This window comes from Adiantum capillus-veneris, chromosome 19, assembly GCF_014529385.1.
Source record: "Adiantum capillus-veneris isolate H3 chromosome 19, ASM1452938v2, whole genome shotgun sequence".
Lineage (NCBI taxonomy): Eukaryota > Viridiplantae > Streptophyta > Polypodiopsida > Polypodiales > Pteridaceae > Adiantum > Adiantum capillus-veneris.
This window is the reverse complement of record NC_140949.1, coordinates 12042922-12187100: the sequence shown is the minus strand read 5'-3', so window position 1 is coordinate 12187100 and position 144179 is coordinate 12042922. Positions and strand designations below refer to the sequence as shown.

Here is a 144179-nt window from a genome sequence, read left to right as displayed (position 1 = left end):
ACACAACTTAAAAATTATTAGACCAACTACTGTCCTGTATAATAAAGTACCAAAGATTTTTTTAGCATCATATTCCTGCTAGAGTTATTCCATTTGTTTTTGACTTCTGCCATAAGTCAAAGCAATCAAGGTATCCGTTATACATTTGTTTTAGGTTGAGGTTATCAAAACAGTCAGCAAAGGCCAGCCAAAGCCAACAGATATCCAACATCCTTAGAGAGAACTCATGTATCCAGTATTATCAGTCGAATCAGTTAAATTAGGTTGTGTTATAGCAATATTGGTAATCATTCCTCCTAACCAGCAAAAGTTAGTAAATAAACCAGTCAACAATAGAGCAGTTGATCAAAGTTGGATCAAGTATGCAAAAAAACAACCATAAAGTAAGTCCAAAATTTAGAATAGCATTCAAAAGGTTTAATCAACTGTAGCAAGCAAGGAGCAGGCCAGATCTCTATTTTTTAAGATTTTGTTACTAGAATATGGCAGCATTTCAGTAACCAGAAAGACTATGTATAGCCAGCACCACCATCAGGCAAGCAGCCCTTATTCTCACCATCTGGTTGTTTTTAAATAGTATTTGATGTCATACTCTAGCATATAGCAGAGGATCAGTCAGTACCAGGTAAAGAAGCCAAACAACATCCTATACTGATGTGGACACAACTGTATCAGAAAATGGTAGCCAAAAACAGTGTACCATTTAGCAATACCCTTAACTAACTGATGTCATTTTTAAGTCAAGCAACAAAAGACCTAGAGTGAGTATATGTAATCAGTGCTATGCAAAAAAACAAAGCCCCATTTGTAAAGATCAAGTATCTCAGCCCAGTGATATGAGCTAGTGAGCAGAAGTATACTCACAATAGTCTCCCAAAAGCCAAGATCGGAAAAAATCCAATGACAGCTACAATTTTAACTATCAGAATATGGCAGTATTCCAGTAACCAAAAAATCTATGCATAACCAGCACTACCACCCGGCTTTTAGCCTTTATACTCACCATTTGATGAAATCCAAATAGTATATATATGATAAGTTTGACGTTATATTCCTAGCACAGTAGCAACCAAAAAACTAGAGTAAATGTATGCAATCAGTACCAAAAAAAGAATGCCCCATTTGTAAAGATCACTTAAATCAGCCCAACTCTGTTAGATCCGGCTACTATTCAATCATACCAAAGATTTAAGCATGAAGATGTAGAGACTGTGTATAACCAGCTTAGACCAGCTCCCCCCCCCCCTCCCCCCCCCCCCCCCTTTCCTTCTTTTACAATTGTGAATGTAACATCACTAACTGCAACCATCAGAAAAAGGCTCCTTCCATTACTCGGAAAAAAGCATGCATAACCAGCACTCCACCAGGCATTCAGCCTTTATATTTACCATCAGTGTCAAAACACCAAAGTAATAACCATATGAAAGATTTGATGTCATCTACTAGTACTACAACTTAAAAATCCATTAGATTCAAAACAGTCCCAACCTATGAGGCACCGGGTGTCCAACACCTTGTTTTCAAGAGATGAATCAACAGATCAAGCACCATTCCTTCCTCTCACTCTTTCTCGAGAAAAAACAACAAAGTCTAAGTGAGGGAGCACCTCTTTATATATGGTCTTGAAGCACCAAGGAGGATCATAAAATGCACACCTTAATGTGATAGCTGCCTGGTTTAGAGACAGAGTGAATGTAAGATTCCGCAACAGAGGCAATCCCCAAAGAGATCCGGGGTTGCGATGCAGTGTGATAGCCGCGTTAGTTTGATGAAACCAAGCAGAGTCAATGAACTCGAAAGCCGCCCAATTACTTAAGAGGTCAAAGAATACGTTTGTAGCTTAGAGATAGATTAGGGGTAGTATCCATAGGGTAACCCCAAAAGTTGGTAAATACCTCTAAATTCACCAGCAGTTGTACAGCACAAGGTAATTTCTTATAAGGCAGCAACTCAGTTTTTCCACACGAGCTAATAAAATTGGATGATACAATGATAGTCAACAACTCACTCCAGCTGAGGTGCCAGAGCAACCACAGCCCTAAGGCAGTAATTTAATATGTAAAGCATAAGGTAAAAATCCCCCAGAGCCACAACTCAAAAAACGGGTTTGAGTGCAACAGGTGGGAGGTCATATATTGTGGCCAGAAATAGTGATTTAGAACATTAACCGAGCCCCATATATGCTATCCAGGTCAGAAGGTGTGACCAAGTGTGTGTGTGTGTGTGTGTGTGTGTGTGTGTGTGTGTGTGTGTGTGTGTGTGTGTGTGTGTGTGTGTGTGTGTGTGTGTGTGTGTGTGTGTGTGTGTGTGTGTGTGTGTGTGTGTGTGTGTGTGTGTGTGTAGCTATGGTCAGCTGCTGTGACAGAGTTTTTGTGTGTGTGTGTGTGTGTGTAGCTGTTAAATCTTAGATAATAAGACATAATTGAACTTTTATATTCAAAAGATAGTGGGCAATGGAACAAAGAATAGATAAGTACAAAAACAACTCAGTATTCGAATCATTTAAGTACAATGTTTGTAGGAAAGAGATCCCCTTTCAGTATGCATATAGTAAAGGAACTTCCCAAATCATAAGTGAGTGTTCCATCTAGTGTAGGACAGCTTGCCAAAGTCAAAAAGACCTTCCAAGATAAGATAGAGTCCTTATCTGCATCCATCCACACAAGAAACAATTCAAAGAGCCTTGGATGTGTTTTACAGGTATCAGTGGACAGACTTGCCAAAGTCAAAAAGACCTTCCAAGATAAGATAGAGTTTTATCTGCATCCATCCACACAAGAAACAATTCAGTTAGCCTTGGATGTGTTTTACAGGTATCAGTGGACTATACCATTTGTTATCAATGTCCATCTTACAAAACGTTTTTACCTTTTACAAGCTAAGTCCAAAGTAATATCATTTATATATATTTTCATAGCGTTTCTAGTCAAAGAGAACCTTCTTGTATTAATTATCTCTTCTAATCCAAGTATTAGATTCCCCCCCCCCTTTTTTACCCCAAGTGGTATATTCCTTCAAAACACAAACTACTTGAGTTATACTTTGTCGAATTAATGAGGTTTTATTAGTAAACAAGCCTAAATTCTTTATATCGAGTATGTTCTAAGTTTAGAACTGATAAAGTTTTTGTTTTTTCTCAAATGGAGTCCAATTCTTCCTTTTTTATAAAAAAAAAATCACTATCTCATAGCTAGCCAAAAGGTAGAGGCATAGCCCATCTAATTGTTTTTAGAATCCAAAAGCAATGACCAAAAAGTGAATGCAAATATTGTATTACATTGCCTCGAATAATCCAAAAAAATACCGATCAGGTCTATACATAGAATGCCACGGAACCATATTCCCTCCAAGGTTCATCAGAAAAAATAAGCAACTTTACCTTGTACAAGGGCCAAAAAGTATATGGTTTTTTAAAAAGTTCAATACGCCGCCTTACACAGAGGGTTTTAACAGATTGCAAAAGCGACAAACAGCATGATACCCAATTATACCAACGACAGTACCAGTTGTAGGATAAATACTCATCCGGGGTGTACCCCCAAAACGATAGTTCCAACTCAGATGCCCAGTATCCCATAGTCCCCAGTGCTTCCGGTGCTAAAACTGCCAAGATCAACCCCATTTTTTTAAGAAAACCAGTCTGACGGGTATGAACCGACACTATCTGCAAACGAAAAAAACCTACAGAGGCTAAAAAATTCCAAAGTACCTTGGTAATCTCAAGACCACATTCCATTCATAGGAGTAACTTTGAATCATGCTGCACACAAAAGAGTGACAGGAGAAAAAACCAGTTAACGACATCCGTATTTTAGAGTCAAAAAGCCAGTCCTTATACCTCATATGAAGGTTCTCTTTGACTAGAAACACTGTGAAAATATATATAAATGATTTTACTTTGGACTTAGCTTGTAAAACCATACCAGATGTATGCTCAATGTAAAACCATAGTAAAAATTCAAACACAACCAGTAGAGAAGTAAGCATGAGTAGAGATGTAAGCATGGGTAGAAAAAAAACCTGAGAAATGAGAGTGGTGAGCTCCATAACTCCTTTTTTGAAGCAAGCAGTAGGTTTTTCAAAAAAAACAAGACAGAACAACCCTGGCTAAGTGAGGGGCAGAGATGCACCCTCACCTGTTTATATAGTGGAAGGAGGAGGGACTGCCAGTCCTATGAGCAGAAGCCATAAGTGAGCCGGGCCGCCTTTCTCGAGACTGTGTGTGTGTGTGTGTGTGTGTGTGTGTGTGTGTGTGTGTGTGTGTGTGTGTGTGTGTGTGTGTGTGTGTGTGTGTGTGTGTGTGTGTGTGTGTGTGTGTGTGTGTGTGTGTGTGGTAGCTCTGTTCGGCGCGCAGATACCCATGAGTGGAGAAATCCACAGCAAGGATGGAGAGGCCGCCTTCGTGATGTGATGAAGAGGGACTTCCCGAAATGCAATCACGCTCGGCCACGCCAGAGATAGTAATCTTTAATTAGATCCTAAGTTTAATACAAGGGCTATGCCCCATGGTGTTACTAGGTAGTAGTGGCATTTTAAGTAGTAACCCTAGTGTTTTTATGCTACCCAGATGGTCCCGGGCTAGATCAATGTGTGTGTGTGTGTGTGTGTGTGTGTGTGTGTGTGTGTGTGTGTGTGTGTGTGTGTGTGTGTGTGTGTGTGTGTGTGTGTGTGTGTGTGTGTGTGTGTACCCACCTTAACCCAGGCGCCATACACAATTGGTTTGGTAGTAGGCCCATTGTGTATGGCCCTACTACCTAATTAGAGAAATGAGATTCTCTTGTTTAAAGTGTAGCCCAGGCCAACTATGTTGGGTGAGAGCTTGTGTAATAGTGTTACAGATTTGGTTTCTATTAAACCCGTTAAGGCAATACTTTCTGATTAGTAGATAAACCTCCTCCCAGGCAAGAAAAGAGTTAGAGGAAGAATAGCAAATTAAGTGTAGCAGGCTGATATATGAGCTAATAGCAACCTTGTAAGGCCTATTGCTATTCTTTTTTATGAATTCTACAAGTGGTAGTTTCAGGAGATCCCTTTTCCACACAAACCTTAGGTCATACCCACCAACAGATGGGATATGAAGGGAGATAGAAAGATTAAGGAATTGGACTGATGTGCAAAAAGCCCCATTGGGTGTGATGATCTCATGGAGAGAAGTGGGTTCAATTTTAAGGCAGTGAGGGTAAATCAGACAAATTTCTTTGAGGAAGTCTCTATTGTTGACACTAAGTAAGTCATCCATATATCTATAGGTATGTATGAACTGTGAAGGCTTATTTTTGTATGATTCCATGGTTTTGAGACACCACTTGTATTCAAAAAAAGCAAGGTAAATATTACACATAAGTGGAGAGCATGAAAATCCCATGGGGATGCCTAGGCATTGGTTAAAGCAAAGACCGCCTTAAACTATAGTACAGTTACATAGAAGACAAGAGATGTAAGAGCAAATCTTAGCTTCATTAAAGTGTAAGGAGTGTAAGGAGTGAGATACGTTTATCCACCTGGGTTTTTTGGAAAGAGAGATGTAAAAAAGTTTCTTCTTTCTAGCATTGGAGAAATCCATTTTAATCACCTTGGCAAGAATAGTCTTAAGGCCAAGATCCCCTTCAAGGGGAATGTTTTCGTAACATTGTGTAATGTCAGCAGTAAAAATGTGGAAGATTTGATGAGGAAGATTAAGCAAGACTTATGTAGATTCTTTTGTAAGCCAAAAGGGATTGTATTGAATATGTATGAAGTCATGGTAGATTTTCTATTTAGTGGCACAAATAAGCTCAAATTTGGATAATATAAGGTCAAGGCAAAAAGTAATATCCTTGGTGATATCAGTAAAAATACAATTGAAGGCATCAGATATCCATCTGAACTTATGCTTATGAATTTTATAAGTGGGAAATAATACAGGTAACTTAGTCTTCAAAATAGAGTAGCTTAGATTCCCTAAGTGTTTAGCAATTTTATTGGTAACTGTTTATAGTGGAGATTTAATATTACAGAATTCCTTACCAGATACTTGTTGGGTTAAAGGCCCGTGTGCCCGGTTGCCCGTTGTTCAGCCGCCCATGTACAGCCATTCATTTACTCATTCATAATAACTATACTTACAACTACACATTGTAGTGTGAGTACCGCCCCGCCACACATTGTGTCTATCTCCTTCTTCATGCTGGCTCTCTGTGTGTGTGCTCTCCGATCCCAACAAGTGGTATCAGAGCTTGGTAGTGAGAGCATTGAGAGCTTCATCATCATTGTTAAGTGTGCTGGAAATTGCTGCTATTTCATTGCCGTTTTTCGATTTCGTGCACGCGCGCATTTCTAAAGAGCAGAAAGTTTTTCCGAGTTTGGCATTGGAAGGTTCAGCACTCCGCGAGTATTCTTAGCAGGCGTCCTAGGGTTTAACCCCCCTTTCGGAGCCATTCGTGCCATTAGAAATCCCATCCGAGCTACAGACTAGGAGCTGCATTTTTAAGCTCTCTTTGGTAGTTTTCTGCTGCCAGAGCTTCCATAGCCATTACAGGTGCCATTGTTGTAGTGTCTTCCACTTACGTGAGCCCACAACTCATTTGAGAGTGTGTGGCCTCTTCTTGGAGTGGCCTCATACACACAGATAGAGTGGGAGTTTGGCGGCATTCTCTTCTTCGACTACAGGTACAGGTACAGGTGCAGGTACAGGTACAGGTACGGGTACAGGTTACAGGTTACAGGGAGCTTTGGATACAGGTTTCTTCTGTGGTTACAAAACATGTATTTTGACTGTGGGACAACCATGTATATGGTTGTGGTTTGAGTGGGAGCTTCTACTCTTCTGGGCAGTCTGTTTATGCGTGTTCTTGAGCTACAGGTTTACATCATCTATGTATGTTGATGGATGTGGATATGGCAGTTTGACAGACACTCTTTATGCATGATATTGTGGAGATTTGGTTCACTTATACATAGAGCGGGTTTGCACTTGCTTGCAGTGTTGCGGTTTGAGTACAGACAGGTACTTGGTTGACAGTAGAGATTGGACTTCGTTGAGCTTGTGCATTGGTTATATGCTCACTTGGATCCATTTATGCTCATGGATTTGTGTAAGCTTGGTCAGCTTATGTCTCTATTGTGGTTATTCAGACATGGAGTATGTTTATGCCTCTATGACAGCTCATTGTTGATGCATTTTGTGGCACGGTTTGCCTAGGCCGGTTGAGTTATAGGTGTCACGGGTTTATGCATTTGTTTGTGGATTTCTACGTACGTTTTTTGACCATATTAAGGGCTGATTTATACTCTATGCGTTTGCTCTTTGATTGAGCAGCAGGTGTTGTCAGATTTGCAACACTACTTTGTTGTGGCAGTTTGTTGGTTGGTTACAGGTTTCTCATTGTTGCATTCTTGTTGTAATGGGCACTAAAGAGGACACAGTTTTCAATATTGAGAATTTGGATGGTGTTAACTTCTCATATTGGAAAGATCAGATTTGGGATGTCTTGGTGCAGAAGAAACAGATTCGACCTCTAAAGTTGCAGGGAGTTAAGCCAGAGAACATGGACAGGGATGATTGGGAGGAGTTGGATGAGATGTGCAGGTCTACCATTAGGCTTTCCCTTTCAAAGTCTGTTTATTACAATGTGAAAGATGCACAGGGTGGAGCTTATGAGCTATGGCAGCGGATTTGCGATATGTATGATAAGCATTCGGCTGCTTCTATGGTTTATTGGATTAAAAAACTTATTGATTTGCGAATGGAGGAAGGCGCTTCCATGAATGCGCATTTGAATGAGTTCAATACAATTTTCAGCCAACTTGCTACGTAGAAAATTACGTTTGAGGACAATGTAAAAGCTATGTTTTTACTTGTCACGTTGCCTGAGTCAAGGGACACATTTAGGACAGCCATAAGTAACTCTGTTCCTGCGGATGAGTTGACAAGTACTAATGTGGAGTCTAGTATTCTCACGGAAGAGATTAATCGAAAGAATAATGCAGGTAGTAAGTCTTCTAGTGCAATGGTTGTCAGAGGCAAGACTATGGACAAGTGTAAGTCCAACAGGGGTAAATCTAGAAGCAAGTCCCGTGCAGGCACAAGTAAAAAGGATGTGGAATGTTTTCATTGTGGTAGAAAAGGCCATTTCAAAAAGGATTGCTACAAGTGGAAAAGGGAAAATGGAGATGGTAAGAAGAAAGACCATGATGCTAAGGACAAGCCTAAGTCCAATGTCAAGATTGAGTAGTTAAATGCAACACAAGGAGAGTGTAGCTCTCAAGATGACCATGTATGTGCTCCGACTAGTGCTACTAGTGAAGAGCTTGGTGATGTGTTTCTTGCATGCTATTTTGATGATGCTTTTCTTCTCACTCATGAGAGTAGTATGCCTATGGATTGGGTCATTGACAGTGGTGCTTCTTTTCACGTTACGCCTCATAGGTCGTGGTTTCATGACTATGTTGTACCATTTCCAAAAAATGTTATCCATCCTGAGTAAGTGCATAGGCACTTACCTGTCATGCTAATGTCGAAATGTGGCTATTGGTTGTAGCCAGATTTGTTTCCCTTGTAACATAGTGAATGTAGAGCATATCAAAAATTACGAATTTGCGAACCAAGCCATAGCCTGCCTGGAAGGGTTGATAAAGTGGAAAATCTTCCGGATCAAATCTATCCAAAGATCTGCAAAGGCCAGCATGTCCATACCATCATTTGCGCCATTGCTATTTGTGTTCATGCAAGGATTGTCCATGATGCTGCAAGTAGGGCACCAGGGTATGGCGAGTAGGAAAAAGTACCTGCACTCCATCGGATGTGTGTGTGTGTGTGTGTGTGTGTGTGTGTGTGTGTGTGTGTGTGTGTGAGAGAGAGAGAGAGAGAGAGAGAGAGAGAGAGAGAGAGAGAGCGAGAGAGAACCTATGGTGAGTCACTGGTATAAGCAAAGGTGCAGCCATATCTATGTGTGTGTGTGTGCGCGCGCATGTAGCCCGCACTGTGATAGCCACGCACCTACGAGGAAAGGAGTAGAGGGAAATGAAGCAGGTCCAGGTAGCGTATACGAGATGAGAGAGGGAGACCTGAGATTTATTCCACGAATGAGATAAAGTCGCTCAACATGAACCAGAAGGGGAAAGTGGGTATGCAGAGAATGACCTTCACTCTTATAATAAGAGAATGCCCATTCCAGAATTAGAGGCGCCACTCAAGTACCCATCCCTAATATTGCTGACTTCTTTATGACCACCCATGTTTGGTGAATTATCCCATAAATCATTAATTTCAGTGAGGAGTTCCTGAGTTAAGGAAAGGTCCAATGCGTTAAAGGAGTTCACATGCACCTACCTAGCAGCAGAGCCACTTCACGTGAGGATTTACCGAATCAATGGTGTGGGTTCGCCAGTGGGGACTCAGCTAACCCTATTAATGAAAGAGAATCTCCTTCGAGTACTTGCTAGTGATCCAACTAAGACCTTGCAATAGGAAAATGCCCAAAGAGTTTCCATAGGAAATGTGAGGCTCTCTGTCCAAAACCAGACCCATTCTCAAAACCTTGAAAGTTACGTGTGTAACAGAGGCCATTCTAACAGATGTAGACATGACCCCCTGTCCAAGACTGACATCGGTCTAAAGCACCAAAAAGGGAATCTGTAAGCCGAGGGTTAGCCAATGAATTGTCAGCTAGATAAGTGTGTGTGTGTGTGTGTGTGTGTGTGTGTGTGTGTGTGTGTGTGTGTGTGTGTGTGTGTGTGTGTGTGTGTGTGTGTGTGTGTGCGCGCGCGCGCACGTGCAGGTGTGCCCACCCATACCAAAGCACATACCTAATTAGTTCATAGAACCATTAGGTATGGGCCTACTTCCTTATTAGATTGCAAAGTAAAAGAGGATCAATTCTGGCATCCGGCCAACTATTTAAGCAAATTGCTTTTGTTATACTAATAACCAGTTCATTTTGCAAAAAACCATTATTACAAAATTTACATATCAGCTTGTTGATTTCTTCATAGGCGGAAAACTTATCCATAGATGAGTATAAAATAAGTGACAGAATACCTAAGCAAGTGTTACGTGCATTCTTAATAGGTCTATTACTTTTCCTCTTAAAAAATTCAATAGGATTAAGTGACAGATTATCCCGCTTCCAAAAGAAGCATGTAGTGTGTTGTCCAATATAGGGAGAGTGAAGTTGAATTTCCATGTTCAAAAAGCAGGTTTTTTAAACTATAGTTTTATCATCTTTCACCAACTTTTTTAGAGAGGTAGGCTCTATCATGAGGCAAGGTGGGTAAATCTCAACCAGGTAGTCTTTGAAGATCTCATTGTTAATACTCAATAAATCATCCATGAATCTAAACATGTTATTGAAGACAAAAAGTTGTTTGGCCTCCTCATAATGTTTTATTTTTTAGCACAACCATTTGTATTCAAAAAATAATAAGTATAGATTGCACATTATTGGTGAGTAGGAGAACCCCATAGGTATTCCCATCCTTTGTCTATAGCAGTTTGGCCCTAATTGAACAAAGCAATTTTGCAATATCCATTTAATTACCATATTTAGAGTAACTTTGTCAAAGCACATTGGTGGCTTTTTGACTGACTTTTTAACCCAACAAGGTGTTCTTACCAGTGAGATCTTTTCAAACCCTTGTGTTTTTTTGTTGGAAAAATCCAGGTTGATAATCTCTTTGAGCACTCCAAGAAGGCCGTCATTTCTTGAGAGAGGAATGTTTTCATAACATTGTGTAATATCAGCAGTGAAGATACAATAGATCTCCATAGGTAAGTTGATAAACACCTCTGATTAATTCCTAGCAAGCCAGCAAGTACAGCACTCTATACCAATGAATCTTTTAAGATATTTTCTTCGTTTAGCACAAAGATTGCAGACCTCTGCCATGACTAGGTTCAAACAGGAAGTAACATCTTTTGTAACACAAGAAAAAATACAGCTTGAAGCATCAGAAATCCATATGAACTTTTGTTTGTATTTTTAAAAAGTCGAGAACAACACGGGAAGCTTACTTGAATTTTTATTGTATCCCATATTGTCCAAATCTCTCAGCAAAGCTAAAGCCACATCCTTTAGTGTTTCATTCACCTTTTCAAATTCATTTCCACCCAAGCTTACCAGGGCAACTTCATAAGCAAGCTTCTTACAGATAATTGATACAGTGTTGGCAGCTTTATCAAGGCGGACTATAAACCAATCACGAGTCAGCTTGAAAAAAGACCGCCGTCTTAAGTTTTTCAACAAGATCCTGTAGGATCTGTTGCTCCAGTTGGAGCTTTAAGCCCATGTAAATCTCAAAGAGAAAAAACCTTAATTATAGTCAGGTTTGTCATACAGACATGTACACCAAGTAAATCAAAATCCTTGCAGCAGTAAACGGTAAAATTTTTGCATTTACACCTTAAAATAGGTTCATGTCCTAGAAATTCATTTGAGTATACAAAACACTTAATTAGGGTCATAATATTTCCAACCAAATGCCACATTTTCAATCACAGACTGATTACCATATATCAAATCAAAGCATTCAACAAAAATTGATTTTGGTGAAAAGAAATACAAAATTCTATGACAATGAATGAAATTTGCACTACAATCCCCAGTTTTTCTTGGAAGAAAGTACCTCCCGATCTCATTGACCGTGTAAAGCTTCTAGACTTTCCTCTTCCAAAACTGGATTCGGCATACGAAGAGGGGGCAAGAAAGGAAGTAAATGGAGTTTGGAGTTAGGAGTGTGTTGGGTCTTTTTTGAGAAGGGGACTCATCATCTTCAAAGTTAGGCTTCAGAAGACCCATTATAGTTTTAATCCCTTTGTAAGAACTCTAAGTAGTAAGGAGCATCCCTGGTTCATTTGCCACGAGCTCAATGTACGAAATTGTATGAAGGCAATTTGTGCCAAAACCAACTCCTTGGCTTGCCCACCTAACCAAGAACATATGAGAGTAAGATGAAAGGATGTAGGCTTTTTTGGGAATATAGATTCCAGATTTTTGATTGCATACGAAATGCATGGTCAAACCATATAATGCTAGACTCAGATGATGCTTTAGGGTCAAGAAATCTGCAAGCGTACTTGAGATACGATCTGTAAATATTCTAGATTGATTTCGCATAATAATCAACATTGTTTTTACTGAATTCCATGAGACCTTTGGTTCTCACATAAAGACCTGCATTAGAGCTACACTTCTTGAAATACAAAAAAAATATGTTGAACGGAGCCGTATTCAGCTCTCCTTTGTCCAAACATTGCACTCCTTTGAGTATCTTTAGCCAAGAATCCTCCATTGTAGCAACTGGCAGATTTGCTTAAAAAATCAAGGTCTCTATTGAGATAGGAGCCAGAAAACCTTTATTTGGAAGTAACCAAAGTTTGTGCTCCACACCTAAAGATTCACTTAGGTAGAAATGCGAAAATAATGAATACCTTAGGTACCAATTCCAAAAGCAAAGTCTCACTAAGCGAACATAAATATTTTTGAAATTCTTCAACGGCTTCCGTAGCAACAGCATCCCTACATAAAAGACTGTTGGTAAGTGGGAGAATCGGAATAGTCAGGGATGTGACAAAACTCGGGGTGAGCCCACAATGCTTTCTGAGAAGGGTAGCAAGTTCAACACCATCAGAAGAGAACTTAGCCAAGTCCTCTTTATGAGCTTTAGAGATAGTTGGGATATAAGCAATAATGTCGGTAATAACTGAGGCACGCTCCTTACTGTTTTTAACCAAAACAACCAAAGTTTTGACCCATTTGTCAAAGGAGACCATGTGAATCAGGGAGGTAATAGAATTACTAGACAAGGCCACAATGAGAGCAGATGCTTCCGCATCTTGAATGCATCTAAGAACCAAAAGTGAAGCCCGTGAAAGCGGCTCCATTGGCAAATCCAGTCCTTGATACAAGGAAATTGCCTAAAGGAGGCATAGTTAGAAATGTCCCATAAATTTGAAAGAAAATATTATAAAAGACAGAATCTTTAAAAAAACTATAGAGCTAACGGTGTAGTGTAATATTCTCGTAGCAACCTCAACCTTCAACCGGCTAGAAAACATTCATAATAATGACCACGTGAGGTTAGCCCCTCCTAGCTCAAACCGACTGTATCATCAAAACAACCTAACCTAGCACAATATTGGGAGCCTAGTCCTGACCCATTGGTAAAACTGGATCTAAGTGCAATTTGGGTGTGTTTTAGTTATTTACTTATATTACCCACATACGAACATATACATGTTCAAAGACCAAGGTACCCAGATAAATACAAGGTTTACTGTACAAAAAAAACTTAGATAGCAAGATTTTGTACAAATAAATAACATCAGGTTGGTACAAATCACCATCCCAAAAGATAGAAACTCCTTCACAAACTTCGAACCAGCAGCCAATCTTCCAAATAGTAAAGCAACCAAAAAGCTGAACCAAAGAGAGTAGCCCTCACCTGCACCCATAGAAAAAACATAACATTATGTTAGCATTGGCTCTCTATGTAGGTGATTCACGGGCATCCTAGTTGTTATCCATGTCACAAAGGTACAACTTTTTTGTGCAAGTGAACTTATCACTGAAACTTTAGGAGACTTTGGTAGCCAATTACATCATCATAAAAACTTCTACAGCCTACAAACTGCCAATGATTGTCATTAGACAGAATCTATGTTAAGGGTCTTTGTAGTTTATCTCCTTATTCTTGCAAGTTCTATTAAGAAAGGCTCTCTTCCTTGAACACGCCATGTTCTTAGCCGCAAAAGAGGCCACATATTCTGCCCTAGCCGCTATAAGCTTTTCCAAGATCTACGCCCTCTTGATAGGATCGACTATAGTACTCATCTGAGTAGTCATCTTATACCTTGGTATAACCTGATAACAATAGGCAAATCTTCCTTGGCTTTATTAGCAACGAAATCGTCATATATGTTAGGAAATAAGACGTAGCTAAATAGATAATTGAGTAGATTACTTAATGGAGAGAGACAGATTTATATACACGAGATTATAGAGTAGAGAGAGAGAGAGAGAGTACACACGATAATATGTGGTTCACCCAATGTGGGCTACGTCCACAGGAAAGCAGCCACTCAATGGCTTTAGTACTTCAAAACAAGAAGTAGTTTACAAAGGGATTATACCCTTAATGGAGCTCCCGCCTTGCTTCACTCTCACCACCTCAAACTCACCTTGTTGCATCAACTTCACACTATGAAATGTGTGTAGAAATGGCCTCCTTTTATAGGCCAAAAGGGCTGCCCTCTCTTATGAGAGACAGCCATGTGTAGCCGCCCTTGTGCGAATAAGTCCAAATCGGACCCTCCAATCCGCCCATGTGTGGCTGCCCTTGAGAAGACAAGTCCGCCATTGAATTCGGCCACCGGCCATTGACTTCCGACCACCGGCCATCGGCCATTGACTACCGGCCACCGGCCAACCGACCGGTTGTTTTCTGACCACTTTCCGGCCGCCGTCCGGCCGTAATATTCCGGCGAAAAAGAATATTCCGGCGGAAAAAAAAGTCTCGGGGGCCTCCGCCCCCGAGGCCTTTAAAGTTGCCCCTGATTCTTGTCCGTGAAAATTTTGGTTTCCGGTGAGTGATTTTCCTTCACGCACGATGGCTTCTCCTCATAATGGGGGCCTTACAAATGTGCGCTTTTACCACAGAAAATTACAAGGGTAAATCAGGCTCCATACTTAACAATCTCCCACTTGGAGACTGATCTCCAAACCAAACCTGTGACTGCTTTCCATTTTGGCTTCTTATCCTTGAATGCCGATTGAAGATGAGCAAAAGCTCAACTTCTCCTTATTGACCACCTTTGTAAACATGTCTGCAGGATTTTCACTTATATGCACCTTTCCTAGCTGTAGCTGTCCCTCTTCCAAAAGAGTGCGTATGAAGTGATATCTCACCTCAATGTGCTTTGTCCTTGAATGAAAGGCTGAGTTCTTCGCAAGATGGATAGCGCTTTGGCTATCACTGTACAAGACACAATTGTCTTGTTTGAATCCAAGCTCTTCTAAGAATCTGTGAAGCCACAGAATTTCTTTGCTTGCCTCCGTCATTGCTACATACTCTGCTTCCGTGGTAGAAAGTGAAACCACTTTCTGTAGCTTTGAAGCCCAGCTTACTGCTGTGCCTCCAACCGTGAACACATAGCCAGTAGTGCTCCTTCGAGTATCTTTGTCACCTGCCATATCTGCATCAGCATACCCTTCTAGAAAAATATCAGTTCCTCCAAAATACAAAGCATTTGTTGTTGTCCCTTTTAGATACCTAAGTATCCACTTCACAGCTTGTCAATGCTCTTTACCTGGGTTGTCCATGAACCTACTCACAACTCCCACTGCATGTACAATGCCTGGCCTTGTCCAGACCATAGCATACATTAGAGAACCTACCGCTGCGGCATATGGAACTTTAGACATATAGGCTATCTCCTCTTGTGTCTTTGGACACATATCCTTCGTTAGTTTAAAATGACCAGCCAAAGGTGAAGAAACTGGTTTTGCATTTTGCATTGCAAACCTTTCTAGTACCTTCTTGATGTAATCTTCTTGAGATAGCTTTATTGTCTTCTTCGTCCTGTCCCTTGATATTTTCATACCAAGTATCCTCTTTGCAGTACCTAAATCTTTCATTGAAAAAGATTTGGACATCTCCTCTTTTAGGTCTTTGATGTCCTGCATGTTAGCACTTGCAATCAACATGTCATCAACATACAACATTAGGATGATGAATTTCCCATCTCCCAAATTCTCCGTGCAGACGCAGTGATCTGAGTTGCATCTTGTGAATCCATGATCCAACATCCATCGATCAAACTTCAAGTACCATTGTCTTGATGCTTGCTTTAAACCATACAAGCTCTTCTTTAATCTGCAAACCATTTTCTCCTTACCTTTTACTTCATACCCCTTTGGTTGAAGCATGTAGATTTTCTCCTCTAAGTCACCGTGAGGGAATGCCGTATTTACATCCATTTGCTCGAGATTTAGATCATGAGCAGCCACAAGGCTTAAGACAAGCCTAATTGAGTTCATTTTTACAACAAGAGAAAATATTTCATTGAAGTCAATACCTTTCTTCTGAGAAAAACCTTTTACCACAAGCCTAGACTTGTACCTTTTCTTCCCACCTTCTTCTTCCTTTAGCTTGTACACCCATTTGTTTTGAAGTGCCCGCTTACCTTTAGGCAACTCAACCAACTCCCATGTTTGGTTGCGATGTAGTGAGTCCATCTCCACTTGCATGCTCTTCGTCCATTCTTCTTTGGATTTATGTTGCATAGCTTCTTCATATGATTCCGGCTCTCCAGAATCTGAGATCAAGAGATGGTTGAAGGAAGGAACAAACCTTTCTGGAGGTCTACTTTCTCTTGTAGATCTTCGGGGAATAGGTTGAGGCTCCTCATTTGGTTGACGTTGTTGCACATTGTCACCGTTTGTAGTCCTTGAGTCTTCACCGTCCTCAAGCTCCATGTACTCATCACCTGTTTCTTTTGTTTGTTTTCTTTCCAAGTAATCTTTGTACATATTTTGTTCGTTAAAAATTACATCCCTACTCCTTAAGATTTTACCATCTTCAGGATTCCATAGGCGATACCCAAAGTCTCCTTCTCCATAGCCAATGAAGAAACACTTTTTGGACTTCGCATCTAACTTTGATCTTAGGCTTCTATCTATGTGCATGAAAGCCTCACACCCAAACACTTTGAGAAATGCATAATTCACCAGTTTACCTGTCCATGCCTCTTCTGGAACTCCCCAATCCAATGCCGTTGAGGGTGACCGATTGATTAAGTACACAAACGTACTTACAGCTTCCGCCCAAAGCTCAAGCGGTAGGCCTGCATGTAGCCGCATGCTTCGTGCTCGTTCCATGATTGTCCTGTTCATCCTTTCCGAAATCCCATTTTGTTGAGGTGTCCTTGGGGTTGTCCTTTGCCTTCGAATGCCATTGCTAGCACAAAAGCTTGGCTGCAATATTCGCCTCCATTGTCGGATCTAAGGCATTTAACCTTGGTACCTGTTTCATTCTCCACAAAGGCTTTCCACTTTTGAAATATGGAAAATACATCGGATTTATTCTTCATGACATAAACCCATGTTTTTCTAGTCGCATCGTCTATGAATGTTACATAGTACAATGAGCCACCAAGTGATGGTGTACTTGCAAGACCCCAAACATCAGAATGAACCAACTTAAGTTTTTAATTTTTTCTTTCATTTCTTGATTTTTGAAATTTTACCCTCTTTTGTTTACCATAAACACAATCTTCACAGAACTCTAAGTCCACTTCTTTCAAACCTGGTAGAAGCTTCTTTGTTTGAAGGATTTTCATTCCTTTGGCACTCATATGCCCAAGTTGGTAGTGCCATACCGCACTGTCAACTTCTGTAGTTGCTGCACAAGCTAAAGGTTGCGTGCTAACAGTACACAAGTAAAGTGTACCGACTTTTTCACCCTTGGCAACCACCAAAGATCCCTTTGAGATCTTCCACCGTTTGTTTCCGAATGCAATGGTGTGACCTTCATCGTCCAATTGTCCTGTAGAGATCAAATTTTTGCGAAGAGAAGGAACATGCCTAACATCTTTAAGCTTCCATTCATTTCCGTTAGCAGTTTTGACAGAAATTGTACCTTTGCCAACAATCTCACAAGCTTCATCGTCTCCCAAGTATACATACCCAAAATTACCTTTGGTGTAGTCTTGGAAATGTTGCTTGTGTGGTGTCGCATGGAATGAAGCCCCGGAATCTACTATCCAGGAATTAGACACATTGTCTAATGAGAGAATTAGAGCATCTTGCTCTACTTTACCTGCCACATTGGCCTCCGATGTTGGCTTGTTGTCTTGAGACTCTGTCTCCTTCTTCTTCTTGGACCAACAATCCTTCTTGACGTGGCCCTTCTTGCCGCAGTTCCAACATTCAAGAACTGACTTTGTGCGTGACTTGCTCCGCCTTGAGCGATCACGACCCTTTTGGTTTTTGAACCTCTCCTTAAGCCTTCCTCTTGTTTCCACTCATAGTGCAGCACTTGATGATTCTCCTATGCTTCTCCTTCGCATTTCCTCGCTTAGGAGAACACCCACAACATCATCAAACTTAAGAGTATTTGTGCCAGAGATAGAATTACTTACAGCCATCACAAGGTTGTCCCAACTATCCGGTACAGATGATAGTATAAGGAGAGTTTGCACTTCGTCATCGAAATTGATTTTCACTGATCGAAGCTGACTTATGTTTGTGTTAAAGTCATTTAGGTGTTCTGCAACTGAACCATTCTCTGCCATCTTTAGATTGAACAAGCGCTTCATAAGAAATACCTTATTGGATGCCGATGGTTTCTCGTAGAAGTCGTCAAGTGACTTCATCAAGTCCTCCGTGGTCTTCATCTCCGAAACATTGAAGACCACCGTTGACGCCAAGCTTAACCGGATTGTTCCCAGTGCCTTTCGATCAAGGACAATCCATGCTTCATCTGCCATTGTTGCCGGCTTCTTCGCAAGACCGCCTAGTGGCAAATAGAGGTCCTTCTGGTAGAGATAGTCTTCAATCTGCATCTTCCAAAGTTGGTAGTTTTTGCCGTTGAACTTCTCAATCTTGAGCTTCCCTTCCTCCGCCATAACTCCCACTCAATTCAAGGAATCCTTTCCTTGAAATAATTTAGCTACGAGCAAACCTTGCTCTGATACCAGTTGTTAGGAAATAAGACGTAGCTAAATAGATAATTGAGTAGATTACTTAATGGAGAGAGACAGATTTATATACACGAGATTGTAGAGTAGAGAGAGAGAGAGAGTACACACGATATACGTGGTTCACCCAATGTGGGCTACGTCCACGGGAAAGCAGCTACTCAATGGCTTTAGTACTTCAAAACAAGAAGTAGTTTACAAAGGGATTATACCCTTAATGGAGCTCCCGCCTTGCTTCACTCTCACCACCTCACACTCACCTTGTTGCATCAACTTCACACTATGAAATGTGTGTAGAAATGGCCTCCTTTTATAGGCCAAAAGGGCTGCCCTCTCTTATGAGAGACAGCCATGTGTAGCCGCCCTTGTGCGAATAAGTCCAAATCGGACCCTCCAATCTGCCCATGTGTGGCCGCCCTTGAGAAGACAAGTCCGCTTTTGCATTCGGCCACCGGCCATTGAATTCGGCCACCGGCCATTGACTTCCGACCACCGGCCATCGGCCATTGACTACCGGCCACCGGCCAACCGACCGGTTGTTTTCTGACCACTTTCCGGCCGCCGTCCGGCCATAATATTCCGGCGAAAAAGAATATTCCGGTGGAAAAAAAAGTCTCGGGGGCCTCCGTCCCCGAGGCCTTTAAAGTTGCCCCTGATTCTTGTCCGTGAAAATTTTGGTTTCCAGTGAGTGATTTTCCTTCACACACGATGGCTTCTCCTCATAATGGGGGCCTTACAAATGTGCGCTTTTACCACAGAAAATTACAAGGGTAAATCAGGCTCCATACTTAACAATATACACATTCTTGTATACAAGAGAACCCTGACATGTTCTACCATAATCGTGAGCAACACCAGCCAATAAATGGTTGGATTCCAACAAACTTTCCATGAAGCTGAGAGTCTCACTACTCATACGCTATATGAAGTAATTTAACATGCTACAGTAACATGCCAAGACATAAACTACTTTAAATATATATAAACCCTTAGTCTGGTCCTACCAAAGTTATTCCCTCCTACTCCTTATAGAAAAAGAAACCAGGGGATAAAGTACACCTACAAACAGAGATCATGTCTATGTTCCTAGACATATTTTTGATGTCCAGAATAACCAAAAAACTGTAAAAACCGGGAGTTTTACACTTGAAAACAGGAAATAGGTAACTCTATTAGAGTCCTGCTAAGAGCCGGTAACCATATCCATCCAGCAATGTCATCCACTATTTCAAGGAGTCATAAGTTAGCAGAATTCCATTAGATAATCGTAAATAACAACTATTATTGCTAATGTATACAACATCAGCCAAGAAAGCTCTATGCTAAAGCCCTATGCTGAGCTATATCTGCTAAACAAGAAGGATATTTACCTGGTTATCAATACAAACCAAAAACAGACCCATATCAACAACATAAATGGTTGCAGTGCCTTGTACCATGTTAAGTTAGCATTAGGTCGAGTCTTAATGGAGCTAAGGAGTTTAGTGTAAACCCATGCCTGTCTAGTAGGAAGCAAAAAGAGTGGTTTCATTACGTACCAACAAAAGGTACTCACCCGAAAGAAATCTACTCAGCCTATCAACCCAAGGCATCCCTCAAAAAAACGACTTAGCCCAAATAGAACAGACAAGCACTTATACATGAAGGCAAGTTCTCTCGACTGACTCTTTCATGCTTGTTATTAAACAGACCAATGAGAACACCAAGCAACCCACCAATCTAATTCACAATAAACCCTCTTAGGTCAAAACCCAATTGATTCTCGGGTCAAAACCCAAAAAGGCGCTAAGGAATTTAGATACCAGCAAAGGTACACATCCTAGCCGAGTCTTCTTAGCATACCTTACCAATGTATTCATCCGAAAAACAATCTAGCCCTAAACTGAGAAGACCAACACAAGTACCATGTGTTTACCAAAATATATTCCTTAATGCATGTTTATCAAACAAACCGTTGAGATGTTTTACATACCAAGCAACCACCAATCCAATTCTCAAAGAACCATTCCAAACATACATACTTTACAATCCCTTGATATGGTAACCCGCACCATATTCAACAAAACCTATCAAGACCAGAGTCTCCCATCCGAACCGCAAGCAAACCCATGCCATAAGCACATCACAACACATTTAGAAATGTCTATAAGTTCTCAAGTACCAAGCAAAGAGGTATTACTTTCAAAACTTAACCCATCAAGCCAAAGAACTCCACCTAAGAAGAAGAAGAAGAAGAAGCTAGAGAATGGAGCTTTAAACCTTGTTGCTTTTCTTTCCCTTTAGCCATAGCATCACACACTCAGAGTACAATCACTCAAACAATGCTTCCTCACCTTTTTATAGGATTGACGTATCAGGCTGAGAGTAAACCACTGCTCGTAGAGCCGAATGCAGCTTCACTCATCCACGGCCAATCATTAGTCAAAAGGCATTTTGCCATAAAAGGTGCCATGTGTAATGCCAGCAGATGGCCTCCAAAATAGGGCAGAATCAACAACTTGCAGATATAGCTCATCACACATACACATGCAGGCAAGTGGAATTACCGTTTCGACCCTAACTCTACTTCTACACAAAGCCATAAGATAATGCTACTAATAGTGAGGTCAACATTGTTGGAATTAGGGTTGCAGAGAAACACACACAGCTTGGAGAAGACGAAGGAAGCTCAAGGCACACAATAGAGAGTGTGTTACTTAGTGTGCAATGGAGAGATAGATAGACCTAGAGTGATGGGCGTATATACAATGCACGGGGGAAAAAACCTCCTAAAGAGGTAAAAAATGCCCCGGTGGTCCTAGTGTGTTCACACACATCACTACCACATGTATATGGTAACAAATCCCCCCTGGAGTGATGCGGTGAACGAGAGCTGGCACATGAGTAAAGGGAAGTGCCATGCCCTGAGGACAGGATCAGTCCACAAAGGGGAGTAAGCCCAAAGCTTTGCAGAAAGCTTCAAGCTTCTCACGAGACAATGCCTTTGTGAAAAGATCTGCAAGGTTTTCCTGTGTTGGCACATAAGCCAAGCTGATCTCTCCTGCTGAGAGCCTCTCCCTGACATAGTGGTAATGCACCTCAATGTGCTTTGTGCGAGCATGAAAAACTGGGTTCCTCGCAACTGCCAATGCGCTCTGACTGTCAGTGTAGATAGTGTTGGCAGTGTCCTGTCCAACACCCAAGTCAGCCATAAGGCGTCTGAGCCATACACACTCAACCGTAGCTGTGAAGACTGCCCTGTACTCAGCCTCACAACTCGAAGTGGCCACAGTAGGTTGCTTCTTGCTCAACCATGATATACATGAACTGCCAAGCATGAAACAAAAACCACTTGTGGACACTCGCGTGTCAAAACAACCAGCCCAATCTGAGTCCGAAAAAGCATGTAAGTCTGGCGGCAATGATCCCCCCTTGGGATAAAACAAGCCAAGATGTAAAGTGCCACTAAGGTAGCGGAAAATCCTCTTGACAGCCTGCCAATGCTTAGACCCTGGGCTCTGCATAAATCTGCTGACCTGCGAGACTGCAAACTGAATATCTGGCCTCGTGTTGCATACATAAATGAGGCAGCCAATAGCAGTTTGGTAAAGAGTGACATCAGCAGGATCGCCAGCATCATGTAGACTCAACTTCAAACCTGTTTCCATGGGAGTGGCAATAGGTTTGCAATCCTCAAGTCCAAACTTACATAGCAATGTCTCTATGTAACTTTTCTGACACAAGGCAATACCACCATCACACTGCTTAAACTGTATACCCAAGTAATGATGCAACAGCCCCAAATCTTTCATCTTGAAAGTAGCATTCAAATCAGCCTTAAATTCAGCAATATGTCTCTCATTTGGTCCAGTGATCAGCAAATCATCAACATAAAGAACCACAATGAGAAATACATCATCCTCACGCTTTACATACAATGTGCTTTCTGTTGGACTGTTACGAAAGCCTCGTTTAACCAAATGAGTGTCAGCTTTCTCATACCAAGCACGAGGAGATTGCTTCAACCCATACAAAGCCTTCTTACATTTGCACACTTTGTCCTCTTGTCCTTTTATGACAAAACCGCGAGGCTGCGTTACATAAACTTCCTCAAATATGTCACCATTCAAGAAAGAAGTAACAATGTCTTATTGATGTACATCCCAACCAAAATGAGCTGCCAATGCACATAGAAAATGTACAGTAGTCATACGACAAGTGGGAGCAAAAGTCTCTTCATAATCTATGCCTTTTTGCTATGCATAACCTTTTGCAATAAGTCGAGCCTTATGGCGATCGATCTCACCATCCGGCTTGCGTTTCAACTAACCCACTTCGTACCAATGGCCTTTTTGCTAGGAGGCAAATCACATAAAGTCCATGTGTCATTTTCTATAAGTGCATCATATTCTGATTGCATGGCAACCATCCAATTTTTTGAATTATGTGCTTCATCAAAAGACAGAGGCTCCTCAACATCATGTAAGCTAGACACAGCCAAAGCATAACAATCTGATGCATAAGATGCATGGCGAGAGCCTGAACGAGTACGACTAGACAAAGGTGCATCCAATTTACTGTCACGCAAAGTGTGCACCAGCCATTTTGGCATACCTCTAGCCTGCTCATTTTCAACCCTTTCCTCATCAAGTACATCATGTACATCTGCATGAGTGATAGGCTGATCTAAAACATTTTCAGAAACCCCCATAGGCTGTACATTTGCCTCATTGGAACTTACATTCGTATTTCCACCACTGAAAAGAGGCAACAAAGTGTCATAACTGTCCTGTGAGCTTACATTACTTACTATCTCTAGTACATGACAGCAAGGGCTGAACAGAATCTTCCACAAACACTACATCCCAAGAAACCAGAATACATTTTGTTTGCGGATGATACAACCTGTAACCTTTTCTTTCAGCACTATAACCAACAAAAATACATTTGACAGCCTTATCATCCAATTTTCTGCGTGGCACTTGTGGCACCAAAGCATATGCCAAACATCCAAAAACACGCATGTGCTCAATAGAAGGCTTTCTATCATGCCATGCTTCATATGGAGTAATAGACTGCAAAGCTTTTGTAGGACACCTGTTAAGTACATAAGTGGCACACATGATGGCCTCAAGCCAAAAAGAATGCGGCAAAGCTTGACTTTTGACCATACATCGTGCCATTTCTGTCAGTGACCTATTTTTCCTCTCAACAACACCATTTTGCTGAGGTGTATAAGGCACTGTACATTGGTGTTTTATCCCACGACTAGACAGAAATTCATTAAATTCATGAGACATATACTCCCCCCCTTGATCGGAATGGAGGGTTCCCATAGCACATTTCGAGACATTTTCACCCATAGCCAGAAATTGTTTGAAGCACGTAAAAACTTCAGACTTCGCTTTAAGCGGAAATACCCATGCATGCCTGGAGTAATCATCAATGAAAGTCATGAAGTACAGGTAATTGCCCAAGGACGGAGTTTGCATGGGCCCACAAACATCACTATGCCCAAGCTGCAACCTGCATGTGGCCCTAACTGAACCATCCTTTGGAAACTTAGAACGCTGCATTTTACCTAGAATACATCCTTCACAAACATGTTTGACAGGTGCTTCAAGAGGCGGCAAAGAAGCAACCATATCAGATTTCTACAAACGCAGCAATTTGGCAAAATTCAGATGACCAAAACGTGCATGCCAAAGTTCTGCATCTCAAATAGCCCTTGAATATGCAACAACATTTGCAAAATTTTGTCCACACTTGTCATACAAAGTGAGCTTATACATCCCACGGCACAAAAGCCCAAATGCAACAATTTCATCACCAAAACTGAGATCATAAACTGTACATCTGTCATCCACAAATTTGACTACAAGTCCAAGTCTAGCAAGTGCGGATACAGACAAGAGATTCTTCTTGATCCCAGGTACATAAAGTGCATCAACAAGTGTGAAGGAGCTGCCATTAGCAGCAGTGAGCACAATCTTTCCAACTCCCTAAACTGGATAAGAGGGGTTGTTGGCACAAGTGATTGAATTCCCATGAGGGACAGACTCGAGACACGTAAAAAATTCACGATGTGAGGTAATGTGCTTTGTAGCACCACTGTCGAAATACCACACATGTGAATCTGTAGCAAACTGAGAAGCATGCATCATGGACAACAGGATTGTAAGTGCACTCTGCGCTAAAAGCCCATTCTGCATCAACATCAGCATTACAGTCTCCTTTCACAGAAGACTCAACAATGACTGCATTTGTAGTGGAACCAGCATTTGCAGTGGAACCACCCTCCTTCTTCTTAGCCTCTTTGGCCTTCAACTTGGCATTACAGTCTCCTTTCACAGAACCCTCAACAATGGCTGCATTTGTAGTGGAACCAGCATTTGCACTAGAACCACCCTCTTTCTTCTTAGCCTCTTTGGCCTTCAACTTAGGACACGACTTGATCAAGTGATCATTACCTTTACAATAATGGCAACGCATCTTCTTTTTGCCCTTGTCACCAGAATTTCCAAACGAATTGCTGCCAGTAGAGGCATTAAGAACAGAATTTTTGCTACTTGCAGCAGAACCATAAGAAGTGGTTGCATTACTGTTACCACCCTTTCTTTGAGAAGCAATAAAAGCCTATTCAACTGCACGCTGCCTAGTCCCGTTTTTTCTGGAAAGTGACTCTTGCAACAGCAATGTGCATAATGCATCAAACTTGACAACTTTTGGCTTTCCTTGGGTCACAAGTCTCCAAGTACTAGCAAAAGTCTGGTAAGAATCTGGTAAGGCATCAAGAACAGTCTGCACAAGGGAACTGTCTGAAATGACTTCTCCTATAGAAATAAGCTGCTCATTGATATCCTTGACCCTAGCAAGGAAAGTGTCCATATCATCTTCCTCATGCATAATCTTCGACTCCAGCTCTTTACGCAGCAAAGCAATTTTAGCCTCATTGCGGCTTGCATAAAGACCTGCTAGAATATCCCAAGCCTGTTTTGCTGATTTAGCTGAACGGATGTGAGGAACAATGGTGCGCTTCACAGACAACGCAATCAATGCATGATCCTAAGCATCCTTAACATCCCAACGAGCTTGTTCTACCGTAGGCAAAACAACTCTAACAGCTGCAATCCTTGCAGCAAGACCTGCAACATCCTCAACATCGCCTACATCCTCAGAACCAGGACGTACATCAATGCCCTGCACAATGTTCCAGACACCCTTTGACACAAGAACATGTTGCATCATATAAGCCCACATAGGGTAGTTGTCCCCATCCAACCTGTCCTCAGTAGCAAACATCTTGAACACATCTGTGTTGTTGTTGTCAGCCATGGTAAATGCTACACCTGATGTGAAAACTGCCCGAAAATAGGAGAAACGGAGCGGGAACAACCTGTGCTATATAGCACAAACCGTAGAAGACTATAAGGCACCTATTATGCTGGAAAACGGCACTGACAGAAATTTTGCGCAAAATGACAAAATAGCCTGTACAGTACTGTCTATAGTGGAAACGGAGGCCGAAATGAGCCCAAATCAAAATTCTGAGCAAACTGAGCCCAAAATAATTGTCGACCTACGAACGCTTGCCAAAGCTCACTGTAATCGGAGAAAGTGAGGAGGTGTGTGCTGGAGCAGCTAGCGACTAAGCCCGAGAGGACGTGACCTGCTCTGATACCAATTGTTGGAATTAGGGTTGCAGAGAAACACACACAACTTGGAGAAGATGAAGGAACCTCAAGGCACACAATAGAGAGTGGGTTACTTGGTGTGCAATGGAAAGATAGATAGCCCTAAAGTGATGGGTGTGTATACAATGCACGGGGGGAAAAACCTCCTAAAGAGAGAAAAAATGCCCCGGCAGTCCTAGTGTGTTCACACACATCACTACCACATGTATATGGTAACAAACATAATGTAAACCCAAAAAGGACATACATATGAGGTCATGAAAAAAGACCAAGGCCGGCCCAAAAAATACCATGTAATCACAAGCTACATAAGATGTGAGCTATGCAAGCCTATGAATGAGAAAAAAAAATATCATCCAGACTTGTGTGTGTGTGTGTGTGTGTGTGTGTGTGTGTGTGTGTGTGTGTGTGTGTGTGTGTGTGTGTGTGTGTGTGTGTTATTTATATAAATTTTCACAAATGCACATACACATGCTTAAAGACCAGGGTACCTAGACCCAAAAAGAAGGTTTCTACACAAAATGAACTTAGATAGAAAATCTTTCACAAAAAAGTAGTTTGAGATTGGTACACATCACCATCCTTGATAAGTACAAATACGTTTTTTTTCAAAAAAAAAACTCATAACCTAGATTAGCATAGTCATGACCTGGTTGAAGCTAAAAACTCCTCAAAGGGAAGTATACCTCCATTCAAGAATCTGAGTGTGTAGTGGCAGTAAAGCAAAGAAGTACTTTAGTAACCGTCTCATCCTTCAGCTAGTTGGATTTCCATAAGACCATGTGAAGCTAGCCCTTCCAATTAAGTTCTAACTCAATTGTGCCATGTGTCCATAGCTGTGAATTAAGCCTGAACTAGGTAAATTCTAGGAACGTGGTCCTGAGGGAATTGTATGACTGGCTATATGTGTTGAGGTTTGTGTTTTTGTGATTTAGATAAATATTCACATCAAACAAACATATGCATGTTCAAAGACCAGGGCACCAGACCAAAAGAGAGAGTTTCTGCACAAAATAAACTTAGATAGAAACTTTTGAACAAAAAATAGTGTCAAGTTGGTACAAGTCACTATCCATGATAAGTACAAATACGCTTTTTTTTTAAATCTCATAACTGCATCCTTTTCTTTAGTGTTGATAGCAACCAAGTTGAAGCAAAGAGAGTAGCCCTCACCTGCACCCATTGAAACAACACAACATTCAGTTAGCATTGATTTTGTATGCAGGTGATGCATAAGCATCCTAGTTGTTATCCATGTCTCTAAGGCCAATTTTTACAGTATATGTGATGTAGAACAAAAGAGAGAGTACAGAACTCCATTGGGCAACTTTAGGTAGTTGTAGAAACAAAGGCTAAACTTAATTCTATAGCATTTTCCATAAAGGCCAACACTTTATTGCAAAATTAGTTACGACATCATGACAAAAAAGGTAGAGATTTATAGATGAGACAAGCCTCTTCTAAATGTCCTAGTAGTTAATAGCCTTATCCTTGCAAGCCCTTTTTAAATAAGGTTGTTATCTATTCTTTTCCATGTTCTTTGATGCAAACAAGGCCACATAGCTAGCCTTGGTGTCTCTAAGCTTTGCCGAGATTTGAGCCCTCCTTACTGTATCGTACGCAGTAATCATACAACCAATCAACCTATACTTTGTTGTTTCCTAGCAACGATAAAAACACAATTACTCCATTTAATTAGGTAAGATTAGTACTTTTCAAAGAATAGTAGTGTATACTTTATGGTGGCAAAAACTATTACATTAGTGTACACTTGCTGTAGGCAAAGAACCACCTTCACTTACTATGACAGATGAAGTTCAATTTCCAACCAAGTTTAGAGCATGTGAAAACCAAATTAAAGTTAGACCATCGTGATACTAGCCCTTTATCTGTCAAATGTAGTTCAATTCCCACCCCAAGTAAAAACCAAAGTAGAGTTAAACCAAATATGGCTTGGAAACCCTCCCACCATTAATCATATGGTGTTGTTTTCAAGCTTCTAGAGAAATCACTCAAAGAAGCAGCTCTTGACCATGATGAGTACTACTGGGTACAATCAATGCTACACCACCCTAATCAAGCCACATCTCAACTTAAGGTATTGTGAATCCTAGAATACGACAACCCAATCTTATTTAAGATGAGCAGATTACCAATCCTAGTGGCAGAATTCAAGCCATACTTCCATCAATAATGATTAATCCATTGCATTATTAGGCCACTAGAATCAGCAATTGAGACCCTCGTGTGTTTCCATCAAAGTCAGCTCTAGGCAAATAGGCATAGCTTGCCCAAAAAAAAAAACCCAAATACACCTGGTGATAAAAAATTTGATGACTAAAATGTAATCCTTTCTACATTTAATTATACAATAAGTATCAGTCAACTTCCCAGCTACCATACATTTAACCATGTCAAAAGGGATATTATTGATCACTACCTGAAAGTAGATTCGCAGTAGCCATCAGTATACCACAACAACCAAACCTTATCACCACCTCCCGATATTGCCGATTTGCCTTCAATACTCACCAATCGAATGTCAAACTTGTTGTACTCTTTTTTTTACCCAACCCAAAACAATCCCTATTGAAAGGCCAATCGAGCTCTTACTTATGAAATGTAACCAAATTCTCCACCAAAACTATTGGTAAAAGAGTACAAAAGAGCCCAACAATCCTTCGAGTTAAACTAGAGCACAAATACATGAGGCAAGCCAATGAAGACAATCCTTCCATACAATGTATAACAAAACTGTCTATAAATGCAAGCAAAATTGTGTTGACCTCCATGCTGGAGAAAGCAAGAACAAACCCAAGAAAAATTTACTTGATGCGAGAGAATGTCCTTATAAATTCTGAATTTTAACCGTTGCCATTAGTCAAAGCAATTTTTTGACTACGTATAGTTAGTAGGCAACGTACGTTGGATAATCCTGACAGCAAAACCAATTGTTCCTCTTATTACAGTAGGCCACCGAAGCCACCCACCTAAGATGTTGCCACATTTTGCAATTCCAACAAAGCTTGTTTTTCCTTCCCCTTGGCCATAGAGTATCCTCACAATATATTGAGACCCAAATCAACTTATGCAAAAAGATGTCCACAAGTAAACAAAAAAGCAATAGAATCATGCTGAGGATGACCACCTTTAAATAGCAAAGTACTCCAATCCTTCTAGACCGGATGCCATTTTCACCAATCCGAAGCCATCAAAATGTATGCACATCACTTTACCAATTTTCTTTACTTAGCCGTGGGTACATGATGGAGTCTAGCATTTAGTTCGCCCCATGTTGCTCGTAAGATGACGCCAGTGCTGATCCTATGTTTCCCTTCGTAGCGTGTCAAAGCAACTTGCTGAAAACATAAGTAATAATACCAGATACAGTTACACTTAGGTAGTGAGTACGGAATTTTGTATAACAGTTATCAAATTACCAAAGTTGCAAACGGAAATTACTCGACTTAATGTGTATGTGTAATTGTGTGCGTGTGATCCAAACCGAACCCCTTTTTTTAACAACGTCAATGTAGGGAGAGCCTCATGGTACAACATATATGCAACTAATCAATGCAAAAGATTTTTGTATGTTTGGAACTCTTGTATTGCACCCGAGTGATTAATTTGAATGATCCTACCAAAGCTACCTTTAAATTTCATCGGTTTCTCTACCCATGGTAATTGACAGGTTAGTTGATCAATACCATTCATGAACTAGCACTTGGATGTTTCAATGTTCTAATGGAGCTAACAGATATATTGATGGCCTACCAACAACCTATCCACAATAAGTTTGTTGCTTGCACTCTTATTGGTGCCCTGAATCATAAGTACTCTCGAAGGCACCTTCATCCTTACACTTAAGGTAAACTTTCCAACCACACTACTTTGTAGCCTTGATATTTATAATCAAGCTCTACCATTTTTATTGGCTCACATATAGCAATTTAGAGCTATATGACTGGGAAAGTGGGTGGGCGACATTGGCATCTTTATTTACTTCAAATCAATTAACCGCTCCCTAATGTCGCATCATCTGCATAGGGAGCCTCATGTTAAGCTCCTCATGCAAGTTGCTTTGGACCTTGTCCTTCACTCCATGGAACAAAGTTTAGAAGAACGTAAGCATAGATGTGTGAAGACAAACAAAATGTTTATCTACTAATAGATCTTCCATCATTACAAAATTCAATGAAGCCATCTTACCATGGAAAAGTGTTTATTTGCAAACAAGTATAACAAAGCTCAAAACAAAGGTTCCAACCCTTGAAAACACATACATTTACAAGTCCACCTTAATCTAGAACCACATTAATCTATGTTACCAAAACTAGTGCAACTAGGTTTCTATTTGTTCTTACATATAACAATAGTCATTTAAATTTCACCTTCTGCAGTGTCGTAGGCATGAGTATAAAAGAATTGGGCTCTTATCCATTTGGCATGCTAGACACCCAATCAACCATTTGTACGCAAACAATGATTCAACTCACGTCAAATGCTTAATATTCAATATACTCCCGTGGAAAATGCCTCCTATTTGGCTTACACGTTCCTTTAGCAGTCGCCTGCAAAATTTGAATGCAAGTAAACATTACACGCAAGGAATGGTGTTAATACAAATTAACATATGCTATATGTTTGGATAGCATACATAGACCAATAGTATCTCAAATTATGTGATTTCTCAAAATCTACTTTAGATACAGTTGACTTACATTTTTAATCAACCACCGTCTCATCAAATGTCCCATTTTCCAACAATTGCAATGTAAGCATCCTCTATTGAAAGATTTTCCTTGGCTTATGCTCCCTCATCCCTCCAGAACAACTGGTTCTCTCCTTGTTTACAATGTGATTATCCTCGAGGGAAAGATTTGCCCTTGCTTATGCTCCTTCATCCCTTCACAACAATTGGTCTTGGAGAATTATCTCTTACAACTAAAAATCTCTGGACTCATTGGCAATCTACATATCCAACTTAACAAATAATTTCCAAGACACCTCTCCACGTATCTCCTGTTTCTTAGTTTAATTCTTATCAAAAAGACATTACTTTCACAAAGCAAATGCATGCCTATCCAATGCAACGTATTTTACATTAGAATCATGTTCGGTCATAATATTTTCATTGCATAATCACGGTATCGTACAAGAATAACCACCCAATGAGAAGGAAATAATCATGTTGTCAATAGAGCCTCACCAAGAGTGATCCCACGATATTACATAAGCTAAGAGTTCATGCATGTAAGCTAAGTCTCAAAATATTTACACCGAGTGTGGCCCCTAAGTATGAAATAAGGCACAAATTCTGCACGTCCAGATTGAATAGTAATTGAATTATCATGCACACTCTTTTATACCAGTTTGATATACTACTAGACATTCACATTTAACATTTTTTCCATACAAAACACTTGATATTTGACATCTAATAATCTTCCAAAAGATTTTCCTCACTTTTTGAACGCATCTAGATTCTGTATGTTCGAGGTGGATCTGGTCACTAGAGGTTTTGCATCACGCAACTCTTCTAGATAATAAGTATTCAATGTTTCTCCATTAATAACACGATGACAAGCAACCTAACCACGCTTTTAATCCAAAGGGGCTGAACCTAGCAAAGATGCAAGGGAAACACTAGCATCACATAGATGTGCTGAGAAGCTACTTCCAAAGTTCAACCAATTGTATCGTTTGACACAAAGCATTTGAACATTTTAACAAACTTTCTATTTCCATTTTTCATGCACAGAATTTAACCAAGAGATTGCATCATTGTCCGATGCATATCCAAGATCCACATGCTATTCCGTGGGAGGAAGCAAATGGTTCTATCGCTACCATACAAACATTTATAAGCCTCTTGCCTGACTCATATGCACAAGTTAAAGACATCCTACATCTTGTTACATTGATCACCCACATGAGCTTTTCTGCCCAGTAAATGACAAATAAACCCGAGATAAAGAGTTTTTGCCCTCTAAACAACTACAAAAGTCAAAAAGACAACTAGCAGTGCACTAAGCCATTTCAACCTCTCTCAATTTTCCAGTGAGGCAACATAAGTCACTTTTCTGTAGAACCCAACAAAAGGACAAGCCTTCTTGTGAACACTCAAAATAGTTACACCAAGTGTGACCCCGCAATATTAGCAAACATGCGACAAACCTTTGAATGTGCAAATTGAAAGTAAGAGTGTTTACGCGCGGAAAAAGTCGAATGAAAGAATTACAAGTTAGAAACAAGGAGCTTTTAGTGGGTGATTACGTGCTTGTACACACCCTAAGAAGCGAGGTGAAGGACCCCTTGTGATTCATGATATATCATCAAGTCATGCCATCAAACTTCTTACACTTGTGGGGGGAAAATTACCTTAAGTGGATTAGTGGGTGCAACCTTAAATATTTCCTCAGGCAAAAGAGGCTGGAACAAGCTCGCGAGGCACAACAGCAATCAGAATTCGGGAAGCACAAGATGAAGCAAGACTTCTAATCCTCAAGTGAAAGGCTCGATCGCACCCACCTTTTACCATCACCCCCTCCGTCACAACAAAAAACAATATAGCTAGTCTACTCGTTCAAAAAACGTGATGAAACTAGTGTTGCAATGCTGAATTTTAAAAACGTCATTAATGCAATAAGTACGGATCAAGAGGTTTACATGAAATTTTGTAAGATTTGCAAAACAAAATAACACAACGTGACTTTGAGACAATTCAATCTCTATTTACAAAAACAAAATAAGCAGGAGGGCCGCGGGGGGGAGGGGGGAGAGAGATTCCAAATTTCTAGTATGGTTGTTAGACCTCCAATTTGAAGCCTCATTTTGCATGCAACTACTTATCTTGGTTCACCGCCGCTGCTTCTTCACAGGGACCCTTCCTGGCTTCCCCCCCCTCTGCAATGCAAATCAGGAGAGAACATGTCTTCCAACCCTCATCAATGTCCCACACGTGCTGTAAAAAAGCTCCTTCAAACGCCACGACCCTGCCTACACTTTGGCAGAGAGAGAGAGAGAGAGAGAGAGAGAGAGAGATTAGCTACCTTCTCCCAGTCTAGCTCTTACAACCCAGTAACTGCTTACACACAAACTTGCCTTAATAACTCTATACTCATCAGATACACTCCCAAGCCAAATATACAAAAACCTTCCCTTCAGTAACAGGCCGAAAAATGGAGCGCTCTCGCTCTCGGAGAGCTATCAGATATAATAACAAGCACGTCTAAGAGAAATTTACAAAAACCTTCCCTTCCATGACAGCAGGCCGAAGAATGGAGAGCTCTCGGTAACTAGGACCATCCTGCAATTCCACCAGATCCAACAGGTCACCTCATTTACAAATCAAATACCAGGCTTTTAAGCTGCAACTTGGTGTTAAGATCATTCATGGCAAGGGCATAAAACACTAACCATGGCCTTTTCAATGGCTGGTGGCAAGTGCTGTGACAAAAATGCCAAGAACCAGAAAGGGCTGTGCGCTTGCCTGTTCCAAATGTCATAAATGATGTTGAGCCCTCCAATCACTCACAAATGCTTTCATATAAACCATGACAAGAAAAGACCTGGTACTTCACATCGTTCTTGAGCGGGTCCTTGAGGAAGTATTGAAACTGTGAAAATTGAAATTTAGCAAATTTTACAATAGCGTGCAGGGGTTATGAGCTACTGAATTGAGATTTAAGGTTCGCTTACTTGGAAAAATATTTGGGGGCAAATGAGCCCTAGCAGACCAATCGCGTAGTAGAGCTTTCCAGTGGCAAAAAGGTAAGCTGGCCAGATCCAAAAACTTCATTAGCTCTCTCCCAATTGAAAAAGAAGATCGACACATTCTTGCCACAAATAAAACTGAAAATCTCAAGACAACCGGTCTGTAACGACGAGATTACAATGTCTTTTTCTTTTTTTCTCCTTCTTTTTTTTTTTTTTTTGGGGTGGGGGGGGGGGGGAATTATGAATGGATGGCCAATGGTAGGCCGAGTGATACGCACAAGTCAGACTCTAGAGAGATGAGATGTGAGAGAGAGAGAGAGAGACAGAGACACCAAAAGATTGCTAAATAAAGCAAAGAAACGAGAAACGGAACTAACCTGCAACAGATAGTTGAGTCATGTCAATACACCCGGCACATATCCACTTAGCTGTATCGACGCCGAAGGCAACTGGTAATGACTAAAGCAACACGAGTCATCAGGAAATTAAAGAAAAAGTAGTGTTAGGTCAGTAACAGTGGGTGAGTGAGTCAAAGAGAGTGTGAACATGAGTGTAGAGCGTGAACATCAGTGTAGACTGTGAGGGTGAGAGCGATAGAGACTGTGTGTGGAGCTCCAAAGAGCTTTCCGTGCGCATTGGTGCAACGCAAGGTGAGTCCCCCTTCCCACTCCACCCCCTTTGGTCAATTCAAGCCCGCACTTGTGGCCCCTCTTTTTGTGTTGTTTTCTTTGTTTGTGTAAAGGGTTTTCCTCTGCATTTTTTCTTTTGCTGCATGTGAGTCATTTTCTTGTCTACTCCATATGTGTCTAGCTCTTGCTGTGTTTGATTGCATGTTTGCATCCATGTTAGTGTGGATGTGTGCATGGTTGTTTGTGCTTGTTTCTTTCCTTTCATGTTTTCTCCTGTTAGATGAGCAAACGTGTGTGTGTGTGTGTGTGTGTCCTCCGGAATGCGATGGTTGGATAAACGCCCCCCTCTCAGTTCTTTGACCTACTTACTGCAGATTTGTTCCATACTGCATTACCATTTCGCTATGGCTGTTCAAGGGTTTCTGAGTTAGGGTTTCTGATCCAAGATCAAAGACGCAACTGATCATTGCATTTGTCTGATCAATCAGAGATGTCTATCTCTAGAAAGATGGTCCATGCCTAACTTTTTTTCAGGGCTGGAGTTTTCCATGCCGTGCATTTGACACTCTACGTTCTCTGCTCCCTCTCTCTAGAGAGTGCTGACTTTCTCTCTCTAAATCTGATTTTCTGCCTCTAGACTATCCTTTCTCTTCTGGCAGACTCGCTCTCTAGAACCAGCTGATTTTGAAGTGTTGCAGATTCCAGTGAAAATAACATATGGAAATGTATAGAGCTTTGCAGCCCTCAACATATACTATGACATCTCAATCTTTTCGAACTACCTGAAAAATACGATACATGTAAGTCCTCTCCGCAAAGTACTCCAACAACCCCAAATCCCTTGAAGAGAAATGAAATGTTATATTAATGTCACAAAGTGATGACGTGGCATGACCACCCAGGCCGTGTGGCTGGCATGGCAGCAGTACGGAACCTTGGATTCTGCGCTGACATGCTGACGTGGCAGACTGTATGGAAGGCCCCGTAAATCCCGCTGGCAGCTGTACGGAATTTCCGTGATTTCCACTGACTGCTTTTGGCAGTTTTCGGGATCGGTTGATTTTGGAACAAATTGCTTTGAGGTTCATTGCTTTAGGAACCATTAGCTTTTGAGTTTAACTCCTTTTGGGGCTCTCCTTTTGGCATAAAAGGACTCTTAGGGGCCTCACTTCTCAAAGCAATTGGACGCAGAGTCTGAGAGCAGAGGACCCCAACAGGAGTTGTACTTTGCTCAAGATTTAATATAATAAAGAAATACCGAAAGGGGCGCCAAGTTTTGGAGCCACTACCTCTCGGCACAGAACTACGCCGGCCCATGTCGTCTCGAATTGAGCTGTGATTTAAAGTTGTGAAGTCTTGAGCAAAGTACAACCCCTACGGGAGTTGTACTTTGCTCAAGATTTAATATAATAAAGAAATACCGAAAGGGGCGCCAGGTTTTGGGGCCACTACCTCTCGGCACAGAACTACGCTGGCCCATGTCGTCTCGAATTGAGCTGTGATTTAAAGTTGTGAAGTATTTTCAGTGAATCTCTCTCTTGTGTCGCGACAGATTTTAGTCTTGGGGTGCCCAAGTCTATTACAGTGGTATCAGAGCACGGTCGATTTATCTTCTACCAGGAAATTCGATCCTTCTTCTCGCGGCAAAAATGTATTCTAAAAAGAATCAGACGACTCCATCTGCCACCTCCACAGCGGGAGGCAATATAGAAAATTCAAGCGGATTATGAAAGAACGAGTATGGGCCACCTCAGCCTTCGTAGTATCAACTCATGGAGATGAAACGTCAACAGCAAGTTGACGAGTGCACAAAGCAAATGCTTCAGTTTGCCAAGGATCCACAGTATGCCAAATTTTTGACCCGGCACACGATGGCTTAAGTACTCATTGGTAGAAAGCCATGGAGTCACTAATAAAAAAGGCAATCAACAAACCTCCTGTCCCAAGGATGTTTACTAAAGATGAACTCGAGGACATTGTCGAAAAACGAGTCAACCAACTAATTGGGTCAAAAGGAGAAGCAATTGAAGAAAAGTAACAAGGGAATTGACTTCCCTGGTTACTTGGGCCAACAATCCTCTTTTGAGAAAGCAAGAAAACAGAAGAAGCGTGTACACTTCAAAGCATTGTCCAGTTCGTCCTCGTCTTCTTCTGAGAGCTCAGATAGCTCATTCTTTTCTCACTCAAGTGATGAGGACAAAAAGGGCAAGAAACGACGGGTGGATTATATTTTTTATTCAAAAAGGAAGCACTTTTACAGAGCCAATCAGTATGATTTTCTCGACGACAAGGGCAAGAAGGCAAAGGAATTCAAAGAGGGTGGACAAGCAGTAAAGTTAGAAACCTTTTCAGGGTCTCGAGGTCCTCCCAAGGCTTTGGCCTTTATCCAACAGTTTGACATAGCATTTTCTGAAGGCCGCTATACAAAGCACTTCAAGATTAGACGGACAGCCTCCTTTTTGAAAAGCAACGCACGGACATGGTGGTCCACTCCCTTGTTACGGAAAGAAGCACCAACCGAATTGCTGAAATTCAAGAAACTCTTTATTTCTTCATGGCTCACTCAAGAGTATGAACGAGATGTGAGAACCGATTGGAACCACCTTCAAATGATGAGAGGTGACAGTTGACACTTTGGATGATTACTATGAAAGATTTTAGGATACTTTCCTTCCGACCTCTTCTTTCAAGAGGATTAGTTTTGAGGAGAAAATTGAGAGGTTTTGTTGTAGACTTCCCAAAGAAATTCGACACTACTATCTTGAAAAGAAGTCAGAGTCCATTCAACAATTGATAGGACATGCTAAGCGGGGATTAGCTATGCATTCGGGTAACTTGACTTACCCACGAGATGAACCTTCGACGAGCCAGAACAAAAACAGATGACAGACAGACACACGAACTCAACTGATAGAAGAACAGAAAGATACGCGATCTCGATTGACTCAAGACCAGAAAGATAGATATTTCAAAGCAAGAAAATGTCTTGAATGTGGAGAACAAGGACATATCATTGCACGGTGCCCCAACAAGACACACGAATAAGGATGTCTGGCAGAATGGAAATACAACGGGACGAGGAAAACGGATTTTAGATAGAACATTATGGATGAATTAGCATTATTGTGTTGTATGAATTTATCAAATAAGACTTTTTCGAAACAAGATTTTTGGATGAAACCAATTTTGTATAGAAGAACCTATTATTTGTGAACATATAACACAATGAGATGATGATGATGGCTTTGGGAGCGGTGATAGCTCCCGCATGAGCCTGAATTGAAAAAGAGCGAGAAGATACTCGTTTAGGAAAAGATACTGACTCTCCAAGACTGGAAAGAGAAAGTTAAAGTGAACGATGGTTCTTAGTTGAGAACGATCCGGGATTAAATGCAAATTGAATGGAGCAGGCGATACTCCACAAATTTGGAACTTTACCTCGACACTTTTGGTGTCTAGCTATGGCTATTCCAAGAGTTCCCACAGATTAGCGTGTTGAATCTGGTGCAAGCAGGACTCTACAAGAGGGGAGTTACTCCACTCCTTTGTCACAGATTACCTTGATGGAATAAAGTCATTGATTTCCCTTTGGGTTTCAAGGATACTGATGGGCTGACACTATTCTGGTGATGACTTTATGATAGAAGTACTTCGACAAGGAATCTCCGAAAATGATTAGTCGCACACGACCAAATGATTGCAACATTTCGGTCTCAGAATCTATGGACGTGATCGCGATATGGGATTAGTTAAATCGACATCAGTGAGATCCGGTGCCGATCTAGATGCGATTGCTAAATATGTCGCAGGGAATCACGGTCCTAGATTCTATGTGATGTGAATGTAAATGTGAATGTCATCCGAATGTGATCTACACGTGATCTGATGTGATGTGACTGTCGTCGTTGTACAAGTGTTGGATGGGTGTCGTCTAGTGCGTCAGTACTTAGAATCAATGTCTACTGAACTGGTTTTTATGGCCTCTATTTGTTTTGCAGGAGTAATCAAGTGTTACAAACTTGGACACCCCAAGTCAAGATTCTACCGCAAGTCCGCGACACAACAGAGATTTACTTCAAAAGAATGCACAAGAGACGACACGGCCCAGCGTAGTTCCGTGCCAAGAGGTATTGGCCCCAAAGAGTGGTGTCCCTTTCGGTATTTATTTTTATATTAATCTGTGTGCAGAGTACAACTGAGCCTGAGCCCACGGGTGCTCACTCTCAATCTCTAAGTCCAGAGTCTAAAGGAGATCATTTATCTTTTCTTTTATTTGAAAAGGGCCGTAATACCTCATGCTAAGCTTTGGAAAAAGCCGCTCCTTTCCCTTTTTCTTTCTTAGGCGTGCCTTCTCAAAACGTAAGACCACCCAATCGTCTTCCTTTAATTCCAAATCTCGTCCAAGTCCCTCATATACTTGTCGGCTTCAAAACATTTATCCTTAGTGCTTAGGAAGGGTGGAACCTTCGGAGCACCTCCAATGATCTCAAATGGTGCCTTCCCTGTCGAAGAGAGGATCGTGTTATTGTAGGCAAATTCCACCAGGGGCCAAAAATAATTCCCATTGAGTCCTCTGATCAGGAATGTAAGACTTCAATAAATCCAGTATAACTGAATTTGCAATCTCAGAGTGCCATTCTGTCTGCGAGTGGAATGATGATGAGAACTGCAACCATGAGCCAATGTTCTCCCAAATAGCCGTCCAAAACAAACTCGTGAATTTGCGATCTCTGTCAGAGACTATTGTCTCAGGCATGCCATGTAGTCTAAAAATCTGTGCAATGAACAAACTCGCTAAATGATCAGGCTTGACTATTTCCTTCACTAGCATGAAGTGAGCTTGCTTGCTATATCTGTCGATGACAGTCCAAATACCATCATGCCCACTCCGTGTCTTCGAGAGACCAAAAATGAAATCCATTGCCATACTTTCCCAAGGGCGGGTGGAAATGGGTAAAGGCTATAACAATCCCTGTGCCTTATGCGTGTCAAACTTGACCTTCAGGCATATTAAACAACTGCGTACAAAGTCGTCCACATCTTTTTGAGTCTCGATCAAAAGAAGTAACGCTCCACACCTCTCAAGGTAGTGCCGATGCCGCAGTGACTCGTAAAAGGTGGACAATGGCACTCACTCAAAACCTTTTCCCTCAACGGTTATGTGACGCACAACATCGTTTTTTGCATCAAGTAGCCATCCCGTATCAAATATCCCGCTACTATCTCCCCATCCTGTATTCGAGTGAATACATTGGATCTGTGGCATACTAATCAACCATGTCCTCGAAGCTTCTATGATGAATCGCGGAAATAGCCAAGACGAGGGGCTTCCAAGATAAAGCCTTTGCCACCAAGTTTTTGTCCCTGAACATAGACAATCTGGGAGTGAAACATTGACAAGATGTTAGATCACCTCATCTTCTTTTCTGAAAGCTGCTTCTGTGACAAGTAGCAAACTCTGATGATCAGTGAAGACCGTGAAATCGGATACGAGTAGGTGATGTCGCCACTAAGTAAGAGCATGAATCACTACTAAAAGCTCTTTCTCATAAATCTGTACTGTCAATTCTGGCCTTGGAAACAATCGGCTTTCATAGGCAATGACATGGCCTTCCTCCATTAAGACCGCTCCCAGACTACGACCACAAGCATCACAATATACTTCAAATGAGTTTTGCAAGTCCTGCAAAGTCAACACTGGTCCAATAGTCAATTTTTCTTTTAGTGTCAAAAAGGCAGTCACCTCTGTCGGTCCCAACGAGAAAGGGACACCTTTCTGTGTCAATATGTGCAAAGGTTCAGTTACCTCTGCAAACTTCCGAATGAACCGCCGGTAGCCCAAGAAGCTTCTAACCTCATGAAAAGTCTTCAAATCTGGCCAATCACGTATAGTCTCAATCTTGGCCGTGTCCATCTGTACTCCTCCAGTTGAGACAATGTGTCCCAAAAACTTGTTTGTCAACCAAGGCAGACCGCTTACCCACCTCCCCCTCTCTCCCCATCACCCATTCTCCCTAGCCCGCTACAACCTCTCTCTCCCTCTGTCGTCCATACCTTCCTTCCTCTCTCTCCCTCGTTCATCCCCACACTCCTTCCCTCGTTCCCCTTGACTCGGCCTCTCTCTCTCTTCCCCTCGTTCAAGCCCACGACCGGATATTTTCTCTCTCTCTCTCTCTCTCTCTCTCTCTCTCTCTCTCTCTCTCTCTCTCTCTCTCTCTCTCTCTCTCTCTCTCTCTCTCTCTCTCTCTCTCTCTCTCTCTCTCTCTCTCTCTCTCTCTCTCTCTCTCTCTCTCTCTCTCTCTCTCTCTCTCGCGTTACACACGCATTTATGTATGCAGCACGAGGCCGGATATTCAGTTTGTAGTCTCACAGGCCAGCAGATTTATACTCTCTCTCTCTAGACCTTGCGTCTCTCTTTAAAATCTTGTGAGACGGTTGGCAGGTCCATACAAAAAATAGGTCTCAGGAGTCTCTCTCTCTCTCTCTCTCTCTCTCTCTCTCTCTCTCTCTCTCTCTCTCTCTCTCTCTCTCTCTCTCTCTCTCTCTCTCTCTCTCTCTCTCTCTCTCTCTCTCTCTCTCTCTACACAAGATATTGCAATCTGGAAGTTGACTACGCTTGCCTGAAAGACCTGTAGCAGATGGTGTCGATGTTCTGCTTCATCCTTAGAGAAGACCATAATGTCATCAAAGAAAGTGCCAACAAATAATCTTTACTCTCGGAAAATCCTATCCATCATTGGGTTGAAAGTCGTTGAGCATTAGTAAGGCCAAAAGGCATCACCAAAAATTCATATAAACCAAAACTTGTTCGAAAGGCTGTCTTGTAGACATCTCCCGGAGCGATTCTGATCTGATGATATCCGCTTTTCAAATCAATCCTATTGAAACAAGAGGATCCTTAAAGTCGGTCAAGAATATCATTGATCCTTGTAATCGGAAATCTGTTTTTGATAGTGATTTTATTGAGAGCTCTATAATCAATGCACATTCTCCAAGATCCGTTAGAGCAGTAGGGTGAAGTACTCAGCTAGATAAGACACTTTTCAAGAAGGTCTTTCACTTGGTTCATCATCTCTTCATTCTGGGCTCGGCTAACACGGTAAGGTGGCCGGTTCGATGGTGTTCTTCCAAGAATCAGATGAATGGTGTGATCCTCAGGACGAGATAAGGGTAACTCGCCTGGCAGGTCCTTAGAGAAACAATGAGCATGTGCATGGAGAAAATCTTGCGTTCTTTGTCAAGCTCAGACATGTTCGTTCTGTGTTTATCATTTAACTCTTTTAAGTAGATCGAGTAAACAAAGAGACTGGATTTCATTACTTTGGAAATGGCCAAGCCAATACTATAGGGACGGGCTGACTCCTAGGAGGACGTCACAGCCTTCCAAAGCACGATGTAGAAGTCCCCATGCCTTGAGTACCCCTGACAATGCAACCAAAGTTTGCCAATGACAGGTGTAATGGCTATGTCCCGTTCGGGTGCCGCTAGAGCTGCCTCTGTTGGTGGTCCCATCTTGTAGGGTGTAATCTCTGCCAATTCAAGTGAAATGAAGTTGGCCTTGGCTCCTCCATCGAAGAAAATCAGGGCTTCTTGATCTTTCGCTTTGCCCCGAGCTCGGCAAAGTTCTGTACTTTTATCAATCAGGCTTGGGTTAGTACCCATGCAATTTGGTACCATCTTGCCTTTTCTGCCACGTTCCTCTAGTGCTCTAGAACTCTCTCGCCTCTCTTCAGTCGGTCCTTGCAGTGCCTTTTTGGGGCACTTTGAGGAGATGTGCCCTTGTTCCCCGCAACCAAAACACTTCCCCTCTCTGATATAGTTAGCTCTTTCTCGAAGAGTAGGCGTGGTCGTCTATCCTTATCCTTCTTTTCTTGGGAACTTTTATTCTTTCTACTTTCATTGTTGGAGGCCTGTCAAGTTCTCTGAGTCAGAATCTCATCGGTGGGGTAAGTCAAATTTGCCGAATGTATCGAGAAACCCCGTTTCGCATAACCCATTGATTCTTGGATAGAATTTGACTTTTGTTCCAGGCAATAGTCTCATACCTCTGTAGGGAGTCCACAGCAAAACCGCTCAATCTGTTCCTTAGAAGAGACCTTCCTAAATGAAGAGATTGGTAGAAAAGAGTCCCAAAACCTCTTGCAATAAGCATCCAAAGAATCTCCCTTGGTCATCAGAAGATGGTTCCAAGCGGTTCGTATATCCCGTTCGTACTCCCGGGTCGGCCAAGAAGAAATAAAGAGCCTTTTGAATTTCAACCACTTGACTTGACTCGAGCTTCTTTCCTCAGAAGAAGGCTGGACCACCATGTTCGAGCATTTCCTTTAAGAAAAGATGCAGCCCTCCTAATCTTAACGTGCTCCGAGTAATGCCCTCCAAAGAACGCTATGTCAAACTATTGGATGAAGACCAAAGCCCTCGGAGCATCTCGGAATCCAAAAAAGGATTCAAATTTCATCGATTGTCAACCTTCTAAAAATTCTTTTGCTTTCTTGCTCTTGTCTTGGAGGAAGTCATATTGGTTGTCTCTGTAAATGTGCTTCTTCTTTGCATAAAACATATGGTCATCGGAGTTCGAACTGTCAGAGGATGACTCCTCTATGGAGCTGTCAAAAACTCGGTGGAATCTGGGTTTCTTTGTCTTTTTCTTGCCCTTTCCAAAGCTTTACTTTTTGCTTCGCTTTTTGCCCTTTGTGTCCTCCTCGCTCGAGTTCGAAGAGCTAGAAGAACTATCAGAAGAAGAGGAAGAAGAAGAACTGGGTAGTCCTTCAAATTGTACATGCTAGCAACTGTACGGAATTCTCGTGATTTGCACTGACTGCTTTTGACAGTTTTTGGGATCAGTTGCTTCTAGAACAAATTGCTTTTGGAGTTCATTGCTTTAGGAACCAATAGCTTTTGAGTTTAACTGCTTTTGGGCCTCAGCTTTTGGCATCCCTTGCAACAATAAAAGGACCCGTAGGGGCCTCACTTCTAAGAGAATCTGGACGCAGAGTCTGAGAGCAGAAGACCCCTACGGGAGTTGTACTTTGCTCAAGATTTAATATAATAAAGAAATACCGAAGGGGTGCCAGGTTTTGGGGCCAATACCTCTAGGCACGGAACTATGCCGGGCCATGTCGTCAATCCTGTGATTTAAACTTGAAGTATATTCAGTGAATGTCTCTCATGTCGCGACAAATTAACGCCTTCAAAAGGCCAAAATGACAAAAAGGTTACCAACCATATGTGACTCTAGTACAGTGTTGAGCGAACATAAAGATAAAGATAAATGAGGGTATTTAGATTGGGTAGGTATGTAAGCCTAACCTAGATCCTCATCATCATCAATGTCGTCATCACATAATACATCAGCTCAAAAAACATATGGGGAGAGGGTACATTCACATGAGGGCTAATGAGGTGCACAATGGGGAAAGTAGACAATGGTGATCATCCCATGAGCTCTCTCATGGGTCTTTGCAATATAGCCTCAATATCCTCCATGGTCAGCTCTCCGGGAGGGGGGAGGGGGTCGATGTCGCTCAATGATGTTGCGTAGCCTTTGATGTAGACCTCATATGTGGTGTGAAGATCTTGGCATCCTTGCTGGATGGCTCGACACTAAGAAAAAATGCCTTGATGAGGGTGTGACTGAATAACCTGCGGTGCGCCATCCGGAGTAGTCCCTCGATAAAAAAAAATAGTGATTTGGCTCGGTATGGATCCTCTATGTGTAGGCCTTTTGCTCCTAAGGGTAGTCTCTCTAAGTCTACGGATCTCCATCAAGAAAAGACCTAGGCACCTGTGATCATAGTAATCCATGATGCAGGATAAGGGGTCAAAGCCCTCTCTGAAGAAGCAATGAGAACACCCGCGGATCTCGCAATATGCTGTGTATTGGCAGATATAGTGCTCCTCTGTCTCTGACTCTCTCTGGAAAACCTAGTATAATAATCTCTTCTCTGGGGGTATACCTCTGTATTGGCCACTATCTATCTCCATCTAGTGGGATGAGGTGCGTAGCTGACCAATAACAGATGGTCTCGATAAAAAGCCATCTTCGTCCCCAACTCATGTGACGGAGACAACCAAGTCCTAGTAGTATCCGGCTGAATGGGATCATGTTGAATCATCTTGCTAATCTTTGAACGTGTGAGGGTGAGGGAAGGTGCATCCAAGGAATACTGAAAAGGGGGCAACATGTCCATACTAAATCCACGTAGCTCAAACCAAGATGATACCTGTGCAAACCAAGATAAGTATCACCATCACTGGCTGATTGTCGCGATGACTCAAGCGCTTGTCGTGCATATGTGTTGCGTGGTAGCTCCCATGTGCTATGAATGAAAGACACTAATCTAGCAAGAGCCTCCACTACAATTGGTGGTACACTCATCTCAACTCTAATAATCTCATGTGGCACGGAGGCTTTCACCCGGATCAGCCTGAAGATCATAGATACAAGTGGTCTCTCTATGGATCTCCATCCATCATATGTGCGCCTTGATCTACTATAATGATCTAGGCCCCAATATATGCACTCCATAAAGCATGGTGGAAGTGACCAATGTGTCAAATAGCCACAGCTTAGTGCGTGGCTCGTGAAACTACACCTATGAACATATCCTCTCTAGTCCTCCTAATGCTGCATACCCCCTCCTCAATTTCGCCTCTATAGCACCTCTCATAAAAAAAAGTAGGTCCACTAAATATCACCAAGATATGTACTATCTCCTGTCCATATGTACAAACAGGTGTTGATCTCCTAACCCACTGCGCTGTAATACTAAAAACCATCACCTTGGTTTTGCCAAGGTTGATGGAGAGCCCATTGTCATGTTCATCAGCATATAACGCATCTAGATATATCTGCATACCCTCTAGAGAGTCTGAAATAAGCACAATGTCATCGGCATCAAGGAATAGAGGTATCCATGTACTTGACAACTGTGCTCCTCTATCTCCTGCAGTCTCAAATATAGTCAGCAATCTCATCAATATACAATCCAAACAAAGTTAGAGAAAGTGGGCATCCCTGCTTCGCCCCAATAATAGAGTGAACAGGGGAGAGAAAGAAAGAAAGAAGAAAGAAAGCTTTTTAATGTCTATGTGAGAAGTCGGCCTAAATGAGACAAATCAAGTATACATATGTGTATGTCCTCTGTCTATCGGAAAAGACAAAATAGTTCGGACTCGTACAAAATAAAAGAGAAGGACGTCTGGTGGGTGATAAGATCTATGGGGATGGGTCTCTAGTATTACGGATATGTGCATGTTTATATGCTGAGGGTAGTACAACCATGCAAATGCATTAATCCAACTAGCTCCATCCTGTGCTAATGGGGGGGTGTAAAATGTAGTACATGGGAGGGTCGGGGGTAAGGGCTCCCCTGATAAACGCCTCTGGGTGAGCCATCATCTAGGCTCGTCTCTCCTCAACAGCTCGATGTGCTCGAGTCCGGATCTCCTTGATCTATCTATGGTGGAGTCGTGGGGCATGCATGGCCTCTGGTAGCCCGTCTGGCCCGGCTCGCCTCGGCCTGCTGAAGGGTCACTCCCCTCGATGGGTTTGGGAGTGCAAAGGGTAGGGGTGTAGCTCTTTGAAAAAATTTGTAAGCTCTCTCTCTCTCATCTCTTGCGTAGAAAAGCAACCCACACTGCGTAGCCAGAAAAGCAACCTAGGGCTTCCGCAATTTACGCCGCAAAACAAGGGCATCCGTACAGCATGCCACGTGTCATCATTTCGGGCCGGATTATGCGGGCATGTTCGTACTGCAGTGCCGCGTCAGCATTCTCAGCCTGCCAGGTTGTCCTTGCCAGAGACTGTGTGTGTGTACTGTGCAACCACGTCACCTAGTTGTGACATACCCCCCTCTTGAAAGCATTGTAATCGCCCTCGATTACGCCTACAAAACAGACAAAAGCCATAAATTGCCTTGGTCGACACTGACTGTTAGTACGGACGCACTAGGAACACACATCTAGCACATGTACCACATCGACAGTCACATCACAGGACATCACATTCAACATTCATTCGGATCTCAGACCATGATTTATCAACAATGCAATTAGCAATCACATCTAGATCCACTCAAGACCTCATAGGTGCCTGATTGACTAATCCCTATTGCAACCATGTCTATCAAGATCATTCAAACCAAACTGCTGTAGTCATTTGGTCTATCAGTTCCTGCACTTAAACCAGTCAAGAACAAATCATTTTCATATTATCCGGAATTCCATTTCATAAAGTCATACAGCAGAATAATGTCAGCTCTCAGTATCCGTGAAGCTCAAAGAGACATCAATGACTCTAGTATTCAAAATCGAGGCATCTGTTGACAAAGGAGCGGAGTAACTCCCCACTTGTGCAAACTCGCTGCACCAGATCTCCGGCCAAGCTGAATTCGGGGTTCCATTTGGAGTACACTATGCTAAACCAAAAGCTTCGAGGTAAAGTTTCACAATCTGAGGAGTATCTCCTAGGTCCTCCTCCTCCATCCACTTCACATCCAATGCAGGATAGTTCTTGAAAATAACCAAGAACCGACTTCTCACTTTACCCTTTTTCTTTTTGTCCTTATGTGCCAAAATCTGTTCAGGAACAAGGATCTCCTCGTTTTCTTCCACTTCCGGTTGCTCATCAGGCTCCCCATCTTCGGGCACATCACCTTTAAAAGGTTTCAAGAGACTAAAGTATCTGAAAGGCTTCAGACTGAAACGTCCACGTGAAGACAACGCTCGCTGCTGCTGTCGCGCCCCCCCTCTCACCATTGCTGCCCCCCCTACCCTCGCACGCCTTCTTGCCCTCACCTGCTGCGCGCAGTCCCCCAACGCGCTCCCCGCCCCATCCGCTGCCTAGCCCGCTTGCTGCCTATCCGCTACCCAACCCCGCCCGTCACCCTGTCCGCCCGTCCTTCGCCGCTGCCCTCCCCGCCATTCGCCTCAACCCGCCAACCCCGCCTCCCAATCCCTCCAATCCCGCTAGCCCTGCCTCGGATCCCCGGTTTTCTGCTTGATTGAGATCGCCATCTTCCTCGACGTACTCGGGCAGAGAAGGCCTCCTCTCGTCAACGACTCTGCGCCTTTTCTTCACAGCAGCAGACACGGATGGAGGCTCAACCTCCGTCACAGAGGGACTCCTCCAAAGTCCCCTCGCCCGACCCCGCTCAACCCACTATTCTACTTGCTCTTTCACCCACAAAGCAAGCGAGCCTAGCTGCAGAGGTAGAGCGCTTGCAGGCGACTTCTGTCATCTGCAAGATTCTCGGCACCATACCTAGCAGAGGAGAGCTGCGTGCAAGGTTATCCACGTCCGTCGAACGGAAGTCCCGTCCGTCTCATCCGGGTTCCGTCCGATCAAAAAAATGTGACCATTGCCAAAAAATTTTGACCGTTTTTTGGTTGGCGGATTTTGTAGCGCCTAACGCTGGCAGTTTTTGAACGTTGGGGGCCTTGGAGCCTTGGGGCATCATAAGCCCTTATGCATGATGCCAAATTCCAATGTGCCATCAAGCCTCTCTCTCTCTCTCTCTCTCTCTCTCTCTCTCTCTCTCTCTCTCTCTCTCTCTCTCTCTCTCTCTCCCCCCCAACATCCACACACACACACACACACACAAAGCCACATGGGCCATGGCCATGGCACATGAAATTTGAATTTTGAATCATGCTCTCTCTTTAACCCTCTTCTCCCTCTCTCCTCAAAACCTATATAAGGTTGCCCACCCTCTCTTCTTCTCCATATCTCCCTCAAGCTCTCTCATTCGTCTCCTTCCCTACTCAAGCTCCCTCAAGCTCTCTCCATTCATCAAGGGCCAAGGCTTCAAGCTTTGGCACTCCATCAAGGCTTCAAGCTCCCTTCATCTCCTTCAAGCTCTCCATTATTCCTTCAAGCTCCCTTCATCTCCTTCAAACTCTCCATTGTTCCTTCAAGCTCCCTTCATCTCCTTCAAACTCTCCATTGTTCCTTCAAGCTCCCTTCATCTCCTTCAAGCTCTCCATTATTCCTTAAGCTCCCTTCATCTCCATCCATCTCCTTCAAGCTCTCCATTACTCTAAAGTTCTCTCATCACTCCCCATCCCTCAAGCTCTCCATAATGCCGCCCGCTCTTCATGAAGCCTTCAACAAGCATTGCCGCTACTTTGAAAGGGTGAAGAATAAGCAAAATGTTTGCAAATGATATTGCAAATATTGCCCCAAGACCATGACATCAAGCTCCACCCACCTTATCATCCACTTGACCAAGATGGGAGGATGCTTCGAAGCAGGCCCTTGTCCGAATATCCCCGACGACATTCTCGAAGAGTGCAAAGCAAAGTATCTCCCTTGAAGACGCGCAAGGGGGTTGCAAAGGCATCGGAGGAGGGAACCAAAAGGCATCGGAGGAGGTGGTTCCGCCCGACCATGATCTCTCCGATTCGGGAGAGGATGCTTCTCCATCAATGTCCGTTGCATCCAGCGCCGCTACCATGGCCTCCACCGAGGGTGGTACCGTCTCAAAGAAGAGCAAAAGAAGTCATGGTGGGCAGCCTCCAAAGCAAGCTACTCTTGCACAAACGGTGGGTGGAACTTCCGGTCCATTGTCTTTCCTCAAAGAGAGGCAAAGACAAGCGGAGAAAGAGATTGCACGCACCATCATTGAGTGCAATCTCTCTTTTCATATTCTTCGCACGGATCGTTGGAAACGCATGGTGAAGGCTATTGCCGCGGTTGGTCCATGTGAGGGGTCGACGGGAGTGTCATACCATGACATGCGCACCAAGAAGCTTGATGAAGAGAGGGCACGAATCGACAAGTCTCTTGACCCCGTGCGTGCCGGATGGGTAAAGTATGGTTGCTCTATTCTCACCGATGGATGGAGTGACCGCAAGAAGAGGGGAATCATTAATATCCTTGTCTCATGCCCTCTTGGCACCTACTTCTTGCGAGCAGTTGATGCGGGAGCAAGGAGGAAAAAGGTCACGGGTGCCTTCATTTACCGCCACATTCGTCAAGCCATAAAAGAGGTAAACTTTTTGATTCCACTCTCAAGTATCTACTATTTTCAATTTTGTCTTTTGCCTTGGCTCTTCTCACTTTCCCTTCTTTCTCCATATGTAGATCGGTCCAAGCAACGTCATTCAAGTAATCACCGACAATGCCTCCAATTGTGCTTCCATGGCCAAAAAGCTAGAGACAGAGTATCCACACATAGTATGGATTCCATGTGCATCTCATTGCATTGACCTCCTCTTGGAGGACATTGGCGACCTACCTTGAGTGAAGGACATTCTATCCCAAGCCCTCTGCATCGTCAACTTCATCAACAAAAAGGTGAGAGTACTTGCGATATATCGCACTTTCTCCGGCTTGGAGTTGAAGAAGCCTTCCGCAACACGCTTTGCCGCTATGTGGCTCCTCCTTGAGCGCCTCTATGATGTGCAAACCAACTTGCAAAAGACAATGGTCTCGGATAAGTTCAAAGCATGGATTGAAGAAGAGACCCAATCATCCCAACAAGATGCAAAGGCCATCCAACGGCTTTGCTTGAAGGAGTAGTTTTGGCAAGAGGTCAAGGGTCTTGTCATAGTGGTATTGCCATTGTATAAGGTGCTTCGGATGACCGACATGAAAGGGTCTACCATAGGTCTCCTTTACCACTTCATGGAGGAGGCTTACAAGGAGATTGAGAGATCCACATTTCTTGATGGAGCACCCGATGGTTCACGGTAAACATTTCACCTTATGATTTATGTACATTGTAAGTAGTCTTTTTCCATCTACGGTTCTACCCTTCCATGCTTGACTATCTTTCTCTCTCTCTTTGTAGTGATGTGTTGGAGGACTCTCCAAAGAGAGATGACATTCTCTTCCTTGTTAAAAAGCGGTGGGATTGGATGAGGCGACCAATCCATGGCTTTGCCGCCCTCTTGCATCTGGCTTTCAAAAAGCCATCCATCTTTGCGGATCAAGCACTTCAAGAGGAGCGCGACAAGTACCTTCCAAAGATACTCAATGAAGAACACCATGGAGAGTTTCTCCAAGAGCTCATCAACTATGGAGACCAAAAAGGCACGGCATTCGCTTCCTCGGTGTGTTGGAAGAGGGATTCGTTAGTGAAGCCTCTTTTTTGGTGAGAATGTTTTGGCTATCAATTGCCTCACCTTCAAAGGGTGGCATTGAGGGTTCTTGGACAGGTATATCATATATATTAATAATTATACATAATACCATACCATAAATTATAAATTTATAATCTCAATCATGTCATCATTTGAGATTCATGTGACATAAATCACCTCTCAATTCCCACAATTCAAATCTCATGCCTCTCTTCTATCATCTATGTGCTCTAGGATTGCTCATCGGGTGCATGTGAGCGGAATTGGTCAGCGTATTCTCTTATACACACCAAGATCCGCAACAAGCTTTCTACGAAGCAATTCGAGCGACTTATCTATTGTCGCTCCAATTTACACATGTTGCGGTCCATGCATGAGATGCCAAAGGCTAGGCAGGTAATTGAGTTGGCTACATCATACTCTTTATTTATGCTTTCACATGTATGATGTATGATGTATCATGTGCTCATATTTTTGGCATGCCAAATTGCTAACTCCATTAATCTTCCTGCATGTTGTAAATGACAAATAGGTGAATGTAGATGAATGCAAGCTCTCCATTGAGACTCTTAAGAGTCTCAACAAAGATCGCGATCCACAGGAGGAGCAAATATTTCGAGACCTCTACTTGGAGTTGGAGGAGATTGATCGCCGTGTCTCTCGCACACGGTCCCGCAAGAAGGTGGTTGTGCGAGCTTTGGCAACTAGAGGTAGAGGAGCTTCCACTTCGGTTGCTCGTGGGAGTGGAAGAGCGTCGGCACAGACACCCAGGACCTATCTACGGCGAGGCTCAGGTAGCGGATCTACTATGGCGGGCACCACTATGGAGAATGTGTCCAATTCTAGGCCTGCGGATCCTAGAGAGCCAGAGTTTGATGATGAGGGCAACATCCTTAGTGAGGGAGATTATGGTCTTGCATCTAGTGCATTTGATGCAAGTAGTGATGAGGATGATGCAGCTACCTCTAGCTCAAGCTCGGACCACAACTCCGGTGATGAGAGCGATATGAGCACTTAGAACTCTCTCTTTATGCTTTAAAGTTTGCACCCATGGGCCATGAGACTATGAGTTGTGTCACTACTTTTTTGTATTACTTTTTGTTACTTGTATCTCTAGAGCCTCGACTCTCCACTTATGTAATGAATTATGAAATCAAATGCAATCATGATCATCTTTTTTCGAACATTGCAATTTGCCGTTTCCAATGTCCATGGCCAAATCTTTAATGTTCTTACTTGTAAGACATCTCCTTTAAAACTTAATACTAAGTAGTTACATTACTAAGGTCTATGTCACGACTCATAATAGACTAAAGGCTCTAAAAAATATATGATTTATTTTTTTGCATAGTACGTTACTTCACATACGTCTAACTTTTTTAGTTCGATTGGTACCGCACATCTTCGTACGTGTAACCATCGTACGTGACCGTACGTGTCAACTATGGCTGCGTGACCTTCTCTAGGCCCACCTTCTCGCAGAGGGGGGCAAGATCTTGGACGTTAAGATCCTCGGACGAGGCTACTATCAAATCGAGTTTGAGACCTCTGAGATGGCGTCCAAGGTCATCGCCATGAGCCCCTTGACCATCCGAGCAGTTCGAGCCCACTTTCGACAGTTGAGACATGGTTTTGACCCTGCTTCAGATGTTTTGGTAGAGGAGGCAAACAATCCCACCTCCGTTTGCTTTCCTGGTTTGCGGAGGGAGCACCTACCACTTTTGTCCACGATAGAATCAGCGATTGGGACTGTCCTGGAGACACCTCGCACGGCAGCCTCAGTAGCCGCCATTCCCTCAGTTCGCATTCTAGTTAGGGACACTCGCACTCTCCCGAATCCTCCTTCCTCGGGTGAGTGGGGGTTGGTTTAGACAAAGCGTGGAGTATTCGGGCCTCCCGAACCAGTGCTTCATTTGTCGACAGATGGGCCATCTTGCGAAGGCCTATCCACGGAGGAGGCCCCGACCTACACCACAGACTCAATCCTAGCCTGCAAGGGCTCGCAGCAGCCACAGGCAGAGACACAGAGCACACAGGTAGAGCCACCCTCCGAGCCTGGGGCTCCAACCAAGGAGGGATGGCAGCAGGTTCGTGGTCGACAACGACAGGGGCCATAGCGACAACTTGGCACTCAGAGTGGTCCTCAGGCGCGTACCTAGCAGAAGTGGATTCCCACGGGGAACCGATTCGGTCCTCTTGAGCAGAACGAGGTTCTTGCCCCAGCCCCCACCTGAGCTTCACCCTCGACAGCCCCTCCTCCCCCCGAGTTCACCCCCCTCCTCATCAGCCTCCCCCCCGCCGCCTCTCCCCCTCGCCCCTCTACCTTTGCCGGTCCCCGCCGCCTCTCTTCTCCCCCACCTCCCCCTGCTCCTACACCCCCCCCTCCCGCTCCAGTTCCACAGTCGACCCAGGGGGCAGGGCCATCTCCGGTTGCTAGGAGATCTCTTGGCAACGCCTTTGCCATGAGTCGCTTGGCGCGAGAGGGACAGCCTTTCTTGTCTCCCTTTGCCGCAGTCCCTCGTGGTCTCACGAGCTTCAACATTCGGCGCCAATGGGACTTCTTTGCCTACGACTTTACACGCTTTCTCGGCGACTCCTCATCAGACCTTGAGGCAGCCTGCTTCAGGGTTCATGTTCTGTTCCTTGCAGCTAGGGGGATAGAGGCCTTGGACTTAGCGGTTGCCTTCTCTTTTCCCCTCAACCCCCTCGCCCCCACCTCCCGCTCCAGTTCCACAGTCGACCCAGGGGGCAATGCCATCTCCGGCTGCTAGGAGATCTCTTGGCAACGCCTTTGCCACGAGTCGCTTGGCGAGAGAGGGACAACCTTTCTTGTCTCCCATTGCAGCAGTCCCTCGTGGTCTGACGAGCTTCGACATTCGGCGCCAATGGGACTTCTTTGCCTACGACTTTACACGCTTTCTCGGCGACTCCTCATCAAACCTTGAGGCAGTCTGCTTCAGGGTTCATGTTCTGTTCCTTGCAGCTAGGGGGATAGAGGCCTTGGACACAGCGATTGGCTTCTCTTTTCCCCTTTGCGGCAGGGACCAGACTTGGTGGACTCTCGACTCAGTGTTGGAGTGGCTGCATACACAGGCCCTAGAGTTCTCTCACCACATGGGTGACCTAGGAGTTATAGACATGCTTCAGACTCTATGGCCATTGGCCAAGTTTGCAATGACCCCTCCAGATGCAGCGAGATGTACACATTCATGAGGACTCCTGGACAGAGGAGGTTGCTTTACGTACGGCTCACTCTACTTGGGCTTGGGCCAGACACTCTTTGTAGTCACGCCTATCTAGAGGACCCTTGGATACGGATTACTCCCCATCCAAGCCAACCTCGAAGCTAGCACGTTTAGCTGCTGCGGCAGCATCTGTTCTCTCTCGCTCCCCACGAGGATCGTGTCATGGAACGTGCAAGGACTAGGTGGGCACCAGTTTTAGCATCAGAGGGACCAACTGCGTCAAGAGCTGAATTCAGCGTTGCCTTGTGAGAGGAGAGATTGACCTCCTTATGCTACAGGAGCATCATCTGTGTGATAGCCACATTAGACATTGTGGTCAGCTCTTGCGCGGACGTTATTATACTTTTTGGTCAGCTCCTTTTGGACCTTGAGGCATCCAGGGTGGGGTATGTATAACTATTGCGGATTCTTTGCAGCAGGCCATTGTGGGCAGAGGGATTATTCTGCCAGGCAGGGCTTAGTGGATCATTATGAAGGTTCAGGGTTGCCTTGTGGGCTTCCTGAACATATATGCACCCAATGTGGCGAGTGCACGAGGAGTGTTTTGGTCACAGATTGTTGAGTCTCTGCCATAGGCAAAGCAGTGGTGCATAGGGGGTGACTTCAACATGTTAGAGGACCCTTCTAACAGGATTGGTGGTAGCCATGCTACTGTGCATGGAGTTGAGCTGGCAGCTTGGGAGAGGTTTTGTATGACTGAGGGTTTTAGATGTGTGGCAGCACTCTAGCTTTGTGAGGCCCCCAGACAGCTGACCTTCTCTCGTTCGGACCGCAGAGTGGGAGGAGTGATTCTATCGCGAATAGATCGCTTCTACACTAGTGACCATTTCTGTGACTTGGGTGGGACAGTTGGCATTCTGGCAGGGACTTCTTCTCGGACCATGCACCAATGATCCTCACAGTGATAGATAGACAGAGGAGGGGAAGCACGATGCTTCGCATCCCTGAGAGGGTATTTGCTGGACTCTGCAATCAAAGAGCGAGTAGAGGCTCTATGGACAGAGCTTGGACATGCCGGATTCTCCTATTGACAGAGTGGCCTCACGACTAGCTCAGCTTAGTCCCTTCTTTCTCCGGGAGTCTTTTGCTCGCCTGGCTGCAGCAAGAGAGGAGGAGCAACGTCTCAGACGGGGCATTGCTTCCTTGCAGAGGATGCAGGAGCAGCACCCAGACAGTCCTTGGTTGCAGGAGCAGATACAGCAGGCTCGTCAGGAGCTTGTTAGCACAGAGGAGCGGCGCCATGAGTTTGCTTTCCATCGACAGGCATCTCAGTGGACACAAGTGGGTGACAGAGTGACTGGTGCTTTCTTCGAGGCAATGGACCTCGGCATACGCATGCCAAGGTCAGTCAGTTGAGGAGGCTCGACGAGTCAGTCGCTTCTGAGCCAGAGGACATGCATGCAGTTACTACTGACTTTTACCGTGAGTTACTGTCTGCAAAGCCTCAGTCGGAGCGTCAGGATGCATGCAGGGAGTAGGTGTGGGCACAGATGCCTTGCCTTGTGACTGAGGAGATGCGTCAGAGGCATGAGCTGCCACTTCAGCTTGAGGAGTTGCACACGGCTCTTAGTGCACTCCCCAGTAGTAGCTGTACAGGTGAGGATGGCTTGACTCTTAGTTTTTTCTTGGAGTACTGGGACTTGCTTGGCCCAGATTTCTGTAGTGCTTTTCAGTACATCTTGCACACAGGAGAGATGCCTGACAACATGAGTGTCTCATCTACCTCATTCCCAAGGAGGGTGGCTCCTTGGATTGAGATTCGACAGCGGCGCCCCATCACCATCCTCAACTCAGCCTACAAAATTCTTGCCAAGGCTCTGAGTTTGAGGATCCAGCCACTTCTAGAGAGCCTTATACATGGGACTTAGACAGGTTTTGTCAAGGAGCGCAGTATCCTTGACAACATCTTTACTTTTTGGGAGGCTTCTGCCCTACCGCGGCTCCGGGGTGAGGATCTGGTGATTCTTCTTCAGAGGAACTTTGACGCGACTTTCTGGAGGCTACTCTACGCAAGATGGGCTCCTTAGATGCTTGAATCAGAGCGGTGTCAGCTTTGTACAGACGGGCACACAGTCAGACAAAGGTAGAGGTGATCGTTTCATGCTCACACGTTCGGTCAGACAGAGCTGCCCTCTTGCCCCATTCCTCTTTCTGTTCTATGCTGAGGCGATGAGCAGGTTTTTGGTGTCGCAGCAGGTTGGTCTATGGGCTTAGCACTCCCTATTCGGGGAGATGAGCTACTGGACGCTGAGTTTGCTGACGACTCAGCCTTGTACTTGGATGGCCAAGAGGCCAACCTTCACAACTGTGAGCACGCTCTTGATACCTTCTCTTGTGGATCTGGCGCACTGGTCAACTGGAGAAAGACAGTGGCTTTCTCGGTTGGTAGTGCTCTTGTACCCGATTGGATGCCAGGTGAGGGTTTCAGGTGGATTCCCCTAGGGATTGCAGTTCGGTACTTGGGCTGTCAGGTTGGTTTGGACTTGTCTCCCCAGCAGCAGATTGCTCCCCTCCTCTTGTCTATCAGGAGGAAGTTGTTAGATTGGAGCTCCGCACGACTTTCTTTGGCTGGCAGAGTTGTAGTGGCTAACCAGGCGTTGTTGGCTACTATGTGGTACATCCCTTCTTGCTGGATCTTCTTGAGTTCTTGTATCAGCCAGGTAGAGAGGCTCATCAAGAACTTCCTTTGGTCAGGGCAAGACGCTCAGACAACCCGGGCCAGAGTGGCTTGGTAGGTCATCACTCTTGCTTGTTCAGAGGGAGGGCTTAAATTCATAAACCCAGCACAGCAGAGCATAGCCCTTCTTGGAAAGTTCATCGTCCGAGGACTTCTTCCAGGTGAGGAGCCCTGGAAAGAGTTCTTGCTACAACGGCTTCCTGCTAGGGTGCCTCGGGTAGGAAGCCTCGGGCAACCTTCGACTAGATGGATCTTCACAAAGATGCACAGAGTTGGTTTGACCAGGAGACGGGAGGATCGCTTCGTTGTGGGTTTGCTTCGATCTTGGGAGCACTTGCGACGAGGCCTAGAGCTGCGACAGCCTACTTACACGGATAAGCGGCTGCGACAGCCCCTTGTTTGGAACCCCATGGTTAGCACTCAGAGAGGCCACTTGGTTGGTAGTGTCACAAAGTGATGATGTGGTGGACAACAAAAACCCTAATTTCTGCCAGAAACCCTAAAATTCCTGCAAACCCTAATTTCTACCAAAACCATGATTTCCGAAAAACGCGGAGGTTGAAAAAAAAAAACAGAAAATGATGAGCGACGCGAATTTTGCTTTTTTTTATTTAAAAAAAAAAAGAGAAAAAGACTCTCTAAGAGAGAGAGAGAGAACTGATGCTTTTTATTTTAAAAGCTTTTGGGACTCTGCTTTTGGGCATCCATTGTATCTTTAAATAAGTGGTGAGGGCTTCACTTCTCAAAGCATCTGGACGCAGAGTTTGAGAGTGAAACCCTAACCGCTCTCTTGTACTTTGATGATTGATTAATATAAAAAGAAATACCGAAAGGGGCGCCAGTCTTTGGGGCCAATATCTCTAGGCACGGAACTCCGCCGGGCCAGTGCAAATCTATTGTGATCTGTAAATTGTTTTGAAGTGGTTATTTGGTGCTGTCGCGATTGATTCTTGACTTGGAGTGTCCAAGTCTGTTACAGTGGTATCAGAGCACGGCCGATTTCTCTTCTACGGGAAATCCGATCCCCGAATTTTTTTCTGCGGCACCTATGGCTTCAGGCAATGATCAGTCGACTCCCTCTGCATCTGGAGATGCGCGCAGGGATCACAACGAAGATTCCGGCAAAGAGTATGGCCCCCCTTGGCCTACTTAGGCGGAGTGGCGAGAGATGGAGCGTCACCAATTGATCGGCGATGCAACAAAGATGATGCTCAATTTTGCCAATGACCCGAAGATGGCAAAATATATGAACCAGACCTCTTTGGAAGAGGTACAGATGGAGTGGCAGAGAACCACAACCGCTCCCGAAACCCGCTCTCAAGAAACCTTCTGCCTCCAAGAAATATCCAGAGAAGGAACTAGAGAACGTGGTTGATGCACGGATTGCTCAGCTTTTCAACATGCAAAAGAAAGGCAAAAAGCACAGCAAAAAGCAGCACTGACTTCCCGGGATATTTGGGTCGTCGGTCGACTTTTGACAAGGCAAAGAAACTCAAGAAGCGCGTCAAGTTTGAAGACCTACCCAATTCTTCTTCTGACAGTTCTTCTAGCTCCTCGGATTCGAGCGAAGAAGACAGAAAAGGTAAAAAGCGAAGTAAGAAAAAGGCAAAGAAGGCTACATCTCGCCCAAAGACTGACAGTTCTACTGAGGACTCGTCTACAGACAGCTCAGATTCCGATGACGGAAAGTTTTATGCGAACAAGAAGAATTTTTACAAAGCCAACCAGTATGACTTTCTCGAAGATAAAAGCAAGAAAGTCCCAAAGTTTAAGGAAGGTGGCCACTCGATCAAGTTTGATACTTTTCAGGATACTCAGATGCTTCGAAGGCTGTCTTTTATACAACAGTTTGCATCGCTTTTGCGGGAGGACGCTATTTAGAGCACTCCAAGATTCGGAGAGCTACCTCTTACCTTAAACGGAATGCTCGTACTTGGTGGTCCACGCTTCTTTTAACAAGAGTGCGCCAGTTAAAAGATTGAGCGGTTTACCTTGGGTCTACCTACAAAGATCAGAGATCACTGCTTGGAACAGAAGTCAGCTTCTATTCAGGAGTTGATGAGTCATGCGAAGCGGGGCTTTGCCATTCACTCTGGCAGTCTGACCTACCCCACAGATTAGACCATGACACAACGAGCCGAACAGACTTATGGGAATGAAAGTAGAAAGAAAAAGAGCAACCCAGAGAAAAAGGATGCACGACCCAAGCTTACTCCTGAGGAGAGAGCTTGCGTCATCAGAGAGGGGAAGTGCTTTGGATGCGCGGAACATGGACATATCTCCGCGAAGTGCCCTAAAATGGCAGAGAAAGAACAGAATGATAAAGACGACGACAAATCTGAGAGTTCGAGAGCAGCTGAGGAATGTGGCAGAAAAGGCAAATAGAAAAGCAGAACTGGTACCACATGGCGTGGGACCTGCACCGAATCTAATGAATGAAAGTACAAACTTTGCCGCTTTTGGGGCAAAGTGAAGGATCAAGAAGCTCTTTTGAAGGAGCCAAGGCCAACTTCTTTTCACTTGAAATTGGCGGCTTGATTTGGAATTACGCCCGACAGACTGACGCCACAGGCAGAGGTAGTTCGACTGGCACTCGGATGGGATGTTGCCATTACACCGAGCATTGGCAAACTTTGTTTGCAATGACAGGGGTGTTCAGGGCACGCGAGTGACGTTCTACTCAGGATCCCTTGGTACCACAAGAACTACGTCGTGGTTGACTACCGCGCCGAGAAAGCGACTTTGATAAATGAAGGGCTTAGAGATTGTACTTGATGAACTTCAGTTTCTTACTCATTCTTTTGGGAGACAATTGAACGCTGCATAAAGTTTGAATCTGTTTTGACCTGATCAAAAGAACGCCAACATTTTTCTCCACATTCATGCCGATTGCTTTTCAGAGGGCCTGAAGACCAAACCATTGATCTGATACCTGGAAGCACGCCACCGAATCGGCCACCTTACCGTGTGAGCCGAGTACAGAATGAAAAGATTATGAGCCCCGTGAAAGACCTCTTGGAAACGGGTCTTGTCCAGCCTAGTACTTCACCGTATTGCTCTCCAGTGTTGTTGGTTTTGAAGAAAGACGGATCTTGGAGAATGTGCATCGATTATAGAGCTCTCAACAAATCACCATCGAGAACAGATTTCCGATTCCTAGGATCGATGATATACTCGACAGGTTACAGGGATCCACGTGCTCTAGCAAGATTGACTTGAAGAGTGGATATCATTAGATCAGGATAGCACCGAGAGATGTCTACAAGACAGCTTTTCGGACGACTTTTGGGTTATTTGAGTTTTTGGTGATGCCTTTTGGCTTAACCAATGCTCCTGCGACATTTAACCGGATGATAGACAGGATTTTTCGAGAGTACAGGGTATTTGTTGGCACTTTCTTTGACGACATCATTGTTTTCTCCAAGAATGAGGCAGAACACAGAGATCATCTACTTCAAGTCTTTCAGGCATTACGATATCACACGTTAGTCATTAATGCAAAGAAAAGTGATTTTTTCCTACCAGAGATACACTTTTTGGGACACATTGTGTCAGCACAGCAGGAGTGCAAATGGACCCAGCCAAGATAGAGACTATCCGTGATTGGCCCGATTTGAGGAATGTCCATGAAGTTAGAAGCTTCTTGGGACTGTGTTCGTACTATAGGCGGTTCATACGAAAGTTTGCAGAGGTTGCTTCCCCTTTACATACCTTGACACAGAAAGGAGTACCTTTTTCGTGGGGATCCACAGAGGTGACTGCCTTTCGGACATTGAAAGAGAAATTGACTACAGGACCAGATTTGACTTTGCCGGACTTGCAGAAGTCATTTGAAGTATATTGTGATGCTTATGGTCGTCGTCTGGGTGCGGTCTTGATGCAAGAAGGCCATGTCATAGCTTACGAGAGTCGTTTGTTCTCTAGGCCGGAGATGACAGCACAGATCTATGAGAAAGAGCTTTTGACAGTTATCCATGCTCTTACTCAGTGGCGGCATTACCTACTCGGAGCGGATTTTACTGTCTTTACAGACCATCAGAGTTTGCGCTACTTCTTGTCACAGAAGCAGGTTTCGGAAAATCAGATGCGGTGGGTGAACATCTTGTCACAGTTCCACTTCCAGATTGTCGATGTGCAGGGACAGAACAATGTGGTGTCAGATGCTTTGTCTCGGAAACCGTTGGTTCTGGCTGTTTCCGCGATACATCATAGGAGGTTCGAGGATATGGTCGATCAGTATGCCAAAGATACAGATTTTGCAGATATTTTCACACGGATACGGGATGGGGAGACAGTAGCTGGATACTCCCTTCGGGAAGGCTACTTGATGAAAAAGACTATGTTGATGAAAAAGACTATGTTGTGCGTTACACAGCCGTTGAGGGATAAGGTTATGATTGAATGCCACTGTCCACCTTTTACGGGTCACCGCAGCATTGCTACCACCATGAAGGGCGTAGAGAGATACTTCTTTGGGCCGAGCCTCAAAAAGGATGTGGAAGAGTTTGTGCGCAGTTGCTTGGTATGCCAGAAGGTCAAGTTTGACAGGCATAAGCCACAGGGATTGTTACAGCCTTTACCCATACCCACCCACCCCTGGGAAAGTATTGCAATGGATTTCATTTTTGATCTCCCAAGAACACAGAATGACCACGATGATTTTCCGATTACATGGCACGTCTGAGACGATTGTCTCCGACAGAGACCCCAGATTTATGAGTTTGTTTTGGAAGGCAATTTGGGAGAACATTGGCACGCAGTTGCAGTTCTCGTCATCGTTCCACTTGCAGACTGACGGGCAATTTGAGATTGCCAATTCAGTGATTTTAGATTTATTGAAGTCTTGTATCTCGGATCAGAAGACTCAATGGAAAAAGAACTTACCTTTGGTGGAATTTGCCTACAATAACACGATACACTCTTCGACGGGGAAGACGCCATGTGAGATTGTTGAAAGTTCTGCGAAGGTTCCATCCTTCCTGAGCATGAAGATTAGATATTTGAAGCGGATGAATATTCGCGAGATTTGGATATGGCTATTGCCAAGGTTCGTGAGACTTTGCAGGAGTCTCAATAACGACAGAAAACGGCAACAGATCGCCATCGTCGCGACTTGAAATTGAAGGAGGATGATTGGGTGCTCTTACTTTTGAGAAGGCACACCTACGAAAGAAAAAGGAAAAGGAGAGGCTTTTTCCAAAGCTTAGTATGTGATACTACGGACCTTTCCAGATCACTGAGAAGATAAATGATGTCTCCTTCCGATTGAAACTGCCAGATACTTGGAGGATTCATAATGCATTGCATGTGAGTCTCTTGAACCCTGTTAAGGGTGATGTGCCTGATGATGGGGAGCCTGATCAACAATCCGAAGTGGAAGAAAACGAGGAGATCCTTGTTCCTGAACAGATTTTGGCACATAATGATACGAAGAAAGGTAAAGTCCGAAGGCGGTTCTTGGTTAAATTCAAGAACTTTCCCGCATTTGATGCGAAGTGGATGGAGGAGGAGGACCTAGCAGATACTCCTCGATTGTGAAACTTTACCTCGATGTTTTGGTTTAGCATAGTCTACTCCAAACAGAACCCACAAATTCACCTCGACCGGAGATCTGGTGTAGTGGGATGCACAAGAGGGGAGTCACTCCGCTCCCTTGTCAACAGATGCCTCGATTTTGATACTAAAGTCACTGATGTCTCAGTGAGCTTCAGGGATACTGAGAGCTGACAGTATTCTGCTGGATGACTTTATAAATGGAATTCCTGATTATGATACTGATTTGTTCTTGACTTCTTGTGAGTGCAGGAACTGATAGACGAAATGACTGCAGCATTTTGGTCTACTTGATCTCGAATAGACATGGTTGCAATAGGGATTAGTCAATCGGACATCGATGAGGTCTTGATTGGAGGTCCCGATTGGACCTAGATGTGATTGCTAGCTACATTGCCGATAAATCATGGTCTAAGATCCGAATGAATGTTGAATGTCATGTGATGTCCTGTGATGTCTAGTGATGTCCTGTGATGTCGTGTGATGTGACTGTCGATTTTGTACATGTGCTAGATGTGTGTTCCTAGTACGTAGGTATTAACAGTCAGTATCTGCTAAGACGGTTTATGGCTTTTGTCGGTTTTGCAGGCGTAATCGCGGTCGATTACAATGCTTTCAAGAGGGGGGTACGTCACAAAGTGATGATGTGGCGGACAACAGAAACCCTAATTTCTGCCAGAAACTTTGATTTTCGGAAATCGCGGAGGTTGAAAAAAAAAATTTGGAAAATGATGAGCAACGCGTATTTTGCTTTTTTTTATTAAAAAAAAAGAGAAAAAGACTCTAAGAGAGAGAGAGAGAGAACTGATGCTCTTTATTTTAAAAGCTTTTGGGGCTCTGCTTTTGGGCATCCCTTGTATCTTTAAATAAGTGGTGAGGGCTTCACTTCTCAAAGCATCTGGACACAGAGTTTGAGAGTGAAACCCTAACCGCTCTCTTGTACTTTGATGATTGATTAATATAAAAAGAAATACCGAAAGGGGCGCCAATCTTTGGGGCCAATATCTCTAGGCACGGAACTCCGTCGGGCCAATGCAAATCTATTGTGATCTGTGAATTGTTTTGAAGTGGTTATTTGGTGCTGTCGCGATTGATTCTTGACTTGGAGTGTCCAAGTCTGTTACAGGTAGTCGGCCTCATGTTTCCTCGGGTCCAATGAAGCGGGTCCAGCACGCTCTTTAGGTGACTGGTTACAATTTTCAGGCTTGTCAGAGGAGCTGCAGGGCTTTCAACTACAGGGCATGAGAGGGGTGCAGAGCATGCGCCAGCACATCTCAGAGGCAGTACAAGCTGACTGACTCACACCTCTCAAGTCGGCAACGTCCAGATGGATGGGAGCCTTCACGCGACTAGAGATTCTCATCTCAGTTTGGGCTTGCTCATAGACTGTTCCCTCCCTGTTTTTCCAGTTACAGGGTGAGGGACGCTTACAGCGAGTTGCAGAAGAGGCCCCGCAGGTGGTAGAGTGCTGTTTTCAGAGGATCCGAGTGGTGGGCATCTGTGGGAGGACTTGTGTCATTGATCCTAACCTAGCTGCTCTTGAGACTGGACATTGGAGAGTGTGGGCTTGGGAGTACTGTCCACTGGCATGAGTACAGTGGGATCCTGGAGAGTGGCTTTGGAGGGACCCTTTTCTACAGACCACCCAGGTGTCCCTTTCTTTCAGTACAATGTTCAATTGGGACGTGACATACTGGCAGCACAGAGAGAGGCTCACCCTGTTGCAGCTCCTCATTGGCAGGAGGAGAGTCTCACAGCTGAATTCTTGGCAGCTTTTTGGAAGAGGTTGTGGGACTCCAGGAGTCGAGGCGAGTCACTTTGTTTCAGTGGTTGGTCGCACACAGAGCTACAGCAGTTGGGAGCTGGCTTGTGCATAGTGGTCTCTCGGCCGCATGCGCAGCTTGTGACCATCTTGTGGAGAGTCGACGTCACTGTCTTTGAGACTGTCCCTTGGCACAACAGGTGTGGCTTCGTGTTCTTCGGCTGATGCCTGCTCTCTCCATGGTTCGGCAGTACACTTGGGGGGCAGCTGCTTGGTCCACTCTCACAGGCCCTGCACTTCAGTTTGAGCTATCTTCCACCAGCAGGATGATAGTGATGCAAGGGGGCCGGGGGGGGGGGGGGGGCACTACACTCCAGCCTGCCAAATTTCACCAAAGGTAGATACTTTTCCCATTGAGTTTTCTGATCTGAGATGTAAGACTACAATAAATCTAAAACCATTGAATTGCCAATCTCAGATTGCCCATCAGTCTGCGGGTGGAAAGATGACGAGAACTGCAACCACGTGCCAATGTTCTCCCAAATTGCCTTCCAAAACAAACTCGTGAATTTGGGGTCCCTGTCGGAGACAATCGTCTCGGGCATGCCATGTAATCTAAAAATATAGGCCACAAACAGTCTCGCTAAGTGATCCGCCTTGACTATTTTCTTTACTGGAATGAAATGAGCCTGCTTGCTAAATCTGTCAATAACAGTCCAGATACCATCGTGACCACTCTGTGTTCTCGGGAGATCAAAAATGAAATCCATTGCAATACTTTCCCAGGGGCGGGTGGGTATGGGCAAAGGCTGTAACAATTCCTCTGCTTTATGCCTGTCAAACTTGACCTTCTAGCATACCATGCAACTGTGTACAAACTCGTCCACATCCTTCTTGAGTCTCGGCTAACAGAAGTATCTCACTACCCTTTTCAAGGTGGTAGCAATGCCACGGTGACCCGTAAAAGGTGGACATTGGCATTCGGTCATAACCTTTTTTCCTCAAGGACTGTGTAACGCACAACATGGTTTTCCTCATCAAGTAGCCATCTCGAATGCAATATCCCGATACTGTCTCCCCATCCTGTATATGTCTGAACATATCTGCAAAATCTGTATCTGTGGCATACAGGTCCACCATATCCTCGAAGCTCCTATGATGAATCGCGGAAATAGTTAGAACGAACGATTTGTGAGCCAAAGCATCTACCACCAAATTCTTTTGTCCCTGCACATGGACAATCTGGAAGTGAAATTGTGACAAGATGTTCGCCCACAGCATCTACTATTCCGATAGTTGCTTCTGTGACAAGTAGTGTAAACTCTGATGGTCTAGACGTAAAGACAATAAAATCCGCTTAGAGTAGGTAATGTCGCCACTGAGTAAGAGCATGGATAACCGCCAAAAGCTCTTTCCCATAAATTTGTGTTGTCAATTCAAGCCTTAATAACAATCGGCTATCGTAAGCAATGACATGGCCTTCTTGCATTAAGACCGCACCCAGACTACGATCACAAGCATCACAATATACTTCAAACGACTTTTGCAAGTCCGGCAAAGTCAAAACTTGTCCCGTAGTCAATTTCTCTTTCAATGTCTGAAAGGCAGTCACCTTTGTGGGTCCCCACGAGAAAGGGACTTCTTTCTGTGTCAAACTATGCAAAGGGGAAGCAACCTATGCAAACTTTCGAATGAACCACCTGTAGTAGGAACACAATCCCAAGAAGCTTCTAACTTCATGGACATTCTTCAAATCGGGCCAATCACGGATAGTCTGTATCTTGGCCGGATCCATCTGCACTCCTGCTGACACAATGTGTCCCATAAAGTGTATCTCTGGGTGGAAAAATTCACTTTTCTTCGCATTAATCACTAAATTGTGATGTCGTAATGCCTGAAAGACTTGAAGCAGATGATCTCTATGTTCTGCCTCATCCTTGGAGAAAACAATAATATCGTCAAAAGAAAGTGCCAACAAATAGCCTCTACTCTCTAAAAATCATGTCCATCATCTGGTTAAATGTCGCCGAAGCATTGGTTAAGCTGAAAGGCATCACCAAAAACTCAAATAACCCAAAAGTCGTCCAAAAGGCCATCTTGTAGACGTCTCCCGGCACGATTCCGATCTGATGATATCCACTCTTCAAATCGATCCTGCTAAAGCACGAGGATCCCTGTAATATGTCGAGATATCATCGATCCTAGGAATCGGAAATATGTTCTTGATGGTGATTTTGTTGAGAGCTCCATAATCGATGCACATTCTCCAAGATCCGCCTTTCTTTAAAACCAACAACACTGGAGAGCAATATGGTGACATACTAGACTGGACAAGACCCTTTTCCAAGAGCTCTTTCACTTGGTTCATAATCTCTTCGTTTTGGGCTGGGCTCACACGATAAGGTGGCCGGTTCGGTGATGTCCTTCCAGGTATCAGATCAATGGTATGATCTTCAGGACGAGCGGGTGGTAACTCGCCTGGCAGGCCCTCAGAGAAGCAATCGACATGAGAGTGGAGAAAATCTTGGCGTTCTATATCAAATTCAGACATATTTCTCCTATCCTCATCAGTCAACTCTTCCATAAAGATCAAGTAAACAAACAGACTTGATTTCATTCACTATGAAATGACCGAAGCGGGACAGACTCGCACTTAAGTTTTACATCGAGTACAATAGTTCTTCCCTTCTCTGTGGTCAATGTCGCTTTCCTCACCCGATAGTCGACCACAGCATTGTTCTTGTGGTACCAGGGGATTCCTAAGAGATCATCACAACCTTCCAAAGCATTATGTAAAAGTACTCATGCTTCAAATACTCCTCACAATGCAACCGAAGTTTGCCAATGACAGGTGTAATGGCTACGTCACTGCCGGGTGCCGCTAGACCTGCCTCCGCAAGTGGTCCCATCCGATCGGGAGTGATCTCGAGCCCTACCGCCGATTCCGGTAAAATGAAGTTGGCCTTGGCTCCTCCATCAAAGAAGATCAGGGCTTCTTGTTTTTCACTTTGCCCCAAGCTCGGCAAAGTTTTGTACTCTCGTCCATCGTGCTGGGATCGGTACCCACACAATCTGGAACCAGTCATGTTTTCATCTTGCCTTTTCTTCCACATTCCTCAGCTGCTCTCAAACTCTCAGGCCTTTCGTCGTCCTTGTCGTTTTGTTCTTTCTGTGCCTTTTTAGGGCACTTCGCGGAGATATGCCCCGCATCCAAAGCACTTCCCCTCCTTGATGTAGCGAGCCCCCTCTTGAGGGGTGAGTTTGAGTTGTGCATCCTTCTCTTTCTTTTCTGGGTTGCTCTTCCTCTTTCTACTTTCATTTGTCAAAGTTTGTTCGGCTCTTTGCGTCATGATCTCATCTGTGGGGTAGGTCAAACTGCCCGAGTGAATGGCAAAACCCCGTTTCGCATGACTCATCAACTCCTGAATGGAAGCTGACTTTTGTTCGAAGTAGTGATCTCAGATGTATGTAGGAAGACCCGAGGTAGACCGCTCTATCTGCTCCTTGAACGAGATCTTCTTAAATGAAGAGATGGGTAGAAAAGAGCTCCAGAATCTCTCGCAATAGGCGTCCACTATATCCTTCTTGGTCATCCGAAGATGGTTCCAAGCAGTTCGTATGTCGCGTTCATACTCGAAAGCCAGCCAAGAACAAATAAAAAGCCTTTTGAGTTTCAGCCATTTAATTGGCGTTGTCTTGTTTAACAGAAGCATGGACCACCAAGTTCGAGCATTCCCCTTAAAGTAAAGGCAGCTCTCTGAATCATAGAGTGCTCTGAGTAACGCCCTCCAGAGAAAGCGATGTCAAACTGCTGTATAAAAGACAAAGGCTTCGAAGCATCTCTATAACCAGAAAAAGTGTCAAATTTTATTGATTGTTCACCTTCCTTAAACTCTCTGACTTTCTTGCTTTTTGTCTTCCAGAAAGTCATATTGGTTGGCTTTATAAAAATTCTTCTTCTTTGCGTAAAAGTTGTTGTCGTCAGAGTCCGAACTATCTGAAGAAGAGTCCTATGTAGAACTGTCAATCACGGGGCGTGTCACAAACTGCTAACGTGTCAAAGCCCTGAAGAAGGGAGCCAACTTACAGATGCCGGCCAAGGGGCCTAAACCCTAAGAAGAACATAAAGGAAGTAAAATAAAGAAGGACCCACACACAAACTCACGCAAAAACTCATGACGTGGCAGCTGTACCGACGCTCCGCGTTTTACATTGAATGCTCACGTGGCAGTTGTACGGAATTCCGCAAAGCGCGCTGGTAGCTTTTTGGCATTGTTTTTGGACCAAAAGCTTTTGAGTTTTGAAGGATTTTCACTAAAACTGCTTTTCAGGCCAAGGGCCTTTAAATATGAGGTTAGGGCTCATTCTCTGGCATGCTTCCTCGCAAAGGTGAAGAGTCTGGAGTACCAGCTTGTACTGTGTTGATGCAATATAAAGAAATACCAAAGGGGCGCCAAGGTTTGGGGCCAATACTCTCTGGGGTGGAATTCCACCACTCCGTGTCGTGTGTCGTCTCTCTGTCTCTTAGTTTTGTATTTATTGAAGTGTTAAAAGTATGTTTAGTCTGTTCTTTTCTATTGGCACATGGTGCCCGACTTGTGACAGGGGGAGATTTAGGCTTCTTCATCTTTTTCTTGCCCTTTCAGAAGCTTTGCTTTTTGGTTCGCTTTTTGCCTTTTCTGTCTTCTTCGCTCAAGTCAGAGGAGCTAGAAGAACTGTCAGAAAAAGAACTGGGTACTCCTTCAAATCGAACACGATACTTCTGCTTTCTTGTCGATTCAAAGGTATACTGACGACCCAAATAACCCGGGAAGTCAGCGCCTTTCTTCTGCTTTTTGTTGTGCTTTTTAGCTTTGTTCTGCGCGTCAAAAAGCTGAGCAATTCGTGCATCGACCACCTCTTCTAATTCTTGCTCTGTGTACATCCTGGGAGTAGGAGGTTTCTTCAGAGCCGGTTTGAGGGGTGGTTTTGTGGTCTGTCGCCACTGCATGTGCACCTCATTGAGAGAAGTCTGGCTCATATATTTTGCAAATTTTGGATCCTTCGCAGAATTAAGCATCATCTTTGTTGCATCACCGATCGATCAATCGCCGACGCTCCATCTCTTCGAGCTCTACCTGAGTAGGCCGAGGCCGGTCGTACTCCTCGCGTGAATCTTCGTTGTGATCTCTTCCCGCATCTCCAGATGCAGAGAAAGTCGACTGATCTTTGCCTGAAGCCATAAGTGCCGCGTAAAAAGGATCGGATTTCTTGTAGAAGAGAAATCGGATGTGCTCTGATACAACTGTAACGGACTTGGACACTCCTAGTCGAGAATCTACCGCAACACCACAAATAATTACTTCCAAACAATTCACAATTCACAATTGATTCGACACTGGCCCAGCGGAGTTCCGTGCCTAGAGATATTGGCCCCAAAGACTGGCCCCCCTTTCGGTATTTTTTTTGTATTAATATGCAACTCAAAGTACAAGCAAGTCGTCGGGACTCGCTCTCAGACTCTGCGTCCAGATGCTTTGAGAAGTGAGAGCCCAAAGACTCTTTTAAAGATTTACAAGGGATGCCAAAAGCAGAGTCCAAAAGCTGAAATTAAAAGCTGTCCAATAAAGCACTTTCAATTTCTTTCTCACAAGCTCTCTTGAGCTAAAATAAAGCAAAAGGCTTTCTCTCTCTCATCTCTTGCGTAGAAAAGCAACCCACACTGCATAGCCAGAAAAGCAGCCGAGGGCTTTCGCAATTTACGCCGCAAAACGCAAGCGTTCATACAGCATGCAACGTGTCATCATTTCGGGTCGGATTCTGCGGACCTGTCGTACTGCAGTGCCACGTCAGCATTTTCAGCCCGCCAAGGGGTCCTTGCCAGAGAGTGTGTGTATACTGGGCAGCCACGTCACCTAGTTGTGACATATAGCAAGTAGCGCCCCAGTTGTCTTTGATCTCGAGGTACCCGCATAAGCTCTGCATTTGCAAACAAAATGCTCCTCACTCTCCACTTCCTCTTTGCATACTCTACACACACTCTCCTCCCTGGGAATGTCATGAACTCGCCCCACCTCGATCTGCAGTCTGTGTGCTGACAATATGAACTGACAAATCGCCACCCGTGAAAAGTGTGGCATGCAGGTGTCCATATAGCGCGGTCGCTCTATAAACCCGTCCTCCAGTATGGTAAGAAAATGGTCTCTGTAGTGTGACATCTTCCGTCGGAGGGGATATATGATCCAAGTTTCTCTGATATAGAGTTGCCAGAGATCCTGTCGAATCACTATGTTTCTCTCACTACATGAGAGATGAAGCTGGGGGGATTCATGGTCGCACTAGAAAGGTGGCAGACTCTCCGGCTCAAGGCCGTGTGCTCCGAACCATGCTCTAATCTGTGTGTACCATGCTCTGTGGTATCCAGCCTCTAATATTTGTATAGTTGACAAGTGCTCCTCATGTGAGTCTGTCGTTCGGGAGCTCTCTCACTCTCTAGATGAAGTAGACCGTCCAGCAGAGTGCCTCCACTACCATGTTGGGGGGGGGGGGGGGGGGGGGGGGGGGGGGGGGGGGGGGGGGGGGGGGGGGGGCAAGCTTTGCCTTGATGAGGTCCAACGGTACTGTGTGTTTGCCTCAAAATAGGCGAGAAATCATATAGATCTATGATCTTTCAATCCGTGCCCATTGGCTATCTATCAAGCCAGGTGCCCACATTGCTGCTGCATACATCAAGGCTGGAGTGACACCCCTTCGTGCGGGGTTTCCGAAAGTGTGTATGTGTGTGTGAGTTGATTTCGAGGTTCACTCTCCGCCATCACGCAGTGTCCAGATAAGGTTTAGGTTTCTGAAAGAGACACATGAGAGTCCGGAGCGGATTCTACCAAAGATCCAGGGCTTTCAATGGGAGTCCTCACATCGAGAGAGCATCCGTCAACACACCACACGAGGGTCGGGAGGGATGCCTATACTCTTCAAACACGGACTCCGGAGCAGGATACAGATTGTTGCACGAGACCCACAAGTTCGTTACCTCTCGATCCGCTTTGAGCTATCACAAGCCAGGACTATCTACATCGCTGTCAGGTGCACCGGAATTAAAATGGTAAAGATCTAGTTTTACACTTTCACAAAATCCTTTCCTTCTTTTCTTGCATTAGTGAACACTTTGTGCTTCAATGAATGTTCCTTTTATGTTCCCCTGAAGAGAGGGGTTGAGAGAGTGCAATAGAGATGTGTAGAGGGAGAGAGAAAGAGAGAGAAGAAGAGAGCGACACCCGATGGGGTCCCAACCAACCCTCTCAAGGGCCCCCCACACCGTTACCAATGTGGTATTTGCTTTAGATTGCGTAAATGGAATGTATACACAATGCAATACCTCAATGCAGACTCTACTGACTTGACGACGACAAATCACCGCGGTAACTCCTCGGGAAAAAGCACCTCCGGGGCTAATTTGATGCACCTTTGGATCCTTCTCGATGTGGGATTGCGGATGGCCACCAAGGTAGATTTGGGGCTGATTTGCGCTCCCAATGTGAGAGGAATGAAGGGCTGAATGATGGCTGCAAAAACGGAGATCTGCGACAAAAAACGCAGCAGATCTCTCGCGTAGAGCAGGGCTGAAACGTAGATCTCGATGACGGCGATGATGGGCAGCAAAGTGGCACTCGTTGCCGGCAAGGGAATGGCCGAGAGGAGGCTCGATGGGCTGCCGAAGTACCGGACCGGGGCTGAAAATGCCAAGGGCTGAATTCTGAAAACGCTGGCTGCTCCTCTTCACAAACGCTGGGCTGATCTGCAGTCCCTAAGAATGAATAATAGCGCTAGCTCCTTGGGTGCCTTTATAGGGTTGGAATAGGCCTTAAGTAATTATTAGGGCACGTGTCCACCAGTTTTCCCAACAAATAAATCATAACATGATTTATTAAAAATTGGTCCAAACTTGGTGAGATTGTCGCACATTTGCCCACCTGGGAATCCGATCGACAAGCGGTCTAGCACGTCGGATTCCTCTAACCACCGTAGTGTAATAACATCTGTCAAAACACATATACAAACCATTTATGCAAAAGGGTTCCAAACTAAAAAACCTAATCTAATGGACTTGTCCGGACATGCAGGTCCTGCGAACAGGCTCACAAAATTGCCCGTACTAATCCTCCTAGGATTCTAGACATCCCTATCTAGGAAGAAGGGGAAAACTGGCTCTAGAAGTCGATGAAGTATGTCCATGTGGCACACAGAGCCGTGTACACGTGACAATCGCCCTCTACTACTTCGCCCCCTGAGGATCCAGATTTACTACTACAGAGACGGCAGGGGAGAGGGAGGAGAGACCATCCCCATACACATGCCTGTCAGATGAGATTATGGAGTACTCTACACTAGGGGGAGTCACCTCCTCAAGCCTCTCTGAATGTGTCCATACATCCCCATTGCAGTTCCAAACCGCGAGGTGGATCTCCTCATGTGTCCCATAGGCCGAGTCTCTATGCGATGGTCTTGCCATCAATGATGACCCTACCATCTCGGTATACCGCCTCCTTCCCTTCTTTACGAGTTTTCTTGACTCTAGGCATGCATGCTTGGTGGTGGTCCTGTTCCATCTTTGTGAGGTCGTCGTCAAGGTAGATAGGGGGCCCTACGAGCCCTCTCAGGATAACCCTCTTTCGGATGAAGGATGTTCGAGAGTCGAGACTCCTTAGAGGTGAATTGGAGGATGAGGACTCTTTTTTGTGGATCTTTGCCAGCTCTCCAAGCTTTGGAGAAGGGTGGCCCCTTTTCTTCTTTGTACCCGAGCTTCATGCATAGGGCTTTCCCATCATTCTCGAGTGCGGACCCCTCTTCTTCTTTGATGTCAGTCACTTGCGGCGGGCTTGTCGCATCTTCTCTTCCTCAATGGTTTAGTGCATGATGAGCACTTCATCTATTTGGGCTTCCGCTTTCGCCTCCTTTTTTATCTTCTTGAACTTCAACCCATCCTTCCTTGGTAGCCTCCAATTTGTCGTCGATGCTTGCCGTGAGAGCTTTGGTGATCTCCTCCTTGAGGGCTTCCTTGGCTTCCGTTTTGGTCTCTCGTTCTTCGGTGGTGAGGGATGCGATAGAAGCACGGAGGAGGTCAATTTGCTCCTTAAGCTCTTCCTTTCCTTTCTTCCATTCTTCTTCCTCCTTCTCTCTCTTCTCCTCCCACTTCTCCTTCTCCTTCTTCCATGCTTCCTTCTCCTTGGTCAATCCTTCGACCTCTTTCTCAAACTTGTATAGCCGGTTAGTGAAGACATAGAGGATATCCACGATGTACGAATTCTCCGGCTTGGTCGCCTCCTCCTTCGCAGCGTTCTTCCGCATGTCGGCCCTTTTCGCGGGGGGGGGGGGGGGGGGGGGGGGGGGGGGGGGGGGGGGGGGGGGGGGGGGGGGGGGGGGGGGGATTAAATGTAGCACGTAGTTATTGCGGAGCAGCAGGCAGCGCGAGCGAATGCAGGGGAGCAGGCAGCGCGAGCGCATGCAGGGGAGCAGACAGCGCGAGCGCAGACGAGAGAGAGAGAGAGAGAGAGAGAGAGAGAGAGAGAGAGAGAGAGAGAGAGAGAGAGAGAGAGAGAGAGAGAGAGAGAGAGAGAGAAGAAGAAGAAGAAGAAGAAGAGAATTTTAACGTCGTAGGAAACTATCCCAAGAGACCTTAAAGATCTATCCGACGAGGAGAGTTGAACTCAAAACCTGTTATTAAAGAGGGAAATGGCATAACCAATCTACCAAACTTGGGTGAGAGAGAGAGAGAGAGAGAGAGAGAGCCACGATAACAGTGGGTCACAACATTTAAGCATAATGATGACAAGCACATGGCCACTGGCAGCTGGTAAAAATGCTATTAAGAGAAAAGGCTGATAAAGACAGTATTACCTGCAATCCCATTTTTCGATCTCCTTCAATACTTTTGAAGTCGTTTACAATTGCTATCCCTAGCTGAAACCCAAAAAAGACCAGAAAATCTTTGAGCCAGCAAGCTAAAGCAATCTTAATTAGCTGCCTGCGGCATTAAGCGCAATTGATTGTCAAAGGTACATAAAAATCTAACTATAATAACATAATGAAAAACAAAACCCAAGGGCTAGTTTAATAGAAAAACTCTATTTTATCTAACCACCTCCCTTCTCAACTATGTGCAAAGAAGAGATAGAAAACAACCGGGCATCAAGCTGCTAAACCTTTCATATTTGATGTATGCTGATGTGACTCCTTGACTTCAACGAAAGAGACTCTCATGTCCTACTATTGCAATGATAGGAAGAAGAGCGCCAATGAAACATAAAAGAGAATCACAGCTTAGAACACCAGAACATGCTTGGAGAGGTCCTAATAAAATTGCTATAGCCCCTCCGTATAAATCAAAATGCCATAGGGAACCCCTCTCAGCTCTGTATGAACCAAAAAGAAATACACATGTTGATAAGCTATTCGCAAAATAAAAATTGTGCTCAAGCTCAATTTAGGCTCGCTTGCACAGTTTTTGGGTGCATTGGAGCTATTTCAAACACACATCATAAATCCATTGCTAATTCAGAAGTTTTGCATTTGAATCCTGATAAAATAAGAATGCTTCGTAGTCACCATGAACTGACAGCATCTAATGTCATTAACATTCGTCTGCAGACAGGCACAAATCTTCCAAGTTTTTGGTATCTCCATACATGCGAAAAGTCTATTATTATATGTAAATAAAACGTTGAGAATTCTAAGGAACACAGAAAAGAGAGCGTACACAAAGTACATACCCCAGCTATGCTGTACAGCACAGTCAAAACCATGACATCAGGTGGAAGTGTTCCAAAAAGAAGCTGGCCAGCCCACCTGCAGTGAGCACATCAAATGCTAGTGCACCCCATACTTATTTATTAACAAAGAACTGCTTCAAATGCAGGATACGTAGAAGTGTTGGCCACCATACCATGGAAGACAAATGTAGCTTGACCCCAGCGCAAAATTACCTATCCATCCATTTTGCTTAAGCTGTAACGCCAGAAGATTTGTAAGAAGAAAGGTGAAACAGTTCACTTGTGGTGACCTGCAAAGATACAATCCTGAGAGGAGGTGCCAGACACAAGAAGCCAGCCACAATGGAAAGTGCAGGACCAGCTAAGATGATATTAGAAAACCCGTGTCTTGGCATAACTATTTGCATGTTCATGATATCACTACAGAGCCCTTTGAGTTTTCTTTTTCATTATGTTTACCATTACTGTGCATGATTCTACGTTAGGTGCACATGTTGATTCTGGGCTTGTAGCAAAATCCGAATATCATACACTGGCAGTCTTTGGTTGCTTGACTTTATGTTCCCAGCTGCTACTTATTGTTCGCAACATTCTTTACAAGCAAGGGTACGCAGACATGTGCATTACCTTCAATGGAGGAGCCGAGTAAATGTATGAAAGAAATGATCCACCCAGGGCAGTAGCCAAGATAGAGGGGAAAGTGTGTCCCGCCTGCACAACCAGAGCAAGGTAATAAGTGAATTGGTGTGCAGTGCACTGAACCACAATACTAACTCAGAAGGCAGCAGGTTACCCAAAGGTCCAAACCATAAGCGATGCCCAAACCAGCAAGAAGTAACACCCAAATCTGGACGATGACCTGACAGTCAAAGTCAAGTATTGCTTAAACAGAGAAATTATGCAAACATACTTATGATTTTACAGTTCAAAATCTGCTGATAGACATGTTTATGACCATATGGTTCATAAGACATATTCATAGTTCATAGACACAGTTAACCACAATCCAGATCCATACAATTTTGCAATGGAGTGCCAGCAATGTATTAAAACAACTGGAATTTTGACAAGGTAAAATCAGATTCGCTTAAATCCAAGAGATACTAGGAGAACAAAAACGCTTGCATGGCATGTATTGATTCAGATTTGAATGTGAACATCTTACTCTCTTATATGGCCATGCTTGGGTTGGCTTTACCAACACCCTGAGACTGGTCAGATTTTGGGGGAATTCAGGGCTTTTCATGAATTCAACTCAGCTGTATGTATTGCTGAGATGAATCCATGGAAAGCTTTGAAGCCCAAATCCTCCCAAAAAGAAAGTGCGAGCAATACATTCAAGCAATACATTCATAGTCATCATCCAAAAGAAGACATATGATCAAGCACATCAAACATAGTAATGACTAGGACCTACAATATTCCCACTAACATCAGCAGCCCAAAATAGCGGGTGGTGCAACACTAGATATCACTAAGTCAATACTTGACTATATACGCCACACACACACACACACACATCAGCGTACATTAATCCAAAGGTGCACATACTAAGTCTATCAAGACTTGGCAGAGTCCGCCATAATGAAGCCTAGCACCAAACAGAAGTATTGAATAAACAATAATAAACACAGAAGGCTAGGCCATTTCCATCAGAAGCAGGGCTTCTTTTCAGAAAAAACTGCAATGAAGTCACAAAGGTTAACCTATTAAATAATCAGGTAGAAAGTTATCTTTGCACTTCATACTTGCTGTATGATAGGATCTCATTCGCAAGCTCATTAGCAAGATTTTGTGTCTTTACCTTGAGATTTAGTACTCCAGGACAAGGAAACTTATGCTCGCCATCAGTTTCCAACATCCTGAACTACTATTCCTACAACTTGGTTCCGTCAGTAACAATGAGCTTAGAAATTATTATTAATAGGTCAGAGGAGAGTGTTGAGAGACAAAGAACTTCATGAAGCTTTGCTGACATTGGGCACTGAGGTGCCAGAAAACACAAACCAACATCACCCTCTGCTCTTCATGGAAAGGCCACAAGCAAAATAACTTAAAAGGCAGCCTTTTCCTCAATAATCGGCTTGGACGAGAGACAACGACAAAAGATCACAGAAGGAATCCAACCAGATAAGCAGACCAACCAAATTTGAACTCACTTCAGTCTCAGAAATGGCGCCTGAGGGAATCGGGCGATATGGTTCATTGATAGCATCAATCTCACGATCATACCAATCATTTATTGTCTGCATATTCCATACAAAATAAGAAACTTCCATAAGATAGTATCAGCAAAAGAGGCATAATGTTTTAAAAATGTAGATGTTTTAAGACTGATCTTTTTTAACATAGGATGCATGCGTCGACTAAAAAGAGAGACTTAACTTGGGTATACCCAGTAAGGCATGGCCCTGACATGATCATACAAACAATTGACTTGGCAACATCTTCAACAGTCCACTCAAAGTTCCCTGTACAAACACATTTCAAATCTCTCCCATAAATGAAACACTGTCAATACGGCATATAAAACAAATACAACATTTGCAATGGTAACAAAGCAAACTACAAGGGCTATCATAGAAAAAACTTCACATTTGACTACCTTCAACTTTACATTTGACTACCTTCAACTTCTTCTCACAAAAATAGTATTGTAGGCGAGCTCGATAAGTAGTAGATTAATTCTTCCATAAGTTCTTATGATCTGCAACATAGGTCTTGAGTAGATCAAGTAAGATGGAGTTAGCATTCTCGGATGTCCATCAGCCTAAGGGTGAAACATAGTTGTCAGCCGTTGTAGAAATGGAGTTTCGGGCCTGGGACGAAACGGGGAAACACGAAATGGGACATAAATAACTATATAAATAGATTAGATAGTGCCTATATTGAAAACTTGCAATACTAAAAAATTCTCGTTAACCATTATATACACTTGTGACCACTAAGTCATGACCTAAGTCCTGACCAGTGACCATTGACTTGACCAATTGGACTTCGAAGTTCACAACAATAATACATCATACATTCAATTATTCGTGGTCAGTGTACCACCATTCACATCAAGAGTTAAGTCTAAAGAAAAAAGCATACTACTTGAACTTCCACTTGAACAAAAGAGTACAGGCATGAAACATGAAAGCAGAATACAAAAATGATAGCAAGAGTCAAGGCTTAGAAGATCATAAATAGCTGAAATCTGAAATGTCTAGAGACTGGAGTCTAGACTCAAAATGACTGATGAGAATAAGTAGTCTAGAAATGTCTGGGACTCAAAATGACTCTCCTACAAGCTACATACTACTACTCATCATCATCCTCGAAATCTGCATCACTAGTAGATCCATTAGCAGATGTAGCATCTGACCAAGAGCTTCCCTCTGCGGTGCTACTGCTAGCAGAGGGTGAGGCTGTAGCTAGCTGCTGAAGTGTTGACACCACCCCTCGCCATAGTGGCCCTCCAGATGAAGCTCGTGTGTGATGAGCTGGAGTAGACATCTCCTTGTACAATGTGGTGTAGATGCCCACCTCCTCGCTAGCAATATCAGGAATGTCCATCTTCTCTATGTCGATCTTGTTGACATCAACTTGGCGAGGCTCAGGAGAGGTAGAGGTGTGCTTGTGGAGGCGAAGGTTGCAATGACAAAAGACCAACCTCTCCACCTAAGCAGTGCTCAAACATTTCCTCTTCTTTGTATGAAAGAGGGCCCATCTGCTCCAACTTCTTTCGCATGGACCTGAACTGTAGTCCTCTGAAAGTACACGAATAGCAAGTCGCTTTTGCAAATCACAAGGAAAGACATTTGTCGAAATATTCCCGAGAGACGCAGTTTACAAGCCCCACTCTAGTCTTGACTCTCTACCTTATGTAACAATTCATAAGCATTCAAATGGCTTTAAACTTAGTAACTAAAGATGGTAGGTGCAGATGTGACACCGGTCTCTCGAAGCCTTGTTGTAGGGGAACCAAAGGAAGAGCTATGGTTGCAAAAGAGAAGAAGCTCATCCTCAAGCCTCCTCATCATGTGCACATCTCCACTTGCCCGATTCTCAAAGAAATCCTGAACTCCTTGTTCTAACTCCTCATTGGCATATTGCTCCTCATTGCGCCATAATGGATGCAACACGAGCGACAACATGGATTAGTCTAAAAAATCAATCCCACCGTGTGCTCCACACACCTCGAAGCTCCTCAATCCCGAGTACGGGCCACCTCAACCTACGGGATATCAATTGATGGAAATGCAGTGTCAACAACCGGTTGATTCAGTTTGCAAAGGATCCCCAGTATGCCAAATTTTTGACCCGGCACCTGATTGATGAGGTGCATTCCCATTGGCAGAAAGCCATAGATTCCCCAATAAAGTCAGCCCTCAAGAAACTTCCTGCCCCACGGATGTTTACTAAAGATGAAATAGAGAACGTCGTTGAAAGATTAGTCAACCAACGATTGGGGGAAAAGAAGAAGCAACTGAAGAAACGTAACAAGGAATCTGACTTCCCCTGGTTACTTGGGCCGAAAATCCTCTTTTGAGAATGCCAGAAAACGGAAGAAGCGTGTACGCTTCAAAGGATTGTCCAGTTCGTCCTCATCTTCTTCTGATAGCTCGGACAGCTCATCCTCTTCTGACTTGAGTGATGAGCACAAAAAGGGCAAGAAACGACGAGAGGACCATACGTTCAATTCAAAAAGGAAGCACTTTTACAAAGCCAATCAGTATGATTTTCTCGACGAGAAGGGCAAAAAGGCCAAGGAATTCAAAGAGGGAGGACAGGCAGTAAAGTTACTTTTCAAGGTTTCGAGATGCTCCCAAGGCTTTTTAGCCTTTATCCAAAAGTTTGACATAGCATTTTCTAGAGGCTGCTATTCAGAGCACTCCAAGAGTAGACCGGTAACATCTTTGTTGAAAGGCAATGCACGGACATGGTGGTCCACTCTCTTATTAAGAAAAGAAGCACCGACAATGTGGCTGAAATTTAAGAAACTCTTTATTTCTTCCTGGCTCACACAAGAATACGAACGAGACATGATTGCTGACTGGAATCATATGCGGATGGTCAAGGAAGAACCTTTGGATACTTACTGTGAAAGATTTTGGGATGTCTACCTGCTTCATCTTTGAAGATCAGTTTCAAGGAGCAAATTGAGCGCTTTTGCTATGGACTTCCTACAGATATCCGAGACTATTGTCTTGAAAAGAACTCTCGAGTCCATACAACAGTTGATGGGACATAGGAAGCGGGGATTTGCTATACATTCGGGTAACTTGACTTACCCACCATATGAATCTTCAACAAGTCAAAACAGAAGCAGACGACAGAGAGATACATCCTCTCGACTAACAGAAGAGCAGAGAGACGAATATTTCAAAGCGGGAAAGTGTTTTGAATGTGGAGAACAAGGACATATCTTTGTACGGTGCCCCAAAAAGGCATGTTGACAGATTGAAAATAGAACGGGGCAAGGAGATACTCGTTCCAGACCAGATATTTATCAACTAGCATTATTTTGCGTTATGAATGAAATAGGACTTTTTGAAGATGATTTTGATTTAAGTATGATAAACCTTCATAAGTTCAGAATAGTCTGAACTCACGAATTATAAGAGGGACTAAAGTTGTAACAAACTTGGACACTCAAAGTCAAGAATCTACCACGACAGCACCAAATAACCACTTCAAAACAGTTCACAGTTCACAATTTATTCGACACTAGCTCGGCGGAGTTCCGTGCCTGGAGATATCGGCCCCAAAGGCTGGCGCCCCTTTCGGTATTTCTTTTTGTATTAAAAAGTGTTCAAAGTACAAGAGTGCAGGCAGGCGCTCACACTCAGACTCTGCGTCCAAATACTCTGAGTTATGAGGCCCTGCCCACGTATTTAAAGAGTACAAAGGGATGCTAAAAGTAGAGCCCCCAAAAGCTTCAAAAGCTGTCCCAAAAGCTGTAAATTAAAAGCTTTGAAAATAAAGCAAAAGCTTTCTCTGCTTTTCACAATCTCTCTCTCTTGAGAGGGAATAAAGCAAACAAAAGAACTCTCTCTCTGTTGCTTAAATAGAAATAAAGCAAAGAGGCTTCTCTCTCTCTCTCTTTCTCAACTTGCATAGGAAAAGCAAGTCCAAAAGCTAAAATCAAAAACTGCCGCCAAGCTGCCCGAAAATCACACCGCAATTCGCGGGGGTCCGTACAACTGCCACGTGTCAAGACACGTCAACAAATTAGGGTTTTTGATTTTCAAGGTTAGGGTTTCAACAAATTAGGATTTTTTATTTTTTGCAGTTAGGGTTAGGGTTTCAACAAATTAGGGTTTTTGATTTTCAGGGTTAGGGTTTCAACAAATTAGGATTTTTTATTTTCTGCAGTTAGGATTAGGGTTTCAACAAATTAGGGTTTTTGATTTTCCTGCAGAGCGGGCAGCCACGTCATCACTTTGTAACATACCCCCCTCTTGAAAGCATTGTAATCGCCCTCGATTACGCCTGCAAAACAGACAGAGACCATAAACTATCTTAGCAGACTGTTAGTATCTACGTACTAGGAATCTAGCACATGTACCAATCGACAATCACATCACAAGACATCGCAGGACATCACATGACATTCAACATTCATTCAGATCTTAGACCATGATTTATCGGCAATGTAGTTAGCAATCGAATCTAGATCCGATAGACTAACCCCTATTGCAACCATGTCTATTGAGATCAATTAGACCAAAATGTTGCAGTCATTTCTTCTATCAGTTTCTGCACTTAAAAACAAGTCAAGAACAAATCAGTTTCATATTCGGGAATTCCATTTCATAAAGTCATCCTGTCAGCTCTCAGTATCCCTAAAGCTCAAAGAGACATCAGTGACTCTAGTATTCAAAAATCGAGGCATCTGTTGACAAAGGAGCGGAGTAACTCCCCTCTTGTGCAAACCCACTGCACCAGATCTCCGGCCAAGCTGAATTCTGGGTTCCATTTGGAATAGACTATGCTAAACCAAAAAGCTTCAAGGTAAAGATTCACCTTCCGAGGAATATCTGCTAGGTCTTCCTCCTCCATTCACTTCGCGTCCATTGCGAAGTAGGTCTTGAATTTAAACAATAACCGTCAGTTCGCTTTACCTTCTTTCTTTCTTTCCGTGCCAATTTCTGTTCTGGAACGAGTATCTGCTCGTTTTCGTCCAATTCGGGTTGTTCATCAATAGGCACATCGCCTTCAAAAGACTTCAAGAGACTCTCCAAAAAAAACATTGTGAACCCTCCAATTATTCTGATATCATTTATCTTTTCAGAAAACCTAGAAAGGTCCACACTATGTCATGCTAAGCTTACAAAGAAGCCGCTCTTTTCCCTTTTGTTTTCTTTCTCGGTCGTGCCTTCCCATAATATAAGAGCACCCAATCTTTCTCCTTCAATTTCAAATCACGACAATGGCGATCTGCTGCCTTTTTATATCTTTCCTGAAATTTCTGCAAAGCCTTCCGGACCAAGTCCCTCGTGCACTGGTCAGCTTCAAAGAAAAATCTTATCTTTTGCGCTAATGAAGGGTAGAACCTTTGTACCAAATTCAAAAATCTCAAATGGCATCTTCCCCATCAAAGAGTCAAACGTGTTTCTGGAGGCAAATTCCACCAAAGTAAAAACCTTTCCCAAGTAGGCTTCTGATCCAACCAAGAAGACTCCAACAAATCCACTACCACTGAATTAGCAATCTCTAATTGCCCGTCAGTCTGCGGGTGGAACGAGAATTGCAATCTCGTGCCTATGTTCTCCCAAATAGTCGTCCAAAACAAACTCTTGAACCTGGGGCCCTATCGGAGACAATTGTCTCAAGCATGCCATGTAATCTGAAGACCTGGGCAATAAACAATCGTGCCCACGCTATGTTCTCGGGAGATGAAATCCATTGCAATACTTTCCCAGCGTGGGTGGGTATGGGTAAAAGGCTGTAACAATCCGTGTGCTTTATGCCTGTCAAACATGACCTTCGGGCATACCTAGCAACTGCGCACAAACTCGTCCACATCCTTCTTGAGTCTCAGCCAAAAGAAGTATCCCTCTACCCCTTTCAAGGTGGTAGCAATGCCGCGATGACCCGTAAAAGGTGGACAGTGGCATTTGGTTAGAACCTTTTCCCTCAACGGCTGTGTAACACACAACATAGTTTTCTTTATCAAGTAGCCATCCCGAATGGAATAATAAGCAACTATCTCCCCTTCCTGTATTCAATTGAATACATCTGCAAAATCTGTTACGTGGCGTACTGACCGACCATATCCTCGAAGTTCCTATGATGTATCGCGGAAATAGCCAGAACCAACGGCGTTCGAGACAAAGTATTTGCCACCAATGTCTTATGTCCCTGCATATGGACAATCCGGAAGTAAACTGTGACAAGATCTTTGCCCACCGCATCTGTTTTTTTTTTCCGATAGCTGCGTTCGTGACAAGAAGTAGCATAAACTCTCATCATCCATGAAAACCGTAAAATCGGCTCCGAGTAGGCAATGTCGCCACTAAATAAGAGCATAGATGGCCGCCCAAAGCTCTTTCTCACAAATCTGTACTGTCAATTCTAGCCTTGAGAATAATCAGCTCTCTTAGGCAATGACATTGGCCTTCTTGCATTAAGACCGCATCCAGACTACGACCACAAGTATCACAATATACTTCAAACGACTTCTGCAAGTCTGAAAGGCAGTCACCTCTGTGGGTCCCCACGAGAAAGGGACTCCTTTCTGTGTCAAGATATGCAAAGGGGAAGCAACCGCTGCAAACTTTCGAATGAACCGCCTGTAGTACGAACACAATCCCAAGAAGCTTCTAACTTCATGGACATTCTTCAAATCGGGCCAATCACGGATAGTCTCTATCTTGGCCGGATCCATTTGCACTCCTACTGCTGCTGACACAATGTGTCCCAAAAAGTGCATCTCTGGTAAGAAAAATTCACTTTTCTTCGCATTAATCACTAACATGTGACACACTCTGAGTGGCCAAGACATGCCAACCCTGCCTCTACCGTGTACCCCATCTCTTCGTATCTGATGCCCAGCTTCATAGCTAACTCTAGTGAGATAAAGTTCACTTTGGCACCTCGATCAAAGAAAAAAAGTGCCGTCGGGTCTCTAAATTTTGAGAGAGTTAGCAGTGGAAAGGGTGTGAGCCACGCACGTCGGAAACGTTGGACGGAGAGAGAGAGAGAGAGAGAGAGAGAGAGAGAGAGAGAGAGAGAGAGAGAGAGAGAGAGAGAGAGAGAGAGAGAGAGAGAACACAAGTGCTCTGCAAATGCTCTCAATACACAATCTGAATGACTACAAGACCCTCAGTATCCTGTTTATAGAATCTTAGGTTGAGAAAGGGCAAAATGTGTAACAAGTGCAAAAAACATAAAAGCCCAAAAATGGTTAAAAATGTGTCCACCGAGGCAAGCTCAGAAAGTGACCGGCTGGACACGTACTAAAGTGTCCACCGATGCAATCTACATGATGTCCAATGGGTGGCCAACCTGGGACAATCACTAGCCGTACAAAATGGCGAAGCAACCGTGGTGTAACTGTTAACACCCCCTCTCAGCACCGGATGTTGAGACAACACACATGAGTAGAAGGTGAGAAGCCAAGGTCCGCTGAGGTACAACCTTCGTGAAGATGTCTGCTGCATTGTCCGTCGTAGGAACATACTCCAAATGAAGATCTCCAGTCAAAACCCGCTCCCACACATAGTGGTACTGCACCTCAATGTGCTTTGTTCGAGCGAGAAAGATAGGGTTCTTGGCAATAGCAATGCAACTCTGATAATCACACAAAAGACGAGTCGTGGCAATCTGGGAAAACACAACTCTCAGTAATCTCCGTGGCCTCACAAGCAGCATAGCAAGTTGCTCTGTACTCCGCCTCTGTAGAAGATAACGCAATGGTGGGTTGTCGCTTACTGCTCCATGAAATGGGTCCCGAGCCGTGTGAAAACTACTCCTATAGTCGAGCGCCAAGTATCTGGATTTCGTGCCCAATCTGAATCGCAGCAACCAAATAAGGTGCAACCCTTGGAGAGACCATAGAATACATAATGGTCCATGGTGGCACTGATGTACCGCAAAGTACGATGGACACACTGCCAATGTCGCTAACAAGGTCGGGTGCCGAAGGAATTGAGGACAGAAACTGTGTAGCAGATGTCTAGTCGGGAATAAGTCAACCATACAAGGCAACCAACAGCATTCTTGTACTGTTCCAAGTCAATCTGTGGGGAAGGATCGTGAAGCGATATGTTCTCTTCGGGCTCAAGAGGTGTGTCAATCGGTCTGCAACCTGTCATCTCAAATCTCTCCAGGATAGCCTTCGCATACTTCCGTTGAGAAAAGAAGATAGCCTATACTTTCAAAAAAGGGCGGTAGACTTTACTTCTAACCTTGATTTAGCTTTCACCCATTATAATTTGTCACCCACTTTACCTGTGCTTTCAAGACACAACAAAGGGGAAAGGGATACAGGCTGCTAGATTGCACCTGTATGAGAAGACCGACAACAGATTGGCCCCTAAGTTAGGCGCCCCTTTCGGTATTTCTTTATTGTTCAAAAGAGGGAATAAACGTTGTGGTTCCCTACAAGCTGCCCCGCACAAGCTTGGCTGAATTTCAACGATTCATATATATATATATATATGTATATATATATATATATATATATATATATATATATATATATATATATATATATATATACATATATATATATACATATATATATATATATATGTATATATATATATCTATATACATATATATATATATATATATATATATATATATATATATATATATATGTATACATATATATATATACATATATATATATATACATATATATATATATATATATATATATATGTATACATATATATATATATACATATATATATATATATACATATATATATATATATATGTATATATATACATATATATATATATATATGTATATATATGTATACATATATATATATATATATATATATATATATATATATATATATATATGTATATACAAAGATATACACAAAATGGATTCATATATATAATTTTACTAAAAAAATACTACGTTTTTTACACACACACACACACACACACAGCCATATATTAAAAAAAATGATTGTATGTGTTTGTGTGTATAAAAAACGTAGCATTCTTAAAGTTAAGTTATATACACACACACATGCACACACAAGATGGAAAAACTATGTGCACAGTCATACATACACTTATTTTATTCCGGCCGGATTTCGGCAACATAACTGTACTAGGACACTTCACAGTCAGTATTCCCACGCATTGACTGACTCTCCCGACGCATACGGGCACTTTGCAAAACCTAGAGAGAATCTGTAGCACGCTGAATTCTCTGTTTTTTGGCCCGAAAATGCGCCAGATCACCTGTACAGCGGTCCCCTCGCGTCCCCGAACCTCCTGGGGGTATTAGGGACCGTTTAGGGCCAAAACCCTAAACCTCCAAAAATACACACCAAGCTGTAATTTACTGTTTCGGGCTCCGTTTCGCGTGCCGGTCGCATCCGTAGCAAGTCCTCGAGCTCCCGCACCTGTAGGGCTACTTGCCCTCTGAATCGGACGAGATTTCTGGCATGAAACCTCTCCGAATTCACCTGTACCTGCGGGGGATTAGCCGCTAGTTAATCCAATACCTGTGCAAGAGGCTCTTGCCTCGGCAATCGCGCATGAACCCACACAACTGTACATTGGTCAAATGAAAAGCCCACTAGAGGGGCATAACATACTGCCATAGGGGAGAGAGAGAGCAGTGCGTAGCGTGCAGGGCATCACTCCTGGCACCGCACTGTACATAAGAGGGAAAGGAAGCACTCCATAGCTCTTACCTGTGACAGACTCTCAAAGAAGCATCCTCCCAGCATAAATCAAGCGCCCCCTCTTCTATATATATATATACCTTCATAAGTTCAGAATAGTCTGAACTCACGAATTATAAGAGGGAATAAAGCACTCATAAAACTATAAAAGCAAGGGACACACGAAAAGAAAAGAAAAACAAAAACAAACAAACTAACTAACTAAATCACTTTGATTGCTTCGAAACAAAACTAGATAAAACAAAACATTATTAATTAAAAAATGCTTTCAAAAAAGGTATGTGTAAAATAAGTTGACGCAAGTTACTTGGCTTAAAACAAGTACTCAACTTTAAGCAAAAAAAAAAAAAGGATAAGACATCTTAAAAACTTAATCCTCGAAATCAAACTTCACACAACAACCTATAACGGAACACATTCTTAAGTCCTCAGGTAAGCTAAATATGAAATCGAAAAATGAATACTACTACAAACCTACGAAGAGCAAAGAACCTGTAATGCATCTGTGAACAAATAGATGCAAAAAGGGGAAGATTTTCATGGCTGCCAAAACCTGCGTATCGCTGAAAACGCAACAAAACAGCCCTGTAAACATGCATCTGATGCCTTCCAATGCTGAAAATGAGCTCCTTGGTCCTAGGTCAAGTTATGGGAAGCTCAAAAATAGAGAGAAATGGCTGAAAATCACAGTTATCAGCCTCCAAAACTGCTCCATAAGGTCAATTACGGATTCTCTTCTCCCAAACTTGGTAAATTGACCAAAAAGTGCCACTTGGCACTCATACATGCAATTTCCCCGCATTGGACTTCCTGCTTTAAAATCTCTCAATTGGTGCATCAATTGACTTTGCAGCAGAGTGATAAAATGTTCCCCTGGTCATTCCGGATGTAAGGACGCAGACACATTTTCAAGTCCCAAAATAGCAGTTCCCTAAATTTTAGGAGATGCTGCCATTGTATCTTGCTAGGTCATCCGACCCCCTTTGTACACTGCAGCCACACCCAGAACTGAAATGTAGCCTCTGTAGCAAAGGATTCCACTTTGGCTAGTCAATGACCCCACTTTGGCTAACCATAGTCCTTGTCCAACCTTAGTGCTCTCTTGCCCTCAGGCCTAGACTCCCTCTGGACACATCCACACTAGCTATGCAATGCAAGGCAGTTAGGTTTCCCGAGGGCTATTTCCAAAAAGTGAAAGTAAATAAATAATAAGAAAGAAATCAACAAAAAGGATAGATAGTAGTCACACGCTGGTGACATACCCCCCTCTTGAAATCCCAAACGTCCTCATTTGCATCTATGTCGTACATACTCACAATCAACACTGATGTATTCAACACCTGTCGACATATGTACGACACATACATGCTCATTGTCAACGCTGGTGTATTCAACACCTCGTCGACACATGTATTGCCTGCGTGTGAACCCTGTCCCAATGACATAGTGGTAGCTTCGCACTCTGCCATTGCTTTGAGTCACTAATTTTCCAATGACAAAATGGTAGGCACACATTTGGCCACTGTCTTATAGTACACGTTGGGCCCAGTAACACTTTCGAGCATACCCAAACCGACAGTTTAAGAATGCAGTTACACATGTACCCTTTAATAGAAGCAATTACTGTATCCTCGACAAACTGACAAGAAATACTCACTTCTATAGCACTAACCATACTTTTGGACATTCCATAAGAGCAATTGCCAAACTGACAATCTGTACAGCTCTAAGATTCATGTAACAGGTATTTCATTTCAGCTCACTTTAAATACCATGTACATCATTTCTTTCAGAAGCAATTGCCACGATGACAATCCATGTAGCTTTGAAAGTCAAGGGGTCAAGGTAGGTTGCAAATCGAAGACTTCAAGGTAAAGTGATAGCACAGTTGGTGACTCTCCAAGTTCACCTTCTTCCATCCACTTAGCATCCATTGGTGGATAGTTTCTGAACTTTACCAAGTAACGCCTAGCAACCTTGCCTTTTACTTTTCTTTCTTTATGTGCCAAAATCTGTTCGGGGACCAAGATCTCGTCAAGTTCCTCGACTTCCGGCTGATCTTCAGCTGGCATATCCTCTGGCACATCACCCACATAGGGTCTGAGAAGACTCACATGAAACGCATTGTGAATCTTCCGACTCTCAGGCAATTTCAGCCTATATGCAACATCATTGATTATGTCGCATACTTGAAAAGGCCCATAGTAACGCATGTTGAGCTTTGGAAATAGTCTTTCCTTGCCCTTCATCTTCTTTAACCTTGCCTTTTCAAAGCGTAGAAGCACCCAATCACCAAGTGAAAATACCACTTCACGACGGTGACGATCAGCTGCTTTCTTTTGCTTTGCCTGAGTCTTTTCTAAGGCCATTTTGACCTTCTTGTACATTTCATCCATGTCCTAAACATACTTGTCTGCTTCAAATATCTTGTCCTTTGTATGCAGTATGGGAGGAACTTTCTTGCCACCTTCAACTATGTCAAAAGGTGCCTTGCCAGTTGATGAATGCACGGTATTATTGTATGCATACTCCACCAATGGCAAATACTGCTCCCACTTTCCTTTATGCTCTGACACGTAGCACTTTAGCAGATCTAGGACAGTAGAATTTGCCTCTTCTGACTGCCCATGTGTTTGAGGATGAAATGACGAAGAGAATTTGAGTGTGGTGCCCATATTCTCAAACAAGCCTCTCCAAAACAAACTTGTCATGCGTGGATCACGGTCCCTAACAATCGACTGTGACATGCCATGATACTTGAAAATATTGCTCATAAACAAGCGTGCCATATGATCTGGCTTTATCTTCTTCCTGACAGGAATAAAATGAGCCTGTTTGTTGAATCTACAAATGATGGTCCAAATACCATCGTTTCTTGTCTGCGTTCTCGGAAGATCAAAGATAAAATCCATAGCAATACTTTCCCATGGTTTATCTAGAATAGGTAGTGGTTGCAATAACCCTGGTGCCTTTTGCCTGTCAAACTTTACCTTCTGGCAAATTAGGCATTCTCGCACAAAGGCATCCACATCTCTTCTCAATGTAGGCCAGTAGAAGAATGTCTCAACCGCTTTAACTGTAGCATCGATACCACGATGCCCTGCATACGGTGGGACATGACTCTCTTCCATAACTTTGCGTCGCAATGGCTTTGTGACACACAATCTGCCATGCATCATCCGTTTATGGTGGTCTTGAAGACTCACCCACTTCATGTGTCTGTTGACCCTACGAACAGGGAACCTCTTCTGTCACATCATCTGGTCTGTCAGCCATAATTGCAATTTCCTGTGTCTGGTCTATGATCCCCTGTGTCTTCAAGCCCAACCTGACCAAGGCTCACTTCTATGCGAAAAAGTGATTTAATCCTGTCGATGGAACCATGAAACCGGCCTATACTTTCAAAAAAGAGAGGTAGACTTTACTTCTAACCTTGATTTAACTTTCACCCATTATAATTTGTCACCCACTTTACCTGTGCTTTCAAGACACAACAAAGGGAAAAGGGATACAGGCTGCTAGATTGCACCTGTATGAGAAGACCGACAACAGATTGGCCCCTAACTTAGGCGCCCCTTTCGGTATTTCTTTATTGTTTAAAAGAGGGAATAAACGTTGTGGTTCCCTACAAGCTGCCACGCACAAGCTTGGCTGAATTTCAACTATTCCGGCCCGATTTCGGCAACATAACTGTACTAGGACACTTCACAGTCACTATTCCCACGCATTGTCTGACTCTCCCGACGCATACGGGCACTTTGCAAAACCTGGCGAAAATCTGCAGCACGCTGAATTCTCTGTTTTTAGCCCCGAAAATGCGCCAGATCACCTGTACAGCGATCCCCTCGCGTCCCCGAACCTCCTGGGGGTATTAGGGACCGTTTAGGGCCAAAACCCTAAACCTGCAAAAATACACAGCAGGCTGTAATTTACTGTTTCGGGCTCCGTTTCGCGTGCCGGTCGCATCCGTAGCAAGTTCTCGAGCTCCCGCACCTGTAGGGCTACTTGCCCTTTGAATCGGACGAGATTTCTGGCGTGAATCCTCTCCGAATTCACCTGTACCTGCGGGGGATTAGCCGCTAGCTAATCCAGTACCTGTGCAAGAGGCTCTTCCCTCGGCAATCGCGCATGAACCCACACAACTGTACATTGGTCAAATGAAAAGCCCACTTGAGGGGCATAACATACTACCATAGGGGAGAGAGAGAGCAGTGCGTAGCGTGCAGGGCATCACTCCTGGCACCGCACTGTACATAAGAGAGAAAGGAAGCACTCCATAGCTCTTAACCTGGACAGACTCTCAAAGAAGCATCCTCCCAGCATAAATCAAGCGCCCCCTCTTCTGCCCTTAATCTGTAATGCATCTGTGAACAAATAGATGCAAAAAGGGGAAGATTTTCATGGCTGCCAAAACCTGCGTATCGCTGAAAACGCAGCAAAACAGCCTTGTAAACACGCATCTGATGCCTTCCAATGCTGAAAATGAGCTCCTTGGTCCTAGGTAAAGTCATGGGAAGCTCAAAAATGGAGAGAAATGGCTGAAAATCACAGTTATCAGCCTCCAAAACTGCTCCAGAAAGTCAGTTACGGATTCTCTTCTCCCAACCTTGGTAAATTGACCAAAAAGTGCCACTTGGCACTCATACATGCAATTTCCCCGCATTGGACTTCCTGCTTTAAAATCTCTTAATTGGTGCATCAATTGACTTTGCAACAGAGTGATAAAATGTTCCCCTGGTCATTCCGGATGTAATGACGCGGACACATTTTCAGGTCCCAAAATAGCAGTTCCCTAAATTTTAGGAGATGCTGCCATTGTATCTTGCTAGGTCATCCGACCCCCTTTGTACACTGCAGCCACACCCAGAACTGAAATGTAGCCTCTGTAGCAAAGGATTCCACTTTGGCTAGTCAATGACCCCACTTTGGCTAACCATAGTCCTTGTCCAACCTTAGTGCTCTCTTGCCCTCAGGCCTGGACTCCCTCTGGACAGTTCCACACTAGCATGCAATGCAAGGCAGTTAGATTTCCCGAGGGGTGTTTCCAAAAAGTGAAAGTAAATCAACAAAAAGGATAGATAGTAGTCACACGCTCGTGACAGGTACTACTGTCGTCCAACCTACTTCAGTCCATACAATGCTTTCCACAACTGATAGACCCAATCCTCCTTGCCTAGTATATGAAACCCAAGAGGTTGCTCCACATAAACTTCTTTATTCAAATCTCCATTCAGAAACGCACTTTTGACATCCATCGGGAAGATAGGCCAACCAAAGTTGACTACGAGAGCAAACACTGTGCGTATAGTAGTCACGCTAGCCGTGGGAGCAAAGGTCTCGTCAAAGTCCACGCCTGGTCGTTGAGTGAAACCTCGAGCAACAAGTCTGGCCTTGTGTTTGTCGAGGGAACCATTGGCCTTGTACTTTGTCTTGAAAATCCATTTCGTAGAAACCACCTTCCGCTTGTTGGGCTTGGGAACCAAAGTCCAGGTTTTATACCACTCGATAGCGTCCATCTCTCTCAACATGGCATTCTTCCAGCAATCATGATGGAGTGCTTCCTCCTTCAAGGCACGCTTAGCTGGTGAAGCCTAAATCTAAGACATGAGTGCAAAGTTCACGAACTTTGTGCCATCATAAACTTGCATGTCCTTGAGGCGTGCAAAACGTCGAGGCTGTCCAGAGTTTGGCGAGTCTAGTAACACCGAGACTCCATAGGAAGAAACCGTAGAGTAAAGCCAACCAGATACTAACTTCTCCTTGCGAGATGGGACTGCCCTCTACCGAAGGAGAACCATCATCACTTTAGAATCGGAATGTGACATGGCATGATCGAGTGAAGTAACTGGCTGTCGGGTAGAGGGTATCCGGTACAAATACAGGAACAGGGATAGGATCAAATGTAGGAGGTGGACGAGGAGGAGGTAGGGAAGGTATAGGCTTGGATGTTGCCCCCTTTGCATGTGTGTTGAAAAGCTCCATGAAAGTTACACCACAGCTAATTGTGGTGGTCATGGCGTCAGGATTATAAAGCCGGTATCCATCATGCTCTCGTGAATAGCCCAAGAAGATGAGCTTCTTCGCCTTGAATTCTAACTTTTGTCGCTTCTCCTTTGGCACATGGACAAAGGCCGGACACCCAAAAACTCGAAAGTGTGAGACGGAGGGCTTGCGCCCGTAGTAAGCTGGATAAGAAGTCATTCTCTACAAAGCATGGATAGGGGAACGGTTCTGGATGTAAACCACCGTGTTGCACGTCCCTGCCTCGATAAACACGGGGCAAAGAAGCATGCGGAAGCATCGCACAGGCCATCTACATGATAGTCTGATTCTTCCACTGAACATCTCCGTTCTGGGAAGGAGCGACAGGAGTAGTCAACTAGCGTTGGATGCCCTTTGACTTGCACCACTGTGAAAAGTCCTTCGAGGTGAACTCACCCCCCTCTGTATGAGCGAATACATTTGACGTACAAGTCCTTTTTCTTTTCAACCATCGTCTTCTAATTTCGAATGAGACTGAAAGCCTTCGACTTGAGCTTTAAGAACGAAGCCCAAGTGTACCTGCTAAAATTATCTACAAGCACAAGCAAAAACTATGAGCCAGAAAATGAAGGAGTGCTCATCGGGCCACATAGATCAATGTGAACCAATGCAAGTGGTGCCGAAGCTCTGTTGAATGCCTGCTTCGGAAAGGCAACTTGTTGCTTGCCCATTTGGCAAGCCTCGCATACGCCTGGTGAGGAGCGTATCGTTGGTAAACCCTCTACCATAGAGGTCCTAGCAGCCTACCGAAACTGTTGATAGCATAGATGTCCAATCATGCATGCCATAGTGAGACGGTAAAGAGAACCATCGCGCTCACCGTGTGCAAGGATAGTACCTGTTGTAGAATCAGAAATGGTCACTGTGCCACTCCCAAAGTGTATGTCAGCTCCCTCGGAGTCCAGACTCGACACAGAGAGGAGGTTGAAGGCCATGTCCGGAACGTAGTGCGCCTCCACTAAACTGAACTTCGGGTATGAGGTAGAACGAAAGAGGGTAATCTAGATGGCTTGTGCCAGACTGCCTATGAGTCTCCCTGAGAGAGCTAAACCATGACTGTTGGAGAGTCATGTGAGTGGTGGCTCCACTGTCAACAACCCAAGTACCTGACTGCGATGCAGCAAGAGCGTGATCCGTCGTCGCGACAAGAGCGGCCCCACCGTCTCGTGAGAGGCTACAACTGCAGTCGAGGCTGTCTGTTTCTCCCTATTGGCCTCGTCTCGCTTCTTTTTGCATTCTGATTCTCTGTGCCCTTTCTTGTGGCAGTGGTAACATTACATGTCCTTGTTACTCTTCTTCTTCTTACATTTACCTTTCTTGTTGCCTCCTCAAGCTATCAAAGCTCCTTCTGCATCAAAAGCACCTCCGGCTCGGAATGCAGAGTGCCCCTTGATCTCTCTAAGGAAAGGGAGAATCTCGTCCCAGGTGGGAAAAGAGGAACGTCTAGACGTGAGCAACCTCTGAGAGTAGGGATCAAAGCGTGGGGGAAGCTTGAATAGTAAGAGGCAAGCCATGTGTGCCGAGGTGATGTCGCCTCCAGCAAAGACAAGGTCGTCCCAAAGTTCCCGCATGCGGCGGGTCAACCCATCGAGTGAGTTAATATCCTTGAACTGGAGGTTGTACAACTCTCGTTCAAGTGTGATCTGTCTAGCAAACGAGGTCTCCTCAAGGCTCAAATTGGTCAAGAATCCGTCTCCACAATGGATGTGCATGCTCCTATTAGGAAACTTCCTTCGTGATGTTGTTGCTAATTGGACTATTTTCTTATTTTTAATGATTAAATCTCTTTTTTAGGATATTTTATTATGTGCACTAAGAACTCTTAAAAAGATTGTAGCTACAGGAACTGCCATCAAGAACGGACAACTCTGATGTGTCATTTGATGGGTGACGGTAAACATCGCGAAGGAGTTTCCGTAAGTTCGGTGGAAAGGGCCGGGTTACGAGTGCCCGTGATGCGTCACATGATGGGTGACGGGTGCATCAATAAGGGGGCATCCCGTAGGCTAAGGAGGAAATCCGAACTGAGTAAGAAAATACGCGTAAGAACGCAAGCACAAGAATAAAGATGGGTTCAATGAAGCTTTTTACGAAAAGCAGGAACAATCACGGGAAAGCAGACGCTTTCCCGCGAGGAATCTATGTTTGCATTGCATTCGTGCATATGGTTGCATCCAGGGACGCCTGGGAAGTGTTGTGAAATGCATTGGTTTTAACTTATAAGGTTTTATTGAGTTTTTGGGCAGGTTCAGACCAATTTTAAAATATGCCGGCCGCCCACTTAATAAGTGGGCAGCCACTTAGCAGATAAAGCAACAAAACCAGCCAGCGAATTCTCTCTCCCTATTTCAGGTAGAACAGCGCAAAAAAAAAAAAAAACGGCCGCGATCTCTACGCAAGCAGCTATTCGTCCCGTGGCCAGGGAGCTATAAAAGCACCACATGCCCTCACTCAAAAAGGGGTACCAACATCAGCAAGAGAAGACTCTGCCGCAAGAGATCGCGAGACTACGAAGCACGGAAGTCGCTTTTCTCGCGTAAGAGCGACAGGTATCTATTGTGGATTCGCCGTACGAATTGTTGTCGCGTGTTTGTGTGGTTTGTTTTGCAGGAATCTCCCGTCTTACGGGAAGGCCCTTCACGGGAAGTACGGCTTCACGCCTAAGTCCCTTACGGGAAAGTACGGCTTTGTGCCTAAGTCCCTTATGGGAAGGAACGGCCTTGTGCCCAAGCTCTTTACGGGAAAGCACGACCTTCGGGTCTAAGATTACAGAACGGAGGGGTTTCCTCGGGTTCTCGTGCTTGTATAAGAATTCTCTCTGAATAAAACAATACTCTTAACGGGGGGGGGGGGGGACCAGCCCATCTTCTGGTCCCCAATACTGTGTCAATCTTCTCCCTTCTCTCCTGTTTTCAAAAAATTATAATTTTCAGATTTTCAAGTTCTCGTGTACACTCCCGTTTTGTGACAGTGGTATGAGAGCTCGGACTCCTCTATTTCTCTGCAGAGAAGGACGATTCCGGGAAGAACCATGTCGAGCCAAGGGAGAAGCGTTGAAGAGGAGCTTCAACAAGTGCAAGCTCAGCTTGCGGAGTTGCAACAAATTTTACTGCTGCTAGACGTCCAAAAGCTTTTGGGCGGATGAAGAAAACAAATGGAACTGATGCAGTCAAGCATCCAGACAACACTGTTGGCTTGAGACCACAGAAGGAAAGAGAAGAAGAACGTGCCGAGGTGCACAAAGGATCTTCAGATCGTAATGAACGGCCTACTCCAAGGAAAGGCCAGGAAAAAGCGCTCTCTTTGCTAGACGAGAGCAAGGACATCTCTATCTCATCTCCATCTTACTCTTCTGATTATACTTCTACTTCTCGATCATCTCGTCAGAAGGAGGAAGCCGCTACTACTACTACTCTTCATCAACATAAAGATAAGCCTCGATTCAAGAAGCATGGTCGCAAGTCTCAACATCGCATGAGAGTCTTTAAATCGGGCAACAAGGACATCAAGTTCGAAACCTACAATGGACGGAGAGACATCTCCAAAGCACTGTCCTTCATCAGACAGTTTGAAAGTCGCCTTTACCAATGGGCACTTCACAGAAAGATCCAAATTACGCCATGTGGGGATGCACCTCAAGGAGACGGCAAGTAATTGGTGGCTAGCTAAGATTCTGGAAGGTTCTCAGGCCAGAACTTGGGAGAGCTTCAAATCTGAATTTTATGAACAATTTCTTCTGCCTGACTTCGAGCAGGACATACGAAAGGAATGGGACTGGCTTGCCCAGAAGGAACATGAAAGAGTAACGACTTATGTGGACAAGTATTGGTCGGTTCTTCTGAAGGTCACTCCCTTCATGAAGATTGCCGACGAGGAAAAGAAAAGAAAATTCGAAGCGGGTCTCCAACCGCAGCTTCGAAAGAGTATGAAGGTGTATCCGCATGATACTCTTCAAAGGATGATGGAGTCAGCAATCATTGCTGAGGATTTGCACTCAACTGGGACGAGTAACGACTTATGTGGACAAGTATTGGTCGGTTCTTCTGAAGGTCACTCCCTTCATGAAGATTGCCGACGAGGAAAAGAAAAGAAAATTCGAAGCGGGTCTCCAACCGCAGCTTCGAAAGAGTATGAAGGTGTATCCGCATGATACTCTTCAAAGGATGATGGAGTCAGCAATCATTGCTGAGGATTTGCACTCAACTGGGACGCCCAGAGAGATGGAGCATAGCACTTACCGTGCAAGACAAAGAGGGGTCTACGATGACCAAGGGGGCCAAGGAAGAAAACGTCCTCCATCTAGAGACGATGATCATTCTAAGAAGCCAGAGGGCACTGGCAAGCGAACTAAGTACCTTTCTCCTACTCAACTTCAAACTTTCAGAGAGAAAGGAAGATGCTTCTCATTTGGCGAGAAAGGACATATGAATCCGGACTGCCCGCTAAAGCAACAACGACAAGAACAAGCCTCTACGAGGCAAGAGAAAGCAAGGAAGGAACCCGCACCACCAAGCTCGAACTCAATTCCAGATGTTCAAGGAAACACTTCCTGATGAACTCCCTCCGGTACGCCCGGAAGATCACCGCATATTTCTCATACCGGGTAGCCAATCAACCCCCTTATCGGGTGAGTCTTGCTCAGCAAGAGGAAATTTTGAAGCAAGTCAACGAGCTTCTAGAGAAAGGGTTAGTACGACCAAGTGCTTCACCCTACTGCTCTCCAATTCTACTGGTGCAGAAGAAAGATAGCACGTTTCGAATGTGCATAGACTATCGGTCTTTAAACAAGATCACAATCAAGAATCGCTTTCCGATCCCTCGGATTGATGATATACTTGATAAGTTGCAGGGTGCAAGTGTCTTTAGTCGCATAGACTTAAAAAGTGGGTATCACCAGATACGGATCGCCCCTGAGGATGTCCACAAGACTGCTTTCCGCACAACCTTTGGACTATATGAATTTTTGGTAATGCCCTTCGGCTTGACAAATGCTCCTGCGACGTTCAATCGCATGATGGACCGCATTTTCAGCCCGTATCAAGCTTTAGCGGGAGTATTCTTTGACGACTTACTCATCTTCTCTAAGTCAAAAGAGGAACATCGGAAGCACTTGGACTTAGTGTTTCAAGAATTGCGAAAGCATGAGTTGCATGTGAATGCAAAGAAGAGCGATTTCTTTCTCTCAGAGATACACTATCTCGGCCATATAGTCTCTCACAATCAAGTCAGTATAGATCCTGCCAAGATCCGAGTGGTAAAAGATTGGCCTATTCCCACTACGGTACATGATGTACGTAGTTTCCTGGGATTATGTTCATATTATCGAAGGTTTGTCCGAGGATTTGCTCATGTAGCCGGACCACTTCATGACTTGACAAAGAAGAAGATTCCTTTCAGATGGGGATCGAGACAACAAGGAGCTTTTGATCGGCTCAAGTACTTGCTAAGCCATGGACCTATTTTGATAGTGCTTGACTTAAGGAAACCATTTGAGGTTCACTGCGATGCTTCAGGTGATTGCATCGGAGCAGTGTTAAACCAAGAAGGCCATGCAGTGGCTTATGAAAGCAGACGGCTTAAGAATGCAGAGTTGCATGCATCAATCTACGAAAAGGAACTCACGGCTGTGATTCACGCCTTATCCAACTGGAAGCACTATCTTCTAGGAGCGGATTTTGTGATCAAGACTGATCACCAGAGTTTGCGGTATTTTCTTACGCAAAGGAAACTATCTGAGAAGCAGATGAGATGGGCAAACTTTTTGTCTATGTTTCACTTCCAGATCCTTCACACGGCTGCGAGTAAGAATGTGGTCGCGGACGCAGGAGGAATTAGCAGCTTATCCCGAGATACTGGACGTATATGTCCAAGCACTACAGTTGAGGTCAACTCTTTAGAAGCCGGAGGGATGTTGCTAATTGGACTATTTTCTTATTTTTAATGATTAAATCTCTTTTTTAGGATATTTTATTATGTGCACTAAGAACTCTTAAAAAGATTGTAGCTACAGGAACTGCCATCAAGAACGGACAACTCTGATGTGTCATTTGATGGGTGACGGTAAACATCGCGAAGGAGTTTCCGTAAGTTCGGTGGAAAGGGCCGGGTTACGAGTGCCCGTGATGCGTCACATGATGGGTGACGGGTGCATCAATAAGGGGGCATCCCGTAGGCTAAGGAGGAAATCCGAACTGAGTAAGAAAATACGCGTAAGAACGCAAGCACAAGAATAAAGATGGGTTCAATGAAGCTTTTTACGAAAAGCAGGAACAATCGCGGGAAAGCAGACGCTTTCCCGCGAGGAATCTATGTTTGCATTGCATTCGTGCATATGGTTGCATCCAGGGACGCCTGGGAAGTGTTGTGAAATGCATTGGTTTTAACTTATAAGGTTTTATTGAGTTTTTGGGCAGGTTCAGACTAATTTTAAAATATGCCGGCCGTCCACTTAATAAGTGGGCAGCCACTTAGCAGATAAAGCAACAAAACCAGCCAGCGAATTCTCTCTCCGTATTTCGGGTAGAACAACGCAAAAAAAATAAATAAATAAATAAAAAACGGCCGCGATCTCTACGCGAGCAGCTATTCATGCCGTGGCTAGGGAGCTACAAAAGCACCACATGCCATCACTCAAAGGGGGGTACCAACATCAGCAAGAGAAGACTCTGCCGCAAGAGATCGCGAGACTACGAAGCACGGAAGTCGCTTTTCCCGCGCAAGAGCGACAGGTATCTATTGTGGATTCGCCATACGAATTGTGGTCGCGTGTTTGTGTGGTTTGTTTTGCAAGAATCTCCCGTCTTACGGGAAGGCCCTTCACGGGAAGTACGGCTTCACGCCTAAGTCCCTTACGGGAAAGTACGGCTTCACGCCTGAGTCCCTTACGGGAAAGTACGGCTTTGTGCCTAAGTCCCTTACGGGACGGAACGGCCTTGTGCCCAAGCCCTTTACGGGAAAGCATGACCTTCGGGTCTAAGATTACAGAACGGAGGGGTTTCCTCGGGTTCTCATGCTTGTATAAGAATTCTCCCTGAATAAAAGAATACTCTTAACGAGGGGGGACCAGCCCATCTTCTGGTCCCTAATACTGTGTCGATCTTCTCCCTTCTCTCATGTTTTCAAAGAATTATAATTTTCAGATTTTCAAGTGCTCGTGTACGCTCCCGTTTTGTGACAGATGCGGTCTGACAGGTTCATCATAAGTCCTGATCCACCCACTCGTCGATTTGGGCCTGAGTGGCGGCAGGAAGGGAAGGCTGAGTAGCCAAATGGGTAAAACCATTCAACCATTCCCAGAGTCGATGGTAGGCAATGATTGTGCAAACTCGTGTCCTCTACACAGAATAGTTCAGTAAATCGTTCTTCTTCTCCTCAACAAATTGAGGGAGGGTATAATTGTTGGATGTTGCGTTGGCAGATGTCGACGTAGGCGCAGAAATGAAAGTGGCCGTAGTCACTGAAGACGTCGTGGCCCACTTCTGGGATTGTTGATGGTGTCCCTTCTGCTTCGGAGTCGACATGTCGCGTGCTCAAAGAGTAGTCGGTAGATCGATAAGATCCCAAGTCGCCGATGAAGGTACCGTCTCCAATGTCGTAGCAGTCCAAAATAACCGCTTAGACAACCACCGGATGGTGTCCTGACGAGAAAGGGAGTGATCAATCGCACATAGGGCAAAATTCAGTATGTTGTCCGCACTAAAAAGTGTTGCAGAGGGTGCTGAAAACGCTGTTGTAATAGAGATTTCAGCGTGCCTGTACTCCACCGATCGATACGGGAGCGTCACAGTGTCAAAGGAGGGGATTCTCGCACTTCTCAACCGTCGAGGGGCTGAAAACAAAGAAAAAACAGCAAATAATAAGTACCAAAATGGTGCCAATTGGGTGTAGATACCTGTCCGAGGTGTAGATCTGCAAGTGCCTGTCAAAAGAAGGGTCTCCTGTGCGAATCTTGGCCGCTCCTGATCGTGCAAGAGGCTTAGCGTATGCGGAAAACGCAGCAACCTCAAAAAACGCAACAAGTGCACAAAAAACGCAGCAAGATCTGAAAAGGCAGATCTGTCCAGAAAACGCAACCTGGTTTGAATTGAAAAACGCAGGCTAATCTGATGCCGATTTGGGTGCGTTTCTGCTACTAAAGGGGAGTACTAGAGAGGGAGGTTGCACATCAGGCTATGATGCAAAAACACCCGCTTAATTTGCAAAAACGCTAGCAAGTCCAAAAACGCTAGGCTGAAATTTGCAATTTCTTCGCAACGGAAGGGCTCAAAACTACTAGCGCTAGCTTTCTGGGAGCAAATCAATGTAGATTCCAAAGCTTGGTGACTAATACCATGTGAGAGTGAGCAACGAGAAGGGTGTGAGCCACGCGCACTAAAAACGCTGTGGGGGGGGGGGGGGGGGGGGGGGAGAGAGAGAGAGAGAGAGAGAGAGAACACAAGTGCTCTGCAAATAATGCTCTCAATACACAATCTAAATGACTACAAGACCCTAAGCATCGTATTTATAGAATCTTAGGTTGAGGTAGGGCAAAATGTCTTAACTCCTGCAAAAAACATAAAAGCCCAAAAATGGCTAAAAATGTGTGCACCCAGCCGGGCTCAAAAAATGACCGGCTGGACACGTGCTTAAGTGTCCATCCATGAAATCTACATGATGTGCGATGGGTGACCAACCCGGGACAATCACTAGCCGTACAAAATGGCAAAGCAACGGTGGTGTGTAACAGACTTGGACACTCCTAGTCAAGAATCAACCGTGACAACACCAAATAACCACTTCAAAACAATTCACAGATCACAATAGATTTGCATTGGCCCGGCGCAGTTCCGTGCCTAGAGATATTGGCCCCAAAGACTGGCGCCCCTTTCGGTATTTCTTTTTATATTAATCGGTTCAAAGTACAAGAGAGTCGATCGGGATTCACTCTCAACCTATGCGTCCAGATGCTCTGAGAAGTGAGGCCCTCACCACTAATTTAAAGGTTACAAGGGATGCCCAAAAGGAGAGCCCCAAAAGCTTGAAAGCAAAAGCAAATTCTCTCTCACTCTCTCAATGAGAGTTAAAATAAAGCAATTCAACTCTTTCTCTCATCCAAAATCCTTGCGTAACAAGCTCCTCGGATTTTTCGCTCATCGTTTTATTTTATTTTTAAATCCCGCCTCCATGATTTCCGAAAATTAGGGTTTTTGGCAGAAATTAGGGTTTCTGTTGTCCGCCACGTCATCACTTTGTGACATACCCCCCTCTTGAAAGCATTGTAATCGACCGCAATTACGCCTGCAAAACCGACAAAAGCCATAAACCGTCTTAGCAGACACTGACTGTTAGTATCTACGTATTAGGAACACACATCTAGCACATGTACAAAATCGACAGTCACATCACACAACATCACAGGACATTCAACATTCATTCGGATCTTAGACCATGATTTATCGGCAATGTAGCTAGCAATCACATCTAGGTCCAATCGGGACCTCTTCGATGTCCGATTGACTAACCCCTATTTCAACCATGTCTATTCGAGATCAATCAGACCAAAATGCCGCAGTCATTTCGTTTATCAGTTCCTCCGCTCAAAAGAAGTCAAGAACAAATCAGTATCATTATCAGGAATTCCATTTCATAAAGTCATCCAGCAGAATATTGTCAGCTCCTCAGTATCCCTGAAGCTCAAAGAGACATCAGTGACTTTAGTATCAAAATCGAGGCATCTGTTGACAAAGGAGCGGAGTGACTCCCCTCTTGTGCATCCCACTGCACCAGATCTTTGGCCAAGCTGAATTTCTGGGTTCCGTTTGGAGTAGACTATGCTAAACCAAAACATCGAGGTAAAGTTTCACAATCCGAGGAGTATCTGCTAGGTCCTCCTCCTCCATCCACTTCGCATCAAATGCAGGAAAGTTCTTGAACTTAACCAAGAACCGCCTTCGAACTTAACCTTTCTTCGTATCCGTATCTCCCAAAATCTGTTCAGGAACAAGGGTCTCCTCGTTTTCTTCCACCGCGGGTTGTTCATCAAGCTCCCCATCATCAGGCACATCACCCTTAACAGGTTTCAAGAGACTCACATGCAATGCATTCTGAATCCTCCAAGTATCTTGCAGTTTCAATCGGAAGGAGACATCATTTATCTTTTCAGTAATCTGAAAAGCTCCGTAGGATCGCATACAAAGCTTTGGAAAAAGCCTCTCCTTTCCCTTTTTCTTTCTTAGGCGTGCCTTCTCAAAAGTAAGAGCACCCAATCATCCTCCTTCAGTTTCAAGTTGCGACGATAGCGATCCGCTGCCTTTTTCTGTCGTTCTTGAGACTTTTGCAAAGTCTCGCGAGCCTTGGCAAAAGACGTATCCAAATCTCGCGAATATTCATCCGCTTCAAATATCTAATCTTTCGTGCTCAGGAAGGATGGAACCTTCGCAACACTTTCAACGATCTCAAATGGCATCTTCCCCGTCAAAGAGTGTATCTTGTTTTTGTAGGCAAATTCCACCAAAGGTAAGTTCTTTTCCCATTGAGTCTTCTGATCCGAGATACAAGACTTCAATAAATCTAAAACCACAGAATTAGCAATCTCAAATTGTCCAGCAGTCTGCATGTGGAACGATGACGACAACTGCAACCGCGTGCCAATGTTCTCCCAAATTGCCTTCCAAAACAAACTCATAAATCTGGGGTCCCTATCAGAGACAATCATCTCAGACGTGCCATGTAATCGGAAAATCGTCGTGATCATTCTGTGTTCTCGGGAGATCAAAAATGAAATCCATTTCAATATTTTCCTAGGGGTGGGTGGATATGGGTAAAGGCTGTAACAATTCCTGTGCCTTATGCCTGTCAAACTTGACCTTCTGGCATACCAAGCAACTGCGCACAAACTCTTCCACATCCTTTTTGAGTCTCAGCCAATAGAAGTATCTCTCTACCCCTTCATGATGGTAGCAATGCGGCAGTTACCCGTAAAAGGTGGACAGGGGCATTCAGTCATAACCTTTTCCCGCAACGGCTGTGTAACGCACAACATAGTCTTTCTCATCAAGTAGCCTTCCCGAAGGGAGTATCTAGCTCCTGTCTCCCCATCCCGTATCCGTGTGAAAATATCTGCAAAATCTGTATCTGCGACATACTGATCGACCATATCCTCGACGCTCCTATGATGTATCGCGGAAATAGCCAGAACCAACGACTTCCAAGACAAAGCATCTGCCACCACGTTCTTCTGTCCCTGTACATGGACAATCTGGAAGTGAAACTGTGACAAGATGTTCACCCACCGCATCTGCTTTTCCGAAAGCTACTTCTGTGGCAAGAAGTAGCACATACTTCGATGGTCTGTAAAGACAGTAAAATCCGCCCCGAGTAGGTAATGCCGCCACTGAGTAAGAGCATGGATAACCACCAAAAGCTCTTTCTCATAAATCTGTGTTGTCATCTCCGGCCTATCGGCTCTCGTAAGCAATGACATGGCCTTCTTGCATCAAGACCGTACCCAGACTACGACCATAAGCATCACAAGATACTTCAAATGACTTCTGCAAGTCCGGCAAAGTCAAATATGGTCCTGTAGTCAATGTCTCTGCACGATTCGGATTTGATGATATCCACTCTTCAAGTCAATCCTGCTAAAGCACGAGGATCCCTGTAACCTGTCGAGTATATCATCGATCCTAGGAATCGGAAATCTGTTCTTGATGGTGATTTCGTTGAGAGCGCTATAATCGATACACATTCTCCAAGATCAGTCTTTCATCAAATCCAACAACAGTGGAGAGCAATACGATGAAGTACTATGCTGGACAAGACCCTTTTCCAAGAGGTTTTTCACTGGGTTCATAATCTTTTCATTCTGTACTCGGCTCACACGGTAAGGTGGCCGGTTCGGTGGCGTGCTTCCAGGTATCATGTCAAAACATATTTAACCTTTATCCATCGTTCAGTTCTCTCCCAAAAGAATGAGCAAGAAACTGAAGTTCATCAAGTACAATCTCTAAGCCCTTCATTTATCAAAGTCGCTTTCTCGGCCCGATAGTCAACCACAGCGTAGTTCTTGTGGTACCAAGGGATCCTGAGTAGAACGTCACTCGCGTGCCTTGAACACCCCTGTCATTGCAAACGAAGTTCACCAATGCTCGGTGTAATGGCAACATCCCATCCGGGTACCAATCGAACTACCTCCGCCTGTGGCGTCAGTCCGTCAGGCGTAATTCCAAATCGAGCCGCCAATTCCAAGTGAAAAGAAGTTTACCTTGGCTCCTCCAAAAGAGCTTCTTAATCCTTCACTTTGCCCCAAAAGCGGCAAAGTTTGTACTTTCATTCATTAGATTCGGTGCAGGTCCCACGCCATGTGGTACTAGTTTTGCTTTTCTATTTGCCTTTTCTGCCATGTTCCTCAGCTGCTCTCGAACTCTCAGGCATGTCGTCGTCTTTATCATTGTGTTCTTTCTGTGCCTTTTTAGGGCACTTCGCGGAGATATGTCCCTGTTCCCCGCATCTAAGCACTTCCCCTCTCTGATGAAGCGAGCTCTCTTCTCAGGAGTAAGCTTGGGTCGTGCATCCTTTTTCTCTGGGTTGCACTTTTTCTTTCTACTTTCATTCCCAAAAGTCTGTTCGGCTCGTTGTGTCATGGCCTCATCTATGGGGTAGGTCAGACTGCAAGAGTGAATGGCAAAGCCCCGCTTTGCATGACTAATCAACTTTTGAATAGAAGCTGACTTCTGTTCCAAGCAGTGATCTCGGATCTCTGTAGGTAGACCCAGGGTAATCCGCTCAATCTATTCTCTGAACAAGATCTTCTTGAATGAAGAGGCGGGTAAAAAAGAGCTCCAGAATCTTTCATAGTAAGCATAGATTGTATCTTTCTTAATCATCCGAAGATGGTTCCAAGCAGCTCGTATGTCTCGTTCATATTCCTGCGTCAACCAAGAAGAAATAAGAAGCTTTTTAAATTTCAGCCATTTAACTTGCGCAGTCTTGTTTAAAAGAAGCGTGGACCACCAAGTACGAGTATTCCCCTTAAGGTAAGGGGTAGCTCTCCGAATCTTAGAGTGCTCTGAATAGCGTCCTCCCGTGAAAGCAATATCAAACTGCTGTATAAAAGACAAAGCCTTCGAAGCATATGAGTATCCTTAAAAAGTATCCAGCTTGATCGAGGGGCACCTTCCTTAAACTCTCGGACTTTCTTGCTTTTATCTTCGAGAAAGTCATACTGGTTGGCTTTGTAAAAATTCTTCTTGTTCGTATAGAAGTTTCCATCATCTGAATCTGAGCTGTCTGTAGACGAGTCCTCAGTAGAATTGTCGGTCTCTGGGCGAGATTTAGTCTTCTTTGCCTTTTTCTTGCCCTTTCCGAAGCTTTGTTTCTTGCTTCGCTTTTTACCTTTTCTATCTTCTTCGCTCGAATCTGAAGAGCTGGAAGAATGTCAGAAGCAGAAGAGGAAGAAGAAGAACTAGATACTCCTTCAAATCGAACATGCTTCTTCTGTTTCTTTGCCTTGTCAAATGTCGACTGACGACCCAAATATCCCAAGAAGTCAGTGATTTTCGTCTGCTTTTTGCCATGCTTTTTGGCTTTCTTTTGCGCGTCAAAAAGCTGACCAATCCGTGCATCAACCACCTCTTGTAATTCCTTCTTTGAATACTGTTTGTGATCAGAAAGTTTCTTGAGAGCGGGTTTCAATGGTCGTGTAGTGGTTTTTTGCCACTGTTCATGCACTTTCTGAAAAGAAGTCTCGCTCATATATTTTGCCAATTTTGGATCCTTCGCAAAACTGAGCATCATCTTGTTGCATCGCCGATCAATTGACGACGCTTCATCTCTCTTTGCTCCGCCTAAGTAGGCCGAGGGGGCCATACTCTCTGTCAGAATCTTCGTTGTGATCCCTGCCCGCATCTCCAGGTGCAGAGGGAGTCTATTGATCCTTGCGTAGCCAAAGGTGCCGCGGAAAAAAAATTGGGGATCGGATTTTCCGTAGAAGAGAAATCGATTGTCCTTTGATACCACTGTAACAGACTTGGACACTCCAAGTCAAGAATCAACCGCAACAGCACCAAATAACCACTTCAAAACAATTCACAAATCACAATAGATTTGCACTGGCCCACCGGAGTTCCGTGCCTAGAGATATTGGCCCCAAAGACTGGCGTCCCTTTCGGTATTTCTTTTTATATTAATTAGTTCAAGGTACAAGAGAGTGGGTCGGGATTCACTCTCAGAGTCTACGTCTAGATGCTCTGAGAAGTGAGGCCCTCACCACTAATTTAAAGGTTACAAGGGATGCCCAAAAGTAGAGCCCCAAAAGCTTGAAAGCAAAAGCAAATTCTCTCTCTCTCAATGAGAGTTAAAATAAAGCAATTCAACTCTCTCTCATCCAATATCCTTGCGTAGCAAGAAGCTAGGATTTCTCGCTCATCATTTTTATTTTATTTTTAAATCCCACCTCCACGATTTCCGAAAATTAGGGGTTTTGGCAAAAATTAGGGTTTGCAAGAATTTTAAGGTTTCTGGCAAAAATTAGGGTTTCTGCTGTCCGCCACGTCATCACTTTGTGACATGGTGTAACTCTAACAAATTTTCCCCATGCTTTGCATAACTCGCTGGCATCCGTGCTTGGCCTGTCACCCACCATGTCTGGCACTAAACCTGCCGTGGGTTTGGGCTTCTTTCCTTTCTTCTCCTCTTTATCATCTGAGTCATCTGGTCTTTTCCTTTGTGGACAATCTGTAGCAAAGTGACCAGGCTGCTTGCATATAAAGCATTTATTCTCAGCCATGAAGACCTTCTTTTCCTCAAGCGACTTACACACAAAAAGGCTTCCTTTTCTGTTTCTTTGCTTGCGCTCCAGAAGTCTCGGCTGAGTTCTTGTCCTTGTTGACCTTTTCTGACCCCTGTGACGCTTCAGGAGACGTTTTCACAAAGGGTTTCTTTGCTGAATTTTTCTTTTGCTGCCCCCCATTTTACGTTGCCCGGAAACCCACTGTCCTCTCCATTCAACAAGGCAAGACCAATGTTAGCAACTTCCATAAGCTAAGTGAGGGTAGCCACCCTGTTCTTTGTACAGTAATCTCGAAGCTCTCTAGGCAGCCCACAACAATACTTCTCAATCTGCTCTGTCAGTGGAACAAATCTGTAGGAGGTTACTGAGAGCAATGCTTTACAAAACCTCCTATTGTACTCCCGTAGGCTCTTGCAAGTAGTCGCAGTGAGTTGGTGCCAATCCGTCATGACATCGGCTTCAAATTCATTTGACAACCACACAGATGCAAACATTTGCTTGAAGTATATCCATGTGGCGGGTGCCTGTCCTTGCATCAACAATGTCGTTCACCATGCAAGCGCATTGTCTTTCAAGAAGTGGCAACTTTCCTCATATTAAGGCCTCTGTAAAATTCCCCCTTGCACAAGCTGTATCAAACTACTGGAGGAAAGTAATTCTCAAAGCCGCTGAAAGTGCTAAACTTTACAGTTGCACCACCTCCTTTGTAGGATTTTGGCTTTTCGAGTGCCTCCAAATTGTCACGGGGAATTGTGTACAACATGGGCACTGTAATAAGGGTCATCGGCATTCCTTGGCTATTGACATTTTGCGTTGTAAGTGCCACATCTGGCTACTGTCCAGAAAAACAAGCTATGCCAAAATTGCCCTGGCACCCTCATGATTGCTTTGAAAGCCTTGCTACATGCCGATATTATCATACATGGGGTTTGGCATCATGCCTTGCATACCCCCAAACATTGTTCCTAGCATGTATTGCTAGTTTCCAGGCGCATAACCAGCCATACTTGGAACACAGATCCACCCCTCCTGAAATGCCCAAGATGTACCATGGGTGGTGGAAAAACCTGATGCATTGCCTAGAAACTAGTTCCTGTCCATATAATACAACATGTGAACTCTGGAAGGTGGCGGGCTGAACTGGTAAAACCTGTGGATTTGGCGTCCTAACCACCTGATCATGGACTCCCAACGTGCAAGTGCTTCCTATCCTGCTGGGACGCATGAAGTACCTGGGCTTGAGTCTCAACTGGCTCTACGGTTGTGTGAGTTGCTTTGTCTACTGTGGCACTGGTGGCGCTTGCAAAAACTCCATAAACCTTGGATTCTGCACCAATCGAGAAAACACATTCACAGCAGCAACCAATTGAGTCCTGAACGTATCATCTTCAAGTTGCCCAATCATAAAGCCCTGCACGGGTGAAGCATTCACATCAACAAGAGGTACAAACAGGCGTGGCCGTGAACTCTCGCCAACCTCAAACACTGTAGAAATTGCGTGCCTGTCCTGTGAAGAGGAACCCTCTTCAATGATGCCTTTCCCTTTGTCGGCCATAGTGTAATCCCACGTTCATGTACTTTGCATCTTCACCAAAAATCAACCGAGGCTCGCTTCTCGAGGAAAAAGTGATTCTGCCCCGGCAACGGAACCATGAAACTGACCCTTAGGGCAGTAGACCCATACTAGGAAGCTTCACAGATGAAATCCCCACGCAATAAGTGACTTTCCCGGCGCATACAACACTTTACAAAACCTGGCGAGAATCTGCAGCACGCTGAATTCTCTGTTTTCTGCCCTAAACATGCGCCAGATCACCCGCACAGGGATCCCTCGCGTCCCCAGACCTCGTGGGGGTATAAGGGATTGTTTAGGGCCGAAACCCTAAACCTGCAAAAATACACAGCAGGCTGTATTTTCCTGTTATGGGCTCCGTTTCGCGAGCCGAACGCATCCGTAACGAGCCCTCGTACTCCCGCACCTGTTGGGCCACTTGCCCTTTAAATCGGACGAGATTTCTCGCGTGAAATCTCTCCGAATTCACCTGTGCCTGTGGGGGATTAGCAAATAGCTAATCCAATACCTGGACAAGAGGCTCTTGCGTCGGCATACGCGCATAAACCCACATAATTGTACATACAGATGAATAGCCCTTGAGCGGGGCATCACGATTTTGTATTCAAAAGCAGAGAGAAGTGCGTGAGAGCAGAATCATCGCGCTTCGTAGTGCAAGGGAGAAGGCAAGCTATCCATTAAAGCATGTCACAAAGTGATGACGTGAATGCCCGAAACCCTAATTCTGCTGAAACTCTAACCCTAAAATCAAAAACCCTAATTCTGTTGAAACCCTAACCCTAAAATCAAAAACCCTAATTCTGCCCTAATCCTAACCCTAACCCTAACCCTAACCCGGGTTTGCTGACGTGGAGGGCTGACACGTGGCCTGCTGTACAGACATCAACGTGATTTACGGAAAGCTGGGCAGCTTTTGGGCGTTGCTTTTTCTACACAAATTGCTGAGAAAGAGAGAGAGAGCCCTCTTTCCTTTATTTTAGCAAGAAAGAGAGAAAGAGAAAGCCTCTCTACTTTATTTATTAAAAAGAAAGAGAGAGGAAGAACTTTTGCTTTATTTTCAAAGCTTTTACTTGAAGCTTTTGATTTCAGCTTTTGGGGCTCTGCTTTTAGCAACCCTTGTAACTTTAAATATGTGAGCATGCCTCTCACAACTCAGAGCATCTGGATGCAGAATCTGAGTGTGAGCGCCTACCCGCACTCTTGTACTTTGAACTCAGAGTGTACTTTGAACTCAGATTGTACTTTGAACTCAGAGCATCTGGACGCAAAGTCTGAGTGTGAGTGCCTGCCCGCATCTTGTACTTTGAACTCAGATTAATACAAAAAGAAATACCGAAAGGGGCGCTAGTCTTTGGGGCCAATATCTCTAGGCAAGGAACTCCGTCGAGCCAGTGTTGAATCAATTGTGAACTGTGAACTGTTTTGAAGTGGTTATTTGGTGTTGTCATGGTAGATTCTTGACTTGGACTGTCCAAGTCTGTTACAGTGGTATCAGAGCACGGCCGATTTCTCTTCTACGGAATATACGATCCCAAATTTTTTTCCGCGGCATCTATGGCTTCATGCAAGGATCAATCGACTCCCTCTGCATCCGGAGATGCAAGAAGGGATCACAACGAAGATTCCGACAAGGAGTATGCCCCTGTAAGGTGCAACGGAATAAATGTTGTATTTTCTCAAGATTAGTGATCTTATTGCTCAAGGTTCCTTTTAGTTCTTAGGAGAGCTTTCCGTCTTATGGAGAGTGCTATGATCACGAACAAAGTGAGTGGATATTGTGCGTGCAAGTCAATGAGACTGAGAGAAGGAGAGAGAAGAGATACGACACCCGAGAGGTTGTAAACCCTCCTCCGAAGGCCCCACTCTCGTCGGCGAGAGTGGTCTACTTTGATTGCACAAAGGTGTACAATGCGTATGCAATGGACTGATGCAATTTGGACTATGCCGATGACGACGACGGTGATGAGTTTAGGGCTGATTTGGGTCTTCTTGTATCTGCTGTCCACAAGGGCTTAAGGGGCTTAAAATCGGGCGATCTTGGGGCTGATCTCGTGGCTGAAAATCCCTGCTTCTGCTGATGGTTTAAGGCTGAAAGAAAACGCTGGAATCTAGGTACTGCTGCGTTTTTGAAGGGCTGTTACCGGCTGAAAAACGCTGATGATCTGCTGCGTTTCCCAAGGGCTGAGACTGATGATAAAACGCTGGTTTTCCTGCAGGCTGAAGGCTGAATCCTTGCTGCGTTTTGGTGCTGAAATCGCTACTGAATTGCAAGGCTAATGCTAGCGTTAGTGGGTTCTGGGTGATGCTGCCAGTGGAAGGAGAAAACGCCAGGGCAAGTGGGAACTTGGGATGGCGATGGCTGGTTCTAGAAACGCCAATGGATGGAGATGCAAGCGATGATGAAAACGCTGGTGGAAGGAGTGGCCTCGCCAAGGGATTGGAGGGGGTCTTGCTGAGAGAGGGAGGGACACCTGTTGCTTGGGGAAGCCTACTGTGCCTTTGCTCATCTGCCAATTTGTGCTAACTTGGGTTTGCTTATATATTAACTCACCCAAATTGCCCTACTGAGTACCCAACAAAAGTCACTTAATAGATAAGTGAAAAATGTCAAAAATAGGGAAAAATGGGATAAAGTCACTTGAAAAATCCCAAACTGACTCTGATGGAAATGCTTATGCTTATGCAGTGTGCAACCAAAGGATATGCATCTACACTGAGTGACTGGGCATGCACGGTCTACGAATAGACTCACAAAAGTGCCAGATCACTTCTAATCTAACTTGACTGGATTTGATGGAAACCCTGCTATGGTGTAGCTTGTCCACGGACACATAGGGTTGGGATGTGTCACGTGACAGGCCCGCCTCGACCTGCTCAGGCGGAGCGTCGAGAGATGGAGCGTCGTAAATTGATCGGCGATGCAACAAAGATGATGCTCAATTTTGCAAAGGACCCAAAATTTGCAAAATATATGAGCGAGACTTCCTTCCAGGAGGTACACACGCAGTGGCAGAAACCACACCACCACCTCCAAAAACCGCTCTCAAGAAACCTTCTGCTCACAACAAGTATACGGAGAAAAAATTAGAAGAGGTGGTTAATGCACGAATTGCTCTCCTTTTTGACGCGCAGAACAAAGCTAAAAAGCACGGCAAAAAGCAACGAAAGGCACTGACTTCCCGGGCTATTAGGGTCGTCCATCGACATGAAAAGGCAAAGAAACACAAGAAGCGTGTTCGATTTGAAGGAGTACCTAGTTCTTCTTCTTCTTCTTCTTCTTCTTCTTCTTCTTCTTCTTCTTCTGACAGTTCTTCTAACTCATCTGACTCGAGCGAAGAAGATCAAAAAGGTTAAAAGCGAAGGAAAAAGCAACGCTTTGGAAAGGGCAAGAAAAAGGCAAAGAAGTCTAAATCTCGCCCCGTGAGTGACACTTCTACAGAGGACTCATCTACAGACAGTTCGGACTCGGATGACAGCAGCTTTTATGCAAAGAAGAAGAATTTTTACAGAGCCAACCAGTATGACTTTCTCGAAGACAAAAGCAAGAAAGTCCGAGAGTTTAAGGAAGGTGGACAGTCAATTAAATTTGACACGTTTTCTAGTTATAGAGATACTTTGAAGGCTTTGTCTTTTGTACAGCAGTTTGACGTCGCTTTCGCGAGAGGGCGTTACTCCAAGATTCGGAGAGTCGCCTCTTACTTTAAGGGGAATGCTCGAACGTGGTGGTCCACGCTTCTATTAAACAAGATTGCGCCAGTTAAATGGCTGAAATTTAAGAGGCTTTTTATTTCTTCTTGGCTGGCTCGAGAGTATGAACGAGATATACGAACTGCTTGGAACCATCTTCGAATGACCAAGAAGGATACAGTGGACGCTTATTGTAAGAGATTCTGGAGCTCTTTTCTACCCGCCTCTTAATTCAAGAAGATCTCGTTCAAAGAACAGATAGAGCGGTTTACCTTGGGTCTACCTACAAAGATCCGAGATCACTGCTTGGAACAAAAGTAAGCTTCTATTCAGGAGTTGATGAGTCATGCGAAACGGGGTTTCGCCATCCTCGTTTCGCCATTCACTCTGGCAGTCTGACCTACCCCACCGATGAGATCATGACACAGAGCCGAACAGACTTCGACAAATGAAAGTAGAAAGAGAAAGAGCAACCCAGAAAAGAAAGATGCACGACCCAAGCTTACTCCTCAGAAGAGAGCTCGCTTCATAAGGGAGAGGTAGTGCTTTGGATGCGGGGAAACTGGACATATCTCCGCAAAGTGCCCTATAAAGGCACAGAAAGAAATGAACGACAAGGACGACGAAATGCCTCAGAGTTCCAGAACAGCTGAGGAACGTGGAAGAAAAGGCAGATAAAAAGCAGAACAGGTACCACATTGTGTAGGGCCTGAACCGAATTAAATAAAGAACGAACTAACTTTGCCATTTTCAGGGCAAAGCGAAAGATCGGGAAGCTCTTTTGAAGGAGCCAAGGCCAACTTCTTTTGAATTGGCGGCTAGAATTGGAATTATGTCCGACAGGCTAAGTCCACAGGCAGAGGTAGTTCAAGTGGCACCCGGACAGGATGTTGCCATTACACCGAACATTTGCAAACTTTGTTTGCAAGGACAGGGGTGTTGTTAGGTGCAGCGGAATGAATGTTGTATTTTCTCAAGATTAGTGATCTTTATTTGCTCAAGGTTCCTTTTAGTTCTTAGGGAAAGAGAGAGCTTTCCGTCTTATGAAGAGTGCTATGATCACGAACAAAGTGAGTGGATATTGTGCGTGCAAGTGAATGAGACTGAGAGAAGGAGAGAGAAGAGATACAACACCCGAGAGGTTGTAAAACCCTCCTCCGAAGGCCCCACTCTCGTCGGTGAGAGTGGTCTACTTTGATTGCACAAAAGTGTACAATGCGAATGCAATGGAGTGATGCAATTTGGACTATGCCGATGACGACGATGGTGATGACTTTAGGGCTGATCTTGATGCTTCTTTATCTGCTGTCCACAAAGGGCTTAAGGGCTGAGAATTGGGTGGTCTTGGGGGCTGAAATTCCCTGTTTCTACTGATGGTTTAGGGCTGAATAAAACGCTGATTCCAAGGGGTTCAAGCTGCGTTTTTCAAGGGGCTACTTCCTGCTGAAAACGCTGAGAGTTGCTGCGTTTTTCTAGGGGCTGAACTGATGGTAAAACGCTGGATTGGCTGCAGGCTAATGGTGCGTTTTTAATGGCTGAATTCACTGCTGAATATCAAGCAAAGCTAGCGATAATGGGATCTTGGTGCTGCTGCCCTTGAAGGTGAAAAACGCTACACTTGGTGATTGCTGGCTGGCGTTAGTAAGGGCTGGAAACGCTGATGGAGATCAGGCAAGGCTAGCGTTAGTGGGGTGGCGATAGCTGGTACTGGAAACGCCAATGGACGGAGATGCCAAGCGATGATGAAAACGCTAGAGAAGGAGTGGCCTCGCCAAGGGATTGGAGGGGGTCTTGCTGAGAGAGCGAGGGACACCTGTTGCTTGGGGAAGCCTGCTGTGCCTTTGCTCATCTGCCAATTTGTGCTAACTTGGGTTTGCTTATATATTAACTTACCCAATTTGCCCTATTGAGTACCCAACAAAAGTCACTTAATAAATAAGTGAAAAATGTCAAAAATAAGGAAAAATGGGATAAAGTCACTTGAAAAATCCCCAAATTGACTCTGATGGAATCTCATGGAAATGCTTATGCTTATGCAGTGTGCAACCAGAGGATATGCATCACGTCCTTTGGAGGTGTTCTCTGAAACACTTTCAACCAAGAAACATGGAAAACGTTGTGCATTGACCATGAGTTAGGGAACTTCAATTTCATTGAAACCTCATTAATCTTTTTGATGACTGGAAATGGACCATACATACGAAAAGATAACTTAGGACATTTCTTTCCAACTTGCTTAAGACGCTTTTTCATGATTCGTAGATACACCCAATCTCCTTCCTTGATCGAGACCTCCTGACGATGCTTGTTAGTCTGTCGAGAATAAGATTCCTGAGCCTTGCTTAGCCGAAGCTTCACACTCTCAGAAATCTCATCCAATGACTGACTCTCAGCATTGGCATCAGGCATTTGACTGACCGATCTAGTTAACAATGACTGGAATCGGCGGCCAAAAGCTGCCTCGTACGGAGTTCGACCAATAGCAGAAGAGAAGGAATCATTAAGAATAGCCTGAACCAATGGGAGATAGAGCTCCCATTGAAACTGTTGATCATGAACATAAGACTTCAACACATCAATAACCAACTGATTATAAATTTCCGTTTGACCATCTAACTATGGATGACAAGCGGATGAAAAATTCAACTTTGTGCCAAAATTGTCAAAGAGTGCACGCCAAAAGTTGGACGTAAACTTAACATCCCTATCTGAAACAATGGACTTTGGCAAACCACAGATGGGGTACCAATGCTTTATGAACAATCGTGCAACATCTTGTGCAGTAACTGTGGCCTTTCAAGGAATCAACATGCAGAATTTGCTGAAACGATCAACAATAGTTAAACATTGAGTATTCCTTGAATGCAGACTTGGTGGTAAGTTAGTCACAAAATCCATAGAGACATCCTGAAAAGGGCCCTCCAGAACAGGCAGCGGAAGCAAGAGGCCTTGCCGCTTACTCCAAGGAGCTTTTACTTTTTGACATATAGTGCAATGTGTGTCATAACTAAACACATCTTTTCGCATTTTAGGCCAATAGAAAAATCGTTCAATCTTTTCCAATGTGGTGTTCATTCCCCTGTGCCCACCCGTGTGTAGCCGTCTACAATTGGCCAACGGATCTAATTTTAGCGCGACCCTTTTTTGTGAGAGTCATGTGCATCATGCAATATGGCTGGCCTGAAAGAGAGCAACACACATAGACGCTGACGAAAAAATAACAATCCATTACGAATGAGATTTGTTGGGCCCTTGGGAAGCAAGAGCCTGCAACCAATACTTACCAAACTCCGAATCTGCATATTGATTCTTCATGCTGTCAAAAGACTCACCCTGTATAGAAAATGTGGTTCTTGACTCAAGAGCCAAAATCTGTCATTTGCGACTCCACGCATCTGCAACAGGGTTAGCTTTTCCAGGCACATACTCAATCAAACAGCCAAATTGCTCAAAAATTTGTGACCACCGCGCTTGGCGATCACTCCAATGTGCACTAGGCATAGACTGGAGCCACTTGAGGACTTGCTGATCTGTGCGCACTGTAAACTCTCTACCATACAAAAAATGCTTCCAATGCTTAAGAGAGTGAATGACAGACAAAAGTTCTTTATTATAAACTGAATAATTCTTTTCTACACTATTGAGCTTCCGGCTAAGGAAAGCTACTGGGCGACCATGATGCTAGAGCACAGCGCCTATGACGACATTGCTCACATCCGTCCATACCTCAAAGGGGTCATCCCAAGAGGCAAGGATAAAACACGGTGCTTCTGTCACCGCAACTTTGAGAGCTGCGAAAGCCTCAATGGCTGCCTCGGGCAAGTCTACGCGCTGACGGCGAGTCTTTACCCCTTTCAAAACATCAGTCATAGGTGCTGCAATGCGTGCAAAATTCTCTATGTGCGAACTATATGCTTGACATAAACCAAGAAAAGAACGCACATCATATGCAGTTTTGGGTAAATACCAATTACGAACCTGTTCCACCTTCGCGAAGTCTAGCTTGACGCCTTCTGCAGAAATGATATGACCCAGATAAGTGACTTCAGTAAGAAAAAATTCAGACTTCTTAGCTGCAATGTACAACTAACACTCATCCAAACGAGTTAGTACCCTTTCAACGTCTAATTCATGTTGCTCCCACGATGCAAAAAAAATGAGAATATCATCTAAAAAGATGAACACACATACACCTACCATATCGCCCAAACGACCTACCATGAGACGATTGAACGTGCCCATCGCTCCTGTCAATCCAAAAGGCATAACAATATACTCCCATTGCCCTCGCTCGGTGCGAAAGGCGGTCTTGAAAATGTCGCCTTTGAATACCCATACCTGATGGTATCCACTTTTAAGATCGACCTTGCTGAAAACCTTTGCCCCATTGAGCCTATCCACGATATACTCAATGCGCGGCATCGGAAACTTGTTCTTGACGGTCATCTTGTTTAATGTCTTGTAATCAACACACAAACGAAACGAACCATTCTTCTTGCGAACGAACAAAATAGGAGCTGCAAAAGGACTTACACTAGGACGTATGAATCCTCTAGACTAAATTTAGCACTAAATTTAATGTCAGGATCAAGTTCATGAAACCATTTAATGCCTAAAATCATATCATATCATGAGAGAGGAGACACAAGAAATTTCCTATGAAAAGAAGCTTGTTGAACGGTAAACATCACATCAAGGCACTCCTTCGTGATAAGAGAGTCCATACCAGGAGCGAAGCCAGAAACCTCGAGAGGAGATTTCTGACTAACCTCTAGGCGGGCTCTCTCAACAAGAGGGGGACTAATCACATCATGTATACAGTCTGGATCAAACAATATGACAAAACGTTGTCCTTTTACATGACCATAACACTTCATGAGAGATTCATCAATGTGTGTGTCAGAGTCATGAGAAGATGCAAGTTGTGTTGTGACAAAGTTTGTGGTAGTTGTGGGTGCCTTTGGTTCTTTAGGTGGGACTGTCTTCGGACAGTTCTTCTTAATGTGACCCTTAACGTAACATTGAAAACATCTACCTTCTTTAGCATGAATCACTTGTTCTTCAGCCGTGATGTATCCTCCTATAATTCCTTGTGAAGCTTTTTCATAAGGGGTGAGCTTAGGTTTTGCAAGTGCTTTAGCTTTACCCTTAGATTCATTGTTAGAGTTCTTTTCCGAGGAATTAGAGGAAGAAGGGCTAGAAGAATTACCATTCTTACCGTTCTTACCATTCTGTGTGTTCTGAGAATTCTGAGATGTCCCTTGAGAAGACTTGTTCTCCTTAGGCTTTCTCTTGTTGTGCTTCATCTCTTGGGCGAGAGCGATTGCTACCGCCTTGTTGAGATCTGTGGGGTCAAAGACTTCAACATCAAACTTGATGTATTGGTCTAACCCAAAGAGAAAAGCCTTTGCGCTCATCATCCGACTTGCGTAATTGAGTGCCTAGCTACAAAACACGGTTAGAAAAAGACATAATTGGCATACCATGTTGCTTGAGATTACGCCAATCCTCTTTCAAACGTGCAAGGTACTAAGGTGGCATAAACCGCGCCTTGAGCTTGTCTTGGAAATCAGCCCAACTAAAAGAGAGGGGCGTGAAATCGTCGACTGCCTCTAGGTGAGCGGCTAGCTGTGCCTCTTGTCATGCATGGTACCAATTTATGGCATCACCGACAAGGTACATAACTGCCATCAAAACTTTGCTATTTCCTGTTTTCTTAGTTGTCGCAAAATAAGCATTAAATTGATGCAACCAAGAATGAATCACCGTAGCATCCATCTTACCATCATACTTACTGAAAGTCACTTTTTCGGTGACTGGGTTGTTGGAATCCGCATCGTGGCTTGCACCACTAGAGGAACTCCCACGATCTTTGGGTGGTTCGGTCTTCGAGGCTAGCATGTGGGAAATAAATTCTTGATGGCGAATCTCCCTTTGAGCTTCTCGTTCATCGCGCTCGCGTTCAAACGCAAGTCGATTTTCTTCTTTTTTTGCGGCAAGAGCAAGGCGCTCACGTTCCTGAGCAAGGCGATTTGCTTCTTGTCTATCCATCATGGCCATCATCTGCTTGACCACTGCCTCCATAGGGTTTGGCGTAGATGGCGAAGGGGGAGAGTTGAAGAACTCATCTCTGGGTGAGGACAAGTCGTCGTCGCCTCTCTCATGCTCATCACCTGTATGCGAAGTATCCATTCGGCTTCGGGTGACGACCATGCACTATAATCTTGGGGTCTTAAGCTCGCGAGGAACTTGGGTTCTTGAGGGTCTTGAGGTTCTTGAGGTCCTTGATTCGGGAGAATCTTGGGTTCTTGAGGATCTTGAGGATCTTGAGGTTCTTGAGGTGTTCTTTAGCTTGCTAATCGAGTTGGAGAAGAATCTTCTCTTCACCCGAGTTCTACTCCTTTCTGCGGGAGCACCCCTTGGCGGCCTTGCGCTCACACCAAGGTTGCTTTTTCCCACCTCACGTCAATTCGCACGCCGCTAAGTGCACAGTCCGCTCTCAATGAGTGAAAAGAGACACAAGGGGAGACTGGATAAGCCCTTCTTTATTGAGATTCCTGTCAATGTTCAACAAAACACGATTAGGAATCGCCACGCCCAAGTAACCTTGGGTTCGTGCGACCGCAACAAGCAAAAAAATTTCTCGTGGTTCTTGTGGTTCTTTCCTTGAGTAATGCAGAACACTTCCAAAGCTCTGATACCAATGTTATGTTGTATTTTCTCAAGATTAGTGATCTTTATTTGCTCAAGGTTCCTTTTAGTTCTTAGGGAAAGAGAGAGCTTTCCGTCTTATGGAGAGTGCTATGATCACAAACAAAGTGAGTGGATATTGTGCGTGCAAGTGAATGAGACTGAGAGAAGGAGAGAGAAGAGATACGACACCCGAGAGGTTGTAAAACCCTCCTCCGAAGGCCCCACTCTCGTCGGCGAGAGTGGTCTACTTTGATTGCACAAAAGTGTACAATGCGAATGCAATGGAGTGATGCAATTTGGACTATGCCGATGACGACGATGGTGATGACTTTAGGGCTGATCTTGATGCTTCTTTATCTGCTGTCCACAAAGGGCTTAAGGGCTGAGAATTGGGTGATCTTGGGGGCTGAAATTCCCTGTTTCTACTGATGGTTTAGGGCTGAATAAAACGCTGATTCCAAGGGGTTCAAGCTGCGTTTTTCAAGGGGCTACTTCCTGCTGAAAACGCTGAGAGTTGCTGCGTTTTTCTAAGGGCTGAACTGATGGTAAAATGCTGGATTGGCTGCAGGCTAATGGTGCGTTTTTAATGGCTGAATTCATTGCTGAATATCAAGCAAAGCTAGCGATAATGGGATCTTGGTGCTGCTCCCCTTGAAGGTGAAAAACGCTACACTTGGTGATTGTTGGCTGGCGTTAGTAAGGGCTGAAAACGCTGATGGAGATCAGGCAAGGCTAGCGTTAGTGGGGTGGCGATAGCTGGTACTAGAAACGCCAATGGACGGAGATGCCAAGCGATGATGAAAACGCTAGAGAAGGAGTGGCCTCGCCAAGGGATTGGAGGGGGTCTTGCTGAGAGAGCGAGGGACACCTGTTGCTTGGGGAAGCCTGCTGTGCCTTTGCTCATCTGCCAATTTGTGCTAACTTGGGTTTGCTTATATATTAACTTACCCAATTTGCCCTATTGAGTACCCAACAAAAGTCACTTAATAAATAAGTGAAAAATGTCAAAAATAGGGGAAAATGGGATAAAGTCACTTGAAAAATCCCCAAATTGACTCTGATGGAATCTCATGGAAATGCTTATGCTTATGCAGTGTGCAACCAGAGGATATGCATCTACACTGAGTGACTGGGCATGCACGGTCTACGAATAGACTCACAAAAGTGCCAGATCACTTCTAATCTAACTTGATTGGACTTGACAGAAACCCTGCTATGGTGTAGATTGTCCACGGACACATAGGGTTGGGATGTGTCACGTGACAGGTGTTTAGGGCACGAGGAGTTTTATGTATTTGCCTTGGAAGGTTGTGACGTTCTACTCGAAATCCCTTGGTACCACAACAACAACGCCATGGTTGACTACCGGGCCGTGAAAGCGACTTTGACGAATGAAGGGATCAGAGATTGTACTTGATGAACTTCACTTTCTTTACTCACTTTTTTGGGAGAGAACTGAACGATCAATAAAGGTCGAACTTGTTTTGACCTGAACAAAGAACGCCAAGACTTTCTCCACTCTCATGCCGATTGCTTCTCAGAGGGCCTGCCAGGTGAGTTACCACCTGCTCGTCCTGAAGATTATACTATTGATCTGGTTTCTGGAAGCACACCAACGAACTGGTCACATTACCGTGTGAGCCAAGCACAGAACGAAGAGATTATGAACCAAGTGAAAGACCTCTTGGAAAAGGGTCTTGTCCAACCTAGTACTTCACCGTATTGCTCTCCAGTGTTGTTGGTTTTGAAGAAAGACGGATCTTGGAGAATAAGCATCGATTATAGAGCTCTCAACAAAATCACCATCAAGAACAGATTTCCGATTCCTAGGATCGATGATATACTCGACAGATTACAGGGATCCTCATGCTTTAGCAGGATTGATTTGAAGAGTGGATATCATCAAATCCGAATCGCGCCAGGAGACGTCTAGAAGACAGCCTTTCGGACGACTTTTGGGTTACTTGAGTTTTTGGTGATGCCTTTCAGCTTAGCCAATGCTCCTGCGACATTTAACCGGATGATGGACAGCATTTTTCGAGAGTACAGGCTATTTGTTGGCACTTTCTTTGACAATATCATTGTTTTCTCCAAGAATGAGACAAAAACATAGAGATCATCTGCTTCAGGTCTTTCAGGCATTACAAGATCACAAGTTAGTGATTAATGCGAAGAAAAGTGAATTTTTCCTACTTGAGATACACTTTTTGGGACACATTGTGTCAGCAGCTGGAGTGCAGATGGATCCGGCCAAGATAGAGACTATCCGTGATTGGCCCGATTTGAAGAATGTCCATGAAGGTAGAAGCTTCTTGGGATTGTATTCGTACTACAGGCGGTTCATTCGAAAGTTTGAGGAGGTTGCTTCCCCTTTGCATATCTTGACACAAAAAGGAGTCTCTTTCTCGTGGGGACCTACACAGGTGACTACCTTTCAGACATTGAAAGAGAAATTGACTACGGGACCAGTTTTGACTTTGTTGGACTTGCAGAAGTCGTTTGAAGTATATTATGATACTTATGGTCGTAGTCTGAATGCGGTCTTAATGCAAGAAGGCCAATGTCATTGCCTACGAGAGCTAATTGTTCTCAAGGCCGGAATTGACAACACAGAGAAAGAGCTTTTGGCGGCTATCCATGCTCTTATTTAGTGGCGACATTGCCTACTCGGAGCCGATTTTACGATTTTCACAAATGATGGGAGTTTACGCTACTTCTTGTCACGGACGAAGCTATCGAAAAAAAAAGCAAATGCGGTGGGCAAACATCTTGTCACAGTTTACTTCCGGATTGTCCATGTGCAGGGACAGAAGACATCGGTGGCAAATACTGTGTCCCGAACGCCATTGGTTCTGGCTATTTCCACGATACATCGTAGGAACTTAGAGGATAGGTCGGTTAGTACGCCACAGAACAGATTTTGTTGATGTATTCAACTGAATACAGAAAGGGGAGATAGTAGCGGATTATTCCATTTAGGATGGCCACTTGATAAAGAAAACCATGTTGTGAGTTACACATCCGTTGAGGAAAAAGGTTCAAACCAAATGCTACTGTCCACCTTTTACGGGTCATCGCGGCATTGCTACCACCTTGAAAGGGGTAGAGGGATACTTCTTTTGGCCGAGACTCACGAAGGATGTGGACGAGTTTGTGCACAGTTGCTAGGTATGCCCGAAGGTCAAGTTTGACAGGCATAAAGCACACGGATTGTTACAGCCTTTTACCCATACTCACCCGCCCGCCCTGGGAAAGTATTGCAATGGATTTCATCTCCCGAGAACACAGCGTGGGCACGATTGTTTATTGCCCAGGTCTTCAGATTACATGGCATGCCTGAGACAATTGTCTTCGACAAGGCCCCAAGTTCACGAGTTTGTTCTGGACGACTATTTGGGAGAACATAGGCACGCGATTGTAGTTCTCGTTCCACCTGCAGACTGACGGGCAATCAGAGATTGCTGATTCAGTGAAACACGTTTGACTCTTTCATGGGGAAGATGCCATTTGAGATTTTTGAATTTGCTATGAAGGTTCTACCCTTCCTTAGCGTGAAAGATAAGATTTTTCTTTGAAAGCCGACCAGTTCACGAGGGACTTGGTCTGGAAGGCTTTGCAGAAATTTTGGCAAAGACAGAAAAAGGCAGCAAATCGCCATTGTCGCTATTTGAAATTGAAGGAGAATGATTGGGTGCTCTTACATTATGGGAAGGCACTCTCGAGAAAGAAAAAAACGGAAAGGAGCGGCTTCTTTGAAAGCTTAGCATGAGATAGTGTGGACCTTTCCAAATAAATGATATCTCCTTTGGACTGAAGCTGCCAAAATACTTGGAGGATTCACAATGTTTTTCATGGGAGTCTCTTAAAGCCTTTTGAAGGCGATGTGCGCGATGATGTGAAGCTAGATGTGCTCCCGAATTGGACGAAAACGAGCACATACTCGGTTCAAAACAGAAATTGGCACAAAAAGAAGAAAGAAGGTAAAGCAAACTGACGGTTCTTGGTTAAATTCAAGACCTACTTCGCAATGGATGCGAAGCGAATGGAGGAGGAAGACCTAGCAGATATTCCTCTGAATGTGAATCTTTACCTTGAAGCTTTTGGTTTAGCATAGACTATTCCAAATGGAACTCAGAATTCAGCTTGGTCGAAGATCTTGTGCAGTGGGATGCACAAGAGGGGAGTTACTCCGCTCCTTTGTCAATAGATGCCTCGATTTTTGAATCCTAGAGTCACTGATGTCTCTTTGAGCTTCACGGATACTGAGAGCTGACAGTATTCTGCTGGATGACTTTATGAAATGGAATCCATGAATATGAAACTGATATGTTCTTCACCTTTTTTTTAAGTGCAGGAACTTATAGACGAAATGACTGCAGCATTTTGATCTAATTGATCTCGAATAGACATGGTTGCAATAGGGGTTAATCAATCGGGCATCGATGAGGTCCCGACTGGATCTAGATGCGATTGCTAGCAACATTGCCAATAAATCATGGTCTAAGATCCGAATGAATGTTGAATGTCATGTGATCTCCTGTGATGTCTAGTGATGTCGTGTGATGTGACAGTCGATTGGTACATGTCTAGATGTGCGTCCTAGTACGTAGGTACTAACAGTCAGTGTCTGCTAAGACGGTTTATGGCCTCTGTCTGTTTTGCATGCGTAATCGAGGGCGATCACAATGCTTTCAAGAGAAGGGTATGTCACAAAGTGATGACGTGGCTCCCCCAAACCCTAATTATGTTGAAACCCTATTCCTAAAATCAGAAACCCTAATTTTGCTGAAACCCTAACCCTAAAATCAGAAACCCTAATTCTGCCCTAACCCTGATTTGCTGACGTGGCGGGCTAACATGTGGCCTGTTGTACGGACGTCAACGTGATTTACGGAAAGCTGGGCAGCTTTTTGGCGTTGCTTTTTCTAAGCAAATTGCTGAGAAAGAGAGACAGAACCCTCTTTGCTTTATTTTAGCAAGAGAGAGAGAAAGAGAAAGCCTCTCTGCTTTATTTATTAAAAAGAAAGAGAGAGGAAGGACTTTTGCTTTATTCTCAAAGCTTTTACTTGAAGCTTTTGATTTCGGCTTTTGGGGCTCTGCTTGTAGCAACCCTTGTAACTTTGCATATCTGAGCAGGCCTCTCACAACTCAGAGCATCTCGAAGCAGAGTCTGAGTGTGAGTGCCTGCCCGCACTCTTGTACTTTGAACTCAGATTAATACAAAAAGAAATACCGAAAGGGGCGCCAGTCTTTAGGGCCATTATCTCTAGGCATGGAACTCTGCCAGGCCAGTGTTGAATCAATTGTGAACTGTGAACTGTTTTAAAGTGGTTATTTGGTGTTGTCGTGGTAGATTCTTTACTTGGAGTGTCCAAGTCTGTTACAAAGCATCTGCCACCAAATTCTTATGTCCCTGAACATGGACAATCTGGAAGTGAAACTGTGACAAGATGTTCGCCCACTGCATCTGCTTTTCCGATAGCTGCTTCTATGACAAGAAGTAGCGTAAACTCCTGCTAAAACACGAGGATCCCTGTAATCTGTCGAGTATATCATCGATCCTAGGAATCGGAAATCTGTTCTTGACGGTGATTTTGTTGAGAGGTCTATAATCGATGCACATTCTCCAAGATCCATCTTTCTTTAAAACCAACAACAGTGGACAGCAATACGGTGAAGTACTAGGCTGGACAAGACCCTTTTCCAAGAGGTCTTTCACTTTGTTCATAATCTCTTCGTTCTGAGCTCGGCCCACACAATAAGGTGGCTGGTTGGGCAGTGTGCTTCCAGGTATCAGATCAATGGTATGATCTTTAGAACGAGCGGGTGGTAACTCGCCTGGCACGCCCTCTGAGAAGCAATCGACATGAGAGTGGAGAAAATCTTGGCGTTCTTTATCAAGTTCAAGCATATTTTTCCTATCCTCATCGGTCAACTCTTTCATAAAGATCGAGTAAACAAAGAGACTAGATTTCATTAACTTTGAAATGGCCGAAGACGATACAATAAGGACAGACTCGCCCTTGAGTTTAAAATCAAGTACAATGGTTCTGCCCTTCTCTGTAGTCAATGTCACTTTTCTCGCCCAATAGTCGACCACGGCGTTGTTCTTGTGGTACCAGGGAATTCCCAAGAGAACATCACAACCTTCCAAAGGCATTATGTAAAAGTCCTCATGCCCCAAATACCCCTAGCAATGCAACCGAAGTTTGCCCATGATATGTGTAATGGCTACGTCCCTGCCGGGTACCGCTAGAACTGCCTCCGCAAGTGGTCCCATCCAATCGACAGTGATCTCGAGCCACGCCGCCAATTCCGGTGAAATGAAGTTTGCCTTGGCTACTCCATCAAAGAGATCGGGGCTTCTTGGTCTTTCACTTTGCCCCAAGCTCGGTAAACTTCTGTACTCTCGTCCAACGTGCTGGGATCGGTACCCACGCAATCTGGAAATAGTCCTGTTTTCATCTTGCCTTTTCTTCCACGTTCCTCAGCTGCTCTCGAACTCTCAGGCCTTTTGTCGTCCTTGTCATTCTGTTCTTTCTGTGCCTTCTTAGGGCACTTCGCGGAGATATGTCCAGTTTCCCTGCATCCAAAGCACTTCCCCTCCCTAATGAAGCGAGCTCTCTCCTGAGGAGTAAGCTTGGGTCGTGCATCTTTCTTTTGAGGGTTGCTCTTCTTTCATTTGTCGAAGTCTGTTCGGCTCTTTGTGTCATGATCTCATCGGTGGGGTAGGTCAAACTGCCAGAGTGAATGGCAAAACCCCGTTTCGCATGACTCATCAACTCCTGAATAGAAGTTGACTTTTGTTCCAAGCAATAATCTCAGATCTCTGTAGGTAGACCCAAGGTAAACCGCTCAATTTGTTCCTTGAACGAGATCTTCTTAAATGAAGAGGCGGCTAGAAAAGAGCTCCAGAATCTCTCGCAATAAGCGTCCACTGTATCCTTCTTGGTCATCCGAAGATGGTCCCAAGCAGTTCATATATCTCGATCATACTCTCGAGTCAGCCAAGAAGAAATAAAAAGCCTCTTGAATTTTAGCCATTTAACTGGCGTTGTCTTGTTTCATAGAAGCGTGGACCACCAAGTTCGAGCATTCCCCTTAAAGTAAGAGGCAACTCTCCGAATCTTAGAGTGCTCGGAGTAACATCCTCCCGCGAGAGTGATGTCAAACTGCTGTACAAAAGACAAAGCCTTCGAAGCATCTCTATAACCAAAAAAAGTGTCAAATTTAATTGACTGTCCACCTTCCTTAAACTCTCGAACTTTCGTGCTTTTGTCTTCCAGAAAGTCATATTGGTTGACTCTGTAAAAATTCTTCTTCTTTGCATAAAAGCTGTTGTCATCCGAGTCCGAACTAGACGAGTCCTCTGTAGAACTGTCAATCATGGAGCGAGATTAAGACTTCTTTGCCTTTTTCTTGCCCTTTCCGTAGCGTTGCTTTTTGCTTCGCTTTTTGCCTTTTCTGTCTTCTTCGCTCGAGTCAGACAAGCTAGAAGAACAGTCAGAAGAAGAAGAAGAAGAAGAAGAACTGGGTACTCCTTCAAATCGAACACGCTTCTTCTGTTTCTTTGCCTTTTCAAATGTCGACTGACGACCCAAATAATGCGGGAGGTCAATGCCTTTCTTCTGCTTTTGCCGTGCTTTTTAGCTTTGTTCTGTTGTGCGTCAAAAAGCTAAGCAATTCGTGCATCAACCACCTCTTCTAATTCCTTCTCTGTATACTTCTTGGGAGTAGGAGGTTTCTTGAGAGCCGGTTTTCAGGGTGGTTTTGTGGTTTTCTACCACTGCGTGTGCACCTCCTAGAAAGAGGTCTCCCTCATATATTTTGCAAATTTTGGATCGTTCGCAAAATTGAGCATCATCTTTGTTGCATCGCAGATTAATTGACGACGCTCCATCTCCTGACACTCCGCCTTAGTAGGCCGAGGCGGGCCATACTCCTTGCCTGAATCTTCGTTGTGATCCCTTCCCGCATCTCCGGATGCAGAGGGAGTCGACTGATCCTTCCTAAAGCCATAGGTGCCGCGGAAAAAAAAATTGGGATCGGATTTCTCGTAGAAGAGAAATCGGCCATGCTTTGATACTATTGTAACCGACTTGGACACTCGAAGTCAAGAATCTACCGCGACAGCACCAAATAACCACTTCAAAACAGTTCACAATTCACAATTTATTCGACACTGGCCCGGCGGAGTTCCGTGCCTTAGAGATATTGGCCCCAAAGACTGGCGCCCCTTTCGGTATTTCTTTTTGTATTAATCTGAGTTCAAAGTACAAGAGTGCAGGCAGGCGCTCACTCAGACTCTACGTCCATATGCTCTCTGTTGTGAGGCCCCTTCCAGCTTATTTAAAGAGTACAAGGGATGCCAAAAGCAGAGCCCCAAAAGCTTCTTTTAAAAGCTGCCCTACCTCTAAATAGGCTTTTAAAATTAAAGCAACTATAGTTTTCTCTCTGTGTCAACTACTTGCGTAGCATAAAACAATGCCCAAAAGCTACTAAAGCTTTTTGCGTGGGATTTTCTCTTGCGTAGATAACAACAACCAATAAAGCAAACTGCCGTATACTGCTGTCACGTCATCAGGGCCGTGAAATGCGCCGCAAAACGCGTTGGCATCCGTACGCTGCCACGTGGCAGATCCTCCGCAGATTCCGCGTACAACCAGCCACGTCAGCTGTAGCCACCAAGCAAATGTGGGAGTACCATCGAGGTGTGTGTGGATGTGTACTGGCATGCCACGTCACCAGTTTGTGACATACCAAAACCCCATTTGGCATGACTCAAAAGTCTCTGAATAGAGTCAGACTTCTTCTGTAGACAAAAACTTTGCATCTCTTTGGGAAGCCGCAACAAAATCGCTCTTGTTGCTTGAAGGTGATCTTCTTGACCAAAAAGACTGTTAGAAAAGTATCTCAAAATCTCTGACAATAAGTGTCCAAGGTGTCTTCTTTGGTCATCCTCAAATGATTCCAAGTTGCGATGACATCCTCTTCATATTCCTCGATGAGCCATGAAAGAGTGAAGATGCGTTTGAGTTTCAACCACTTAATAGGTGCCTCCTTGCGCAACAGCATGGTAGACCACCATGTTTGGGCAGTACCTTTTAGATAGACATCCTCTTTATATTCTTCAATGAGCCATGAGAAAGTGAAGACGCGTTTGAGTTTCAACCACTTAATAGGTGCCTCCTTGCGCAACAGCAGGGTAGACCACCATGTTTGGGTAGTACCTTTTAGATACGAGCAGGCTTGCAGTCGTAGCAAGTACGGAACCACTCGAACCTCGTTCCTTGTTTCATTCTGTCGTACCATCACTCTCTCCCATGAGCCATCACTCTCTCTCCCTCTCATGTACGATGCCCCTCTCTCATGCCTCTAAACCCTATTGAAGGTATGCTCTCCCTCTTGTTCTCCAACACCTACAAGCTCTCAAGCTCCCCATTGCCTTCAAATCTCCTTCATTACCCTCTCCATTTCGCTCTCTCTCTCTCTCTCTCTCTCTCTCTCTCTCTCTCTCTAATGCCGGCCCCTCTTCATGAAGCTTTTGCGAAGTATTGTGCATGGTTTGAGAGAGTAAAAGCCAAGCAAAACGTATGTAGACAGCGCCCCAAGAAAATGACATCCTCCTCCTATCGCCTCCTTGTTTGGACACTCCAAACGAAAAATCAATTGCAATACACAAATAGAAATTGCAAAAAGCATTGAACTTTTAGAGAGAGGGAGAGAGAAGGAAAGAGTCAACACGGCACCGCGGAGGTCCGCGCCCAGACGTACTGGCGCCCCTTCCGGTATTTCTTTATTATTATGAGTCACAACAACAACTCCAAAGGGTCCTCTGTTCTCAGAATCTACATCCAAATGCTCTGCAGAGTGAGGCCTCAAGGGCTCTTATAAAGAGTACAAGGGTTTCCCAAAAGCATGTGCTCCCTAAAGCTAGCACCATAAATACAAAATGTGATAGCGCAAATCGCGCAAATCCGTATAGCTTGCCATGTGACACAGCTTGCGCAAAACACGAAAAATCTGTATAGCACTGCCACATCAACGTCTATATATTTTGCCACGTCAGCATGTCAACGCCATTTACGTAAATCAGCCTCACAGTTCCAGTTTTCAGTTTTTAGGGTGTGGGCCCCTCGATCGGCTCTCCATGTTACAGATTTGGACACCCCAAGTCGGGAATCTTGCACAACACACAAGAGAATCACTTAAAAACACTACACAAACTTAATCACGATTCATTTGAGTCGACACGGTCAACGTAGTTCCATGCCCAGAGGTATTGGCCCCAAAATCTCGCGCCCCTTTCAATATTTATTTTTATATTAATACTTGAGCAAAGTTACAGAGTACAAGGGTCTACTCTGCTCAGATACTCATTAGCACACTTAGTTCAAAGTGGCCCTAAGTTCATATTTATAGGCCCTTGGCCTTCAAAATCAAAAGCAGTTACATGAAAAGCTGCTAACTCAAAAGCAATTGGCCCAAAAGCAACCAGCGTGAATCGCGAAAATCCGTACATCCTTCCACGTCAACATGTCAACACTTTTTACGAAAATTCGTACCACAATCCACGTCAGCATGTCAACGCTTTTTACGGGAATCCGTACAGTTCTGGCCCGTCATCATGTCCGGACAGTACTGCCCCATCATCATTTTGTGACATACTCCCCTCTTGAAAGAATTGTAATCGCCCTCGATTATGCCTGCAAAATGAGACATAAGCCATAAATCAGTTCAATAGACACTGACTCTAAGTACCAACGCACTACACGACACAAATTCAGCACTTGTACAAAGAAGACAATCACATCACATTCACATTCAGATCATATCACATGTCACAAACTGGTGACGTGGCTGCTGCCCACTAGACCACACACACACCCCGGAATGCTGACGTGGCAGGGAATACCGCTGAAATGCTGACATGGCTGGCTGCCGGATTCTGCAGCGCAATTCACGGGCTGACTGACACGTGGCAGCCTGTACGGGCTTTCGCGTTTTGCGGCAGCAAAGAAAAGCGTACAAATTTCAGCTTTTAGGAATTGCTTTGTTTATGCAATGTAGCATTAGAGAGAGAGAGAGAGAGAACCTTTTTGCTTTATTTTGATGCAAGAGGTTCAGAGATAGAGAAGCCTCTTTTGCTTTATTTTTCAAGCTTTTGATTTTCAGCTTTTGTGACAGCTTTTGGGGCTCTACTTTTAGCATCCCTTGTAATCTTTAAATAAGCGGGTAGGCCTCATAACTCAGAGCATCTGGATGCAGAGTCTGAGTGTGAGCGCCTGCAAATTAATGTAAAAAGAAATACCGAAAGAGGCGCCAATCTTTGGGGCCAATATCTCTAGGCACGGAACTCCGTCAGGCCAGTGTCGAGTCAATTGTGAACTGTGAATTGTTTTGAAGTGATTATTTGTGGTGTTACGGTAGATTCTCGACTTGGAGTGTCCAAGTTTGTTACAGTGGTATCAAAGCGCGGCCGATTTCTTTCCTACGGGAAATCCGATCCTTTTTTTCGAGACACCTATGGCTTCAGGCAAAGATCAATCGACTCCCTCTGCATCCGGAGATGCGGGAAGGCATCACAATGAAGATTCACGTCAGTAGGGCCCACCTCGGCCTACTCAGGCGGAGCATCAAGAGACGTCGACAATTGATCGGCGATGCAACAAAGATGATGCTTAATTTTGCGAAGGACCCGAAATTGGCAAAATATATGAGCCAAACTTCTTTCAATGAGGTGCACACGCAGTGGCAGAAGACTAGAAAACCACCCTGAAAACCCGCTCTCAAGAAACCTCCTACTCCCAAGAAGTATAAAGAGAAAGAATTAGAAGAGGTGGTTGATGCACGAATTGCTCACCTTTTTGACGTGCAAAACAAAGCTAAAAAGCACGACAAAAAGCCGAAGAAAGGCATTGACTTACCGGGTTATTTGGGTCGTTAATCTACTTTTGAAAAGGCAAGAAAGCAGAAGAAGCGCGTTCGCTTTGAATCTTCTTCTTCTTCTTCTTCTGAGAGTTCTTCTAGCTCCTCCGATTCGAGCGAAGAAGACAGAAAAGCCAAAAACCGAAGCAAAAAGTAAAGCTTCGGAAAGGGCAAGAAAAAGGCAAAGAAGTCTAAATCTCGCCCCGTGGTTGACAGTTCTACAAAGGACTCGTCTAGTTCGGACTCGGATGACAACAGCTTTTATGCAAAGAAGAAGAATTTTTGCAAAGCCAACCAGTATGACTGTCTGGAAGACAAAAGCAAGAAAGTTCGAGAGTTTAAGAAAGATGGACAGTCAATTAAATTTGACACGTTTTCTGGTTATAGAGATGCTTCGAAGGCTTTGTCTTTTGTACAGTACTTTGACATCGCTTTCGCAAGAGAGCGTTACTCAGAGCACTCTAAGACTCGAAGAGCTGCCTCTTACTTTAAGGGGAATGCTTGAACTTGGTGGTCCACGCTTCTATGAAACAAGACAACGCCAGTTAAATGGCTCAAATTCAAGAGGCTTTTCATTTCTTCTTGGCTGATTCGAGAGTATGAACGTGACATACGAATTGCTTGGAACCATCTTCAGATGACCAAGAAGGTTACGGAGGACGCTTATTACGAGAGATTCTGGAGCTCTTTTCTACCCGCCTCTTCATTTAAGAAGATCTCGTTCAAGGAACAAATTGAGTGGTTTACCTTGGGTCTTCCTACAGAGATCCGAGATCACTGCTTGGAACAAAAATCAGCTTCCATTCAGGAGTTGATGAGTCATGCGAAACGGGGTTTTGCCATTCACTTTGGCAGTTTGACCTATCCCACCGATGAGATCATGACGCAAAGAGCCGAACAGACTTCGACAAATGAAAGTAGAAAGAGGAAGAGCAACCCAGAAAAGAAAGAGAACGATGCATAACCCAAACTCACTCCTCAGAAGAGAGCTCGCTTCATCAAGGAGGGGGAGTGCTTTGGATGTCAGGAAACTGGACATATCTCCGCGAAGTGCCCTAAAAAGACACAGAAACAAGGACGACGAAAGGCCTGAGAGTTCGAGACCAGCTGACGAACGTGGAAGAAAAGGCAAGATGAAAACAGGACTGGTTCCAGATTGTGTGGGTACCGATCCCAACACAATGGACAAGAGTACACAACTTTGCCGAGCTTGAGGCAAAGTGAGAGACCAAGAAGCCCTGATTTTCTTTGATGGAGCAGCCAAGGCAAGCATCATTTCACCGGAATTGGCGGCGCGGCTCAAGATCACTCCCGATCGAATGTGACCATTTGCAGAGGCAGTTCTAGCGGCACCCGGCAGGGATGTAGCCATTACACCTGTCATTGGCAAACTTCGATTGCATAGTCATGTGTATTTGGAGCATGAGGACTTTTACATAATGCCTTTGGAAGTTTGTGATGTTCTCGTAGGCATTCCCTGGTACCACAAGAACAACGCCGTGGTCGACTATCGGGCGAGGAAAGTGACATTGACCACAGAGAAGGGCAGAACCATTGTACTCGATGTAAAACTTAAGGGCGAGTCTGTCCCTATTGTATCGGCTTCGGCCATTTCAAAGTTAATGAAATCCAGTCTCTTTGTTTACTCGATCTTTATGAAAGAGTTGAGTGATGAGGATAAGACAAATATGTATGAACTTGATAAAGAACGCCAAGATTTTCTCCACTCTCATGCCGATTGCTTCTCAAAGAGCCTACCAGGCAAGTTACCACCCGCTCATCCTGAAGATCATACCATTGATCTGATACCTGGAAGCACATCACCTAACCGACCATCTTACTGTGTGAGCCGAGCCCAGAACGAAGAGATTATGAACCAAGTGAAAGACCTCTTGGAAAAGGGTCTTGTCCAGCCTAGTACTTCACCGTATTGCTCTCCAGTGTTGTTGGCTTTGAAGAAAGACAGATCTTGGAGAGTGTACATTGATAGCTCTCAACAAAATCACCATCAAAAACAGATCTCCGATACCTAGGATCGATGATATACTCGACAGGGATCCTCTTGCTTTAGCAGGATCGATTCGAAGAGTGGATATCATCGGATCCGAATCGCGTCGGGAGACGTCTACAAGACAACCTCTCGGACGACTTCTGGGTTATTTGAATTTTTGGTGATGCCTTTCGGCTTAACCAATGCTCCGGCGACATTTAACAGGATGATGGACAAGATTTTTAGAGAGTACAGGATATTTGTTGACACTTTCTTTGACGATATCATTGTTTTCTCCAAGGATGAGGCAGAACATAGAGATCATCTGCTTCAAATCTTTCAGGCATTATGACATCACAAGTTAGTGATTAATGCGAAGAAAAGTGAATATTCCTACTAGAGATACACTTTTTGGGACACATTGTGTCAGCAGCAGGAGTGCAGATGGATCCGGCCAAGATATAGACCAACCGTGATTGGCCCGATTTGAAGAATGTCCATGAAGTTAGAAGCTTCTTGGGATTGTGTTCGTACTACAGGAGGTTCATTCAAAAGTTTGCAGAGGTTGCTTCCCCTTTGCATATTTTGACACAGAAAGGAGTCCCTTTCTCATGGGGACCCACAGAGGTGACTGCCTTTCAAACATTGAAAGAGAAATTGACACGGGACCAGTGGGGCCAGTTTTGACTTTGTCGGACTTGCAGAAGTCATTTGAAGTATTTTATGATGCTTGTGGTCGTAGTCTAGGTGTGGTCTTAATGCAAGAAGGCCATGTCATTGCTTACGAGAGCCGATTGGTCTCAAGGCCGGAATTGACAGCATAGATTTATGAGAAAAATACGCTACTTCTTGTCACAGAAGCAGCTATCCAAAATGCAGATGCGGTGGGCGAACATCTTGTCACAGTGAAGGTTCCACCCTTTCTAAGCACGAAAGATAAGATTTTTGAAGCTGATGAGTACACACGCGACTTAGACACGTCTTTTGCCAAGGTCCGCGAGGCTTTGCAAAAGTCTCAAGAAAGACAAACAAAGGCAGCAGATCGCCATCGTCGCGACTTGAAATTGAAGGAGGATGATTGGGTGCTCTTACGTTTTGAGAAGGCACGCCTGAGAAAGAAAAAGGGAAAGGAGAGGCTCTTTCCAAAGCTTAGTATGAGATACTATGGACCTTTCCAAATCTCCAAAAAGATCAATGATGTCTCCTTCCGACTGAAACTGCCTGACATGTGGAGGATTCACAATGCATTTCATGTGAGTCTCTTGAAACCTTTTAAAGGTGATGTGCCCGAAGATGGGGAGCCTGATGAGCAACCCGAAGTGGAAGAAAACGAGGAGATCCTTGTTCTTGAACAGATTTTGGCACATCCTTTCGGACAGAAAGATTAAGGGTAAGGTACAAAGGCGGTTCTTGGTTAAATTCAAGAATTATCCTGCATTGGATGCGAAGTGGAGGACCTAGCAGATACTCCTCAAATTGTAAAACTTTACCTTGAAGCTTTTGGTTTAGCATAGTCTACTCCAAATGGAACCCCGAATTCAACTTGGCCGGAGATCTGGTGCAGTGGGTTGCACAAGAGGGGAGTTACTCCACTCCTTTGTCAACAAATGCCTTAATTTTTGAACACTAGAGTCACTGATGTCTCTTTGAGCTTCAGGGATACTGAGAGCGGACAGTATTCTGCTAGCGGACAGTATTCTGCTGTATGACTTCATGAAATGGAATTCCGAAAAAATATGAAACTGATTTGTTCTTGACTTGTTTTTAAGTGCAGGAACTGATAGATGAAATGACTGCAGCATTTTGGTCTGGATGATCTCGAATAGACATGCTTGCAATACCGGTTAGTCAATCAGGCATCTATGAAGCCCTGAGTGGATCTAGATGCGATTGCTAACTGCATTGCCGATAAATCATGGTCTAAGATCCGAATGAATGTTTAATGTGATTTGTCATGTGATGTCTTGTGATGTCTAGTGATGTCATGTGATGTGACTGTTGATTAGTACATGTGCTAGATGTGTGTTCCTAGTGCATCGGTACTAACACTCAGTGTCTGCTAAGACAGTTTATGGCCTCTGTCTGTTTTGCAGGCGTAATCGAGGACAATGACAATTCTTTCAAGAGAGGGGTATGTCACAAACTAGTGACGTGGCTATTGGCTGCTGCCCACTAGACCCACACACACACCCAGGCTGGGAATACCATTGAAATGCTGACATGGCTGGCTTCCGGGTTTTGCAGCGCAATTCACGGGCTGGCTGACACGTGGCAGGCTGTACGGACTTCCGCGTTTTGCGGCAGCAGGGAAAATCGTACTGATTTCAGCTTTTAGGCATTGCTTTTTCTACGCAATGTAGCATGAGAGAGAGAGAGAGAGAGAGAGAGAGAGAGAGAGAGAGAGAGAGAGAGAACCTTTTTGCTTTATTTTGATGCAAGAGGTTCAGAGAGAGAGAAGCCTCCTTTGCTTTATTTTTCAAGCTTTTGATTTTCAGCTTTTGGGGCTCTGCTTTTAGCATCCCTTGTAATCTTTAAATAAGCGGGTAGGCCTCATAACTCAGAGCATCTAGACGCAGAGTCTGAGTGTGAGCGCCTGCCTACACTCTTGTACTTTGAACACAAATTAATATAAAAAGAAATACCGAAAGGGGCGCCAGTCTTTGGGGCCAATATCTCTAGGCACGGAAGTCCGCAGGGCCAGTGTCGAATCAATTGTAAACTGTGAACTGTTTTGAAGTGATTATTTGTGGTGTCGCGGTAGATTCTCGACTTGGAGTGTCCCAGTCTGTTACATCACATAAAAATCCATCCAGATCTAGGACCGTGATTCGTGGCAACGTATTTAGTAATCGCATCTAGATCCACACCAGACTTCACTGATGTCCGATTAACTAATTCTTATTGCGATCATGTCCATAGATTTCTCAAGACCAAAATGTTGCAGTCATTTCATCAATCATTCCATCTATTAATCATACACTCAAACACAATCATATGTGTGAGTAATCATTTTCGAGAATTCCAGTTCATCAATCAAACACTGAGTTCATACTAAACAGAGTGTTTCAATCATTCAATTCTAGTCATCTTTTCGTTGTGTAGCCATCTCATTTCTCAAAAACTCTTGATGCACTGATGCACTCACCATAGTTCATTCAATCATTCATCACCAGTCATCATCATCATTCAAAATTCATGATTCTTATCTCGAATCGTGATCGGGTTCCCTCTGAATCTGTCATTGCCCCAATTGCATTGATATGCAAATTTGTCATCGTCCCATTCTCGATTTCACCTGTTATCTTTACACAAATAGCAGGATTTTCTAAAAAACAGTAAATTCATACATAAATCAGAGTCACCTTCGAAAATTCCCATTACAAAGTTATTCATTCATAAAGTCATAAAGCAGAATACTGTGAACACATCAGTATCCCTTTCAGTTTCCTTTTCGATATTTGTTCTGAAGCAAGTATCTTCTCATCCAGTTTTGTTTCAGTCTGTCAATCAATCTCATTCTTGTGCCTTTTTGGGGCACCGCACAAATATATGTCCTTGTTCTCCACAGTCAAAACACTTCCCCGTTTCGAGATATTCGTCTTTCTGTTCCTCTATCAGTCAGGGATGTGTATCTTTCTTTCCTCTTCTTCTATTAATATTTGTCGAAAGTTGATATGTTGGATAAGTCAAGTTACATGAATGCATAGCAAACCCTTGCTTCCATCAGTTCTCCATAGACTTCGATTTTTGTAATAAGCGATAATCTCGTATTTCTTAAGAAAGTCCACAACAAAATCGCTCGATTTGCTCCTTAAAACTGATCTTTTTAAAAGATGAGGCAAGAAGAAAAACATCCCAAAACCTTTCACAATAAAGATCCAAAGTATCTTCCTTGGTCATCCGAAGATGATTCCAAGCGATAATCACATCACATTCATACTCCTAAGTGAGCCACAAGGAAATAAAAAGTCTCTTGAACTTTAGCCACTTTGTCGATGCTTCTTTTTGTAACAGAAGAGTGGACCACCATGTCCGTGCGTTTCCTTTCAAGTAGGATGCTTCCCTTTTAATCTTGGAGTGCTCTGAATAGAGCCCTCCAAAAAAAGCTATGTCACACTATCGAATAAAAGCGAAGGCCTTGTTCGCATCTCGAAATCCTAAAAAGGTATCAAATTTTATTGCTTGTCCACCCTCCTTGAATTCTTTGGTCTTCTTGCTCTTATCTTCAAGAAAGTCGTATCGATTGGCTCTATAAAAGACTCTAAAAGTGCTTCCTCTTAGAATAAAACATCTCGTCATCAGACTCCGAGCTCTCAAAAGAGGATGAATCCTCCTCAAAACTGTTAGAAAATTTTCGAGATCTTTGGTGGGATCTGCTTTTCTTAGCAGCCTTCTTGTTCTTTCCATGTCTCTGGTTCTTCCGTTGTTTCTTGCCCTTTCTACCTCATCACTGGAATCAGAAAGAGGAAAGGCTGCCGGAACTATCAGAAGAGGATGAGAACGAACTGGATACACCCTTGAAGCGTACACACTTCTTCGCTCTTCGTGCGTTTGCAAAAGAAGACTGTCGATTCAAATAACTAGGGTAATTTATTCCCTTGCTGCGTCTCTTCAAATGCTTCGTGGTCTTCAATATCTAGTTGACTCGTCGTTCGATCACATCATCAAGTTCATCTTCAATGTACATCCACAGGACGGGTGGTTTCTTCAATGCGGACTTTAACGATGAATCGATGGCCGTACGCCATCGAGAATGCATCTCATCAATCAAGTGCCGGATCAAAAATTTCGCATACTGGGGATCCTTCAAATACTGTAGCATCTACTTAGACAAGCATCCACTTGCTGTTGGCCGTGGAGGCCAGTACTCTTCTTCTGATTGCCCATTTGAATTTCCCATACTTTCACCTTATCCGAAATTGTCGGGTAGGTTCGTCTGATTCTTGCGAGATTCCTCACTTGAATCCATGTGTCATTTGGGGTTCTTTATGGCTTATGCCCTGCAAGACAGAGCAATGAAGATGGGAGCGCGCCCAATGCGCGATGAAGTAAGGGTGGGAGTGGCTAATAAGTCCAAGGTTGGGACACGCAGACTCTTAAATAGAATTTCCCGTAAACTTTGGAGGACCAAAATGCTTTGAGAAAAGGACACGCCTGTAGCTCGGATACCACTTTTACAGACTTGGACCATAATAACAAGGGACGCCCATTTTTGGTCTTCCTGTCCCCACTTTTCCGTCCCCACTTGCCGTCCCGCCCTCTCTTCTACACTTAAATCCATTTGAGCCCCGTCCCCCTTCTCCTAACGCGTCCCTTGTGACTATGACTTGGACACCCCAAGTTGGAAATCGGGCACCACACACGAGAGAATCACTTAAAAACACTTCACAAACTTAATCACAATTCACTTGAGTCGACACGGCACGGCGTAGTTCATGCCTAGAGATACTGGCCCCAAAATCTAGCGCCCCTTTCGATATTTATTTTTATATTAATGCTTGAGCAAAGTTACGGAGTACAAGGGTCTCTACTCAGATACTCCATCACTACCGAGTGGCCCTAAGTTCATATTTATAGGCCCTTGGCCTTCAAAATCAAAAGCAAGTGGCCTAAAAGCAACCACGTGAATTGCAGAAATCCGTACAACCTTCCACGTCAACATGTCAACACTTTTTACAGAAATCCGTACAACAATCCAAGTCAACATGTCAATGCTTTTTACAGGAATCCATACAATTTTACCACGTCATCAGGTCCGGACAATACTGCCACGTCATCATTTTGTGACACTCCACAAGCTGGGTGAGAACTAGGATTTAAAATCCTGTATTCCTTTTAGTTTTAGGCCCCTCTAGCTTCAAAACTTCCTCTATTCTTCAGGTCGCGTTTCTCTTGTTCATTCAAACATTTCTCTTCCAGTTGGGCATGCCACATCATCACTTTGTGACATTTTCCCTCCTTAAAGAATTGTAATCGCCCTTGATTACGCCTATAAAAACAGCCAAAGGACAAACTTTCTTCAGAAGACATTGACTATGTGTACCTACGAACCAGAATCCACCATTCCAACACTTCTACAAAGACATTAGTCGCTAATCACATCACATCTCTGTCAAGGATCTCAGTTACAAATCGTGATCATTGTAACTGTTTAGCAATCACATCCAGACCGCGTTGATCGGATGTCTTGCTCTACTAAATCTTGTTACTATAAGCCCAATCCATCACCTTATTGTTCGCCAGTGTTGTTCGTATTAAAGAAAGATGGATCTTGGAGAATGTGCAGTGACAACAGAGCTCTCAGCAAAATCACCATCAAGAACAGACTTCCAATACCCAAGATTGATGATATATTGGACACGCTATAGGGTTCTACATGTATCAGTAGAATCGACCTGAAAAGTGGCTATCATCAGATCAGGATTGCTCCTAGAGATGTATACAAGACTGCGTTCAGGACATCCTTTGAATTGTACGAGCATTTGATGATGCCTTTTAGTCTCACAACTAAACTTGCAATGTTCAATACGATATGATGGACAGGACTTTTCAGAGTACCGGTCATTTGTGGGCACCTTTTTCAATAACATCATCATATTCTCCAAGAGTGAGTGGAGCATAGGCACCATTTGTCACAGATTTTTCAAACACTGCGGCAACGTAGATTGGAGGTTGATGGGAAAAAGAGTGACCTTTTTTTGCTAAAAATACACTTTTCGGGGCACATTATCTCTATAGAGAGTGTAAAGATGGACCCGGCAAAGGTTGAAACCATTATAAATTCGCTAGATTTAAAGAATATACATGAAATTCAAAGCTTTTTGGGCTTATGCTCGTACTACTGGCAAATTTTGCGGAGATGGATTCTCCATTACATGTTTTGACACAAAAAGGGGTTTCTTTTTCTTGAAGACCATCAGAGATTTCAGCCTTCAAGACTCTCAAAGAGAAGTTAACAACTGGTCGAGTGTTGGCATCACCAACATAGCCCTCTTCAAGACTCTCAAAGAGAAGTTAACAACTGGTCGAGTGTTGGCATCGCCAGCGGAAGGGCCATGTTGCAGCTTATGAGAGCAGAGCGGGTTGCACAGAACTACGAAAAGGAGCTTTTGGCATCCATGCTCTTACTCAGAGGCACCATTTTCTACTCGGAGCCCATTTTACAGTGTTCACCGATTGTTGGGTGTAAAGGCCCTTCAACTTATGTACAAACTCCTACAGGGTGTGAACACACCCTTATAGTTCACACCCTTATACTACCCTAACACATATAAAATACATTCTTTTATTCTTTGTGTACTATCACATAGTAGAAGCAATACTCTCTCTCTCTCTCTCTCTCTCTCTCTCTCTCTCTCTCTCTCTCTCTCTCTCTCTCTCTCTCTCTCTCTCTCTCTCTCTCTCTCTCTCTCTCTCTCTCTCTCTCTCTCTCTCTCTCTCTCTCTCTCTCTGTGCTGTACGCAACTCCTGCAGCGCTCCACACCTGCAACCCCTTGCGCGCCAACAAACTGGTATCAAACACGCACACAGCAGCCAGCGAAATCAAAAGGCTGCACGTGCAGATTGCTTGCAGGTTAAAGGCAGCCCGAGTCTCCTCGGGCAAGAAAAGGTAGACATCAATTCATGCGTGAAATTACACCCCCTTGTGCTGTACTTGCAGAACAGATAATCTACGTCAAAAATTGCAGATTTCATGCACAGAAGCTTCGAAAATTTCAGAGCTTTTGCTAAAATTGTGGGTTTCAGCAAAAGTGATGCAAGAAATTTTCGGGCTTTTGCTTAAATTTGTGGATTTTGGCAAAATTGATGTGTAGTAGACTATATTTTCTCAATATTAAGCAAAATGGACATGATGGTTATATAGTCTTTGATGTCATCAATGCCTAATAATGGGCATAGAACTAAGTATGAATACATGCTTCCACACACACCTCAAGCACACCCACACCACATAAGCATACATTCATATAACTTTTGCAAAGTGAATTTTTGCTATTGCGTTGAAGATGCTGCAAAGTAGATTAGTCACAATGAAGCAAAAATATAGTTGATAATGCATAAACATGGGAAGATTTCGAGCAATATCAACAAATTGTATCTTTTACAAAATCTTTGAGTATTTTGCTAATACCACCAAATTATAAAAAGGTCTATATTTACTCATAAAGTAAAGAGCAATCATAAGTTCATGGAGTGCAATCAACAGCGGAGGGTTTGAAAGTACCAGATGCTGCAGCCCCGCAAACAACACCCCAGATCAAGGGGGGCCATGTGACTGGTTTTGTAAGTTGAAGCCTTATTTTCCATTTGTTCTGTTTGTGCATATAAATAACACCACAAATGTAAATTCAATACAGAAACAAGTGTTCTAAAACGTAGCAAAACACTAGCATCTATAGACACCAAGTAAGAAGGTCCCATCATTTTAACAACCAAGTGAGAAACCGCATTTGAGGAAACGGTGTTAAGAACTTGATGATAAGCTTTTCTAAACTCCAAAACTTGAAAAGCAGTGAAACAACAGAAAAGTACAGGTAGTGGATATTGGAGATTTTTGGGACAGTACCGTCTCTGCAGTTGCTCCCTTTATCCCAAGTAGCTGATTTAAGGCTCCGCTATCATCGGCCTTCTTAGGTGCAGAAGCAGGTACAGTGGGCTTAACTGCCAAAAAAAGCCACTTCGCAATAAGCAGAAGCCAATACATAATAGTGCCCAAAATTTAAGAAAAAAATTTGGACTGTGTGACCAAGAAATGCCAAGACACTGTTCACAGCAGGAATAGGAGTAGGCATGTGCCTCAGCAAGAGACTGATTGACATGCAAAGACTGCTGACTTGGGGTTGGCTGAATACACAAGGTCCAAGTTCGTATTGATTGATATCAAAAAAAAGTCATCAACTATCACACGTGCAGAAGGAAACTGGGTTGGAAACTTGTAAAATAATACAGCTGGAGCGTTGATCACAATACCTTCATCTGTGCCAACATCCGCAGCCCTGATCTTCGGTCTACCTGTACAATCACAACGGTAAATAACTTGTCAAGGGAATGAATAACTAGTCTCAATGCCTAAGCTTCGACACTTTTTAATCATTATACATATACAAGCACCACAGAGCAGATGGGCTAATGGAAATGCCTGTGAATTCTACGCTGCAGTCAAGCAAGCCAGGAGTTGAACATAAAGAAGAGATCAAAACTTGCGAGTCTGTAACAACAGGCAAAACAGAGATAGCTGATTGTTCGATGTTCCAAATTCAACAAGTTTGTACCAGTTTCAATCAAAGCAACATGCACAGAATAATACTGAAGCCTGAATGCCTGTCTGCCCCTCTCTCTCTCTCTCTCTCTCTCTCTCTCTCTCTCTCTCTCTCTCTCTCTCTCACACACACACACACACACACGCACGCACGCAGCCAGCCACGCACAGAGCTACCTGTTAGAGACCGTTGCTGCAGCCGTGTGGGAAGAGAAAGAGTATGAAAAGCATGTAAGTGTTGGGTAAATGCCTTGGACGACGCGACAGTGGAAGCGTGTTGCACATGAAGCAGGGAGCTCGGTGCCATAGCCATTTTGAGATAGTACCTCTGCCCAAATGCAATATATGTTGAGAGAGAGAGAGACGCCTAGCACATGGGCTTTGCAGTCAGCCTCCAGCCGGCGAGGAAGTACAGAGGTGCCGGTCGGCCGAAGCTGCGGGTCAGTGCGGACTAAGGCTGGGTTCAGACGGGGCGGCGGAAGAGAGAGAGAAAGGGGCGTGCCTCCTCCATGGCAACATCTCATTGGCTGGCAAAAAGCAAAGGTATTTCCGGACCCACCATTTCATGAGCGACCCTCCCACCCTCGGAAATGAGGTACTTCCACCCGAAAGCTGCACATCTTCAGCCACGTAGGAGATTGGTGCAATTCCAGCCATTGATTTGGTGTTGACCACTCAAACTGCTCACCCTCCCTCCGCTTTGTGTGAATTCTATGGGTGGCGGAACAGGAAAATGCATTGTACTACCGCCGCCCCGTCTGAACCCACCCTAAGTAACACCCATATTTAAGAGAGGGAGGTAATGGGATCAAAGGCGGAGAAGCTCACGCGCGAAAGCCGAGGAGATCGCAGCCGGTAGTAGTCAAATCAAAAACTAAACCTGGACGGGCGCTAAACCAAAACAGTCTAAGAAATGCATATCACCTCACAATATAAGGCCATAAAAATGATTAGGCATACATGATATGTGCGTGGGTGAGGTGGTTAGCCTGTGTGACCCTCAGCTCGGATTACAAAGTCACCGGTTCAAAACCCAGCAGCGCGCCTCATTTTTCTCGCTGGCCGAGTTTATTGTGCCTCGCTTTTTGTGCGGCCGTGTTTAGTGCGCCTCGAGATCATGCCCCTCAACCTGGATCGTCGATCCCATTACTCCACCCCGCATTTAATATGGATGTTACTTAGTGACAAGGTTGGCCTGGTAATGGTGAAGGATCGGCTCTCTGCCAAAACCGTTTTGAGGGCTATCCGCACACATTACATTAGGTTGGGTTCAGACTAGAAGGGTGGAAGAAAAACACCTTTCCACCACTTCCAGGCGAACATAGGGAGCCTGGGAGCGCAGCTCTTCTGTCGCCCTAACATAGTATCTAGCAAGTGCGGATACAGATAAAAGGCTCTTCTTGATCCCAAGTACATAAAGTGCATCAACAAGTGTGAAAGAACTGCCATTCGCAGCAATCATCACAATCTTTCCCATTCCCTTAACCGGATAAGAGGCATTGTTGGCACAAGTGACTGAATTCTCATGAGGGACATCCTCGAGAGAGGTAAACAAGCCACGATAAGAGTTAATGTGCTTTGTAGTACCACACATGAGCATTAGCAGCAACT

The 144179-nt window shown here is 44.2% G+C and overlaps 2 protein-coding genes across 3 annotated transcripts; one reads left to right on the top strand and one right to left on the bottom strand.

The window, feature by feature from the left end:
• Positions 1-32969: 32969 nt before the first annotated feature.
• Positions 32970-142994, bottom strand: G4 (UbiA prenyltransferase family protein). 2 transcript variants are annotated; one of them, XM_086490244.1, is made up of 17 exons: positions 142746-142994; positions 142449-142517; positions 142280-142321; positions 141876-141970; positions 141534-141621; positions 77148-77233; positions 76922-77008; positions 75556-75621; positions 75390-75473; positions 74936-74997; positions 74763-74838; positions 73891-73953; positions 34443-34524; positions 34048-34124; positions 33918-33965; positions 33766-33838; positions 32970-33655 (listed from the first exon to the last, which is right to left on the bottom strand). In XM_086490244.1, exons 1-16 carry the CDS (start codon positions 142879-142881, stop codon positions 33776-33778), a joined length of 1224 nt encoding a protein of 407 aa, XP_086346370.1. In that variant the 5' UTR covers positions 142882-142994; the 3' UTR covers positions 32970-33655; positions 33766-33775. The 2 variants fall into 2 exon arrangements, with proteins under 2 accessions (XP_086346370.1, XP_086346371.1); XM_086490245.1 differs by lacking the exon at positions 142449-142517 and having other exon boundaries at positions 142746-142988.
• Positions 50798-53039, top strand: LOC147433576 (uncharacterized). Its single transcript, XM_086489747.1, has 3 exons — positions 50798-50855; positions 51015-51033; positions 51627-53039. Exons 1-3 carry the CDS (start codon positions 50798-50800, stop codon positions 51796-51798), a joined length of 249 nt encoding a protein of 82 aa, XP_086345873.1. The 3' UTR covers positions 51799-53039.
• Positions 142995-144179: the final 1185 nt, after the last annotated feature.

Coding starts and splice junctions, on each gene's coding strand:
- LOC147433576 (XM_086489747.1), top strand. CDS start 50,798: ATGTTTTGGCTATCAATTGCCTCACCTTCAAAGGGTGGCATTGAGGGT.
- G4 (XM_086490244.1), bottom strand. CDS start 142,881: ATGGCTATGGCACCGAGCTCCCTGCTTCATGTGCAACACGCTTCCACT. Junction 141,622..141,875: donor AGGGAGCAACTGCAGAGACG/GTACTGTCCCAA, acceptor ATGCACAAACAG/AACAAATGGAAAATAAGGCT. Junction 77,234..141,533: donor TTGCGGGGCTGCAGCATCTG/GTACTTTCAAAC, acceptor GTGTTTGTACAG/GGAACTTTGAGTGGACTGTT.